The following is a 144179-nucleotide window of genomic DNA, read 5'->3' as shown; positions in this document are numbered from 1 at the left end:
TTTTCTTTGTTGAGAAAGTGTTTATTTTCTTGAACGCCATGTTGCTGTGTTGGAAAGATCAAGATACCAAGTGTACGATAATCTAAGTGTACTTGAAACTGAGTCTATTTGAACAGAGTCATACTAGCATTTGGATACGTCGTTTATATACAAAGTCGAATTATTGAAATTCATCACTTTGGCTGATCTTAAAAAGTAGTGCAATCACTTTCCTGTAAATATATTTACTCAGTCTAATTCTAAAAAGGGCCGGATTTAAGCAAGTGGAGGCTCCGGGTCGGATTTCGGAGCATGCCCGTACACATTTTCGGAGTATTAATAAAAAATCGCTTATTATTAATAATAATACCTATATCTTATCTTTTCTTACAGATTAAAAACATTGCATTGCATTACATTACATTGCTAACCTTGACAAGAGTAACTAGAAATTAGAAAAGACGGCTATAACAAGAATTAATTTATTGAAATAGAAAAACTTTTTATTTTTCTCAGTTATATCACACAAACGAGAACGATAAATCATTTCTGTTAGTCATTTTCGTATGTCCAGATACAGGTTTGACTTTCTCGTCGTGTCCACGTTCTGGTACAAGGTAAGCATTGTTGGAACAGGAGATAAGGAAATGCATCAGTCGCCATGTTTTGGAAATGACGTCATTTAGTCAGTCTTCCCTCTTGCCATCTTGCTTTAGAGATCTTGTTGTTTTGGGTCCGGAATAGTCTTTAGTTTGCAAACTACTGGACAGCCGTGGTCCTATTGCCTCTAAAATTTTCTTTTTGGTACTGTGTTGTCCCACTTTTAGGGAGCGTTTTCTGCTATATTTCTATGATCATAGGAATCACTTCGTACTTTCTTGTTTAAGTTTAGACGCTTTTTTGTTTTATTTTGATAAGACGCCTGTTCCAGTGTACAAATGTTATTCTTGGAGTTGATCCTCACATTAAGTTCTGGATATTGTCCAGGTGTACATGTCGGTCTAAGAGTTCTATTTTTATTACTACTGACATTGAGAGGGTTATAGATTGTAGTGATTGTAGTAGTGTTGGCCAAATGATTGGAGCAGCCTCGGGTGTCATTGTTGCTGTGATAATGGACTATATTTAGATACTTAAAAGGATATTTATGTGAGATCAGTTGGATGTTATACTCAAGATATATACAAAATATATATTTCTCTTCTCTTCTCCTATAGGTTACAAACTTCACTACAAAAGAGAAGATCATTACGTCCTACACAACTCTTGAATCAATAAAGCCTTACATTGAGATATTCCCGAACGAGATATTTCTTTCAAGAACTCGATAGTCTTTTCAAAACCAATGTTGGCTCTAGATCTAAATTATTCTAAGCCAAATTTACATTTATTTATTTTTTATTTCGAAAAGAATGATAACTAGAGTGGCCAACGAGCTAGTAATTCTTTTCTCAGCGATATCCATCAATTATTACTCATCCAGCTCTTTGTACTTTGATTCATTACTCCCTTTAGTCTCTGGCATTTTATGTCTCGAGAGACGATCTTTTCCTATGTAACTTCTTGTCTGACTAAAGAGGGAGATTGACATAATAGGCAGTTGACTATTTTTGAGCAATTGTAAAGACATGAGCCCCTTTTAGCCAAAATAAGGTCTTGATGAACTATAAGCTTTATGGAAACCCAATTATAGTAATAGGTTCGAAAAACCCTATCTGATAGTTCAAAACAAATTTGAAAATAAGTTTAGGAGCACCCCAGGATGCAAAACATCAGGGTTAAGTTATACTGCCTGGAAATCATTTGAGGCTATATCTACTAATTAATCAAAATATATAAATACAATAATGATTTAAGACTGTGATGCCCAAAAGTACGGCCCGCGGGCCACATCGCGTACCCGCGAAGTGATTCCATCGGCCTCGAAACGTAGGCACAAAGTGTAGAAAATACCCTCTCCACAAAAAAAAATAAAAAATAAGTTTGAAAAAAAAAATCTTTCTCAACATTCGAGTAAATGGACTAGTATCGCTGCCAACCTATTTGTTTCATCAAGAAAATTTTTTTTTAGAGAACATATTCAGCATTAAACAACTGTATGAAACCTAACACGTACAGAAATAAGACGGCATACTCTGAGACAGAATGAGACATCAGTGTTAGATTACACTTAGAGTGGAGGATACCAATAAAAAGACAAGAAAATGAGTCTGCTGGAAGGCTTGCAAGCTAAAGAGTTGTTCACATTGTAAGTAAAGACATGAAGCCATTTTCCCAAGGCAAGTGCGTAAAAAAGCTATTCGCTTGCAGTGGTGGAAAAAATGAGAACTGAAAAGAAGAATGCTGTTGAAGCTTTCAACCTTTCTCATGACAAGGCAAGTAAAAGATATGGGTAAATATCTCCATTCAAATCTAACAAGAGAAAGCAAATTTCAAAATGTTTTTTTTATCACTGAAGAGTCCACCGACATATTTGATACCGCTAAAAATCTTGGCATTTTTTCTCGGTACAAAAAGCAGTTTGAAATCAGAGAAGTTAGCCATGAGGAGCATACAATGGCGAAGTCCTGATCAAAGAGGTTACAACCATTACAGAGAATCTTTTTTCTTTTTGGAAGAAATTAGTTGGAATGACTACTGATGGTGCCCCAATCAGGGTCGGCCTTAGGGCAGTGCTACCTATGCGACCGCAGTGGGCCCCGCACTTTCATAGGCCCCGTGCTAACTCTACCTGTAAATTATTAAATTAAACCTTTTTAACTAAACAGGGTTTCCGCGGCCTCCTGATTTTCCAGGAGCTCCTGGAAATCTTCTGAAATTGCAAAGTATACGAAAAAAGTCATTAAAATCTCCTGAATTATTAAAATATTCTGAAAACTCATAAAAATGTCATGAAAAATAGACAAAATTGACATTTATGTGTGTCATTCAATATGGACAACGCCAATCCTACTCGCTTTCATTTTACAAAAATAATAAGGTGAAGTTTACCCAAAACAAGGACGTTCCACTACCTTAGTCACTGGCATATAAATATAGGTTAAAATTGATCTCGAGCTCTTGAAAAAATCAAAAACGATATTTTGCTAGTATAGTAAATCTAAAAAGCAGATCTGAATGTTTATCGGCTTTTTGTTAGAAAACTATCTTCTATTGTAGATGGCTCGTATAGTTAATTTGACCGTGATTTTGTACTTAGTAAAGTATAAATAAAATGCAAAGACGTATTTTTTTTCTAACAAAAAAAATCAAAATGTTCACTTATTATCCTTATCCCTACCCAGACTAGGCCCCACGCAATCCGTTTCGCATAGGGCCCAGCAATCTGTTGGACCGGCCCTGGCCGCAAGTATGGTTGACAGAAATAATTATTAGAAAAGTTGTAGAGTCAAATGGAATTGGGCCCCTGCGGCTTCATTGAATTATTCACCAACAAAATCTATGTGACAAGTTGTTCAGTCTGGACCATGGGATGATGATCATGTCGGCTTTAGAAACTTCCTCTGCGGCCAATGTGTCCAGTGTCCAGATGGAGCTGTTAATTGAACGGATTGACTTACAAACTCTTTGTCAAATTTCAAGTGATGCAGATAATTGATGTCCACTCTAGGAAACCTGAAGAAACTTTTTCTAAATCTCAAAAAAATAAGCGTCAACGATGATGACAACAATTACAAGCATTATTAGTGAGGACAAAACATTTCACTGATGATTTGGGCGAATGGAATGTTACGTAATTGTCACCTCCATTTCTAGTTTCAGTAATCAGACCTGGCGTCTCATCTTTGCAGCCGGAAACACCTACATTTCTAGTTTCAGTACTCAGACCTGGCGTCTCATCTTTGCAGCCGGATATTTAAAAGTTCGTTTAGGAAGAACTTCTCAAGAATTAATGTAAGAACTAGATTTTCTAGTTTGTAATGAAAATTGTTTATTGTCTATTTCAATTTTTTTCCCTTTTTGTTGATGTGGCCCGCGGCACAAGTGTTGGAAATAAAAATGGCCCGCTGGCCGAATAAGATTGGGCATCACTGATTTAAGATATATTTAGCCCTAAGATCTCCAGAAACGGGCTCACTTCTGCTGTGTACCCCAAGACACACGACCAATAACTAACTGAAAAAAATTATACAGTTCACAACACAGGCCCAGTGGTCAAGCTGGTAAATCAGGAGCAAGTGGCAACTAAACACACATTGCAAGGTCTTGTATAGTCTTCTTAAGGAGAATCACTGTGAATTTTGCTATTGCTCAAAAATAGTTAACTCCCCATTATGTCACACCAATCCTTGTTACACAGCTGCGGCCACAGGTTGGACATCTGTAATCACCAGGCGCCGTTGTACTTTCACCCTTCTTTCTACTACTGTTGTTCTACTACTGCAATCCGGGAGCCTACCTTTATGCTCGCTCTCCGTGTGGATCTGTCCAGTGCAACTTTTTCCCAACTGTTAGTGTCAATTTTAAGAGCTTCATGTTGCGTTCACATACATCCGTATATCGTAAAAGTGGACGATCAGCGGCTCTCCTGCCTTCTGTTAGATCGCCGTACAGAATGTCTTGTGGAATTCGACCTACTGGTATTCTATGAATCTGGCCTAGCCAGCCGACGCGCCTGCTTCTGATAACCCAGCGGATGTCCTGGTACCCAGCTCTTCGTAGCACTTCCACATTGGCTATTTTAATTTTGTCATCTTATTTTAAAGAGAGCATCGGAGGTGGAAGGTATTTAGCTTTTTTTTTCTATCATGAGTAGGTTGACCATGTTTCACTTCACACAGGTTCAGGAGACTAAGGCTTTGGTATTGTTAGTCAGCAAGTTATTATTCCACACTCTTTTTTGCAACATGGTGCCTATTGCCTTGACTATCCTGCTGTTAATGTCTTTATCCAGTAGAACATCGTTGCTGTATTTGTGTTCTGAACGAGTATTCTAGTCTTGACTCGTCTTAGACACCCAGAGAATACGAACATGTTATAAAATCCAAGTACACGGTTATTCCGAGCGGCAAAAAAACAGACTTTTTTTTTAGGTTAGTGAGAAACTATATACTACCATTTGTTGATAAGTTTACATAAATATAACATTTTAATTAATTAGATCTATAGTAGGCTAGTTACAACTCAGTAAAGTAAATATGTTGAAATATCTATAATCCTATTCGCTTTTATTGGAACATAACTTACGTAATAACAGATAACACTTACAAAAAAAAAAAAACACACCAGTTTACTATATTTTGACTAAGTATAAGTACTCTAGTGATAAAAAGTCATCAGAGAAGTCCGTCAAATCGGAGTTGTTCACGCCATGGAATACCAAAGGCAGTCTGGTTCATTGCTCTCCTCATTATGTAGTTGAATAGGAATAGGAGGAAAAGGAAGAGAGATAAGATGCACCCCAGTCTCACACCTGTCTCGATGCTAAATAACTCTGTTGTTCTTTCTTCTGTTTTAATGCGGCAACTAGACTGGCTGTATAGGTGTCGTAGGATCTGGACGAATTTTTCTGGGATACCGTATTCTCTAGCTATTTTTTATAGTGATTCTCGGTGGACACTATCAAACGCTTTCTTTGTCTACGAAACTGATCGTTAGCTGTTGTTGGTACTCAAAACTTTGTTCTATGATATTTCGTAGAACGAAGATCTGCTCTGCACATGATCTGCCTCTTCGGAAGCCTGCTTGTTCTTCTCTGAGCCTCTCATCTACAGACTGTTGAAGCCGTCTCAACAAAACAGTGCTGAAAACTTTGCCCGGGACAGAGAGAAGAGTAATACCCCTCCTGTTGTTGCAATCTTCTAAGTCGCCCTTTTTTGAAAGCTTTACAATCACTTCTTTTTGCCAGTCCTCTGGGATTTTTGAAGTTCGCCAACAGAGATTTAAGAGATAAGTCATTCTGTTAACAATGCATTTTCCCCCATGTTTTAGCATTTCTGCTGACACCATGTCTAGCCCTGGTGCTTAGTTGATCTTTAGCACTGCAATGGCTATGGTAACCTCTTCTGCAGTTATTGGGTTTGTCTTGATCTTGAGATCATTGTCTGGAGAGGGGTCCTTGAATGTGTAAGTTAGGTCTGGCCACGGTTGGTTCAGGGTCTCTTTAAAGTGCTCTTCCCATCTTGCATCCTGTTCTTCTTTCGTTAACAAAGTTTTGCCTCGCTTGTCTTATATTGGTGCTCCATGTCCACTCTTTGCTCCAGTGAGATCTCAGACAATACGATGGAGAGTTTTTGTGTCATTTCTGCTTGCAGCTGCTTGTGCCTCTTGACCCTTCTGCTCAATCCAGTCCAGTTTATCTCGCCAGCAGCTTCTCTTTCCTTTCAGATCTGCTTCCCTATAGGCTTCTTCCGCTAGGCTGCGATCCTGTGTTTCATTTTCCTGATCTCGTCTACGTTTGGCCTCTTTCCTCTCATCTTACATTGGCAGCATCATAACAAATAAATGGATGCCTACCATGATGTAACGTGCCGAATAGGAAAGGCAGGGAGCAATTCCCAAAGGCTACAGCCTATTTGGACAAGCCAAGCCATTAAACTCGAGACAAAAATACACATTCTCAGCACAATCGTCATTCCAACTGCAACATATGCATGTGATACATGGAAGTCATCTGTCAAAATTGAGAAGAGACTAAATGTGGCTCAACAAAATTGGCTCAGACATATTTTGGAAGTCAGTTAAGCCAAACTGGAAGTCGAACACTTAGTGAGGTTGTGAAAAAACGTCGCATGAGGTTTGCGGGACATGTTCTAATACAAAATGAACTACGTATACCAAGAGTTGCGATGACATGGAGACCAATACAAGGAAAGCGCAAACAGGGACGTCCTCGTGTAACTTGAGGTCACACCTTCATGGAGGACCTCAGAACAGTGGACACCAGGTGGGAGAAGGCTTCAGACATTGCCAATGACAGATCTTTATGGAGACAGCTTGCCGCCCAATGCGCCGAATGGCGCTGGAGGACGTAAGTCTAAGTAAATAATTAAGTGATAAATTAGCTTAAGTGAAAATGAAACCAATGTTGCATAATAATCGGCTTATATAATTATTTATTTACAGGAAATTTAAAAGAAAGATCAGAACAATAGAGGAGTAGTCCTTTATCTGAGATGAACCGCGCAGTGGTTCCCACATTAAGCAGGGTCTTGTTCGGATGTCTCGAAAAGGTTCGTCGTTTTCAAGGACATGATCTGCAATCTCTGGTGACGCTTCAAAAGGGCAAGTTTCACTAGTCTCAATGTTTAGCTTCCGGAACATATGTTGTCTAATTCTGTACAGAACTGAGTGATGGACCTTCTTATGTACAGAGTAACTGGCTGATAGAATACATTTGAGTTTCTATGTATTTATAAAGTTTCTATTGAGTGTCATTGATCTGTGGTTTCTGGTGTGATGTTGTTACCAATAAACTTAGCCTTTAATTTATTATTTCATGAATTAATGATACAAATCAACTGCACGACCTGAAGCATTATTCATAACATGAAGGTGTATAAATAAATAGAAAACTAAAAAAAACAAAGTCCAGACAGCCGGACAATGACTATTGACTAAATAAACCAGCGCCAGCGCTCACTAAGTCTCTCCTGGACTGGAACATTAAGCCTAGTAGATGTAGTAATCTTGATTTATCCCCACGCATCCAAAGTGACCACGGATACTGACCGCTGTCCAGCGATACCCTCCTCACTCCTGCCATTAATATAGTCTAGTGTGACCGATGTGAGCTGAGTTTAGAAGTGGAGGGAGGGAGGGGGGGTTGTCTAATCCAGGAATGTCACTCTTAGGTCACTCTGACCTCTAGACTTTTATTTGGAGCATTGGACATTTCCGTTTTTTTTTTAAATTTACGTTTTTCTGAGAAGAACAAACAGATTCGGACAGATGTTAAGCAATTTGAAACTAAGCTTCTCAGAAAGCAACTAATGTAAAGGTGGGGAAGATAGAGAGAAATTGGGAACATTCAAAGTAAAGAAAACAAAATAAATGGAAGAATTTTTAAAAACTTTTTTTAGGCAAATGAAAAATAGAAAAAGATTTTTTTTTTAAATCCTACATGAAAGGATTTTGTTAAGAAAGAAAATAGATCCTTAAAGAGAACAAAGATAAGAACAATCTCCCTATAAAATTCTCTTCATGGCTTAAGAGTTTGAACACGCTAGCAAGAAGTAAAGGAAAGATCACTATTTTTTTTTCTGGAAGTCGGACGAACTAGAGTTTACTAGAGTTACGCCAGGAAAAAAAGAGGGGGTGGGGGAGAACAAGTAATATTCACCCGTCACTAAATAGCAAGGCTGGACCGTTGTGACCAAGAAAGATCACTCTTTTTTATTTCTACCTCACGTAGCGGCCGGGTGGGGGGGGGGGAGAACAAGTAATCTACTCTGTATTTACCCGTCACTAAATAGCAGGGCCGGACTTAAACAGTGTTGGCCCTATGGGAAACGGAATTCGCGGGGCCCATTTTGGGTAGGGATACGGATTGTAAGTGAAAATTAAGAGATTGTATTAGAAAATACATTCATCTTTGCATTTCGTTCATCCGTTACTACGTACAGAATTACTTTACGAGCCTTGCGTGTAGCGAAGTCATACAGTATATCATAAAAATTATATTTCCTACATGATCACGCTGAATAGCAAGAATTACCAAATGTTTCAATCTATCTACGAGAATTGTTGAACCAAAGTAATTCTTTATTAGTTTGAGGCGCGAGAAGTTTCTTTCACCAGATTCCAAAATTATGAGGATAATGCCGTTTTTTTAATCGTGCGTGGGATTATCATTTTCCATATTGAATGACACCCCAAAATGACAATTTTCGTCTATATATATCAGGAGATTCGTATGGGTTTTCTAAAGATTTTAATAATTTCCGGATATTTCCAAGATTTTTGTCGTATATTTTGCCATTTCAGAAGATTTCCAGGAGCTCCTGGTAAATCGACAGGAGGCCGCGGGAAATCTGTTCTAAGTTATACAATGGTTTAATTTAATAATTTATACACCTAGAATTAGCGCGGGTCCTATGAAAGTGCGTGGCCCACTGCGGTCGCATAAGTGCGGAACCCACTGCGGTCATCTATGGCCGGCCCCGCAAAATAGCGGCGTATGCTACGCCGCCGGTCGACTAGTAATTAAAAAAATAATAATGAGGCTTGTCTTTTGAATCCAAAGACTAGGAGGAGTGCAGTATGTCACGTGATACGCAGTCCCAGGTGTGATCGAAATATGTTGCGCAACGCAGGTATAGTTGTCTGCAGTTGGTCGGTTTAGGTTTTCTTTCCGAGTTTACATCTGATCTTGGCAGTTGATTTCTTTTGATCTCAAATGTGAATCCCAGCAGTCTTTGTAATAAATATCTACAGTGTTTGTTATCAACGTGTCGTATGCTGGGTTCGTGTGTCCTGGAGCTACACTTAACACGTCACAAACATAAATAGTACACTCTGACTTGAGTCCAGCTTCAGCAGACGTTTAAATTAAAGGAAAATAACATAGTGCAACTTCAAGCATTTAGTTCTAAGTCACTGGTTAGATCAGAAGTGGCACTACATCCTTCACAGTAGGTATAGAAGTAATAGTCCAAGATAAGTTACAGTGACATCCGCATCTCAGCGGGCACAAAATATCTGTACAGCTCCTAGTACAACGAACTACTACTAAAATATCTGTACAGCTCCGAGTACAACGAACTACTACTAAAATATCTGTACAGCTCCGAGTACAACGAACTACTACTAAAATATCTGTACAGCTCCGAGTACAACGAACTACTACTAAAATATCTGTACAGCTCCTAGTACAACTAACTACTACTAAAATATCTGTACAGCTCCGAGTACAACTAACTACTACTAAAATATCTGTACTGTCTCAAGTCCTAGAGACGACTGCTACTCAGTTAAAGTGAATTTAGTCATTCTTACTTCCTCTTTCTATGTCAGAGGTTTCACGTACTTTTCACCTTCTTGACCCAAGCTGAACAAATAACAGTTAATGTCACGCGAGACAGTGACACTCTAGCTGTCTCGTTTGGAAGACACCTGCTGCCAGGTTATCTTTTCTGTGTCAGTTAAAGCAGGCTGGTGCCTAAGCTGGTCTTTAAAGCGTTTTCAGTGGGAGGAGAGGGAATCTATGCTTTAGAGTTTAGAGGGTTAATGTTTTTGCTCTTTATTTAGTAATTCCTGCTACTTTAAGGCTAACATTGCTCGGATTCACTACTTTGAGGTTCATCTCGCTTCAGTACGCTACTTCAGGTTCATCTTGCTCGGATTCGCTACTTCGAGGTGCATATTGCTCGGAATTAGCTAATTTTGAGCTTCTTTCTGCTTGGAATCGCGGTCTTGGAAAGGCATCCCCCGCGCAAAACGTGGGATCACTGTAAAACAACTAGACAGCGCCCTCTAGTGTGCACTGGTTCTTTTCTAAGTAAGTGCGATTCGTTCTTATTTCTATTCAGTGCGTGGCAGCACCTCAATACAAGCCTAACAAGCAATCAATGGCATATAATTTGATTTCCAAACATGGGCTGATTGAATTGTCAACTATCCTAGAGAAATATGAGACAAGGACTCCTGCTCAAGAGGAGATAATCTCATTTGCTGGGGCTAGAAGATTGTCTATCAGGAGTTGCTCTTCCTAAATGTCTATTTTTTAATTATGATTATTTCTTTCTCATGTTTAATTTTTTTATTCTTTTTTTTTTTTATTAAATTGCTTTTTGTTTTTCTTTGACCCGAACGTTCAATAAGAACTCTGTGATTTCACTGCAAATGATTTTGTTAGTAGTTGTTTTTTAAGTTGGTATATAAAGTTGGCAAATAATGCGTAATAAATATATAGCCAATTAATCCAGGAAAAGAACTGCTTTTGTAATATCTTTAAAAAATTACTAATTAGATATTTTTTTAGAAAAAGGAATGACCATGTACACGTCACGGTCGATAATAAAAAGGTCTTTTCGTAAAACAGAGAAATGTCGGTTAAATCAAAAGTGCTTCAAAATTTGAGAAAAAAAATCAATGAAAAAAATGTCTGCTATGAAAAGAAAAGAGAATAACGCTGTTGTTTACCTAGTAGAAGGCGAGTTCCTGGTTTAAGATGTAGAAGAAATATTAGAAACCTTTCAATTTGTTTTCAATGTTTGTGAAGTGATGAAATTCAATGTAAAGTCTGTATCAAGATATTTGTCCAGTTTCTTGGTCACGGTGGGGAGATGATCGAAATCTCATTTTCAGTATGCACGAAGTCCTGGTCTTGAAATGTTCAGCACAGAGGACAGCAAGTCACTGCAACGAAGGAGTCGAAGACGATCTACTGCAAGAGTCCGACTGGAAATCAACTTTTTTTAAAAATCTCTTGTATTTAATGTTTGTAATTTGTATACAAACATGCAATCAGTGAGATAGTACTTGTAGGATGAAGAGTGTGTTCGGGCGGGGAGATTACTATACAATATGACGCAGTTGTCTCAGTGTGTGTGCAAATATATGTGATGCGAGAAGGGGGTGGGTCAAATAAAAGTGAAAGTAAAGAATAATGGAGAGCCCTTACAGCGGTGGAGATAATGACAATCTTGGAAATTAAATTTGGTTTGGGCTGTAGGCTGTGTTAAAATAGAAACACAATGTTTTCTTGTCCCTATTTAAACACATTTTTATGTCTCTGTTTCTGAGGGGATAATAACAATTTCTATTTAAACTAACTTCTGACAGAGGCGGCCTTACAAATGTCCTGGGCGAATGACATAGGTGGAGCCTGCCCTAACCCTAAAGAAAACATCGTTCTAAAGGCTTTCATTGTAATTGCTTGAGATGCTTGAAAAGCTTCAACACTGATGATGAGCAAGTCTTTGTTTAGAACATTGCTTCCAAACACACTCACTACGTTGTATCTCAACACTGATGATGATCAAGTCTTTGTTTAGAACATTGCTTCCAAACACACTCACTACGTTGTATCTCAACACTGATGATGATCAAGTCTTTGTTTAGAACATTGCTTCCAAACACACCCACTACGTTATATCTCAACACTGATGATGAACAAGTCTTTGCTTAAAACATTGCTTCCAAACACACTCACTACGTTATATCTTAACACTGATGATGAACAAGTCTTTGCTTAAAACATTGCTTCCAAACACACTCACTACGTTGTATCTCAACACTGATGATGAACAAGTCTTTGCTTAAAACATTGCTTCCAAACACACTCACTACGTTATATCTCAACACTGATGATGAACAAGTCTTTGCTTAAAACATTGCTTCCAAACACACTCACTACGTTGTATCTCAACACTGATGATGAACAACTCTTTGCTTAAAACAATGCTTCCAAACACACTCACTACGTTGTATCTCAACACTGATGATGAGCAAGTCTTTGTTTAGAACATTGCTTCCAAACACACCCACTACGTTATATCTCAACACTGATGATGAACAAGTCTTTGCTTAAAACATTGCTTCCAAACACACCCACTACGTTATATCTCAACACTGATGATGAACAAGTCTTTGCTTAAAACATTGCTTCCAAACACACTCACTACGTCGTATCTCAACACTGATGATGAACAAGTCTTTGCTTAAAACATTGCTTCCAAACACACTCACTACGTTGTATCTCAACACTGATGATGAGCAAGTCTTTAATTAGAACATTGCTTCCAAACACACTCACTACGTTGTATCTCAACACTGATGATGAACAAGTCTTTGCTTAAAACATTGCTTCCAAACACACTCACTACGTTGTATCTCAACACTGATGATGAACAAGTCTTTGCTTAAAACATTGCTTCCAAACACACTCACTACGTTGTATCTCAACACTGATGATGAGCAAGTCTTTGTTTAGAACATTGCTTCCAAACACACCCACTACGTTATATCTCAACACTGATGATGAACAAGTCTTTGCTTAAAACATTGCTTCCAAACACACCCACTACGTTATATCTCAACACTGATGATGATCAAGTCTTTGCTTAAAACATTGCTTCCAAACACACCCACTACGTTGTATCTCAACACTGATGATGATTAAGTCTTTGCTTAAAACATTGCTTCCAAACACACCCACTACGTTGTATCTCAACACTGATGATGAACAACTCTTTGCTTAAAACATTGCTTCCAAACACACCCACTACGTTGTATCTCAACACTGATGATGAGCAAATCTTTGCTTAAAACATTGCTTCCAAACACACACACTACGTTGTATCTCAACACTGATGATGAGCAAGTCTTTGTTTAAAACATTGCTTCCAAACACACCCACTACGTTGTATCTCAACACTGATGATGAACAACTCTTTGTTTAAAACATTGCTTCCAAACACACCCACTACGTTGTATCTCAACACTGATGATGAGCAAATCTTTGCTTAAAACATTGCTTCCAAACACACCCACTACGTTGTATCTCAACACTGATGATGATCAAGTCTTTGCTTAAAACATTGCTTCCAAACACACCCACTACGTTGTATCTCAACACTGATGATGATTAAGTCTTTGCTTAAAACATTGCTTCCAAACACACCCACTACGTTGTATCTCAACACTGATGATGAACAACTCTTTGCTTAAAACATTGCTTCCAAACACACCCACTACGTTGTATCTCAACACTGATGATGAGCAAATCTTTGCTTAAAACATTGCTTCCAAACACACACACTACGTTGTATCTCAACACTGATGATGAGCAAGTCTTTGTTTAAAACATTGCTTCCAAACACACCCACTACGTTGTATCTCAACACTGATGATGAACAACTCTTTGTTTAAAACATTGCTTCCAAACACACCCACTACGTTGTATCTCAACACTGATGATGAGCAAATCTTTGCTTAAAACATTGCTTCCAAACACACCCACTACGTTATATCTCAACACTGATGATGAGCAAGTCTTTGTTTAAAACATTGCTTCCAAACACACACACTACGTTGTATCTCAACACTGATGATGAGCAAGTCTTTGTTTAAAACATTGCTTCCAAACACACCCACTACGTTATATCTCAACACTGATGATGAACAAGTCTTTGCTTAAAACATTGCTTCCAAACACACTCACTACGTCGTATCTCAACACTGATGATGAACAAGTCTTTGCTTAAAACATTGCTTCCAAACACACTCACTACGTTGTATCTCAACACTGATGATGAGCAAGTCTTTAATTAGAACATTGCTTCCAAACACACTCACTACGTTGTATCTCAACACTGATGATGAACAAGTCTTTGCTTAAAACATTGCTTCCAAACACACTCACTACGTTGTATCTCAACACTGATGATGAACAAGTCTTTGCTTAAAACATTGCTTCCAAACACACTCACTACGTTGTATCTCAACACTGATGATGAGCAAGTCTTTGTTTAGAACATTGCTTCCAAACACACCCACTACGTTATATCTCAACACTGATGATGAACAAGTCTTTGCTTAAAACATTGCTTCCAAACACACCCACTACGTTATATCTCAACACTGATGATGATCAAGTCTTTGCTTAAAACATTGCTTCCAAACACACCCACTACGTTGTATCTCAACACTGATGATGATTAAGTCTTTGCTTAAAACATTGCTTCCAAACACACCCACTACGTTGTATCTCAACACTGATGATGAACAACTCTTTGCTTAAAACATTGCTTCCAAACACACCCACTACGTTGTATCTCAACACTGATGATGAGCAAATCTTTGCTTAAAACATTGCTTCCAAACACACACACTACGTTGTATCTCAACACTGATGATGAGCAAGTCTTTGTTTAAAACATTGCTTCCAAACACACCCACTACGTTGTATCTCAACACTGATGATGAACAACTCTTTGTTTAAAACATTGCTTCCAAACACACCCACTACGTTGTATCTCAACACTGATGATGAGCAAATCTTTGCTTAAAACATTGCTTCCAAACACACCCACTACGTTGTATCTCAACACTGATGATGATCAAGTCTTTGCTTAAAACATTGCTTCCAAACACACCCACTACGTTGTATCTCAACACTGATGATGATTAAGTCTTTGCTTAAAACATTGCTTCCAAACACACCCACTACGTTGTATCTCAACACTGATGATGAACAACTCTTTGCTTAAAACATTGCTTCCAAACACACCCACTACGTTGTATCTCAACACTGATGATGAGCAAATCTTTGCTTAAAACATTGCTTCCAAACACACACACTACGTTGTATCTCAACACTGATGATGAGCAAGTCTTTGTTTAAAACATTGCTTCCAAACACACCCACTACGTTGTATCTCAACACTGATGATGAACAACTCTTTGTTTAAAACATTGCTTCCAAACACACCCACTACGTTGTATCTCAACACTGATGATGAGCAAATCTTTGCTTAAAACATTGCTTCCAAACACACCCACTACGTTATATCTCAACACTGATGATGAGCAAGTCTTTGTTTAAAACATTGCTTCCAAACACACACACTACGTTGTATCTCAACACTGATGATGAGCAAGTCTTTGTTTAAAACATTGCTTCCAAACACACACACTACGTTGTATCTCAACACTGATGATGAGCAAGTCTTTGCTTAAAACATTGCTTCCAAACACACACACTACGTTGTATCTCAACACTGATGATGAGCAAGTCTTTGCTTAGAACATTGCTTCCAAACACACCCACTACGTTATATCTCAACACTGATGATGATCAAGTCTTTGCTTAGAACATTGCTTCCAAACACACCCACTACGTTATATCTCAACACTGATGATGAACAACTCTTTGCTTAGAACATTGCTTCCAAACACACTCACTACGTTGTATCTCAACACTAATGATGAGCAAGTCTTTGCTTAGAACATTGCTTCCAAACACACCCACTACGTTATATCTCAACACTGATGATGATCAAGTCTTTGCTTAGAACATTGCTTCCAAACACACCCACTACGTTATATCTCAACACTGATGATGATCAAGTCTTTGCTTAAAACATTGCTTCCAAACACACCCACTACGTTATATCTCAACACTGATGATGATCAAGTCTTTGCTTAGAACATTGCTTCCAAACACACCCACTACGTTATATCTCAACACTGATGATGATCAAGTCTTTGCTTAGAACATTGCTTCCAAACACACCCACTACGTTATATCTCAACACTGATGATGATCAAGTCTTTGCTTAAAACATTGCTTCCAAACACACCCACTACGTTGTATCTCAACACTGATGATGATCAAGTCTTTGCTTAAAACATTGCTTCCAAACACACCCACTACGTTGTATCTCAACACTGATGATGATCAAGTCTTTGCTTAAAACATTGCTTCCAAACACACCCACTACGTTGTATCTCAACACTGATGATGATTAAGTCTTTGCTTAAAACATTGCTTCCAAACACACCCACTACGTTGTATCTCAACACTGATGATGAACAACTCTTTGCTTAAAACATTGCTTCCAAACACACCCACTACGTTGTATCTCAACACTGATGATGAGCAAATCTTTGCTTAAAACATTGCTTCCAAACACACACACTACGTTGTATCTCAACACTGATGATGAGCAAGTCTTTGTTTAAAACATTGCTTCCAAACACACCCACTACGTTGTATCTCAACACTGATGATGAACAACTCTTTGTTTAAAACATTGCTTCCAAACACACCCACTACGTTGTATCTCAACACTGATGATGAGCAAATCTTTGCTTAAAACATTGCTTCCAAACACACCCACTACGTTATATCTCAACACTGATGATGAGCAAGTCTTTGTTTAAAACATTGCTTCCAAACACACACACTACGTTGTATCTCAACACTGATGATGAGCAAGTCTTTGTTTAAAACATTGCTTCCAAACACACACACTACGTTGTATCTCAACACTGATGATGAGCAAGTCTTTGTTTAAAACATTGCTTCCAAACACACACACTACGTTGTATCTCAACACTGATGATGAGCGAGTCTTTGTTTAAAACATTGCTTCCAAACACACACACTACGTTGTATCTCAACACTGATGATGAGCGAGTCTTTGTTTAAAACATTGCTTCCAAACACACACACTACGTTGTATCTCAACACTGATGATGAGCAAGTCTTTGTTTAAAACATTGCTTCCAAACACACCCACTACGTTGTATCTCAACACTGATGATGAACAACTCTTTGTTTAAAACATTGCTTCCAAACACACCCACTACGTTGTATCTCAACACTGATGATGAGCAAATCTTTGCTTAAAACATTGCTTCCAAACACACCCACTACGTTATATCTCAACACTGATGATGAGCAAGTCTTTGTTTAAAACATTGCTTCCAAACACACACACTACGTTGTATCTCAACACTGATGATGAGCAAGTCTTTGTTTAAAACATTGCTTCCAAACACACACACTACGTTGTATCTCAACACTGATGATGAGCAAGTCTTTGCTTAAAACATTGCTTCCAAACACACACACTACGTTGTATCTCAACACTGATGATGAGCGAGTCTTTGTTTAAAACATTGCTTCCAAACACACCCACTACGTTGTATCTCAACACTGATGATGAACGAGTCTTTGTTTAAAACATTGCTTCCAAACACACACACTACGTTGTATCTCAACACTGATGATGAGCGAGTCTTTGTTTAAAACATTGCTTCCAAACACACCCACTACGTTATATCTCAACACTGATGATGAGCGAGTCTTTGTTTAAAACATTGCTTCCAAACACACCCACTACGTTATATCTCAACACTGATGATGAGCGAGTCTTTGTTTAAAACATTGCTTCCAAACACACCCACTACGTTGTATCTCAACACTGATGATGAGCGAGTCTTTGTTTAAAACATTGCTTCCAAACACACCCACTACGTTGTATCTCAACACTGATGATGAACGAGTCTTTGTTTAAAACATTGCTTCCAAACACACACACTACGTTGTATCTCAACACTGATGATGAGCGAGTCTTTGTTTAAAACATTGCTTCCAAACACACCCACTACGTTATATCTCAACACTGATGATGAGCGAGTCTTTGTTTAAAACATTGCTTCCAAACACACCCACTACGTTATATCTCAGTCTCTAGCTTTAAATTATAGTTTTCTCTGTTTATAATGGGCTGATGGGGACAAAAGAATCCATGTTCGTCCCCCCTTCATGTTGCTCGTTAGTTTCGCGCTATTTTGTCGGCCCTATTTGGTTGCTAATAAATGAATTTTTTTTGTAGAATTCCAATATTAACATAACAAAATAGCCAAACAAAGAAGTTCTCACAAAGCTTAGTGAGTTTTCATACAAACTCCTAGGATGCCCATTCGTGTTATACTTTCTCATATATAAAATACTGACACAGGCATACTCGTAGATCGCACATTATCACGAATTGCTTTTAAAATCTTCTGTCACATATTTATATTCATAGGCTTAAACATTTTTATACAAAAGTGGACTTACGAGACATTAGCGTCCCACAACTTATCTAGCAATCATGTAAGTATTCTGTGAGCCAGTTGAAGCTTATGTAAAAACGAGGCTTGCTACCTAAATATAAAACTCAAAAAGTTCGTTTCAGATAAGTACTATAGAGTGTCAATGTGAAACGAAACAAACCCGAACCGAACTCGAACCTCACGACCAAACCGAACTGAACCCAAACTTTAAAACTGATAATTAAGAACCGAACCGAAAGAACTGTCCTTACCTTAACCAAACTGACTCAAGATTTTGAAATATTCTTGTAAAAAAAACAAAATAGTTTTTAGCGACATGATTTAACATTTTTAATCTGTGAAAATTCTCTTGCTGTCTTAAGCTGTGACCTCGAGATCTTGTGTGTGCATCTTTCCTGTATCATTTTGGGTTTTCATCTTTTTTGCTATCAACACGAAGGGTGGGTTTGTGGGTTAATGAAATGGGAGAATTGAAGAAACGAAAAGCTGACTCTGAATGTAGAAACTACCAGGAAAAGTTGGAAATATCTTTGCCTTTTTATGGAGCATGAAACTAAGCCACTCTGTTTGATTTGTATAGAGATGTTTGTGACTCAACGTTAGCAGCATGGGGAAAACAAAAACATAAACACATGTGGCGGCATTCTTCGTTAGAGCCAGCGAGAAAAGATTGCAAAGGAACGCCTAGAGATTAGAGGATTGAAGAGAATATTTAACAAAAACATAAACACATGTGGCGGCATTCTTCGTTAGAGCCAGCAAGAAAAGATTGCAAAGGAACGCCTAGAGATTAGAGGATTGAAGAGAATATTTAACAAAAACATAAACACATGTGGCGGCATTCTTCGTTAGAGCCAGCAAGAAAAGATTGCAAAGGAACGCCTAGAGATTAGAGGATTGAAGAGAATATTTACTAAAAAAAGGGACACGAAAATGAGTCGTAGGTCAAGGTTGCTACCGGGTTGCTCACAATTTATGTAGTGTAGTGAAACGTTTTTTTTTAGACGGACTTTCTGTGATGGAGGAAATGTGTCATGAACCTATAAATGCATTTGAAGTCGTTACCCTTTTTTGCATGACGATTATAAATCTCAATTTGAAACAAGGGAGTTAGAGCATCAGAGTTAGAAATATTTTCTATCATCACCAACATATCTGTTACCACTCAATTCTTGGTACTTATTAGCAGTAAGAAAAAGAATGTTAAAATCACATAAGAGATAGCTGCTATGAGGAGCGTACATGGGATCACCACTGGCGAAAACTTACTCAAAAAAGCTTCAGACATCATGGAGGATGTTTCTCTTCTTTGGAAGAAATAAGTGGGAGTGACTTCTGATACCGTCAGAGGTATGGCTAGATGTCATAGTGAAATAGCTGCACCGTCAGAGATATGGCTGGATGTCATAGTGAAATGGCTGCACCGCCAGAGGTATGGCTGGATGTCATAGTGAAATGGCTGCACCGCCAGAGGTATGGCTGGATGTCATAGTGAAATGGCTGCACCGTCAGAGGTATGGCTGGATGTCATAGTGAAATGGCTGCACCGTCAGAGGTATGGCTGGATGTCATAGTGAAATGGCTGCACCGCCAGAGGTATGGCTGGATATCATAGTGAAATGGCTGCACCGTCAGAGGTATGGCTGGATGTCATAGTGAAATGGCAGCAAGAGTTATTAGAAAAAAAATGGTCAAGTCAACGGAACCTCTGTGGTAAGCTGGTGTGTTCAGCACTGTAAATTTTATAACATTTCAAGCATCGAACTACACAATTTCTAATAATTTTCTAAAGACTTGTTATTTTACATATGAAAGGTTCTAAAACCTTTTTTGACATGAAACATGAAACTGAAATTTTTATGAGGAGAAATGTGAAAAACGCCTCATAGACGACTATCTAGATTAAGTGCTTCGACATGGTGTCACATGCGGGATTTTCAGAAGTTAGTTTCGGATAAACTTCCGACATACCGTGTCTTAGTGAAAGTACTATATCCACGGGTCTCTAATAAAAGTTTTTTATTTTTAGCGGGCCAGAAAGGGGAAAAACGCTATTAGTTTTGTGTGGTCCGTTCGTCCGTCCAGTTAAGATCTCAGAAACTAAAAGAGAAAATGAAAATCGGACATCATGATATTTTGGATCATTCAAAGTTTTGATGCAATGGCTACTTTTTCTTTTCCGAAAGTGAATCATCTAATTTTGTACATTATCTATGCAAGCAGACTTTTCAAAAAAATACACCACTTTTAAATTAAAACTTTGGGAAGGTAAGTCTTTAAAAAAAGGTAACAGACTTCTTTATTAATAAATCAAGCTTCATTCATAGATTTGCGCATTAGTACAAAAACTTTGCATCTAAGGTTACAATGGGAAAAGTATCAATGAATCATTATAAAATGGATTTTTTTTTCCTTTATTAACTAACTCATGGAATAGAATACTGATTCAAATGTTGCTTTTAAAAATAATTTTAATAAGAACTTCGATTTAGTTGAAAGTTTAAAAAAACAAAACTTCCTTTATAGCTCGTAATTTTGACATAGGCTATATCATGATACATCCTGCAACAATCTAAATTGGACTCAATACAGGCCAGATGTAGATCTAGATTTAGATTTAAACGTATTAAACAATTTGAACAAAATTTTCATCTATAAATTATTAAGGAAATAGTTTATCTTCTTACAGTTTAGGGGTGCATATTTATTTATTATGTAAACCATAGTATCACATTAAGAAGTGAATGTGATGCGAACAGCATAGTGCATTATTATCTAGTAGTAGGCCTACTAGATCTACATCTAATCCTCGTCATAATATTGTTCTAACTCTAGGTCTAGTAATTTTAAGATTTAAAGTCATACGAATTCTATTTTAGATCTAGATTATATATATCTAGATTCTATGTCTAGTCTAGATTCTAGTCTAGATTCTAGATATTGCCTGGATTCTAGATTTAGTTTTAGATCTAGTCTAGATTCGAGATCTAGACCTAGTCTAGATTTTAGCTCTAGACCTAGTCTAGATTCTAGGTCTAGACTTAGATATGTACACTACATCTAGAACTAGTCTAGAAATCTAGATCTATTCTAGCTCTAGATAGTAGATATATTTTATATTCTAGAGCTATAGTCTTGAGTCTAGACCTATAAAGTAAATAGAGTGATTATGATCAGGATTAGTAGGCCTACTATAGGGTAATAGAGCACTATGCTGTTCGCATGGGAAACCGGTTATTTGCGCGGGCTAATTTTTAAAATTTCATAGCCCGTCTACTCCAATATGTTAATCGACATTGTTGGCGAGAGGTACGTATCTGGACGCAGTAGCGTCACAAGGGGGGGGGGGGTGCGAATGGTGCGGTCGCACTGGGTGAAACCATTTTGAGGATGACAACCAAGTTGAAAAAAATTATATCTTGGCAAAAGCAGACACATCGGAAAAGATAATTATATTAAAATCTCTAGATTTATGCCCAAACTTGCCTAGACACGTCTAGATGGTAGTTTAAGTTTGAATGTCAAAGCACAACGTTATACCACTTCTGTTTTAAAGTATAAGAAAAGAAACCTGTTCAGGTGATGTTAAGTTTTTTTTCTAATTTTAATTAAATATCATTGTAAAATTTGCAATAACATGAATAAATGTCATAAACAGTGGGACTTTATAATAGAATTGACTCTAATTTTACATTTGAATAAAAATCAATAATAGTAGGTAATCAGACCACTGTATTTTTGTTTAACAAAAAGAACTAACTAGCAATAGCGTTTATTGGAACATATTTGAAGAAAGTTGATGGGAAGGGATGACACCCTGAGTTACAGCACCAGGTGCCGCTGAAACTAACTGGGAGGTTTCCATTCTCTTTTTAGGTGATCAAAAGGATCTCTACTCTACTTTTTCTAGAAGAGCTAGAAAAGTCTTATCAAAGACAAAGTGTTGTCCTGTTTTCTTTTATGTGAAAAAAAAAGACAAATGAATTTTTACAATTTTATTAATTTAAACGATCTAAACAAGACTATGGCTTAAATATTGCTGGTCCATTGGTCCATTGGTAACTTCATGGGGGCCGCCTCTGAGTTTGTATTAACACAAAACTCTCTTTGTATTCTTTGTAATTTTGTTTATTGAATGTTTTTTTTTGTATCTTTTCTGTGATGTGAAACAAATAAGAGACATTGAAATGGCCCGTTGGCTTAATAAGGTTCGGCATCGCTGTTTTATCTAATAAATTCAATTGAACATTATAACATGTTTTTACTATTACCAAATGTTATGACATCGAACCGAACCGGAACTTTAGATCTTACCGAACCGAACCCGAACTATACTCGTCATCGAACCGATCAGAAGCCGAACTTTAAAAGTTGGGCTCGATTCCTATGTCTACCATATAGCCAGCGAACAAATGGGCTGTAAATTATAGAGTTTTATTTTGGTTATTATTGAATTAGCTTTGGGCGAAGAGAAAAAAACTAAGTATTGTAACCAATAGAGTCGAACCCTAATCCTACTAGTGCATACAATGAGCTCGTTGACAAGGAAGTCATATAAACTTCCTGTAGTCTCATCTTGATAAAGTCTTACTGACAATAATTTCCGAAAACTTTCGACCCTTAGAAAAAAAAATGTAACTTCACACATTTAAAATAGAATTGGATTGTATTAAAAGATATTTTCCGAGAGAAATATTCTGTCCCAGAAATTGACAAGTTCTGAATGTGGCATCAGGCCAAAACGTTTGTCCCTCTCAGAGAATCGGATATAGGCGATTGTCAGATGATTTGGTCTGGAACATCTCCCATTCTCTCATTGATTTTCTCCAAATAGTTGTGTGTGTGTGTTTTCAAATCTTCTCTTCAGATCTTACATTTGTCTCTATTCTTTCTTTAACTTGTCTCTTTTCTTTCTCTAACTTGTCTCTTTTCTTTCTCTAACTTGTCTCTTTTCTTTCTCTAAGTTGTCTCTTTTCTTTCTTTAACTTGTCTCTTTTCTTTCTCTAACTTGTCTCTTTTCTTTCTCTAACTTGTCTCTTTTCTTTCTTTAACTTGTCTCTTTTCTTTCTCTAACTTGTCTCTTTTCTTTCTCTAACTTGTCTCTTTTCTTTCTTTAACTTGTCTCTTTTATTTCTTTAACTTATCTCTTTTCTTTCTCTAACTTGTCTCTTTTCTTTCTCTAACTTGTCTCTTTTCTTTCTTTAACTTGTCTCTTTTCTTTCTCTAACTTGTCTCTTTTCTTTCTCTAACTTGTCTCTTTTCTTTCTTTAACTTATCTCTTTTCTTTCTTTAACTTGTCTCTTTTCTTTCTTTAACTTGTCTCTTTTCTTTCTCTAACATGTCTCTTTTCTTTCTTTAACTTGTCTCTTTTCTTTCTCTAACTTGTCTCTTTTCTTTCTTTAACTTATCTCTTTTCTTTCTTTAACATGTCTCTTTTCTTTCTTTAACTTATCTCTTTTCTTTCTTTAACTAGTCTCTTTTCTTTCTTTAACTTGTCTCTTTTCTTTCTTTAACTTGTCTCTTTTCTTTCTTTAACTTATCTCTTTTCTTTCTTTAACTTGTCTCTTTTCTTTCTTTAACTTGTCTCTTTTCTTTCTTTAACTTGTCTCTTTTCTTTCTTTAACTTGTCTCTTTTCTTTCTCTAACATGTCTCTTTTCTTTCTCTAACATGTCTCTTTTCTTTCTTTAACTTGTCTCTTTTCTTTCTTTAACTTGTCTCTTTTCTTTTTCTTACTTGTTTCTTTTCTTTCTCTAAAGTTAAGCAAAAGTAAAGTTCCCCTTTCAGACATTCCGATCTATGGGACAGATGATGTTAAGGTCATCTTTTTCTTAGGTCAACGGTTAACGAGCAGGGTATCATTTGGCCAACGACCAACCACTTTTACTTTCCCTTACTACAGTCAGGTACACATTAGAGCTGGGTGGACTTAATAGCGCCCTAAAAATCACGAATTTCAAAATTCCAGTCTTCACCGAGGTTCGAACTCAGGACCTCAGGTTGGAAGCCAAGCGCTTAACCACTGAGTTAGCGCGCTCTCTTTCTTTCTTTAACTTGTCTTTTTTCCTTTCTCAAACTTGTCTCTTTTCTTTCTAGGTCTAGAGCAAAGAATGAGACAGAGAAGACTGAGAGAAATGTTTATTGAAAGATCAGACTGGAAGTCTTGGGAGCAATGACGTCATAGGAAAGATGTTTCCAAGGATCACTTTAGTCTATGTGCACAGTGGCAGATACGTAGGTGGAACTTTTTGGAGGATGTCATTTCTCCCGTCCAACCACATGCAAAACACACACTCATTTTCTTTTTGGCAAAAAGTGTTTCTCTTCTACCATTTCAGTTTTTATTTCTTTCTCTCTTTTTAAAACCTTTTTCATGATTTGTTTAGCCTCCCTCCATTCGTTGTACACAGGGGCCGCCGCTGTTAATCCAAGTATTGTCTAGCTCCAAGCCAGACAGGATATTAAGCCAGTGAGTCTCTACTTTTGAGAAGAAATAAAGACTTCTTCCCGACTGGCGCTGACTTGAATGCAAATAGTCAAACTGGAAATGATGGAACACACACTTGTTCACACTCATTTACTTTCTATTCATTTACTTTGTTCACATTCATTTACTCATTTACTTTGTTCACATTCATTACTTTCTACTCATTTACTTTGTTCACATTCATTTACTCATTTACTTTGTTCACATTCATTACTTTCTACTCATTTACTTTGTTCACATTCATTTACTTTCTACTCATTTACTTTGTTCACATCCATTTACTCATTTACTTTGTTCACATTCATTACTTTCTACTCATTTACTTTGTTCACATTCATTTACTCATTTACTTTGTTCACATTCATTACTTTCTATTCATTTACTTTGTTCACATTCATTTACTTTCTATTTATTTACTTTGTTCACATTCATTTACTTTCTACTTATTTACTTTGTTCACATTCATTTATTTTCTACTCATTTACTTTGTTCACATTTATTTACTTTCTACTCATTTAATTTGTTCACATTCATTTACTCATTTACTTTGGCAGCAGTGGAATGATAATAACTTTAACTATTATATAGATTGGTTGTTGTTTTTTTAAAGACACATAGGTGTCTTATTAATTCTTTTTTACTTACTAATTTTCAATAGTTACGTTTATATTTCAAGCGAGCAACAATTCTCACGTTAAGGAAATCCATGTACCCAGATTTGGATTATCAAGTGCTTAGAGATCTAACTCAAGGTTTTCAGATTTGATTGCTCCAATGTCAGTTGCTATTGTTTCTCTTAGGCTGCACTGTTGAAATGTTATCTTTGAGTTCACATGAAGTATGAAACATAAATAAAATCAAGTGATCGAGTGGGAGCCGACTGACGAATTATACTCTATACAGAATTTATTTTTTCTGAGTTGAACTTATAATAGTACTTTTTTATATTTAACTAGTCGACCCACGGCTTAGCATACGCCGTTATTTTGCAGGGCCGGCCCTAGGCCAATGCAACCTATGCGACCGCAGTGGGTCCCGCACTTTCAAATGACCCACGCTAATTCTAGGTGTAGATGATTAAATTAAACCATTTTATAACTTATAACAGAATTTCCGCAGCCTCCTGATTTACCAGGATCTCCTGGAAATCTCCTGAAAGTGTAAAATATACGAAAAATCTTGGAAATCTCCGAAAATTATTAAATCTTTTGAAAACTAAAAAAAAATCTCCTGAAATATATAGACAAAAAATTGTCATTTTGGGGTGTCATTCAAAATGGAAAACTTCAATCCTACGCGCAATGAAAAAAACGGCATTATGCAATACCCGTAATTGTGGAATCTGGTGAAAGAAGCTTCTCGCGCTTCAAACTAATGAAGAATTACTTGAGGTCAACAATTCTCATAGACAGATTGAAACATTTGGTAATTCTTGCTATTGAGCGTGATCTATGTAGGAAATAAATAAATATTTTTTTTATGATATACTGTATGACTTCGCTACACGCAAGGCTTGTAAAGTAATTCTGTACATAGTAAAGAATGAATAAAATGCAAAGACGAATTTATTTTCTAATACAAACTCTTAAATTTCACTTATTATCTGTAATTCCGTATCCCTACCCAAACTTGGCCCAGCGAAATCCGTTTTGCATAGGGCCCCACAACGGTTGAGTCCGGCCCTGCAATTTAGTGACGGGTGATTACAGAGTAGATTAGTTGTTCTCATAGATATAAAAAAGAGTGATCTTTCCATGACTTGGTCACAACGGTTAAGTCCGGTCCTGCTATTTTGTGACGGGTGAATACTACTTGTTCTCCCCTCCCCTAATTTTTTTTCGTAGGGTAACTCTAGTCCGTCCGACTTGCAGAAATAAAAGAGTGATCTTTCCTTTACGTGGTGTCCAAACTCTTGAGCCATGAAGAGAATTATATATAAAGATACAGCTTTTAATGGATACCTAACATCGGATAGTAGTGTATTTCTAGAGTGAGATGAAAGAACAACCCGATACGATGTTGGTCTACAAAACTATAACTATGTAATAGGATCGGTGGTTGGGTGAGTCTGGAATAAAACACAGACAGCAGATCTTTTAAATCTCTTTAACATATTTGCAGTTTTCCTTTTAATTTGGCCAACGTTTAGTATGGTAGAATGATATTGTAATATATTCTAGGAATTAAAAAGGGAGGTAGTAAGTAAAATGTCCTTAGACAACTTTTGAAACAATAGGATAGTCTCCCTTACAAGCATAATTTATTATTTTTCTGAGTCTGCATAGGTAAATGTAACTGGAGAGCTGTGTACATACCAGCTGCACACCAGACTATATATGTTTTCCTAATGTGGCTGAACTGCTTGGCTAACTATCAAGTGGACCGAGTCCCGAGTTCGAATCCCGACTCGAACTAAGTTGTGTTGTCTTAACGCTTAAAGTCAGCATAGAAACCTTGTCCACATTCAAAATATATAAAATAGAAGATCGGACCATAGCACAATGAGTATAAAAGTGGCGCGAAACAAACAAAAACATATATCAACTCACTCTGTCTCGGATCATGCAGAAATTTCGCACACATTTTTTTTTATCTGACAACAAAAGAATCAATTTTAAAAAAAAAATCTCGAAAAAGGGAAAGAAATCGCACTTGATTGAAGTGGTGGTATAAGCAATGAATTTGAAAAACAAATTTTCTCAATACTCTATAATCTTATCACCTTTTTTATGCTTTGTGAACACAAACACTTTCATAGATGACTATACAATCGTCCGTGTTTATAGACTCTAGCAGAGTGTTGATCTCGTTGGCTTGATAAGGCTTTATCCCAGGTGTTCGAATTCAGGTGTTTCCCTTTTTAAAAAAAAATACATTTAAAAAGCGATCACCCAAATGCCCAATATTCTTGCTCCCCACACCCCTTTTCAACTGGTTCAGACAAGTGATAAGATTATAGCGTATTGAGAAAATGTCCGAGAAACTGTGACCGAAAAAATTCACGTTCTATTAATTCGTCCTAACTCTGTCACCCTGATAGATAGCAGCTTGAAATTTCAACAGTTATACTCATTTTTATGTTTTTCAAATTTATTGCTTTACGTTATATGCAAACTAAAATTGTAATGAAATTTTTAAAAATGTAGACAATCTGAGCATAGAAATCACCAATGATATGTGATTTATGTGATCAAATTCGAAAGTGCGCTTCATTTGAATCACGATTGAATATTTTTTTTAATCCATTTGTAAAGCGCAACTTTCATTCTCATGCATGTTCAGTGTGCTGTATTTCAATCTATTCATCGACATTGTTGGGGAGAGGTATTCGTGCTGTTTGTAGGTGATCAGTTAGTAACCCAGCTCTACTTTTAGAGGAGCTCTTGTTCAAATCCTTAGTCCAGAAGAGTTATTAGAGTCTTATCGTTGATGAAGTGTTGTCCGGTTTGCTATTAAGTGAAAAATAAAGCCAAATGATTTTTAAAATTTGTATTACTTTAAACCATCAACACAAGACCATGTCTTGAATATTTCTAGTCTAATGGTGAATTAGACGGGGGCCGACTCTGAGTTTGTGTGATAACTATCACACACATTCTCTTTGTAATATTAATTTAAAAAAGTATTTTTTTGTGTTTTTCTTAAATAATAAGTTCATTTATTACTGTTAGTAAATATCAGACCCATTCATTAAAATCCAAATAACATTTTTCAAAAGCAAGAAAAAAAAATGTTGCGTGGGACCAGAAGGCTTGTTAAACAAACAAACAACTTAAACAGCTGAAACAAACAGCTTTAAAAAAAGAAAAAAAAAAACAACTTATTTATTTCAAAAAAATCAACAAAAGAGAAAATGTTCACTTAAGATTTATTGTTGACCAATAGTCCTTTGATTGATGTTCACTTCTGCTTTCAGTTGAATACTATTCAACGTTCGGCCTTGTTCGTTTTGTCAAGTTGTCTCCTATTGCATGAAGAAGTTATATATTGAAAACTATAACCAATTTTTCCTTATTATTTGAGTCCAGAGTTCAATCTTAAACGTTCATCATCCTTTATAAAAATTGCACCAATTAAACCCTTTCGGTTATAGTTAAAACATTAAAGTAACACAAACACTTGATGCAAAGTTGCTGAAAAAATAAAGGACTCTTTGATTATATTTGAGCCAGTCTTGTTTGATAGTTCACATTGATACAGCAAGAATGAGTTAGTCATTTATTTTACAGCTGGAGTCATTTACTGGCCTAAGTACACTAGTAATTTTGATTACATCTTCCGCCGTCATTAAATGATACTTTTGATGGCATCTACATGTGTCTGTACATTAGATAGTGGCATTACTGGACAACAGATGACTAGATGTTCTGCTGTTTGGGATAAACGTAAAATTGTTTGGAAAAGTTGACGTCTTAGGAACTGGTTCATCGACTTTGTAAATTGTGTTTTGGCGTATCTGAAAATTTCAACAGATAAGTTTAGATTATTTGATTGGTCCAAGCAAATGAGAATTCAGTTTAACTACAAGAGTCCACCTCATTACTATTATAACACTAACAATATAGGTGCAACAAAATACACACACAGCCCGCGCTTGATGAGTTGAGTGCATATGTACTTTTGTGTGATGACAAATGACCTTAAAACACCCTGGCTAAAAGCAAAGTAAAGTTATCTTTCTGTTACAGTCTTGATGGAGAGGAGACGACCATTACGTTCAGATCTGAGGTCACATTGGTTTAGTTGGTGCAAATAGTATTTAAGGATTTTATATATTTTGGAAAGACATATATCATAAAAAAGTTCAACAGATATCATAAAATAGTTCTTCAAAAGATATCATAAAATAGTTGTTCAACAGATATCATAAAATAGTTCTTCAACAGATATCATAAAATAATTGCTCAATAGATGATAGCTGAGTGTAAGACTATTAAAATCGATGTGCCAGTGAAGAAATACAATACTACTGATGGCTGCTGTAAAAAAGATTTGTTTAAGGCTTAGGTATTTAAAAAGTAAAAGCTTCAAACTTAATTATTAATATATACTTGTCAGGGTGGAACTGGCGTGGAGATTAGCTTAAAGCTATTATTCTTATTTTTGTAATTTTTCTATGAGTTGAATCGGAGTTTTCTTGGAATTCTAGTCACATGGAAGCTTGCCTCCATCTGTCTGGACAAAACTGTTTTGTCTGAGAAAGATACAAGCAGATGCAATTTTATATAAACCTCTGTTGCCGATGGCGCGTATTCTAAGACACTTGTAAGAGAGAGAGAAAGAGAGTGAGTTCCCTGCACTACAACAGACTCGCGGGTTTCGGCCAATAAAACGCACCTTGTGAAACTGTGTTTGGATTGGAAGAGGGTTGTTGTCCTTCCTGGCTCTAACAATGGAGGGGCCGTAAATTTCGAATAGCGCGGTGACGAGTCTGAGAAAGGAAAAGTTTATTAATTAGATCAAATAGATCTAAACCTTTTCATTTTAATTCCAGAGTTAGATCTCTAGACAGGGCACGTTGGGCAGGCGGGGCTTCAGTCCCGGAAACTCCACAGAAAAGGGGTCTCCACAACGGTCTCCACAACGGTCTCCACAAAGGTCTGCACAAAAGAGAAAAATATATATTCAAATTTTGACAGGTCAGAATTTTTAGGGGCATTTTTACGGTTTCCAAAAATGTCGTGATTAAGAAATGTATAATTGTAGAATGCTTTTGTCTATTTTTCAGGAGATTTTTATGAGTTTTCATGAGATTTTAAAAATCTCAGGAGATTTCCAGGACATTTTCTTATATTTTGCAATGTCAGGTTTCAGGGTCTCGTAGAAAATCAGAAGGCCTAGAATAGCGCGGGGCCTATGAAAGTGCGGGGTCCACTGCGGTCACATAGGCTGCAGTGGCCTAAGGCCGCCCCTGCTGCCAGTGCAAGGTACTTGGTTCCTTTTGGCAACCCAATAGATGTTCTGTTTTTCTACCCTATGGAACTAAATGTCTCCTCTAACCCAATAGATGTTCTGTTTTTATACCCTATGGAACTAAATGTCTCCTCTAACCCAATAGATGTTCTGTTTTTCTACCCTATGGAACTAAATGTCTCCTCTAACCCAATAGATGTTCTGTTTTTATACCCTATTGAACTAAATGTCTCCTCTAACCCAATAGATGTTCTGTTTTTCTACCCTATGGAACTAAATGTCTCCTCTAACCCAATAGATGTTCTGTTTTTCTACCCTTTTGAACTAAATGTCTCCTCTAACGATCTATTCCACTTCTGAGCACGTGCAAGCAGTGAAGTATTTCCCAGTCACGTGTACAGCCTCTTCCAACCAGGTACCAACCATTTTTTTTTTACATCCTCCAAGACATTACGATTCCAGGTTATACGGGGGACGACCCGCTTTTCGGCCAGAACTTTCTTGAGCGTCAGTTGGGCAGAACTTTATTGAGTGTCAGTTGGGCAGAACTTTGTTGAGTGTCAGTTGGGCAGAACTTTGTTGAGTCTCTGCCTGATACGCCTACGATTTATCTCAATGATGATAAGTTACGTTTAGCCTCCTTCCTTCCCCTTCCATACATGCGTATGTCAACAGAAGGTATAAACATCTTCGACACTGTCATTTGTGAATGTTTCTGTGAGAGAGAGAAATATTAATTTTTTTGTCACTGTTTTAAGCCAAAATAATTTAGGTCTACACATCTAGTTCGATCAAAGATCTAGTCTAGATAAATATAGAGCTACCCAAGTCTACACATCTAGTTCACACAAAGATCTAGTCTAGATAAATATAGAGCTACCCAAGTCTACACATCTAGTTCGATCAAAGATCTAGTCTAGATAAATATAGAGCTACCCAAGTCTACACATCTAGTTCACACAAAGATCTAGTCTAGATAAATATAGAGCTACCCAAGTCTACACATCTAGTTCGCTCAAAGATCTAGTCTAGATAAATATAGAGCTACCCAAGTCTACACATCTAGTTCGCTCAAAGATCTCGCCTAGATAAATATAGAGCTACCCAAGTCTACACATCTAGTTCACTCAAAGATCTAGTCTAGATAGATATAGAGCTACCCAAGTCTACACATCTAGTTCGCTCAAAGATCTCGTCTAGATAAATATAGAGCTACCCAAGTCTACACATCTAGTTCACTCAAAGATCTAGTCTAGATAGATATAGAGCTACCCAAGTCTACACATCTAGTTCGATCAAAGATGTAGTCTAGATAAATATAGAGCTACCCAAGTCTACACATCTAGTTCGCTCAAAGATCTAGTCTAGATAAATATAGAGCTACCCAAGTCTACACATCTAGTTCGCTCAAAGATCTAGTCTAGATAAATATAGAGCTACCCAAGTCTACACATCTAGTTCACACAAAGATCTAGTCTAGATAAATATAGAGCTACCCAAGTCTACACATCTAGTTCGATCAAAGATCTAGTCTAGATAAATATAGAGCTACCCAAGTCTACACATCTAGTTCACACAAAGATCTAGTCTAGATAAATATAGAGCTACCCAAGTCTACACATCTAGTTCGCTCAAAGATCTAGTCTAGATAAATATAGAGCTACCCAAGTCTACACATCTAGTTCGCTCAAAGATCTCGCCTAGATAAATATAGAGCTACCCAAGTCTACACATCTAGTTCGCTCAAAGATCTCGTCTAGATAGATATAGAGCTACCCAAGTCTACACATCTAGTTCGATCAAAGATCTAGTCTAGATAAATATAGAGCTACCCAAGTCTACACATCTAGTTCACTCAAAGATCTAGTCTAGATAAATATAGAGCTACCCAAGTCTACACATCTAGTTCACTCAAAGATCTAGTCTAGATAGATATAGAGCTACCCAAGTCTACACATCTAGTTCGATCAAAGATGTAGTCTAGATAAATATAGAGCTACCCAAGTCTACACATCTAGTTCGCTCAAAGATCTAGTCTAGATAAATATAGAGCTACCCAAGTCTACACATCTAGTTCGCTCAAAGATCTAGTCTAGATAAATATAGAGCTACCCAAGTCTACACATCTAGTTCGCTCAAAGATCTCGTCTAGATAGATATAGAGCTACCCAAGTCTACACATCTAGTTCGATCAAAGATCTAGTCTAGATAGATATAGAGCTACCCAAGTCTACACATCTAGTTCACTCAAAGATCTAGTCTAGATAAATATAGAGCTACCCAAGTCTACACATCTAGTTCACTCAAAGATCTAGTCTAGATAAATATAGAGCTACCCAAGTCTACACATCTAGTTCACTCAAAGATCTAGTCTAGATAGATATAGAGCTACCCAAGTCTACACATCTAGTTCGATCAAAGATGTAGTCTAGATAAATATAGAGCTACCCAAGTCTACACATCTAGTTCGCTCAAAGATCTAGTCTAGATAAATATAGAGCTACCCAAGTCTACACATCTAGTTCGCTCAAAGATCTAGTCTAGATAAATATAGAGCTACCCAAGTCTACACATCTAGTTCGCTCAAAGATCTCGTCTAGATAGATATAGAGCTACCCAAGTCTACACATCTAGTTCACTCAAAGATCTAGTCTAGATAAATATAGAGCTACCCAAGTCTACACATCTAGTTCACTCAAAGATCTAGTCTAGATAAATATAGAGCTACCCAAGTCTACACATCTAGTTCGCTCAAAGATCTCGTCTAGATAGATATAGAGCTACCCAAGTCTACACATCTAGTTCACTCAAAGATCTAGTCTAGATAAATATAGAGCTACCCAAGTCTACACATCTAGTTCACTCAAAGATCTAGTCTAGATAAATATAGAGCTACCCAAGTCTACACATCTAGTTCGCTCAAAGATCTCGTCTAGATAAATATAGAGCTACCCAAGTCTACACATCTAGTTCGCTCAAAGATCTAGTCTAGATAAATATAGAGCTACCAAAGTCTACACATCTAGTTCACTCAAAGATCTAGTCTAGATAGATATAGAGCTACCCAAGTCTACACATCTAGTTCGCTCAAAGATCTAGTCTAGATAAATATAGAGCTACCCAAGTCTACACATCTAGTTCGCTCAAAGATCTCGTCTAGATAGATATAGAGCTACCCAAGTCTACACATCTAGTTCGCTCAAAGATCTCGTCTAGATAGATATAGAGCTACCCAAGTCTACACATCTAGTTCGATCAAAGATCTAGTCTAGATAAATATAGAGCTACCCAAGTCTACACATCTAGTTCACTCAAAGATCTAGTCTAGATAAATATAGAGCTACCCAAGTCTACACATCTAGTTCACTCAAAGATCTAGTCTAGATAGATATAGAGCTACCCAAGTCTACACATCTAGTTCGATCAAAGATGTAGTCTAGATAAATATAGAGCTACCCAAGTCTACACATCTAGTTCGCTCAAAGATCTAGTCTAGATAAATATAGAGCTACCCAAGTCTACACATCTAGTTCGCTCAAAGATCTAGTCTAGATAAATATAGAGCTACCCAAGTCTACACATCTAGTTCGCTCAAAGATCTCGTCTAGATAGATATAGAGCTACCCAAGTCTACACATCTAGTTCGATCAAAGATCTAGTCTAGATAGATATAGAGCTACCCAAGTCTACACATCTAGTTCACTCAAAGATCTAGTCTAGATAAATATAGAGCTACCCAAGTCTACACATCTAGTTCACTCAAAGATCTAGTCTAGATAAATATAGAGCTACCCAAGTCTACACATCTAGTTCACTCAAAGATCTAGTCTAGATAGATATAGAGCTACCCAAGTCTACACATCTAGTTCGATCAAAGATGTAGTCTAGATAAATATAGAGCTACCCAAGTCTACACATCTAGTTCGCTCAAAGATCTAGTCTAGATAAATATAGAGCTACCCAAGTCTACACATCTAGTTCGCTCAAAGATCTAGTCTAGATAAATATAGAGCTACCCAAGTCTACACATCTAGTTCGCTCAAAGATCTCGTCTAGATAGATATAGAGCTACCCAAGTCTACACATCTAGTTCACTCAAAGATCTAGTCTAGATAAATATAGAGCTACCCAAGTCTACACATCTAGTTCACTCAAAGATCTAGTCTAGATAAATATAGAGCTACCCAAGTCTACACATCTAGTTCGCTCAAAGATCTCGTCTAGATAGATATAGAGCTACCCAAGTCTACACATCTAGTTCACTCAAAGATCTAGTCTAGATAAATATAGAGCTACCCAAGTCTACACATCTAGTTCACTCAAAGATCTAGTCTAGATAAATATAGAGCTACCCAAGTCTACACATCTAGTTCGCTCAAAGATCTCGTCTAGATAAATATAGAGCTACCCAAGTCTACACATCTAGTTCGCTCAAAGATCTAGTCTAGATAAATATAGAGCTACCCAAGTCTACACATCTAGTTCACTCAAAGATCTAGTCTAGATAAATATAGAGCTACCCAAGTCTACACATCTAGTTCACTCAAAGATCTAGTCTAGATAAATATAGAGCTACCCAAGTCTACACATCTAGTTCGCTCAAAGATCTAGTCTAGATAAATATAGAGCTACCCAAGTCTACACATCTAGTTCACTCAAAGATCTAGTCTAGATAAATATAGAGCTACCCAAGTCTACACATCTAGTTCACTCAAAGATCTAGTCTAGATAGATATAGAGCTACCCAAGTCTACACATCTAGTTCGCTCAAAGATCTAGTCTAGATAGATATAGAGCTACCCAAGTCTACACATCTAGTTCGCTCAAAGATCTAGTCTCGATTGATATAGAGCTACCCAAGTCTACACATCTAGTTCGCTCAAAGATCTAGTCTAGATAGATATAGAGCTACCCAAGTCTACACATCTAGGTAGCTCATAGATGTACTGATGTTCCTAGCCTCCATCCACGACGTCTCTTGGCACTTCGATTTCTTCTAGTTCTTCATCTACTTCTTCATCATCGTCTCTGGAAAATGAAGATAACACTAAGATGGTCGATTATATGTCATTAATTTCCTACTATGATACTAAGATTGTCAATTCTAATATGTTATTAATTTCTTAGCATGACATTAACCTTGGAAACATACATTAATGTAGGTAAAAAAGCTAACAAGACCCTTGTAATAAAGAATCACCCTTTGTGTCAGGATTTTGTGATTTCACCATCACAAAAGAGATACAAGACACCGATAGCAAAGACAAACAGACACAAACGCTCTTTTGTTCCCCTGGCAATCAAATCATTAAATACGAACAATCTGGTATAAACTTTGTCACATGTAAATTATGAGTGCGTCTGGTGTGAATGTACACTTTGGTTTCTTATAGTTATAATGTTTTTTGTTTGGTGTAATGCACATATTGTAAGACAAATTTCCATACGGACAATAACGATTATTATTATTATTATTATTATTATTATTATCATTATTATTATTATTATAATGTTTGTGAAAGATTCGATTCTGTGCTGGTTTGGATATAAATATAAAATAGGGAGGTCATAAGAATCAAACTGGAAAACTAGCCATTGGCCAGAATGAGAGAAATGTCCATGTTTTATCACTGGCGGATCCAGAACTTTGGAGTGGGGGGGGCGATTTTTTTCCAAACCCTAACCCTAACGCCCAGTAAACCCTAACCCCATGGGCGTAGCCAGGGGGGGGGGTTTGGGGTTCAAACCCCCCCCCCCGAAATGAAATCCCCCCCCCCGAAGGGGGGGAGTCGGAATTTAGTGACTGATTTTTTGCTTTGATTTTGTTTATTTTAGGTGAGATTTTAATACTAAACCATCACTTGCCCCAGCACAACCAAAGGGGTTTTGAGCTTAAAACCCCCTACCAGGGGTTTTTGAGTTTAAAACCCCCTACCAGGGGGGTTCGAGTTTAAAAACCCCTACCAGGGGGGGTTCGAGTTTAAAACCCCTACCAGAGGGGTTCGAGTTAAAAAAAAACCTACTAGGGGTTTTGAGTTTAAAACCCCCTACCAAGGGTTTTGAGTTTTAAACCCCCTACCTGGGGTTTTTGCAGTTAATTCCCCCTCTTCTTTAAAAAAAAACAACAAAAAAAATGCAAACGAAAAACCCTTTAATTCCAAGAGCACAGTTAAGGAAGATTTTGATTTTAAAACCCCGTCTAAAATTTACGATAAACCCCCTCTTTAATATAAAGAAAAAGCAGCTAATTTTTCACTCAAAATGTTATGAGCGTAGCTAAATTGTTTTGACTCAGTTTTGAGTTTAAACCCCACTTCAGCGGGGTTTGAAGGTAAAAAATACCTCTTTAATAATAAAAACAAAGCAAATTATACACTCAAAATGTAATGAGTGTAGTCAAAGGGGTTTAGAGTTTAAACTCTCCTCCAGTGGGGTTTGAGGATAAATTTAAATACATCTTTAGTGTAAGAAAAAAAGCAAATTACGCACTCAAAATGCTATGAAGGTTGCCGAAAGGGGTTTTGAGTTTAAACCCCCATTCAGAGGGGTTTGGTGCTAAAAATACATCTTCAATATAAAAAAAAAGCAGCAAATTACACACTAAAATTATTTGAGCGTAGCCAAGCCAATCGGGGGTTTTGAGTTTAAACCCTTCTTCTACAGATGGCTTTTTTTTAAAGTTTAAAACCCCTCCAAATGTTTTTGAGTCTAAGATCCCCCTACAGAGCATTTTGAGGTGGAAAACCCCCAACAGAAGATTTTTGACGTTAAAACTTCTCTTTTCGATATAAAATCTAAAGCAAACTACAGTCACTTAATTCCAAGAGCGTATTCAAGAGAGGTTACACGTTTTTACCAGTGGCAGGGCTCCATTAATAAACTGCAAGGAATAGTCATCTACCGAAATCGAAAAACACTAAATGTAGCTCAACAAAGATGGCTAAGACAGATTTTAGGAGTCAGTTATAGAGATCGGGTCTAAATCAAGGAAATCCTATGCCGAACTGGGAGTCGACCCCTTAGTAAGATTGTGAGAGAACGACGCATGAGGTTTGCGGGACATGTTCTCCGACAAAATGAATTAAGCATAAGAAGAGTTGCAATGATATCCTAGTACAACTTGACGCCACTCATTCATGGAGGTCCTCATAGTAGGTGGGAAGAGGCTTCAGACATTACCAGTGACAGATTTTTATGGAAACAGCTTGACGTCAAATGCTCCGCACGGCGTGGAAGGGTCTAAGTCAGTAAGAATATTACATTAGGTTTTTGAAATAAAACTTTTTTAATAGCAGGAAAATGCAGTGTAGATACCTCAGAATATGCATTTTGTTTGCTTTCAATACCAGAAATAGTGATTGGCGGCGTGACTTCGCCCCGCGATGGGGAGCTCCTAGCGCTCCCCCAGACCCCCTTGCTAGTAATGGCGGGGAGTCTACAATTTTATGAAAACAGCTTGATGGCAAATGCGCCGAACGACGAGGGAGGGTCTTAGTCAGTAAGAATAACACATTAGGTTTTTTAAATAGAACTTTTTAATAGCAGGAAAATGCACTGTAGATACCTCAGAATATGCATTTTGTTGGTTTTCAATATCAGAAATAGTGCTTGGCGGCGGACTTCGCCGGGGGAGGGGGGGATCGGGGGGGGGAGAAAACAATTAACCCCCCAAACCCCCCCCCCCCCGAAAAAAATCCTGGCTACGCCCATGCCTAACCCTATGCATAAACGTGCGTACAGCTTAAATATATATATATATATATATATATATATATATATATATATATACAATAGAATAAGACTGTTTCTCAATGTTCGGCGAAAAAAAAAACAAAAAAAACCTAGTCATGTTGAGGCCTTTCTCTTTCAAACTTGGGGGTCTGGGAGAGCGCTGTCAGCTTCAGCAGAGAGCGTTTTCTTGCATTTTTTTAAACTGCAGAAACGCATTCTCCTGACATCTACAGCTCATTATTTATCAGTGGGGTTCGGGGCGAAACCCGACTCCAAAAGCGTTGTCTTGCATTTTTCACGGCTGAAACGCTTTCTTCTGACATCTACAGCTCATTATTTATCAGTGGGGTTCGGGGCGAAACCCGACTCCAAAAGCGTTGTCTTGCATTTTCACTGCAGAAACGCATTCTCCTGACATCTACAGCTCATTATTTATCAGTGGGGTTCGGGGCGAAACCCGACTCCAAAAGCGTTGTCTTGCATTTTTCAATGCAGAAACGCATTCTCCTGACATCTACAGATTATTATTCATCAGTGACGTTCGGGGAGAAGCCTCGACGCTAAAAGCGTTTTCTGGCATTCTTCACTGCAGAAACGCATTCTCCTGACTTACAGCTCATTATTCATTCTATTATAAAGGACCTTTTGAATAATGTGGAAAAATATTCTAATATGAATTTATAGTCCCTTAATACATTGCAAATACAACCGATTTGTTCTTTGAAAAGATAAGATACCCAACATATTTAGATTAAGGTTTTGAAGATCGCCGCCGAAAAAAAAATTCGATTAATAATATTCAATAAAATTCAAGCATAAATTGTGAGTTATAGTCCTAAATTTATTTAACTAGAAAAATATGAGATAGAGTAAAGGTTGGAAAAAGTCGACTAGGAAAAGATTATCTGGCTTTTGAACTCATCTCAACCGTGACTGTTATATTGGAAAATTTCGTTTGAATTATAACTTTTCCAAAGCCAAGTCTTTCTTAAATAGTTATGATAAATTCATGCTAAATTACACAAACTCTGTCTGGAAAGGGGAAGGGCGGTAAAATGAAAACGATTAATCCTCGCTCCTTTTTATAATTTCTGCTAATGATTGCCTTTTGCATTAAAGAATAGGGGTTGGGCGACTCGATATAAGAGTTTACTTTATAGCATATATAAATTATATTAGTGACAGATTTTCAACCCTTCGGGGGGGGGGCGGCCGAGTGGGGGGGGGGGGGGGATCGCCCCTACCGCCCCCCCCCCCCCTGGATCCGCCAGTGTGTTTTATTGACCTCTAAGATCATTGATAGATTCATGCCCAGTATTAGTGTACTAGAGCTATTTTGGACATTCAATAGGAATTGAAATATTTTCTCTGGAACATTATTTAGTCTCATTCTATATTTCTATAATTGAGACGGGGCTGAACGATTGCATATTTAGAGAACAGAAGTAACACAAAAGAAAACACAGTATCTTCAGATGTCTCAGACGTTAAGCGTATGACAATCTTGAAGAATTCTAACATACGTTAGCCTTCGACTAGAGCCTTCAACTGTCGAAGGTTATTTTTTATTTCTTAAAAAATGGAATATAATTCATGAAGTTCCAAAATGGTTTTAGATGTAAACAGAAAGTGTTTCTGACGTGCTAGCACTAGAATGAATATTTTTTTCCTGGTCTTAATGTAAACGATTTTGTAATTATACAATAGGTAACGATACAATATTTTCGGTCGTCTGTGAATTAACAAAGAGAAGAAAGAGTGAAGAAAGAGGCTCCTCCAGACCTAGTCGAATTCACTTGTGGTGCAAGAGGAATTGCGGTAGAAGTAAATAGGTCATTGGCCTGATTCTGTTTAATCCTGTAACCTACCACATACCAGCATACGATTGGAAGACTTAATTACTTGACAACACAGAGGAAACACGGACCACAAGGTTCTTGGAAAGAAAGGTTAGAAGGGGGGGGGGGAGGATTTAGTAGGTTTTAGCTTGAACGTTTCGTGTTTCGAATTCCAATAAAAAGTTGTTAAAAAGTTGAGCAGTTAAAAAGTTGAGTTGTTAAAAAGTTGAGTAGTACGATACATCGATTGAAATATTCACACAGACAGTGGGTAGATTGAAGACTTTGGTAGATCCCAGAGGGGGGGGGGGTAGTGTTTAAGAGAGACAGAGAGAAGAAGAAGACTGACAAGTTCACGTCTAAAGTAAGCAAACGAGAGACAGGGGGGGGGGTAGGCTACTATAAAAAGAACTAGCTTCTTACCTCTCAATGACTCCTCCATAGGTAAAGACAAAGTCTAGAAAGTCATACATGGCATACATGGTCACATAGGAAGCAAAGGGGAACACTACAAACACTATTGGAATCTGGCAGACACAAAATAGATGGCGTGCATAATACTATTAGTGACAAACATGTCATTTTAGCGGCCCCATTAGGGAATATCCACTATTCGTTTTGTGTGATCTGTCCGTCCGTCCGTCCAGTTTAGATCATAGAAACTAGCAAAGTTATAAAAAATCCGACATCATGATATTTTAGAGTCTTTTTAGACCTTTCAAAGTTTTGATGCAACGGCTACTTTGTTCTTTTCTTAAAGCTAATAATTTTTTAATTCTAAATATGTACGCAATTATTTTTTCATAAAAATACACTATTTTTACAACAATTCACTATTAATAGTACACAGGAGACAACTAAGGAGATTGTCGACATTTATATTTTTAAAAATATTTATGCAAAGTTTTTTTAATCTAAAAAAATATTTTTAAAAACATTTTCATTATTAAATTTAGTGTTTTCTGTTACATAAGTTCCTTACATTTTAAATAAATGTTATCTTTTTTATATCAAACTTAATTTTTTAATGACATCATTTAATAACCAATGTTTCTTATTTTCGGTATAGCGTACCATATTCGGTAATTAATACGAGATTTAAACAAATGGACAAATTTCTTCCTCGAGAGATTTGCCCTTTAGAAAACGATCAATTAGACAATCATTCAATAAATCACATAGATTTAAGTCAGGTTTACATTGAACGAAATCTTCTCAATCATCAGTTAATTGACTACATGTGAATATTAACAATGTAATAAAAAATAAGGTTAATATAGTCTCGTATCTCCGTACACTGTAGTATCATGTCGTGTGTTTTGTTCGGGTTTATCTTGGGTACGATATACGATCCTGGGCTCCCCACCTGAATGCTGGTCATTAACTTCCTGTTGGGGTTGTAATTTAGCCGTGGCTCGTCTGCCTGGGCACCTCTAACAATCAATTTTTTAAATGAGTATCAAGAGAATGAATAATGCAAAGAGTAATGTATACTAGTGAATAGCGAGATTGCATATAACAAAACAAAAGGTTTAATGAAGCAATGGTTGATGAGGCAAAAAAAAACGAATAAATATTGGTAGCATTTACAAAGGCAATTATAAGTTATACAATCTATTCAAAAGAACTATTGCACACCTTAATCTCAGTGCCACAGGCAATCAGGGCTCGCAACGCCCTGGCCCCAACGCCATGGTAGATAGTCAAATAACATAACAAAGCCTACAAATCAGACTCGACTCCAGCAGAGTCCCAAGCCTGCGTGCCTAAACAAGAAAAATACGCATTCCTTGAGATCGCCATTTACAAGACCAACGAATTTAGAGCTACACCACGAAGAATAAAGTACAATAACCCAACTTACCCAATACTGGGGAAGGAAACACTAAAGAAAACTCCAACAAAGATCCGCCATCAGCACAACCATAACAGAGGCAAAAAGGCAATGACATCAACAAAGCGCGACCTTAGGAACTAGAGCGCACAAACCATTTTGGTGCACAAAAGAGACATCACACTAGAAGCAACTCTAGATGCGCACGACAGTCGTCACTCGGCAATAATATCGGCAAAACTTTCAAGACGTAGGCCTACTTATAAGTAAAATAAGTCTGATCTACTTATGAGTAAAATAAGTCTAGTCTGATCTATTTATAAGTAAAATAAGTCTAGTCTGATCTACTTATAAGTAAAATAAGTCTGATCTATTTATGAGTATAATAAATCTATCTGATGTAATTATAAGTATAATAATTCTATCTGATCTACTTTAAAATATGATGTCTATCTTTTTATAAGTATAATAAGTCTATTTGATCTATTTATAAGTATAATAAGTCCGCCTGATCTACTTAAATCCGTATAAGTCTATCTGATCTACTAATAAGTATAATATGCGTATCGAGTTACTTACTCTAATAAGTATTATAAGTCCATCTGTCGCAAATAACCATATCATGTTGAGGACTAAAAAGACGAGGCTAGACTTCTGATCAAACTTGGACAGATCTAAAAACACAATTTCAAAGAAAACAACAAAAACGAATTGACCATGTATTGACCTTTAGGCATTGGCTCTGCTATATTTTCATTGCAAAATATCTACATCTTTATACGAATATAGATCTAGATCTATACTCTTGACTACAAAGGCAAAATAAGGCATAACCTACATGGGGGACGCCTACAGCCTTGAGATCCTACTTTCCTAGGAGCCTCGTTTATCAGAAGTTTGAACTTGCATTGATATTTAGGCCTCTCAGAGTCTAGCATTTAAAAGTGAAGATTTCAATCAGGCGACAACACTTACAATTCTAGCTACTTGTTGAAATAGTTATCCAAATTTGATCCTTTGTTACCGATAAAATTATTCTTAAGGTAAAAGAAGCAAATTATTTGCTTGTACTTGAGACTCTGGATTTGAACAAATCTGATCTTATCTTATAGATTACAGACGTTACTTCAAAAAAGAAGATAATTACGTCCTACGCATTTCGTGTCACAATCTAGTCATACATTTTAATCAATGACTTAAACTTTGCTAAGTCATTTTTCTCAGGATTTTGTAATACATCAACCTGTATAATGCTAGAAAACTTGAAATGTTTGTTGTTTTTTGTTTAGGAGAAGCAAGATAAGAAGTATTTACACGGAGAAACTTGTGTGTAGATTTACAACTTAGGAATGATGGGAAGAAGAACAAAAGAAGTTCTAAACTTTACCCACAATTCACCCCCCTATTCATTCACTATTTGAAGCCGCTAGATCTACTCCAAGGCAAAACAAAATATAACTTTATAGAAATGTAGGCTACCCACATTGTCATTTGAATTTTGTTAACGATATCCTCCGCTGAAAGGAGCTTTTTAAAAATTGAAACTAACAAAATTATTGAAGAAAGTAGATGGATTATGAAAGATTTGTTATAAGTTTCTAAGCTAAATTTTAAGATAATTCTAAAGTAATGCTGATAGGTTTCTATTGTATTAATACATGTGGGACTATGACTTACACTATATGTTTGAATCCTAAAAATGCAAAATAAAAATATTTTAGAGAAAAATCTAATTGTTCCACTTAATTTCTCCTCCCACTTCCAAGATTTGTTTGTTTAGAGATTTGAATTATAGTTCTGTAACAAAACAAAGCTGCAAACATGCCTATTGATCAATACAAATTAGATTTTTAAAAAATTATTTTTCGAATATTTTTTTTTCGGCGGCGATCCTCAGTGCCTTAATCTAAATATGTGGGGGGGTCTCGTATCTGTTCAAAGAACAAATCGGTTGTATCTGCCATGCAGTAAAAGCCTGTAAATTAATATTAGACTATTTTTCAAGTAAAACATTATTCAAAAGGTGCTTTTTAATAGGATGTATAATAAGCTGTAGATGTCAGGAGAAAGCGTTTCTGCAGTGAAGAATAAAAGAAAACGCTTTACGTGTCGGAGCTTTGAATTCTTATATATATATATATATATATATGGATAATATGCTGTGCGCGCGTTTATGCATAGGGCTAAGGTTTATTTATCGTTAGGGTTAGGGTTTGGAAAAAAATAGCCCACCCTCACTCAAAAGTTCTGGATCCGCTAGTGCTAAATAGTAGGGACACACTGCTCCTATTTTACGAGACTATTTATGACTAGAATCTATATCTAGTACTAGCTAGTAGTGTAGAGTCATTCTACTACTATTTTATTAGATCTAATAATTCTTACCATTGACATTAAAACTGGATAATAGAACCCGGGCAAACGTTCTTTCCATTCCTTTCTTCCTGCATTAGACATTCACTTTTTTTTTTTTTTTTTTTAGATTTTAAAACTTGTTGATGTCTTTTTTAAATCATTTCTTGTATTTGTTTTTCCCTTTAACTCGATTCAACGCGGAAGTGTGCACTTAACATGTATTTCCAAAATATTGAGCGTAAAAATATTTTTTCCATGCGCATTTTTGTTCTATGAATAGCAGTTAGTGCTCTTGGGTCTGTGAAAACAATGACCGTGACGACCTGAAATCCCATAATTCCCTTCCAACACGAACATGAACAGAGTAATTGATAAGGACGACCTGTTCATCGCCCCGTGGTCAATGGAATCATGATTAGTCAAGAAATGTAAAGTGCCCCTGTCATACCTTTGCGATCTTTGGGGCAGATGATGTAAAGGTCAACTGTTTCTGTGGTCCGCTGTTAACGAGGGTGTCATGTGTTCAGCACAACGACCAACCGCCTTTTCTCCACTAATGTCAGGTACCTATTAGAGCTCTGTGGACTCAGAGGCGCCGAAAGTAAAAATACCAGTCTTCATCATGATTCCTGTTCGGAAGCCAAGCGCTTTACCACTCAGCCATCGCGCCTCCAGATAACAGTCTGAGAAAACTATGATGAAGATCCCATTGAAAACTGGAGGTTTCATTACAACGTAGTTTCCCGCCATAAGATGGCTGCTTGGTCGGGCGGTTCGCACTAGACTATCGTTCGGACTTATCGATGGTCCCGGGCTCAAACCATGTCCGCTCCCATCCCCCGTCGTCCTGCGAGAGATTTGGACTAGGAAGTAAATTATCTACAACTCTGAAGGAACATCCGAAACATGTAAAACATTTTACAAACATTTTTACGAACTTTTCTGCAAGCAAGGAGAACACTCTTCGTGAACCTCCTACACTAGTATTTATGTAGGTCAAGGTCAGGGGATTTGTTTCTCAAGACTGACTAAGGAGCAAAAACATCATATTGTTATAGTGCAGAAAGAAGGTGCGCACTATTAGTGACTAGACTAGGAAGGATGTTGACATTAGAAGGGGAGAGAAGGATTTTCACCCAAGTCTAGAGCTGATATGGAGTTGCTGTGCTCAAGGCAGATGTCCTATGTGTTTGTCATGTCTCTTTGAGTTGCCTCCCTTCAGCTATTACAATATATCGTACAGGAAAGACTCTAGTTAGTAAACTAATGAAAAAAATGCAATCGTCTAAAAATAGGCCAAAACCCCTTTCCCCTCGACTGGGTGTAGAAGATGGTGGCGTTCTGAGCGCTGCTTAATCATGTCCCTTACTAAATTCAACACTTTTTACTAAATTCCTTCATTTGCAAACTCAAACTATACGTGTTTCATAAATTAGCTGACTATATTTTGATATCTCTGACAGTATTTCAATTGGACGTATTGAAAAATAAAATGTTTCTGCTATTTCCTAAATCACAAATAAATGATGCTATGAAAGGGCTCACTGATCGTGTTGCATGCGTTCTGGGCTATCGATCGATTGTCTCAATAGTCCCGGGTTCAAACCCGTCATCCTGTGGATAGTTTGGATTAAGATTTTAAGTATGTCGTAATCTGAAGGGACATTCAATAAAAGAAAATAATATAGAATGTTGTTTCAACGATGCTAACAAAGGAAGTGAGATGGTGAGATTTTCTAGCAACAAATTACTTGCTGTGGTGGTGTGTACATCTTGTACGCGGCTTATTTTACCTACGCCATAATACACATTAATTATTACCCTGTCTAAAGGCTAACATTATTAATAATTGCTAAGACTAAGTATGGTGTTACTATTTACTCTTAACATTGTCAAGAACTATTATTAAAGAGTTCATGCTCGCCATTTTTAGATGTTACATTTTTATTTTCCTTTCCCCAATACTTCTGTGTTCTATCGTTTTATTCTTCTTCATTTCTTATATTGATTTTCATTTTTAATTGCTGTTTCTCAGATGGCACATCTTGCCTTAACATTGCTTTTCAAATGTCACGCCTTTTTTTCACACTGTTTATTAGATATCAGGTTTTCTTCATATTGTTTCTCAGATGTAAGATGTTTCCTTCACAATGTTTATCAGATGTCGCATGTTTCTTTTGCATTTTTTTATCAGATGTTACGTTTCCTTCATACTGTTTCTCAGATGGCACATGTTTCTTTAGCATTGTTTTTCAGATGTCACGTGTTTCTTTAGAATTGTTTATCAGATGTTAAATTTCCTTCATACTGTTTCTCAGATGTCACATGTTCCTTTGGCTTTGTTTAACAGACGTCAAAAATTTGGTTGACAGTGTTTCTCAGATGTCGCATGTTTCTTTTGCCTTTTTTATCAGATGTCACATGTTCCTTTGGCATTGTTTCTCAGATGTCACATGTTCCTTTGGCATTGTTTATCAGACGTCACAAACTTAGTTTACACTGTTTCCCATATGTCACATGTTCCTTTGGCATTGTTTATCAGACGTCACAAATTTGGTTTACACTGTTTCTCAGATGTCGCACTTTATCATTGTTTATCAGATGTTTCAGACAAAACTAAGCCCCACTTGTAGCTTTAGAAACACTCAGCCTTTCTCTAAGTCTGAGATCCTGTGGATCCTCGACTATAATGACAATCCTGTAGAGTAAAAGAGAACAAGAAAAAAAAAAAGAATATTAATGAAAAAAAAAAACACCAGCAGCTCAAATTAATTCGTTTGACGTTCACTTAAATCTGATGTCTAGTAGAAACATTTACAGTTTAGGTGGATTTTAAAAGTGACCAAAAGTTAATGCAGTTCTAGATCTAAAATTAGATTTCTAGCCTTCTGTTATTAAAAATAGATGCTTCTACTGGTCAACATTTCAATGGTTATGAAATTATTTTGTTTTCAGTATTTTAAAATCTGTCGTATTTCTATTCAGATTTTCAAAAAAAACAAACAAGTAACAAAAGATTTTACACAAATTTTTTTTTTACACAAACTCATAGTCGGCCCAAATGGGTCAAAATACAGTAATCAAAGTAGTTAAAGCTGATCAAAAGGCCTCCTCGACATTTGAACATTACGAACATATGAAATAGGATATTTTTTCAAAACAATAATATTTCAATACAGATCTCATATATTAAATAATTGTTAATGTAAGGTTAGGATTTTTATGTCGAAGATCTTAGGATTTTCATACCCGAAAACTGTTTCTCAAATGTGCTTTGCTCTACTGCCTCAAATGTCTCTCACTTTTCAGTATCAGCTCGCTTCTCCTTTTTATTTACTTTTAATGTTTTACTTCTTATTAGGTGAAGTAGTGCGTTGTAGATGTCAGAAGAATAAATAGCTAAAAGTGAGAGTGCGAACGTAAATGCTTTAATTAAAAGGGTTTCACATGTCAAAGTTTAAGAAACACTGCAATGAAGAAACACTGTCATGAAGAAACACTGCAATGAAGAAACACTGTCATGAAGAAACACTGCAATGAAGAAACACTGTCATGAAGAAACACTGTCATGAAGAAACACTGTCATGAAAAAATACTGTCATGAAGAAACACTGTCATGAAGAAACACTGTCATGAAGAAACACTGTCATGAAGAAACACTGCAATGAAGAAACACTGCAATGAAGAAACATTGCAGTGAAGAAACACTGCAATAAAGAAATACTGTCATGAAGAAACACTGTCATGAAGAAACACAGTCATGAAGAAACACTGTCATGAAGAAACACTGCAATGAAGAAACACTGTCATGAAGAAACACTGCAATGAAGAAACACTGCAATGAAGAAACACTGCAATGAAGAAACACTGCAGTGAAGAAACACTGTCATGAAGAAACACTGCAATGAAGAAACACTGCAATGAAGAAACTATGTCATGAAGAAACACTGCAATGAAGAAACACTGCAATGAAGAAATACTGTCATGAAGAAACACTGCAATGAAGAAACACTGCAATGAAGAAACACTGAAATGAAGAAACACTGCAATGAAGAAATACTGTCATGAAGAAACACTGCAATGAAGAAACACTGTCATGAAGAAACACTGTCATGAAGAAACACTGCACTGAAGAAACACTGTCATGAAGAAACACTGCAATGAAGAAACACTGCAATGAAGAAACACTGTCATGAAGAAACACTGTCATGAAGAAACACTGTCAGAAAAAAACACTGCAATGAAGAAACACTGTCATGAAGAAACACTGCAATGAAGAAACACTGTCATGAAGAAACACTGCAATGAAGAAACACTGCAGTGAAGAAACACTGTCATGAAGAAACACTGCAATGAAGAAACACTGCAATGAAGAAACACACTGCAATAAAGAAACACTGCAATGAAGAAACACTGCAATGAAGAAACACTGCAATGAAGAAACACTGTCATGAAGAAACACTGCAATGAAGAAACACTGCAATGAAGAAACACTGCAGTGAAGAAACACTGCAATGAAGAAATACTGTCATGAAGAAACACTGTCATGAAGAAACACTGTCATGAAGAAACACTGCAATGAAGAAACACTGTCATGAAGAAACACTGCAATGAAGAAACACTGTCATGAAGAAACACTGCAATGAAGAAACACTGCAATGAAGAAACACTGTCATGAAGAAACACTGTCATGAAGAAACACTGTCATGAAGAAACACTGTCATGAAGAAACACTGCAATGAAGAAACACTGCAATGAAGAAACACTGTCATGAAGAAACACTGTCATGAAGAAACACTGCATTGAAGAAACACTGCAATGAAGAAACACTGCAGTGAAGAAACACTGCAATGTAGAAACACTGTCATGAAGAAACACTGCAATGAAGAAACACTGCAATGAAGAAACACTGTCATGAAGAAATACTGTCAAGAAGAAACACTGTCATGAAGAAACACTGCAATGAAGAAACACTGCAATGAAGAAACACTGTCATGAAGAAATACTGTCAAGAAGAAACACTGTCATGAAGAAACACTGCAATGAAGAAACACTGCAATGAAGAAACACTGCAATGAAGAAACACTGCAATGAAAAACACTGTCATGAAGAAACTCTGCAATGAAGAAACACTGTCATGAAGAAACACTGCAATGAAGAAACACTGCAATGAAGAAACACTGCAATGAAGAAACACTGCAGTGAAGAAACACTGCAATGAAGAAATACTGTCATGAAGAAACACTGTCATGAAGAAACACTGTCATGAAGAAACACTGTCATCAAGAAACACTGCAATGAAGAAACACTGTCATGAAGAAACACTGCAATGAAGAAACACTGCAATGAAGAAACACTGCAATGAAGAAACACTGCAGTGAAGAAACACTGCAATGAAGAAACACTGTCATGAAGAAACACTGCAATGAAGAAACACTGCAATGAAGAAACACTGCAATGAAGAAATACTGCAATGAAGAAACACTGCAATGAAGAAACACTGTCATGAAGAAACACTGCAATGAAGAAACACTGCAATGAAGAAATACTGCAATGAAGAAACACTGTCATGAAGAAACACTGCAATGAAGAAACACTGCAATGAAGAAACACTGCAGTGAAGAAACACTGCAATGAAGAAATACTGTCATGAAGAATCACTGTCATGAAGAAACACTGTCATGAAGAAACACTGTCATGAAGAAACACTGCAATGAAGACACACTGTCATGAAGAAACACTGCAATGAAGAAACACTGCAATGAAGAAACACTGTCATGAAGAAACACTGCAATGAAGAAACACTGCAATGAAGAAACACTGTCATGAAGAAATACTGTCAAGAAGAAACACTGTCATGAAGAAACACTGCAATGAAGAAACACTGCAATGAAGAAACACTGCAATGAAGAAACACTGCAATGAAAAACACTGTCATGAAGAAACTCTGCAATGAAGAAATACTGTCATGAAGAATCACTGTCATGAAGAAACACTGTCATGAAGAAACACTGTCATGAAGAAACACTGCAATGAAGACACACTGTCATGAAGAAACACTGCAATGAAGAAACACTGTCAAGAAGAAACACTGTCATGAAGAAACACTGTCATGAAGAAACACTGCAATGAAGAAACACTGCAATGAAGAAACACTGCAGTGAAGAAACACTGCAATGAAGAAATACTGTCATGAAGAAACACTGTCATGAAGAAACACTGTCATGAAGAAACACTGCAATGAAGAAACACTGTCATGAAGAAACACTGCAATGAAGAAACACTGTCATGAAGAAACACTGCAATGAAGAAACACTGCAATGAAGAAACACTGTCATGAAGAAACACTGTCATGAAGAAACACTGTCATGAAGAAACACTGTCATGAAGAAACACTGCAATGAAGAAACACTGCAATGAAGAAACACTGTCATGAAGAAACACTGTCATGAAGAAACACTGCATTGAAGAAACACTGCAATGAAGAAACACTGCAGTGAAGAAACACTGCAATGTAGAAACACTGTCATGAAGAAACACTGCAATGAAGAAACACTGCAATGAAGAAACACTGTCATGAAGAAATACTGTCAAGAAGAAACACTGTCATGAAGAAACACTGCAATGAAGAAACACTGCAATGAAGAAACACTGTCATGAAGAAATACTGTCAAGAAGAAACACTGTCATGAAGAAACACTGCAATGAAGAAACACTGCAATGAAGAAACACTGCAATGAAGAAACACTGCAATGAAAAACACTGTCATGAAGAAACTCTGCAATGAAGAAACACTGTCATGAAGAAACACTGCAATGAAGAAACACTGCAATGAAGAAACACTGCAATGAAGAAACACTGCAGTGAAGAAACACTGCAATGAAGAAATACTGTCATGAAGAAACACTGTCATGAAGAAACACTGTCATGAAGAAACACTGTCATGAAGAAACACTGCAATGAAGAAACACTGTCATGAAGAAACACTGCAATGAAGAAACACTGCAATGAAGAAACACTGCAATGAAGAAACACTGCAGTGAAGAAACACTGCAATGAAGAAACACTGTCATGAAGAAACACTGCAATGAAGAAACACTGCAATGAAGAAACACTGCAATGAAGAAATACTGCAATGAAGAAACACTGCAATGAAGAAACACTGTCATGAAGAAACACTGCAATGAAGAAACACTGCAATGAAGAAATACTGCAATGAAGAAACACTGTCATGAAGAAACACTGCAATGAAGAAACACTGCAATGAAGAAACACTGCAGTGAAGAAACACTGCAATGAAGAAATACTGTCATGAAGAATCACTGTCATGAAGAAACACTGCAATGAAGACACACTGTCATGAAGAAACACTGCAATGAAGAAACACTGTCATGAAGAAACACTGTCATGAAGAAACACTGCAATGAAGACACACTGTCATGAAGAAACACTGCAATGAAGAAACACTGTCAAGAAGAAACACTGTCATGAAGAAACACTGTCATGAAGAAACACTGCAATGAAGAAACACTGCAATGAAGAAACACTGCAATGAAGAAACACTGTCATGAAGAAACACTGCAATGAAGAAACACTGCAATGAAGAAACACTGCAGTGAAGAAACACTGCAACTAAGAAATACTGTCATGAAGAAACACTGTCATGAAGAAACACTGCAATGAAGAAACACTGCAATGAAGAAACACTGCAGTGAAGAAACACTGCAATGAAGAAATACTGTCATGAAGAAACACTGTCATGAAGAAACACTGTCATGAAGAAACACTGCAATGAAGAAACACTGTCATGAAGAAACACTGCAATGAAGAAACACTGTCATGAAGAAACACTGCAATGAAGAAACACTGCAATGAAGAAACACTGTCATGAAGAAACACTGTCATGAAGAAACACTGTCATGAAGAAACACTGTCATGAAGAAACACTGCAATGAAGAAACACTGCAATGAAGAAACACTGTCATGAAGAAACACTGTCATGAAGAAACACTGCATTGAAGAAACACTGCAATGAAGAAACACTGCAGTGAAGAAACACTGCAATGTAGAAACACTGTCATGAAGAAACACTGCAATGAAGAAACACTGCAATGAAGAAACACTGTCATGAAGAAATACTGTCAAGAAGAAACACTGTCATGAAGAAACACTGCAATGAAGAAACACTGCAATGAAGAAACACTGTCATGAAGAAATACTGTCAAGAAGAAACACTGTCATGAAGAAAAACTGCAATGAAGAAACACTGCAATGAAGAAACACTGCAATGAAGAAACACTGCAATGAAAAACACTGTCATGAAGAAACTCTGCAATGAAGAAACACTGTCATGAAGAAACACTGCAATGAAGAAACACTGCAATGAAGAAACACTGCAATGAAGAAACACTGCAATGAAGAAACACTGCAATGAAGAAACACTGCAGTGAAGAAACACTGCAATGAAGAAATACTGTCATGAAGAAACACTGTCATGAAGAAACACTGTCATGAAGAAACACTGCAATGAAGAAACACTGCAATGAAGAAATACTGCAATGAAGAAACACTGTCATGAAGAAACACTGCAATGAAGAAACACTGCAATGAAGAAACACTGCAGTGAAGAAACACTGCAATGAAGAAATACTGTCATGAAGAATCACTGTCATGAAGAAACACTGTCATGAAGAAACACTGTCATGAAGAAACACTGCAATGAAGACACACTGTCATGAAGAAACACTGCAATGAAGAAACACTGCAATGAAGAAACACTGTCATGAAGAAACACTGCAATGAAGAAACACTGTCATGAAGAAACACTGCAATGAAGAAACACTGCAATGAAGAAACACTGTCATGAAGAAACACTGTCATGAAGAAACACTGTCATGAAGAAACACTGTCATGAAGAAACACTGCAATGAAGAAACACTGCAATGAAGAAACACTGTCATGAAGAAACACTGTCATGAAGAAACACTGCATTGAAGAAACACTGCAATGAAGAAACACTGCAGTGAAGAAACACTGCAATGTAGAAACACTGTCATGAAGAAACACTGCAATGAAGAAACACTGCAATGAAGAAACACTGTCATGAAGAAATACTGTCAAGAAGAAACACTGTCATGAAGAAACACTGCAATGAAGAAACACTGCAATGAAGAAACACTGTCATGAAGAAATACTGTCAAGAAGAAACACTGTCATGAAGAAACACTGCAATGAAGAAACACTGCAATGAAGAAACACTGCAATGAAGAAACACTGCAATGAAAAACACTGTCATGAAGAAACTCTGCAATGAAGAAACACTGTCATGAAGAAACACTGCAATGAAGAAACACTGCAATGAAGAAACACTGCAATGAAGAAACACTGCAGTGAAGAAACACTGCAATGAAGAAATACTGTCATGAAGAAACACTGTCATGAAGAAACACTGTCATGAAGAAACACTGTCATCAAGAAACACTGCAATGAAGAAACACTGTCATGAAGAAACACTGCAATGAAGAAACACTGCAATGAAGAAACACTGCAATGAAGAAACACTGCAGTGAAGAAACACTGCAATGAAGAAACACTGTCATGAAGAAACACTGCAATGAAGAAACACTGCAATGAAGAAACACTGCAATGAAGAAATACTGCAATGAAGAAACACTGCAATGAAGAAACACTGTCATGAAGAAACACTGCAATGAAGAAACACTGCAATGAAGAAATACTGCAATGAAGAAACACTGTCATGAAGAAACACTGCAATGAAGAAACACTGCAATGAAGAAACACTGCAGTGAAGAAACACTGCAATGAAGAAATACTGTCATGAAGAATCACTGTCATGAAGAAACACTGTCATGAAGAAACACTGTCATGAAGAAACACTGCAATGAAGACACACTGTCATGAAGAAACACTGCAATGAAGAAACACTGCAATGAAGAAACACTGTCATGAAGAAACACTGCAATGAAGAAACACTGCAATGAAGAAACACTGTCATGAAGAAATACTGTCAAGAAGAAACACTGTCATGAAGAAACACTGCAATGAAGAAACACTGCAATGAAGAAACACTGCAATGAAGAAACACTGCAATGAAAAACACTGTCATGAAGAAACTCTGCAATGAAGAAATACTGTCATGAAGAATCACTGTCATGAAGAAACACTGTCATGAAGAAACACTGTCATGAAGAAACACTGCAATGAAGACACACTGTCATGAAGAAACACTGCAATGAAGAAACACTGTCAAGAAGAAACACTGTCATGAAGAAACACTGTCATGAAGAAACACTGCAATGAAGAAACACTGCAATGAAGAAACACTGCAGTGAAGAAACACTGCAATGAAGAAATACTGTCATGAAGAAACACTGTCATGAAGAAACACTGTCATGAAGAAACACTGCAATGAAGAAACACTGTCATGAAGAAACACTGCAATGAAGAAACACTGTCATGAAGAAACACTGCAATGAAGAAACACTGCAATGAAGAAACACTGTCATGAAGAAACACTGTCATGAAGAAACACTGTCATGAAGAAACACTGTCATGAAGAAACACTGCAATGAAGAAACACTGCAATGAAGAAACACTGTCATGAAGAAACACTGTCATGAAGAAACACTGCATTGAAGAAACACTGCAATGAAGAAACACTGCAGTGAAGAAACACTGCAATGTAGAAACACTGTCATGAAGAAACACTGCAATGAAGAAACACTGCAATGAAGAAACACTGTCATGAAGAAATACTGTCAAGAAGAAACACTGTCATGAAGAAACACTGCAATGAAGAAACACTGCAATGAAGAAACACTGTCATGAAGAAATACTGTCAAGAAGAAACACTGTCATGAAGAAACACTGCAATGAAGAAACACTGCAATGAAGAAACACTGCAATGAAGAAACACTGCAATGAAAAACACTGTCATGAAGAAACTCTGCAATGAAGAAACACTGTCATGAAGAAACACTGCAATGAAGAAACACTGCAATGAAGAAACACTGCAATGAAGAAACACTGCAGTGAAGAAACACTGCAATGAAGAAATACTGTCATGAAGAAACACTGTCATGAAGAAACACTGTCATGAAGAAACACTGTCATGAAGAAACACTGCAATGAAGAAACACTGTCATGAAGAAACACTGCAATGAAGAAACACTGCAATGAAGAAACACTGCAATGAAGAAACACTGCAGTGAAGAAACACTGCAATGAAGAAACACTGTCATGAAGAAACACTGCAATGAAGAAACACTGCAATGAAGAAACACTGCAATGAAGAAATACTGCAATGAAGAAACACTGCAATGAAGAAACACTGTCATGAAGAAACACTGCAATGAAGAAACACTGCAATGAAGAAATACTGCAATGAAGAAACACTGTCATGAAGAAACACTGCAATGAAGAAACACTGCAATGAAGAAACACTGCAGTGAAGAAACACTGCAATGAAGAAATACTGTCATGAAGAATCACTGTCATGAAGAAACACTGCAATGAAGACACACTGTCATGAAGAAACACTGCAATGAAGAAACACTGTCATGAAGAAACACTGTCATGAAGAAACACTGCAATGAAGACACACTGTCATGAAGAAACACTGCAATGAAGAAACACTGTCAAGAAGAAACACTGTCATGAAGAAACACTGTCATGAAGAAACACTGCAATGAAGAAACACTGCAATGAAGAAACACTGCAATGAAGAAACACTGTCATGAAGAAACACTGCAATGAAGAAACACTGCAATGAAGAAACACTGCAGTGAAGAAACACTGCAACTAAGAAATACTGTCATGAAGAAACACTGTCATGAAGAAACACTGCAATGAAGAAACACTGCAATGAAGAAACACTGCAGTGAAGAAACACTGCAATGAAGAAATACTGTCATGAAGAAACACTGTCATGAAGAAACACTGTCATGAAGAAACACTGCAATGAAGAAACACTGTCATGAAGAAACACTGCAATGAAGAAACACTGTCATGAAGAAACACTGCAATGAAGAAACACTGCAATGAAGAAACACTGTCATGAAGAAACACTGTCATGAAGAAACACTGTCATGAAGAAACACTGTCATGAAGAAACACTGCAATGAAGAAACACTGCAATGAAGAAACACTGTCATGAAGAAACACTGTCATGAAGAAACACTGCATTGAAGAAACACTGCAATGAAGAAACACTGCAGTGAAGAAACACTGCAATGTAGAAACACTGTCATGAAGAAACACTGCAATGAAGAAACACTGCAATGAAGAAACACTGTCATGAAGAAATACTGTCAAGAAGAAACACTGTCATGAAGAAACACTGCAATGAAGAAACACTGCAATGAAGAAACACTGTCATGAAGAAATACTGTCAAGAAGAAACACTGTCATGAAGAAACACTGCAATGAAGAAACACTGCAATGAAGAAACACTGCAATGAAGAAACACTGCAATGAAAAACACTGTCATGAAGAAACTCTGCAATGAAGAAACACTGTCATGAAGAAACACTGCAATGAAGAAACACTGCAATGAAGAAACACTGCAATGAAGAAACACTGCAATGAAGAAACACTGCAATGAAGAAACACTGCAGTGAAGAAACACTGCAATGAAGAAATACTGTCATGAAGAAACACTGTCATGAAGAAACACTGTCATGAAGAAACACTGCAATGAAGAAACACTGCAATGAAGAAATACTGCAATGAAGAAACACTGTCATGAAGAAACACTGCAATGAAGAAACACTGCAATGAAGAAACACTGCAGTGAAGAAACACTGCAATGAAGAAATACTGTCATGAAGAATCACTGTCATGAAGAAACACTGTCATGAAGAAACACTGTCATGAAGAAACACTGCAATGAAGACACACTGTCATGAAGAAACACTGCAATGAAGAAACACTGCAATGAAGAAACACTGTCATGAAGAAACACTGCAATGAAGAAACACTGCAATGAAGAAACACTGTCATGAAGAAATACTGTCAAGAAGAAACACTGTCATGAAGAAACACTGCAATGAAGAAACACTGCAATGAAGAAACACTGCAATGAAGAAACACTGCAATGAAAAACACTGTCATGAAGAAACTCTGCAATGAAGAAACACTGTCATGAAAAAACACTGCAATGAAGAAACACTGCAATGAAGAAACACTGCAATGAAGAAACACTGCAGTGAAGAAACACTGCAATGAAGAAATACTGTCATGAAGAAACACTGTCATGAAGAAACACTGTCATGAAGAAACACTGTCATGAAGAAACACTGCAATGAAGAAACACTGTCATGAAGAAACACTGCAATGAAGAAACACTGCAATGAAGAAACACTGCAATGAAGAAACACTGCAGTGAAGAAACACTGCAATGAAGAAACACTGTCATGAAGAAACACTGCAATGAAGAAACACTGCAATGAAGAAACACTGCAATGAAGAAATACTGCAATGAAGAAACACTGCAATGAAGAAACACTGTCATGAAGAAACACTGCAATGAAGAAACACTGCAATGAAGAAATACTGCAATGAAGAAACACTGTCATGAAGAAACACTGCAATGAAGAAACACTGCAATGAAGAAACACTGCAGTGAAGAAACACTGCAATGAAGAAATACTGTCATGAAGAATCACTGTCATGAAGAAACACTGTCATGAAGAAACACTGTCATGAAGAAACACTGCAATGAAGACACACTGTCATGAAGAAACACTGCAATGAAGAAACACTGTCAAGAAGAAACACTGTCATGAAGAAACACTGTCATGAAGAAACACTGCAATGAAGAAACACTGCAATGAAGAAACACTGCAATGAAAAAAAACACTGCAATGAAGAAACACTGCAATGAAGAAACACTGTCATGAAGAAACACTGCAATGAAGAAACACTGCAATGAAGAAACACTGCAGTGAAGAAACACTGCAACTAAGAAATACTGTCATGAAGAAACACTGTCATGAAGAAACACTGTCATGAAGAAACACTGTCATGAAGAAACACTGTCATGAAGAAACACTGCAATGAAGAAACACTGCAATGAAGAAACACTGTCATGAAGAAACACTGCAATGAAGAAACACTGCAATGAAGAAACACTGCAGTGAAGAAACACTGCAATGAAGAAATACTGTCATGAAGAAACACTGTCATGAAGAAACACTGTCATGAAGAAACACTGCAATGAAGAAACAGTGTCATGAAGAAACACTGCAATGAAGAAACAGTGTCATGAAGAAACACTGCAATGAAGAAACACTGCAATGAAGAAAAACTGCAATGAAGAAACACTGCAATGAAGAAACACTGCAATGAAGAAACCCTGTCATGAAGAAACACTGCAATGAAGAAACACTGCAATGAAGAAACACTGCAGTGAAGAAACACTGCAATGAAGAAATACTGTCATGAAGAATCACTGTCATGAAGAAACACTGTCATGAAGAAACACTGTCTTGAAGAAACACTGTCATGAAGAAACACTGCAATGAAAAAACACTGCAATGAAGAAACACTGCAATGAAGAAACACTGCAATGAAGAAACACTGTCATGAAGAAACACTGCCATGAAGAAACACTGCCATGAAGAAACACTGTCATGAAGAAACACTGTCATGAAGAAACACTGCAATGAAGAAACACTGCAATGAAGAAACACTGCAGTGAAGAAACACTGCAATGAAGAAATACTGTCATGAAGAAACACTGTCATGAAGAAACACTGTCATGAAGAAACACTGCAATGAAGAAACACTGTCATGAAGAAACACTGCCATGAAGAAACACTGCAATGAAGAAACACTGTCATGAAGAAACACTGTCATGAAGAAACACTGCCATGAAGAAACACTGCCATGAAGAAACACTGTCATGAAGAAACACTGTCATGAAGAAACACTGTCATGAAGAAACACTGTCATGAAGAAACACTGTCATGAAGAAACACTGTCATGAAGAAACACTGCCATGAAGAAACACTGCCATGAAGAAACACTGTCATGAAGAAACACTGTCATGAAGATACACTGTCATGAAGAAACACTGCCATGAAGATACACTGCCATGAAGAAACACTGCCATGAAGAAACACTGTCATGAAGAAACACTGCCATGAAGAAACACTGTCATGAAGAAACACTGCCATGAAGAAACACTGCCATGAAGAAACACTGCCATGAAGAAACACTGCCATGAAGAAACACTGCCATGAAGAAACACTGTCATGAAGAAACACTGCCATGAAGAAACACTGCCATGAAGAAACACTGCCATGAAGAAACACTGCAATGAAGAAACACTGTCATGAAGAAACACTGTCATGAAGAAACACTGTCATGAAGAAACACTGCCATGAAGAAACACTGCCATGAAGAAACACTGTCATGAAGAAACACTGTCATGAGACCTTGTGTTAGAACTGAAACAAATTAAAATGAGAGCGAACCTAAGCTAAACATGATCTGTTAAATTCTGGAGGCGGATTAGACAGCGACAGATTTAAGAGGAAGGCTAAAATAAAAAGTAGCATCCAGGATTGGCGAGAGGTTTTACAATAATATTAGTGTATGTCAGGACGTTTCCTTACTATCTATTGTTGTTGTTTTTTTAAATCTATATTACTGTCTCAAGAAGCATCAATGATTTCTCCTAAAGAATAGTTCTTATCGCACATCAGTAGATAATATCTTATGGGAAGTTTGTGAGCCGACAAATCTACAGAATCTACGGATGACCAAATCAGAATAGGGACCTTGAATATCAGAACCCAACGTGACCTACGTGAATGTAGGATAGTACATCGTCCTACCACAACAGAAAATATTGCATTTAAAAAACAGGCTCTGGACTGCAACCGCTTGGGGGGGGGGGGGGCGGGGAAGAGAAACTAGGAAACCAAAGCAAACATGGGGGAGATGAGTAGAAAAACTAAAGGGATGGTAAAGTATTGTTCGGCTCTATGTTCCAATGGAAGTGTAAAGCATTAAGTAAATGGACTGTCTACAGTCCTATGATAGTGTCAATTCTATATTGCTACATATATTTTTATCTATATTTCTATCTATATTTCTACCTAAATAAAATAAATTTGCTAGTTCTTTTTAGTGGCAGCTTATATTTTATCTAAATTTCTTGACCTTGCCACAAAACGCTGCATCAAGGGGGTACTTAAGGATCTTTCCATTAAGGCTTGAATCAGCAACAACGCTCCACAAAGAACTGAAGCTCCCAAAGGTATAAAGATTAGCTCTAAATGATGTCTGAAATAAACGAGAGAACATATATGTATAATCGACAAAGACAAACTCCGCTGCACTGACTATCAAAGTAGATCTAATGTTGATCTACTCTAAGGAACTTTATTGTTAGTGTTTGTTGGACGTATACATATAGCTACTTAAAAATTTTCTACTGGGAATATGTGTAGACATTTCACTTGGAATCTTCTGATTCAATTGATAAATTGGATATTACTAAATCAAGATCGAAAGCCTAAAGGTATCTTGAAATAAAACTTGAGCTGATTTGTTCCTAAAAGATTATTTCAATTTTGTGTGCGGCGAGGTACTACACACACTTACAAGATGTAGTTGGATAGTTATCTGGGGCTACATTGGAATATAGACCTAAACAACACCCATACATTTTGTATATCCATCACTATTAATCTTCAACGTATGGAATTAATAATTCAATCTACTATATATTTGCGAGTTACCACTGACTCATTGATCAAGAGATCTCTTAAACTGTTGTACTGATTCGCATAAAATTTCGTACAGTTTCTCTCTATACGCTTGCTAAGAACCAGTTTTGACAGATTCGCAACCTGACCACCAAAAAAAAACAACGAAAAAACGCAAGCTTTCTCTCAAACCTTTGTATTATATTTTCAGTATTTCCCAAAAATGCAGCAGTCTATGTATAAAGCATAAAAAGAAATACCACACACATTTCGTATTATTTAAGCAGTTCTTTCTTTTCCATGTTTAATATGCCTTACGTAATTTTCGCTTCCTTTCAGACGCAAGCTAAATAAAAACAAGGTTACAAAAGACAGTTTGTGTGGAAACACAAACTCAAAATCGGCCCCCGAAAAGGTCCATCCATGCAGGCTTCAATATTTTCAGAAAGAATGAAGAAAGAAGGTTAACAGATCTTGTGTAGTGCCCCAACGGTCCCGCAGATCAAAGAATAGGTGAAAGTGAATGTAAAGTTAGATGTGAACCTGGCCTAACTAGTTCCCCTTTTAGACCTTGTGGTCTATAGGACAGATGATGTAAAGTTCATCTGTTTTTGTGGCCTACGATTAGCGAGGGTGTCATGTAGCCAGCACAACGACCAACCGCCTATACTTTTCCCCAACTAATGTCAGGTACCCATTAGAGCTGAGTTGACTCAGAGGCGCCCAAAGATTCCAAAGTTGAAAATCCCAGTCTTCACCAGGATTTGAACCCGGACCCCCAGTTCGGAAGCCAAGCGCTTTACCGCTCAGCCACCGCGCCTCCCTTGGCCTAACTGATGTCTTATAATTGATAAAAAAAAATTTCCGCAATAAAAAAATGTTCATAAAAATGATGTTTATAAGATTACTATGCATTTTAAATTAGGTCTAACTTATAATGCATACTAATTAGCTTTTTTCTCTTTAAAAAACTGCTTGCATAACTGATTTTAAAAATTAGATTTTTCACTTTCAGAAAAAAAAAAGTAGCCGTTGCATCAGAACTTTGAATGGTCTAAAATATTGTCATGTCGGATTTTCAATATCTTTTCTAGTTTACGAGATCTAAACGGGACGGACGGACAGACGGACAGACGGTCAGACGGACAGACGGACAGACGGACAGACGGACAGACATTTCGCACAAAACTAATAGCGTCTTTTCCCCTTTAGGGGGCCGCTAATAAAATTTTAAAAAAGACGAAAGCATTTTTAATAGCATTTAAAAGTTCTAGAATCGTTTTATTGTTATCAAGTGATAAAAAACAAAAAAAAAGGCATATATATATATTAAACCTAGACTGGAAAATGCAGCAAATTCTAATCCGATCGTTATCTATGTAACTCTATTTCTGTAAGGGAAGTCGCCGTGAATCTGGGAAAATCGCTCTTCTGTCTTAGAAAAGTAATGATCGTTAGTTTTCAAAGTTTAGAAATAATGCAATCCTATTTTGCTGATTTCAAATGGGCTATTAATGACAGAACTAGATCTATATATTCACACAAATCTATGATATAGGCCTAAAGTCCATTTCCTGTTAGTTTCTATTGAGATTATGTTTGAATAATCCTAGATCTAAATAATTCAAGCATGTTCATTTAAATCATCTGATGATTTTAGCATGTACATTTAAATAGATTGATTACCTAGATCTTTATTAACTTTATAGATCAAGATTATGGATTTAAAAATTGCAAAATAGGTCTAGTAATTTTGAGACGACTGTACTCTCATTTACAACTAAACATTATAATGATTATTAGTATGATAGGCTACATAGGTTATGTTTGGAAAATAAAACACTACTTTACTCATAACCTCTTTACAAAACAGCGCCTTGTTTCAGCTTTTTGAAGTTGTTCACATTTGTCTGTAGTGTTAAGAGATCGGCTCGTCCAGTCTAGGTATAATATCTCTCTATCTATCTCTCTATCTATTTATCTATCTATCGATCTATCTCTCTCTCTCTCTCTCTCTCTCTCTCTATATATATATATATATATATATATATATATATATATATATATATATATATATATATATATATATATATATATATATATATATATATGGTGTATACTATAAAGTAAGTGGTTTAAACTATTTAAGGATGCTGTATAGGAAACAAAGATTCAAAAGCTGAAAAGTGTGTGGTGAAGGGTCGATCAATCGGAGGATGCTAAGACATTTAAGGGTTATCTTGGTAATAATAAAACGCCGAAAAATGCGAAGCGGGTGTTTGTATGTGTGTGGTTACAGTTGAAAAGCAAAATAGTTAAATATTAAGAAGCCGAAGAAATGTCAGAGACACAGACCTACATATCAGTAGGTAGGAATTATGGGTGGAGGGTGATACTAGAAATCACAAGCCAAAAGCATATGTGCTTATATGTGTAGTAGGTTGGGGGGGGGGCGTTGAATTTTATTATAAGAGTAACACTAATTCACAGGGTAAAAAGTTTGTTAAGGGGAATACTATGACAAGACTGCAAGTTTAATGAAGATGTTTCGGTGAATGTGTAAAGAGTGTATAGACCTCGCTTACAGTTTTACAGCTGTGCTGGGCCGTGCATTCTTTTGCGAGCTGAAAACACGACGGCTTTAAATGCGTGCTCTAACTGGCATAAAGGAAAGCACCTGTCAGCAAATAACTTTCAAATTAGACTGCTGCGTTACTCTTACAAAGTGGGCAGATACACATTTAGAACCAAAAGGAAGGCTGCACTGCAGACGACAAAATGAGTAGTTAAAACGACCACCGCAATGGTTGTGTCTGCATTGAATGTGACAATATGTGTAAGGTCTGCGTCTAGGTTTGTGTATCTACCTGAAATACTGCACTCTTCTAGATACTTGAAGACAAGCCTCATACAAGTCATCTGTGACTGTAGCCTACTAAGGCATTCAAATATATACAAGATCTAGATTTAGTTCTAGAACCAATGGTTTCATTTTAAGATTGATTAATTAATCACTGTTTGAACGCACCTTTTCACTGACTGAAGTTCTTTCCCTAGGTGTAAAGCCATTGACTGTAGTTCACTAAACCACGCTAAAGACATAGCGTTGAGAAACAGAGGCCAAAGTTCTGGTTGTAAATAAGGAACTAAACAACAGCGCTTCCTCGAAATCTACGGTGTCAGTGTGAATAGAGAAACAATGTATTGTGTTCTTCTTTTATACAGTAAATGTTTTCCCCAATCTAGATAAAACATTGTATTGTGTGGAAGTGCGCAAAATGTTTTGTGATGTACTCTTGATTAAGTATTGCAAGATGCCTAATAACCATTTTAATTAAAGTCGAGTATAAGTTCACTTCTCTTGTGTCCTGCCACCTCTCTCATGCTCTGCCAACTCTCTCGTGTCCTGACACATCTCTTAAATCCTACCACCTCTCTCATGCTCTGCCAACTTTCTCGTGTCCTGATACATCTCTTAAATCCTGCCACACATCTCATGCTCTGCCAACTCTCTCGTGTCCTGCCACATCTCTTAAATCCTACCACATCTCTTAAATCCTGCCACATCTCTTAAATCCTGTCACATCTCTCATGCTCTGCCAACTCTCTCGTGTCCTGACACATCTCTTAAATCCTACCACATCTCTTAAATCCTGCCACATCTCTTAAATCCTGTCACATCTCTCATGCTCTGCCAACTCTCTCGTGTCCTGACACATCTCTTAAATCCTAACACATCTCTCATGCTCTGCCAACTCTCTTAAATCCTGCAACATCTCTCATGCTCTGCCAACTCTCTCGTGTCCTGCCACATCTCTTAAATCCTGCCACATCTCTTAAATCCTGCCACATCTCTTAAATCCTGCCACATCTCTTAAATCCTGTCACATCTCTCATGCTCTGCCAACTCTCTCGTGTCCTGACACATCTCTTAAATCCTGACACATCTCTCATGCTCTGCCAACTCTCTTAAATCCTGCAACATCTCTCATGCTCTGCCAACTCTCTCGTGTCCTGCCACATCTCTTAAATCCTGCCACATCTCTTAAATCCTGCCACATCTCTCATGCTCTGCCAACTCTCTCGTGTCCTGACACATCTCTTAAATCCTGACACATCTCTCATGCTCTGCCAACTCTCTTAAATCCTGCAACATCTCTCATGCTCTGCCAACTCTCTCGTGTCCTGCCACATCTCTTAAATCCTGCCACATCTCTTAAATCCTGCCACATCTCTTAAATCCTGCAACATCTCTCATGCTCTGCCAACTCTCTCGTGTCCTGCCACATCTCTTAAATTCTGCCACATCTCTTAAATCCTGTCACATCTCTCATGCTCTGCCAACTCTCTCGTGTCCTGACACATCTCTTAAATCCTGACACATCTCTCATGCTCTGCCAACTCTCTTAAATCCTGCAACATCTCTCATGCTCTGCCAACTCTCTCGTGTCCTGCCACATCTCTTAAATCCTGCCACATCTCTTAAATCCTGCCACATCTCTTAAATCCTGCCACCTCTCACATGCTCTGCCAACTCTATCGTGTCCTGACACATCTCTTAAATCCTGCCACATCTCTTAAATCCTGCCACATCTCTTAAATCCTGCCACCTCTCACATGCTCTGCCAACTCTATCGTGTCCTGACACATCTCTTAAATCCTGCCACCTCTCTCATCCTCTACCAACTATCTCGTGTCCTGACACATCTCTTAAATCCTGCCACCTCTCTCATGCTCTGCCAACTTTCTCGTGTCCTGATACATCTCTTAAATCCTGCCACACCTCTCATGCTCTGCCAACTCTCTCGTGTCCTGCCACATCTCTTAAATTCTGCCACATCTCTTAAATCCTGTCACATCTCTCATGCTCTGCCAACTCTCTCGTGTCCTGACACATCTCTTAAATCCTGACACATCTCTCATGCTCTGCCAACTCTCTTAAATCCTGCAACATCTCTCATGCTCTGCCAACTCTCTTGTGTCCTGCCACATCTCTTAAATCCTGCCACATCTCTTAAATCCTGCCACCTCTCACATGCTCTGCCAACTCTATCGTGTCCTGACACATCTCTTAAATCCTGCCACCTCTCTCATCCTCTACCAACTATCTCGTGTCCTGACACATCTCTTAAACCCTTCGACCTCTCTCATCCCTCGTTGTTGTGACAGAGGGACACCCTGAACATTAGTTCTATTACAATTTGTGTGTGTGTCCTAAACACGACACTAAGACACAGTACCTAAACTTGGATATTCAATACTGCGGAAATTCATACAAAATGAGCCTAGTTTTTACTGCTTCCTCAACTTAGACGTAGGCCTATATTTATGTCTATAATATTCCTCACATACTTTTTATGAGTAATATAGGCCTAAATGTGAAGCCAAGGGCTGAAACAAATGAATGAGACATGACGAGGTAGGGCGGAGCTAGCTGGGGCATGTGACCATTGACTACCATGGTGGCAATTGCATACTGGCATGGGCGCTCGCAGGATTTTTTGCTGTCCCATTATTGTTTGATAGTCCGTGACATTTATTGGTTGTAGACCACGAGATTCACTTGTTTTCGGAGAATATGATCTTGCACGGGGAAATCAAGGGGCCACAGTTGCATTGTTTGAAAAATTATTTTTTTTTGAGAACTGACCACATGGTCAAGAGGCAGTCGACTCCATACACATTACAGAAGACAGAATAGAAAGCTTTACTAATTGTGTATTTGATATTTCTTGGGATTATAATTGATGTTCGTGAACCTGAGTCCATGTGATTTATGCAGTTTATTGATGGCTGAAGCTGCCAATATATTGTGAAACGTTTAGTTATCATAAATAAAATATCGTCTGCTACATAGTGTGTAGTTTATTTGAGTCTATATGTTGTGGTGATATTACTCAGTAACTATGGTAGACATACGCAACAACAAATTTGGCGTGAATAAAGATATTTAATTAATACACCATGAACATTCCAATAATACCAGAAGAGGTACTAGCATAATACAAAGAAACACGCTCATTCAGACAAAGTGACTTTACAGGTGCAAGTTGCCACCTATGGGTCAAAGTCGTAGCTTCAACTTTTTATTACAGACGATATGAAAGAAAAGAAATGGTGCCCACCCCGTCCCCATTCCTATACGATAGTAAGTTCACTGTAAATACGTGTTTCATTGTTTCATGACATTAAAAAAAAATATCTGAACAAACTATTTACTGTACAATTTGGTAAGTTGATCCGTACAGCTCGTTCATCCCGACCTTCCATCAAACAAACAAAAAATGCTAACGCTGCCAAAACTGTCAATAGCTTTCCTTTATTACTGAAGAGCTTCTCGTCCCGATGGACAAGCCAGCGATGAACGTTTATCTGGCAGTTCTGATATTCTTCTTTATGTTCTAGCATCGTTTCAGGATGTAGACAAAACAGGTTGAACTGAGACATTATCATTGCTTGAAAAGCGAGAAGAAACTAACGAATCAAGACACGAAATATAAAGTCACGTGTTCTGTAATAATCCCAAAATCCAAACATGTGTTTTTGCTCGATTTGTCTGTCGACTGCGAATGGTCGGCAGCACCAACTCAATACCACGTTTGTTTGCCAGCAGCCTCGCCTTCCTCAAGATGCCATCCATGAAGTCTTCCTCAGCATGTTCAAGTTGGTTTTTGTTTACGTCATTAACGTGACTGCTGATGTGCTGTTGAGCGGCCACTTATGCTAAGATGGACTGACTCCGACATCAAGGGAACTGGTTCAAGAACGGATGAATAGTTGACGACAATTAAAAGATAATCACATGAGAAGCAGGCACTGATTACACATAAGCAGTTTGTCTGGTTTCACTTACAGCCGCTATTTTAAAATATACCTAACAGTCAAAGATCTTCTCGAAGTTGTGACTGAAAGCGCGAATGAATTCGTATTTCTCAGTCTATCATGTCTCACACAAACGAGGTAAATTTAGCACCCAACGCTTGACACCAACAGCATTAGGGTTAAAAAAATAATATCATATTCTATTATGTGCAAATGAAAACAATTCGTCACGACTAAAGTGCTATAGAATATTGAAATGCAAGCCTGTAATAAAGTGTAAATGGTCGGACATGAACTACAGTCTACAGATTAGCCTATTATAGTCTATTAAATAATAGCTTATGGCCTACTTATTAACTTTATTTCAGTGGAAGTAGTTAAATTATAAGAAATCTAAATCAGAAGTCTGGTATAGTCCTAGATGTCTATATTGTAACGATTCTCAATATCCTGGCTCTCTGAAAACTGCACCACAGACTACCAACTGAAAGAACTTGACAACTCGTCACCAAAATAACGTAACAATTTAATGTTCATTAAATCACATCCAATACTATATCATTGGCAACATTCAACATTGACTGTACAAATGTTTCACCGTTGATAACCTACCGCCTTATTAACTCTTGTACTGCTGTATCAAATTCCATTGGCCTCGCCGCTTCGTCCAGGAGTTGAACTGGCTTCAACTGTTCCGGAGTAGCTTCGCCTTTTTCGTCTGGCATTTTGTGGCTAATACGTCTTTCCCATTCTGCGCTAATCACCAAATCTGAGAAAATGCATTCTGTAAAGGTAACACTTGCTTCAGCGATGTTTTTAATCTTATCCGTAGAAGTCTCTAATTTACAATCTCTTGTCTTTGAAGGTAGACTTACGCGTTAATAGGCCTACAGGGGCCTAAAGCCCAAGGTAGAAGAAAAAATGAAGACTGCATAGTACCGGTAACTAACAATACGCCTGCTTCAGATCTAGTAGAAGAGTTTTCATTTGTTCTAGTCAATATCTCGAGTTTCTATAATTTTTGAATATGAATCCATAACTATCTTGAAGACCAATTTCAGTTCTTTTGTTGAGGACGTCCTAGCGGTGTGTTGAAGTCGATAAAAAGATGTGCAAACGGTCCAATGTAGCCTACCGAAAAAAATGTTACTGCATAGATTTCCTAACCCTAGCCTGAATTTCAGCCAAACTCAGAGAATGGTTCGAGCAGATAAAGAATTAAGATGATGTCAATGAAAGACTACAGAATTTGTACCCCGTCATTATCCGTGACAACGTAACCTCAACATTTGGAACAATTGATTCAGTTTAGTGATGTCAGATGAACTGTCAAAAAAAAATAATCGAAAAATATTTGTTTCATTATCACCCAATATTACAATAGGTTCGTTTTGTATTTGTGGAGACATGTACGTATTAGGTTTGGAACTAAGCTTAGTTCGCAGCACATGTTTTCTCAGGAGTGGATCATACTTGAATAGCAATTGTATAAACCCCTATAAGTGACCTAGATTTTATCTTTGTCATTCTTCTTCAACTTTTTCGCGATGCCCATTAAGTGACAGATTCTGCTATTTTAGAGTCCAGGGCATCTATTTATAAGCTCTAGATCTAGATGAAACTAGCGTAATGAACAATGGAGTAACAAAATGTGCCCCAGAAGAAAGTGATCGAGTACTATTGCCTTCAGAGATTTAAACCAATCAACTAAACTTGCACTCGCACAAGGCTAGCTACGCCACTGCCGATATCTACCTGCCAGGTGTTCTCTATGATAGTGAGGGCGACCTTTCTCTGATACGCCATATATCCTCCATGAAGCTTGCTAATGCATGGCAACTATCACGGCCGGCCTATATGTTAATTGGAGACCCCAGGCGAAGTGAGTTTGGTGGCCCCAAATGAAATAGAAAAAAAAAAAGCGAGGAATAAAATAAAATAAAATTATGCAATTTATTAAAAACCTTGTGTAACTCCAACAATAACATTGGGCGCAAGGTTCACTATTTCTTCTCTAAAAACAATTGTTTTGAACTCTGTGCAAGGCCCTAGGCGGCCGCCTAATACGTCTGTGCCTATAAGGCTCCAGCACCCATATGCGAATTAGGGGTAATTGCTTTCAATGGTATAAGTACATTCTAAAAAGAAACGGAATTACGCCCTCCTCCCCCTCCCCCCCCCCCAAAAAAAAAGCTCGCTCATATCTAGATCCAATAGTATCAAAAAGCTTGATCATATTCAAACTTAGCATACATATATAGGCATTGTAAAATCCTACATACACTCGTAGATCCACGGGTCATATAGATCTAGATCTATTCATCGTTAATGTTTATTAAATTTCCATTACAACAAAAAAAGTGAGAACCTATTTAAATTTCATTAAAATGTAGATATAAAGATCAATATGATTAGTACAAGTTACTAGCTTGAAAGTGCTTCATTGACTAAGAAAGCAACTTTGCGAAATAACAATTTCAGTTTCAGGAACTAATTTTTTTTAAAGTTTCCGCCATCTTGAATTTTTTATCCGGACATTTTTGATACGTTGAAAGAAACAACTAAATGGATCTAACACGCAAATAATGATAGTCTTTTAGCCAACTATTAACATATCCTTCAATGTTAAAGGTAACAAAAATAGATTTATGTTTATATTTGTCAGAAATCTACATATAAAGTGTATAATAGTAGCATATACAGCATCAAGCGTCCGTCTCCGAGCAACACACAGTTGCAGAGGGCGCTTAGTTAGACGTTTACAATGAGGGCGCTTGAAGCATAGACTGTAGACACCCCTAGCGGTGGTACTAATTCGTTTCCCAAATAAATAGATCTGAAATTGGTTTCAATCAATTAGAGTAGCTCCTGCGAGAAGTAGCTAGATTGGACCCATTGACTATTAAAAGACCCACACCTTTTTTTGCATTTCCTTAGATGTACAAGAATAAGATAATGTCCACCATATTGACCCAATTTTGCAAACTGATTTTCGACATCATGTCTATGACCTATGATCAGCACAACAATTTCCTCATTCCCATCCCACTCAATCACTCAACATTAAATTTTATTTCTAATTAACTTAAGTCTTAGGCTTAGGAGATCTTAATTCTTGTTATAATGATATAAATCTAGTCATAATAAATAATAAGAAAATAGACAATAGAGTGAATAGAATAGACTAATCCGAATCCGATTGGAGATCTAATCTTAATCTACTTATCTAGTCTTCTATATAATATCTAATAATAAGACTATAGAATAGATAGTATCTAGATCTAGACTCTAGATCTAGATATTAGATTTTAAAGATTGGAATCTAGATCTATACTGAATACTCTAGAGTCTAGAGAGACAGTGTCTTGACCAAGTCTTACTTAGATATAGAATCTAGATCTAGTTACTAGACTCTACTAGTCTCTAGTACTCTAGACCTAGATAAATAAGATCTAATTTAAATAAATTTATAAATGCTGAGATTTAGATCAATCTAAAATCTAGATCTATTAATAATTATAAATCTATACATACTATATTATAGACATAGATCTATATATATATGTACTAGTATGCCATGACATGTTTTTGATTGCATGATCATCTACCTAGAAAAAAATGCCAATCATTTTTAGCTGCATCGCTTTTGATGACCTCAATTTAATAAACACTTCTTGAAATGTCTATGGAACATCTTAAACTTTGACTTTTAAAAATGGATGTCATGAAGATTTGGAAGTTTACATGCTTTAGCAAATGTTCTTTGCCATAAATTACCATTTTAATCGGTCTGTAACGATTCAATGCCCTTTTTCCTCATAGAAAGCAGAGTAGATATTTTTAATTTCATCCAGTTTTGCCAAAGTTGAAGTTTCAATTGGACGAACGGATATTTTCAAACAAATCGAGGCTCAATGTATTTGATACTTACAATGAAACATTTAATTATTCAAGGTGACAAAGAGGTCTTCCAGGTCGGCTATTTTCTGTATTTTTGCTTTCTGGTTAAAAAAAAATACTTCGTGAAGATTACAATAAAAAAAAATTTAGAACTTTGCATCTCGACAACTACGTCACATCAGTGTGAAATAGCAGAACACGTTGACCGCATCAAACTCAGTACAAAGTTGTAACTATCAATGGAAAAAACATGTCTACCTTTAAACAATGACGCTACTCTCATATCTCTCTTCTTCAATATGTCACCCTCACTTTTTTTATTAAATAAAAGTTCAACATCATTTCATAATTTATATAAGAATAAAACCAATATGAGTAATAATGTTCCTTTGTTTTGTATTCACAAATGAAAATGTATACGAACTATGGTACTAATATTCTTGTTAGAAATGACAAATAAAAAAGTTGACGATACATAGACTAAACACATTAAATTATGATGGTCTTAGGCGACCCCTGACAGATGGTCATTCGACCCCCGAAGGGGTTGAGAACCCCTGCTATATATCATACTAGAATATATTTAATATATTATATATATATGACACTTAGAATCTAAATCTCGTCAAATTATCTAGAGTTTATTTAAAGATCAGTTTAGCCCAGTGGTTCCCAAACTTTTTTGTCTTTTTTTTTGTTTTTCCGTAGACCCCCTGCTTAAGTTATATTGAAATTTTTAAAATTCATAAATTTCAATTAAATTAAAACACATTTTGTTTAAATAATTTCTAACCAGTGACACGAGGAGTGAAAAAGTAATTTAAAACTATATTTTAAGTTGAATTTATTTTTAAAAATAATTTTATTAACAAAATTAAAATTTGAACTCATTATATATAACAGTTAATACGTAAAGCATACAATCACTAAACACATTGGAAACTTTGTTTTCAAAGGTTTGCAAGCTCACCATTCGCTACGGAGATTATTTCTCATATAGGCCTGAGATTATTTTTCATATAGGCCTAGGGATTGTTGTTTTATGAAGTAGTTTTTAAAAACATTAATATATTAATGTGCCTTAAGTATCATATATTTAAAGTTTTCACAAAGAGCAGAATAAAAAAATACATCATCACCAGACAAGGTTGACTCAGCCAGCTGTATAGAGAAATATGTTGTTTGCAGAAATATGTCATTTGCAAAGACTTAAATAAGAAGAAAGAAATATTTGACAATTTACCAATAGAGCTCAAGAATTTAGTGAACTCTTCTACAAATCCATTGCCCTAACAACCATGGATGGTTATCAGAAATTCACCACAAACGGAGGAGCTGGAATATTCATTGAATGGCCAAATGGGGGGGGGGGGGGGAGAACAAGTAATCTTTCTCTTTATACATTCTATATTTGACTACATTATATATATAACATTATATATTATATGTGTGTCATTAAAATAGTTGCATGTTTTTTCTGTAGCTTTGTTTTGATTTTGCCCCTTCGTATTGCCCTTCTTTTCCTAACCATGACCACCGCTTCACATATATTTCATGGAGTCAACAGGTCTTTCAATGTAGTCAAAATCCCTGCATTGGGTATCTGTTTATTTCTATCAGTCGCCTATTTCTGGAAAAATGTCATTGACAAAACTGTTGCTTTCAAACTTCGCAAGATGGCTGTAAGCTTTGTTTACGAACATTGGGATAACTATGGCGACACCCTGTCCATTGTTCTCACTCAGGGAAGCACAGTCATACACTCTGCTCGACAATACGCTGCCTACATGAATACTTAGTGTATTTGCTACGCTGCAGGTCGACTAGTTATATTATAAATTAAAATGTACAAAAACTTCGCACAATTATTCAGTAGAAAAAAAAAAGTAACCAATTAGGTAATTAATTACTGGTAACTCATTATTTTTTTAATAGCATCTAGGGAAACTAATACTTAAGTATTCTTATTTATAGCTAAATGTGTTGGGTTTAGTCCCCTTAAATAATTAACACTTTTCGCATTCTCCAATCAAGTTGATACTTTAAACACTTTAAACAATTATTTATACTTATTGTATCTAACAAAGACTCAAAAAACAAAGATTTACTGCTGCAGGGGTAAACGACTGTATAGAAAATATCAAAAGTTTGTTTAACCTGGTCCGGCAGGGTAACATATATATGCATGTTTTTCGTATTTTATATCTAACAAAGTATGAATCAATAAACAAAAATATTGATGTTGAATTTAATAAGGGAAATTACTTGTACATTATTGGTAGATATAGTTTTAAGGTTTGTGTTTTTCTCCTTTAGATATTTTTTTATATTTTGCTTGTTGCCTTATCAAATTAACTTGAATTTTATTTTCTTAGGTGAATGAAATAGTCATTGGCATCACAATTATCAACAATTAGTTTTAGTATTCTATTCCTTTTTGAGATTTGCTCTTCTGTTAATGACTCAAAGCTTTCATTTTGTTTCTTTTTCTGTTGCAGTGAAAGGTTATCTAGCTTTTATCCTTTCATTACAACATGGATCCAGAAGATGAGACTGGGTCAAGTGGTCAGGGGCAGAGCCTTCATGATTTACAGAATTATCTGTCCACCTTTAAGAAGGAGATAGAGCCAGGTGATGACATCTTGTCACACATAGATGTTGACACTGGTGATGTCCATGATCTTTATAGCTCCACAGGTGAAAGTAGTGTGGTGTCCCAGTTTACATCTGGTTTCTATTCTGAGCAAGGTAATTATACTAGGTAGTGATTGAAATTAGCTTTATTTATTGTAATCAAAGGAAATAATCAACTATTGAATAATTAACTATTAAAATGTCTGAAAGATATTGTTTTGCAAAAAAAAATGTGGAAAAAAGATTAAAGAAATGATTGATTTTTTTAAGGGGAAAAGAAGAAATTGAAAGAATTTCAAAACAATATTTGCAACATAAAAAGTCCTGGGTTACAGATTTAAACTTATAAAGAATGCAACTAATAATACATGAAATGTTCTTAGCAATTTACTTTTCTTTCATATGTATAAATCTTATAGCTCATGTCATCCAAATCAATGCCAGTATTTTTCAAATTCTTACTTACTTACTGAGATTTACACACCTTTTGACTCATTGGGCAGTATGCTGTCTCCATAAAGATTCATTTAAGTTTTATCAGAAATGACCTTGTCAAGAAAGAAACCAAATTATTGCTAGATGAATACTGTTTACCTCACTTTTAGCATTTTGCACAAATTTAAAATACTTTTTAAACCATGGGCTCCATCCTTTTTTCTTTTAATGCAGCCATATATAGTGCCAACAAGATTCAGTCAATAATTTGTTTATTTGTATTATTATTTGAAACAAGTTGACATTTTCTTGCATAGTCAGAATCCTCTTAACTTGTATTTTTTGACATGGTCAGAATGTCATCTTGGGGCTCATTGGCCCTGTTTTGGATTCCTTTGTAATGTCTTTCTATGGGATACCTAGATCCCTTCTACAACATCTCAATTTCAAGGCTAAGATCTTGGAATTTTGGCAATCCAAAGATTTGTAGGCATAGAGGAATGTGGCCTTGACACATCAGTCTGATTTTTGTGCAAGGGCTATGCCTTTGTCTTTTCAAATTGTCTTGAGCTTTGCAAGTGCAGCTGTAGACTAAGTTTATAGCCAGGTCTGGTTCTTTTGTCTGAAAAAATTCTGCAAAAGAGCTCACAGCTCAGCATCAAAAAGCTGGCTAGAAGAAGAAGTCTGAAAAGATACATCCTACTTTTAACTCTTATTTACTTTGCGCTTGATGATGATAAAGCTGTTTTATTCATTCGCATGTCTAGTTGTAGTGTATCACCAGTCAGCTAGCTTTTCCTCTGTTCCTGCCAGACCATCTATGTCATCCTCAAAATATAATTAGTAGTTTTATAAATAGTTGAGCTAGCCATAGATTGCAGATGTTGGCATTAAATTATATCTTTTCCTATTAATCATGGATAAAACTATCTGGTTTAAATATTGTAGTCTTCACTCCCATAGCCTAAAGCCTAAAAGTATTCATTGTTTCGGTTTTGTTATAAACTACTAAGAGATGAATAATTATATAGATTTTTTTATTTGATGGTTTTGTAAATAGTAGTAATGTGATAATCTTGTGATTGAATTGAAAGCTCAGTTGATTAATTAAATTGTATTTAATTAGGCTACCTATTTGATACAAAGCATATTCTATTTCAACTCACTTTCTCTGTCTGTCTGGTATAAAGTTTAAACACATTACTTCACTTACACCCATTCTCTGGTTTAGTTGAAACTTTGCAATTACTCATTGGCATAGACAAAATTTGAATCAATAAAAAATTAACTAATTAGTCAATTATTACTGGTTATTAATCAATTTGTTTGATACCATCAAGGGAAATTAAATCCTTCACTATTCTCAGATATTGTTAAATATGTCTGGTTTTGTCATCTTAAATAATTGTACACATACATGTTGTTTTTTTCTCCCACACTAATTCTCAGAACAAGCAAGCTAATACTTTAAACAATTATTTATTTCACCTAACAAAACATTAATCCATTAAAAATTAACCAAAATAGTCGATTCATTATTGATAACTAATTATTTTGTTTGATATTGAAAAAGTGAAAAAAACTTCTACATTCTTGAGATATATAATGGTAATTGCGGAGCTAGTTCCCTTAAAATAAGCTTTTAATATTTTGCTTGTTTCACATTATTGTTGAAATATTGTTCTAACTGAATAATTACACTTGTATTGACAGGTATATTAGACACACATTTGAATGATGACCCATCGCAACAGATTCAAGGAATTGTATCCACTGCTGAAACAGATATGTCTTCTGCAATGAAGGATAAAGTAGCAACACTAGACCTTAGCTCAGTTCAGACTCAGATGGTCAGCTATGGAGATTCTTCACTGGACCATGGAATAGCAGACATCCAAACAAATGCCATGTCTGGTGTAAGTTACTCACTTTATACCATTTTTTTTTGCCTTGTGTTGAAATTGAAATTCAAAACTATAACTACTGATATTGTTTTGGTAATTGGAACATATCATGTTTACTCAAAATGTCTGAGGTAAAATTGCATGTCTATACATTTCCCCATTTTCCATACAGATGATCTCTATTTTCTATCAGCCTGGAATGACTGGTTCACCTCAGCCATTTTATAAATTTCACAGTAAAATAATATTTTTCTATAACTATTGTGTGGCATCTGTTTCTTTAACCTGATATGTACTCTGGTCTATGGTAAACTGTTAGACCCCTGAGACCTATCTTGAACTGTTAGACCCCTGAGATCTAACATATATAGCTTACTTAAATGGCTAAATTTTATCAAATTAAAACACTCCCAGCACTTAGAACAGGCATGTCAAACTCATTAAGGTGTATGGGCCACATATAAAAACTTACTGTGACCTGAAGGGCTGCAGCCAAAAATCAGTTGGAAAACAACCTACTAGTTTTATGTAAATTAGAAACAATACAATAGAATGATGCTAGACATCTTTTCTGGGATACAAGTTTATTTATGTCAGAATGAAGTTTGTTTGCCACTGACACTTTCATCACTGATGACTAATTTTGATCAGATAATTGAATGGTGTTGTGTTTTTGTAGCTTTCATTATGGAAAAGAACTGCTCACAATATAAGTGCTTGCAAACATAGCAAGGATTATGGCTGCAAATTTCCGCAATTCCACGTACCGTTCAGATATATAACTGTAAAATTTTGGCACACCCACTTCTATGTAGTTCGCTTTCAACAAAAAATCTGACTATCAGCTCTAGTTGCACATTATTAGCAGTATTTTCAGGAGCAAGTGAAAATAGAGATACATGCAGTTTTGACAATTTTGTCTTTACCTTGAAGTTTCAAATTCAATTCTTGCAGGGGACCAGTGAGATCAACTGCAATGGCTAAATCCTAAATCCATTCGTCAGTTTGTAAATGTTCAACAAGTTCACCTTTTATGTTCGTGTTTCCTCACGCAGTGCAAAAAATCTCTTCAATACTTTATGACAGGAGAGCCAGCAGACTTCTGTGAAGTAGGGAAGACAATCAAATTCATGTCCAATATCATCCAGAAACATTGAAAATTGGAATTGATTTATGGCACGAATAAAATTGATAGGAACTGAAACTGGTCTTAGCACATGTAGGAACTGTAATTGCTTTGAGCATAATGCTTCTTTGTGAATGATGCACTGAAAATGAGGAAATTTAAAATTAGCATCAGTCTCTCTTATTTTTGCAAGCAGCTTTGCACAAAAACCACTTCTAACCCCAATCATGGTTGGTGCGCCATCCGTTGCTAAACTAGCTAGCTTTACCAAAGTAAATTATACTTAGCTTTACCAAAGTAAATTGTACTTAGCTTTACCAAAGTAAGTTGTACTTAGCTTTACCAAAGTAAATTGTACTTAGCTTTACCAAAGTAAATTGTATTTAACCTTACCTAAGTAAATTGTACTTAGCTTTACCAAAGTAAATTATACTTAGCTTTACCAAAGTAAATTGTACTTAGCTTTACTAAAATAAATTGTACTTAGCCTTACTAAAGTAAATTGTATTGCAATATCACCTCCTGTAATTTCTCACAACATCCTCTCTTGTTGTGGTGTTATGCATAGAACAGAACTCAAGTAGTTCTTCATGTAGCTCAAAATTCCTGTCACAGGCCCTTATGAATATAACCAACTGTGCTAGTTACATCATTGACTCATCGAGAGCCAATAAATAGAATTCAAAATCAGCTATTTTGTTCTATAATTGTTCATGCAAGCTGACTGACATGTCATTTATTCTCTCTGCCACACAGAATTCAAAATCAGCTATTTTGTTCTATAATTGTTCAAGCAAGCTGACTGACATGTCATTTATTCTCTCTGCCACACTGTTCCTAGTTAACGCTATTACTTTGAATGTTTTCACATTTTCTGGACAAATGACTTCGTCAGCTTTAACAACACACTCCACAATCACATTCACTACATGATTAGCTGTGGCTTGCAATTAAGTTTGACAAAATATAGCTGGCTTTCATTTCAGACTCACTCTTATTGTTCAGTTTAACAAATACTTTTTGTTGCCTTTTTAAATTTTTAAAAATTATCTCTCATTTTCCAGATGTAAGCATCATACGCCTTTTTGTGATTAGCGTAATATAGTTTGACATTGTACTCTTTGGGGAGGAATAGCATATTAAGCAGTGAATCTTATTTGATACCAATGTGCAGAAATAATTTAACTCCCATCTTTCTTGAAACAATCTATCTTTGTCCTTAATTTTTCTTTTAGTAGCAGTTGCTGCTGTAGTTATTCTTCATCAGTATTTAAATCCATTATTCTGGGAAATTAAATTGTTAGTAAACTAGTGTAAATTGTCTTGTAACCGCTGACAGTACTGAATATATAGGGGGCCTAGTAGTCACTGAATTACAATAGTAATCACTGATATTTTTTCTGTAAGTCCAACTCTTAACATATTATCTTATTTATGAAGTGATTATTAATAATAATTAAAAAGTTAACAAATCAACATTAAGAAAATTCAAAGTTAATAAATAAACAAATTTACATCTGATTGAATTTTTAAAATTTTTTCGTGAAATTATTTATTTAAAAAAATCTTTTAATTAAGGAATGCTTAATAAGTTCAATGAAGTTGATTGTTACGTTTTAGTTTTTTTTTTTTTTTTTTTTTTTTTTTGCAGTAAATATTTTACCTGAAAATTAGTGGGGACTTTTCAATGCTTAAAAATGTAACATTATTTTGATAATTCTTTAGGTGGCCAAGTGGGCCGCATGCAAAGTGGCTCTGCAAACGCAGTGTTTGACATGCCTGATTTAGAATGAATTTAAAACTCGCATAAATGAACATCAGTGTTGAATTTATTCTATAATTATTGCTGTTTGTTTATAAAAAGTCTCCATTTATTCCATGATTTCAGAGTCTCATTATGACATCACTTGGGGACAGTCTTGACCCTACTGGGAGTAAGGTCATCAGGATTGTGTCATTAGATGAAGATGGTCAGTACCTAACACTAGGGGACACCTCCCAAATATTACATCAGGATCTAGATATGGTCACTGATACACTGACTTCAACAGATGGAGTTCTAACACTCCATGGGGTAAGATTTTTTTGTTCTCAAAACTTCAGCCATTTCATTCTTGTTTTGTAAACTTTGTGAGTTGCTCTATGGGAAACATTTTCAAAGATCTATGCTTTTAATCTTTGTCACATTATGTCATTTGATTCCAATGAAATGGATTAGATCAAATAAGGTTAAATTAATATGGATCTTTCTTCCCTGCAGTACAGTTTATTGTAGCCTGAATATATTGATCTTAGACAGACAACATGCTACACTACTTTCAAGAAGAACATTAAGACCTAACTGTTTAAAACTTTTTTAGATTAGTTTGTCGTTTTAACTGTCGTGTTTGTGTTTGTAATGTTATTACTGTGCCTTGAGCCTACATTTTGTTTGTTAACAGCGCTTTATAAATAAAAGTATTAATTATTTATTAATTAATTAATTTACATGGCACCTTAAAACTTGAAAGATGTTTGAGAAATGAACTGCTGTTTGATCTAGTATTTTATTCACATTTTCAATAATTATAATGTGTTAGTTTAATTTTTACAACCAGGAAGAAGAGCTTAAATATGCTACTAACTAGTCTCTAGGTACAGTCAAATTTCATTTACATTTTGTTAAGGATAGCTTTCCTGTGTCCACACAAACATCTAGAGGTCTTGCATTACCAAGCCCAATTACCTGTAAAACTTTGCTATTTATATATTTCAATAGAGCTGTTCTTTTTTTAGATGATTGGATTATTACCAGCTTGTAAAATTGTCTTGCATTCAATTATTTATTTTATAGTCTAGTTCTACATTTGTAAGTGCTGGGTCTACTCATACAACGCCCATCTTGACTTCTGCTTTGGGTTCTGTGGCTGACAATGGAGATGTCATGGCAACAGATGCAAAGTCATCCAATGAAAACCAGATCATTCAGCTTCAAACTTCATCTGACTCCCAACCTCGTATCATAACTCTACCTCAGGGGACACAGATCAGTGCTGAGGCTTTACAGGTTTGTTTTGTGACCTCTCTAAGAGTAACTATTTCATTTTATAGATCATCATTTTATTTTACACAATGAGATCATCATTCAGAATTAAAATCTTTGATGGATATCAAAGTATTGTAAACAAAAACTTAGAAATCACGAATCTTGTTAGATTTTTTGACCTTTCTGTGTCCTGCAGAGGACTGCTAGAAACAAATCTAGTATATTGAACTAATTACACTCCCTTCTCCTTATCTAGTTGTATGTATAGTGCTATTGTGGCATAAAACCTATATTATTTAAGTATAAGAGCCTAATTTTGTTTAATATCTGCAATTTAATCAAAAGTTTATTATTAAATTGAAATATAATGTGTGGTTAAAATAATAAAAAAAAATTATTTTAAATATTTAATCTTTGGGAAATTAATTCAATATCAGTGCAAATAAAATTTAGAAGTACAAAATGTACTGCTTTATATTCTCTTATTGTCTTGTATATTCAAGGTCTGTATATTGGGAACTTTACATACAACTGAACCACTACATTAAAGTATTTGAAGCCCAATTGAGTCAATATGTCTAAATTTACTTTGCGAACAATGTTTAATTTAACATTTGCATTATTCTGAACAGTTTTTTTTTAACATATTCATCTTTTTTGAGAAAAGACATAGCATTTTATATCTTTGAAGACAAGAACATAAGAATATTAAACAAAATGTTTCTTATTTACAGATGTCTGTTCTATTATCCAGTGATGGGACTTTGAATCCTGACCTGGGTTTCCAGACTATAACAATCATGCCTCCAGAACTCAGCCAAGGTGGTGAGATGAATTATGTGATCATGGCTCCACAGGATGGCTCTAAGGAAAGCAACCAGCAAATGGCTGAAATCTTGGACATAATGGTACATGCACTTGATAGTCAAAAAAATATTGATCCTTCACCATGAAATAAATTGTGTTGCACCTTGGTTTTTATCTAGAAATACATCTTAAGAAGACATAGTATCTTCCAGCCAAAAGATTAAGGAAGACTGCAGTATTGACTGTGTCCACCCTGTAGTGACCTACTTAATTTGTCACACTTAACACAGACTAAACTTGTTTACATGTTCTTTTTGTTACATGAACTTGTCACTTGTTACTCAGTCGTGTGAAAGGTGTAGAATGTCTTTTTCAAGGATCAAATTGTAGTGTTTTATGCAACCCAATAATTTCTTTCACAATTAGTTCTTTCTATACTTGTAAACTCTGTGTTTGACATTAATTGAATTAATCAGTCTTAAAAGACTTGCTGTATTCACAGCATGCATTGTTTGTATCAGTTCAGTTAGAAATCTTTTGTTCTCTTACTATTCTATCACTTTTTTTAGCTCCCAAGTTTCTAATTTTTATTTGATAATGTGACCATGAAAGTTGTGGATCATAGATTTAGAAAAAGATTTATATTTTCATTCAACAGAAAGAAAATCCAGACTATTCAGAAGGCTTACTTGAAATCAATGGGGAAGTCAAACATGTTCTTAGGGTTGTGCCCAAGAAATTTTTGACAGCTAATTTTGACATGCAGCTGGTATGTGATTATTGTGATTACACTAGCCCCAAGCGGTATCTCTTGGCTAGACACATGAAAACTCATTCAGATGAGAGGCCCCACAAGTGCAAGGAGTGTGAGCGTGGGTTTAAGACACCTGCTTCCTTGATGAACCATGTCAACACACACACAGGCATACGCCCACACAAATGCAAGGTAAGGATTTTGTTTTTGTGTGTCTTAACTAAGAATCTTTGTGTCACTATAATCTTTATCATTTCAAATAGAGATTGAATTTCAAGAATGTTGCACTCAAGGCTCACCAGCTATTGAAAACTGTAGAGTACAATGTTTAATCTTATTTTGTTAGTGAAATTTTTAAACAACATAAATATGGAAATATACTCTTTATTGTAGGTAATTTGATATCCATCTGTTATGTATTCAGGTCAATGAAAGAAATCTAGGGGACTTATCTTTTTTTTGTTTTAGAAAGACATAATAAATACAATTTAAACTTTCTGTCTAGTTGTCTGGCTTTATGTTCATGAAGATTAAAGTTTTCTTGAAGTAGATAGGAATTCTGTAATCATGTTTTTTTTGTATCTTTGATTACATTTGATTGTGTTTGTTTTGTTTTTCTTACAGGACTGTGGGGCTGCATTTACTACTTCTGGAGAGTTGGTGCGACACATTCGCTACCGACATACATTTGAAAAACCTCATCGATGTCCTAACTGTGATTACGCTAGTGTAGAGTTGTCTAAACTGAAGCGACACATGCGGTCACATACAGGGGAGAGACCTTATAAGGTAAGAATGAACATGACTAATAAGCTCATCTATTTTTGTTTTTTTAACAGCATCTTATTCATTAATTACACGTTTAATATTACAATTGTCTTTCTTTTCTAATACAAAGCCTACAATACAATTGTGGTTCTGGTTCTAATGTCTACGTGCTCTGTGAACATCTTGAAAACCAAATATTTCTCTAGGACATTTTGTGAACTCTTTCTTGTTGATGACAATAATTCTGCATTTTATTGCTATCTGTAAATATTTCTCTCTCCTAGTTTTCTAAATAAAAGAACATGAAATATATGTAGAATTACACAAATGTAGTCCTTAAACAAACAAAATATAAAAAATCCTTTTTTAAAAGACAAAGCTTATCTAAAGGAAAGAATTCTGCACTTACAGCTATATCTCTCAATAATGTAGAAGTCATTTCCATTATTCAATATCAAACAAAAGGATTAATTACCAATAATTAATTGACTAATTCATTAATTTTTAAATTGATTCATGTTGAAATAAAGTGTTCAATTATCTAAGGAGACTAAACCCAACATATTTAGCCATATCTTTGAATGCTGAAGAAATAATTTCCCTTGTTGGTATCAAACTAAATAATTAATTACCAGTAATTAATTGACTGACTGGTTATTTTTTTTTATTGATTCATGTTTTGTCTATGCCAATGAATAATTGTGCAAAGTTTCAACTTTATCTGAAAATGGGTGTGGGAGAAATAACATGTACTAACTTTTTACCAGACAGGCAGAGTTAATATAAGCTTTCTAAACTAACTAATGAGTTTCCATTTTTTTCTAGTGTCCCCACTGTCCGTATGCTAGTCCGGACACTTACAAGCTTAAGCGTCATCTACGTATTCACACTGGTGAAAAGCCCTATGAATGTGATGTCTGCCACACTCGCTTTACTCAGAGCAACAGTCTAAAGGCTCACAAACTGATTCATTCTGGCAACAAGCCTGTCTTCCAATGCAAGCTTTGTCCTACCACTTGTGGACGCAAGACTGATTTAAAAATACATTTCAATAAACTACATTCAGAAGGATCACCACTAGAGTGTAAGAAATGTGGCCAGATGTTTTCTGACAGGTATAATTGCTTGCCCAAAAATCAATGTATAAATTTAAAAAATGAACTGTTATATTCTTTTTAATGTTTTTATTTAACAATTTACTTATTATTTCATTAATATTTCAATAACAAAATAATGTATTTACCATCAAGTGTTTTTTTGAATGTTTTTGAACTATAGATACTCGTACAAACAGCATGTTCGAAGCCACGACATTGAGAAGTGCTTCAAATGTGACGACTGTGATTTCATTGCCAATACTGAGCGTAGCTTTGATGCTCATGCTGCCATCCATTCCAATGGGAAGAAATATGAATGTGACTCATGTCATGTATCTTTCAACTTAAAACAGAGCCTGGATAAACACAAAATTGCTTGCCAGATTGAAGAGAACCTCAACGCCTCTAGGGATAAAGAAGTAAGGCAATGCTTGATTCTAAATCAAGTTAACCATTGAGTAGCAGTTGTACAAAGTTGGTTCTCTGTCATTCTTCATGTTCAATCTTGCTTTCTAATTGGTGTTAACACAATGTTAAATGTGTAATAGTATTTTGAGTTGACTATTATCATTATAAGAAGACTTCTTTTTGTTTCTTAAAACCTTTCATAGTCAAGCTGCAGAACATAAATTGTTGTAACATCCTACATGTGATACTGTCCAAATGTTTTAGATAGGAAAAAATTTCCAGTTGCACATCTATTACTTTCTGAAAGTCTCATCCATTTAAAGTCAATGATGTTTTGATCTTTTTAATCTTTCAAATTTTCAATATGATATATTAGGGTCATTTGTATTTTATTGACTTTTTCATCAAGTGACTGAAATGTTTAATAGTTTAATAATAATCATAAATATATACCAATGAAAATGTATCAAAAATTTAAAATGGTTTATTGTAAGAATTCCTACCGAGATGTCTTTCATAAGAACTAAGTTTAGTTCATGACAACACTGAGTTTATCTTAAGTCCAGTCTTCACATGTTTCATTAGTTTATATATCTGCATCATTTTTAGAGTGCAGAGCAGACCATGTACAATACCTCATCCAGTGGACACACCCACCAAAGTAAACATGATATACTACTTAGTAATGAGTCCAGCTCTAATTCTAGTCACCTGATCAGTGGTCCTCTGGCCTCTGGTACACTACACAGGAACCTGCTGCAGGACATCAAGGATGGAAAACTTGGAGATGTGCCACAGGTTGTCATTGTTCACCCCGATGGTACTCTGGAAGAAATCTCCTCCAAGCTACCGATTGTAAGTGAACTTTGGGTTTCAAGGATGGACCATGGTTTTTTTTTGGTCTGTTTTTTAAGCCACATGCTGGACTGATATGTTTCCACTGCATACACAATAATATCTTTTTTCTTAAGACATTTTTCTATTGATGTAACTCATTCAACTCTGAGTTTCTTTTTGTTTTTTAAATTTCTTTCACCTGGGACTTCAAAACATACAACCCTATGTTTTAAGTCTACCAGTCCCTGAAAAAGACTATTCCCCATGTCCTGAGGTCACACCCTTATTTACTATCTTTGAAGGACTAGATCTAACGAAATTCAAAATTTTTTATCATTCAGTCTCTCACAGTATCATTCAATGCAAGTAAAAACTTTCTTTTGTATGAAGTTTTTATTTCTCAGTCTAAATCAACTAAAATATTGATCAACTTAAAAGTTTATTACAAGCCTATATGTTCCTTATTCATGTTTATTTCAAATTTTCCGAAAAATTTTCATGCCAAACCACACTAATTCAATGTAAAAATATGGGAGCAGCCATTTGCAAAACTAAACATATGGTTTTATTTTGACTGGTTGGTTAGTTTTAAATTCTGAATCATTTTTTAATGAAATCGTCAAATACTGAAAAAATGGTCACCAGCATTGCAACCATTTTGGAAATCAGAAAAAGCGGTCCATCAGTCTGGTAGTGTTAATAGTTCAAGTAGATAGTTAGAGATGCTTAATAGTTCAAATAGATAGTTAGAGATGCTTATTAGTTCAAGTAGATAGTTAGAGATGCTTAATAGTTCAAGTAAATAGTTAGAGATGCTTAATAGTTCAAGTAGATAGTTAGATAGAGATGCTTAATAGTTCAAGTAGATAGTTAGAGATGCTTAATAGTTCAAGTAGATAGTTAGAGATGCTTAATAGTTCAAGTAGATAGTTAGAGATGCTTAATAGTTCAAGTAGATAGTTAGAGATGCTTAATAGTTCAAGTAGATAGATAGATAGAGATGCTTAATAGTTCAAGTAGATAGTTAGAGATGCTTAATAGTTCAAGTAGATAGTTAGAGATGCTTAATAGTTCAAGTAGATAGTTAGATAGAGATGCTTAATAGTTCAAGTAGATAGATAGTTAGAGATGCTTAATAGTTCAAGTAGATAGTTAGATAGAGATGCTTAATAGTTCAAGTAGATAGTTAGAGATGCTTAATAGTTCAAGTAGATAGTTAGAGATGCTTAATAGTTCAAGTAGATAGTTTGAGATGCTTAATAGTTCAAGTAGATAGTTAGAGATGCTTAATAGTTCAAGTAGATAGTTAGAGATGCTTAATAGTTCAAGTAAATAGTTAGAGATGCTTAATAGTTCAAGTAGATAGTTAGAGATGCTTAATAGTTCAAGTAGATAGTTAGAGATGCTTAATAGTTCAAGTAAATAGTTAGAGATGCTTAATAGTTCAAGTAGATAGTTTGAGATGCTTAATAGTTCAAGTAGATAGTTTGAGATGCTTAATAGTTCAAGTAGATAGTTAGAGATGCTTAATAGTTCAAGTAGATAGTTAGAGATGCTTAATAGTTCAAGTAGATAGTTAGAGATGCTTAATAGTTCAAGTAGATAGTTAGAGATGCTTAATAGTTCAAGTAGATAGTTAGAGATGCTTAATAGTTCAAGTAGATAGTTTGAGATGCTTAATAGTTCAAGTAGATAGTTAGAGATGCTTAATAGTTCAAGTAGATAGTTAGAGATGCTTAATAGTTCAAGTAAATAGTTAGAGATGCTTAATAGTTCAAGTAGATAGTTTGAGATGCTTAATAGTTCAAGTAGATAGTTAGAGATGCTTAATAGTTCAAGTAGATAGTTTGAGATGCTTAATAGTTCAAGTAAATAGTTAGAGATGCTTAATAGTTCAAGTAGATAGTTAGAGATGCTTAATAGTTCAAGTAGATAGTTTGAGATGCTTAATAGTTCAAGTAGATAGTTAGAGATGCTTAATAGTTCAAGTAGATAGTTAGAGATGCTTAATAGTTCAAGTAAATAGTTAGAGATGCTTAATAGTTCAAGTAGATAGTTAGAGATGCTTAATAGTTCAAGTAGATAGTTAGAGATGCTTAATAGTTCAAGTAAATAGTTAGAGATGCTTAATAGTTCAAGTAGATAGTTAGAGATGCTTAATAGTTCAAGTAGATAGTTAGAGATGCTTAATAGTTCAAGTAAATAGTTAGAGATGCTTAATAGTTCAAGTAGATAGTTAGATAGAGATGCTTAATAGTTCAAGTAGATAGTTAGAGATGCTTAATAGTTCAAGTAGATAGTTAGAGATGCTTAATAGTTCAAGTAGATAGTTAGAGATGCTTAATAGTTCAAGTAGATAGTTAGATAGAGATCCTTAATAGTTCAAGTAGATAGTTAGAGATGCTTAATAGTTCAAGTAGATAGTTAGAGATGCTTAATAGTTCAAGTAAATAGTTAGAGATGCTTAATAGTTCAAGTAGATAGTTAGATAGAGATGCTTAATAGTTCAAGTAGATAGTTAGAGATGCTTAATAGTTCAAGTAGATAGTTAGAGATGCTTAATAGTTCAAGTAGATAGTTAGAGATGCTTAATAGTTCAAGTAGATAGTTAGATAGAGATCCTTAATAGTTCAAGTAGATAGTTAGAGATGCTTAATAGTTCAAGTAGATAGTTTGAGATGCTTAATAGTTCAAGTAGATAGTTAGAGATGCTTAATAGTTCAAGTAGATAGTTAGAGATGCTTAATAGTTCAAGTAGATAGTTAGAGATGCTTAATAGTTCAAGTAGATAGTTAGATAGAGATCCTTAATAGTTCAAGTAGATAGTTTGAGATGCTTAATAGTTCAAGTAGATAGATAGAGATGCTTAATAGTTCAAGTAGATAGTTAGAGATGCTTAATAGTTCAAGTAGATAGTTAGAGATGCTTAATAGTTCAAGTAGATAGTTTGAGATGCTTAATAGTTCAAGTAGATAGTTAGAGATGCTTAATAGTTCAAGTAGATAGTTAGAGATGCTTAATAGTTCAAGTAGATAGTTAGAGATGCTTAATAGTTCAAGTAGATAGTTAGAGATGCTTAATAGTTCAAGTAGATAGATAGAGATGCTTAATAGTTCAAGTAGATAGTTAGAGATGCTTAATAGTTCAAGTAGATAGTTAGAGATGCTTAATAGTTCAAGTAGATAGTTAGAGATGCTTAATAGTTCAAGTAGATAGTTAGAGATGCTTAATAGTTCAAGTAGATAGTTAGAGATGCTTAATAGTTCAAGTAGATAGTTAGAGATGCTTAATAGTTCAAGTAGATAGATAGAGATGCTTAATAGTTCAAGTAGATAGTTAGAGATGCTTAATAGTTCAAGTAGATAGTTAGAGATGCTTAATAGTTCAAGTAGATAGTTAGATAGAGATGCTTAATAGTTCAAGTAGATAGTTAGAGATGCTTAATAGTTCAAGTAGATAGTTAGATAGAGATGCTTAATAGTTCAAGTAGATAGTTAGAGATGCTTAATAGTTCAAGTAGATAGTTAGATAGAGATGCTTAATAGTTCAAGTAGATAGATAGATAGAGATGCTTAATAGTTCAAGTAGATAGTTAGAGATGCTTAATAGTTCAAGTAGATAGATAGAGATGCTTAATAGTTCAAGTAGATAGATAGAGATGCTTAATAGTTCAAGTAGATAGTTAGATAGAGATCCTTAATAGTTCAAGTAGATAGTTTGAGATGCTTAATAGTTCAAGTAGATAGATAGAGATGCTTAATAGTTCAAGTAGATAGTTAGAGATGCTTAATAGTTCAAGTAGATAGTTAGAGATGCTTAATAGTTCAAGTAGATAGTTTGAGATGCTTAATAGTTCAAGTAGATAGTTAGAGATGCTTAATAGTTCAAGTAGATAGTTAGAGATGCTTAATAGTTCAAGTAGATAGTTAGAGATGCTTAATAGTTCAAGTAGATAGTTAGAGATGCTTAATAGTTCAAGTAGATAGATAGAGATGCTTAATAGTTCAAGTAGATAGTTAGAGATGCTTAATAGTTCAAGTAGATAGTTAGAGATGCTTAATAGTTCAAGTAGATAGTTAGAGATGCTTAATAGTTCAAGTAGATAGTTAGAGATGCTTAATAGTTCAAGTAGATAGTTAGAGATGCTTAATAGTTCAAGTAGATAGTTAGAGATGCTTAATAGTTCAAGTAGATAGATAGAGATGCTTAATAGTTCAAGTAGATAGTTAGAGATGCTTAATAGTTCAAGTAGATAGTTAGAGATGCTTAATAGTTCAAGTAGATAGTTAGATAGAGATGCTTAATAGTTCAAGTAGATAGTTAGAGATGCTTAATAGTTCAAGTAGATAGATAGAGATGCTTAATAGTTCAAGTAGATAGTTAGATAGAGATGCTTAATAGTTCAAGTAGATAGTTAGAGATGCTTAATAGTTCAAGTAGATAGATAGAGATGCTTAATAGTTCAAGTAGATAGATAGAGATGCTTAATAGTTCAAGTAGATAGTTAGAGATGCTTAATAGTTCAAGTAGATAGTTAGATAGAGATGCTTAATAGTTCAAGTAGATAGTTAGAGATGCTTAATAGTTCAAGTAGATAGTTAGAGATGCTTAATAGTTCAAGTAGATAGATAGAGATGCTTAATAGTTCAAGTAGATAGTTAGAGATGCTTAATAGTTCAAGTAGATAGTTAGAGATGCTTAATAGTTCAAGTAGATAGTTAGAGATGCTTAATAGTTCAAGTAGATAGTTAGAGATGCTTAATAGTTCAAGTAGATAGTTTGAGATGCTTAATAGTTCAAGTAGATAGTTAGAGATGCTTAATAGTTCAAGTAGATAGTTAGAGATGCTTAATAGTTCAAGTAGATAGTTAGAGATGCTTAATAGTTCAAGTAGATAGATAGATAGAGATGCTTAATAGTTCAAGTAGATAGTTAGATAGAGATGCTTAATAGTTCAAGTAGATAGTTAGAGATGCTTAATAGTTCAAGTAGATAGTTAGATAGAGATCCTTAATAGTTCAAGTAGATAGTTAGAGATGCTTAATAGTTCAAGTAGATAGTTAGATAGAGATCCTTAATAGTTCAAGTAGATAGTTAGAGATGCTTAATAGTTCAAGTAGATAGTTAGAGATGCTTAATAGTTCAAGTAGATAGTTAGAGATGCTTAATAGTTCAAGTAGATAGTTAGAGATGCTTAATAGTTCAAGTAGATAGTTAGATAGAGATCCTTAATAGTTCAAGTAGATAGTTAGAGATGCTTAATAGTTCAAGTAGATAGTTAGAGATGCTTAATAGTTCAAGTAGATAGTTAGATAGAGATGCTTAATAGTTCAAGTAGATAGTTAGATAGAGATCCTTAATAGTTCAAGTAGATAGTTAGAGATGCTTAATAGTTCAAGTAGATAGTTAGAGATGCTTAATAGTTCAAGTAGATAGTTAGATAGAGATGCTTAATAGTTCAAGTAGATAGTTAGATAGAGATGCTTAATAGTTCAAGTAGATAGTTAGAGATGCTTAATAGTTCAAGTAGATAGTTAGAGATGCTTAATAGTTCAAGTAGATAGTTAGATAGAGATGCTTAATAGTTCAAGTAGATAGTTAGAGATGCTTAATAGTTCAAGTAGATAGTTAGATAGAGATGCTTAATAGTTCAAGTAGATAGTTAGAGATGCTTAATAGTTCAAGTAGATAGTTAGAGATGCTTAATAGTTCAAGTAGATAGTTAGAGATGCTTAATAGTTCAAGTAGATAGTTAGAGATGCTTAATAGTTCAAGTAGATAGTTAGAGATGCTTAATAGTTCAAGTAGATAGTTAGAGATGCTTAATAGTTCAAGTAGATAGTTAGAGATGCTTAATAGTTCAAGTAGATAGTTAGAGATGCTTAATAGTTCAAGTAGATAGTTAGAGATGCTTAATAGTTCAAGTAGATAGTTTGAGATGCTTAATAGTTCAAGTAAATAGTTAGAGATGCTTAATAGTTCAAGTAGATAGTTAGATAGAGATGCTTAATAGTTCAAGTAGATAGTTTGAGATGCTTAATAGTTCAAGTAGATAGATAGAGATGCTTAATAGTTCAAGTAGATAGTTAGATAGAGATGCTTAATAGTTCAAGTAGATAGTTAGAGATGCTTAATAGTTCAAGTAGATAGTTTGAGATGCTTAATAGTTCAAGTAGATAGTTAGATAGAGATCCTTAATAGTTCATGTCATATTTATCTCAACGCATAGGTAGGTAGTAACTTTGTTGATCTGTAAAAAATAATTTTGGCCCTGAACTATTTTGTTGGCCTCAGGGAGACAAGTTGAACATTGATGATCTGTTCTCTGCACTCTCCAATAATGACAAAGGCCAAGAGCTAGAGACCAACTGTTCAGATGTCAACTCTGAGAAAGAAAGTGCAGATGATGATGACAGTCATGATCAGATTCTCCAGAGTTCACCAGTCAAACATACTAACCTTAAGAAGAAAGATGCAGCTGACCATGGAAATGATGATGATGTCACTGGTGGGGAGTCTTCTCAGGTTAGTGGACAGGCCATCAACATTTCATCCAACCCACTGACACTTATAGTTTTAAGCAGGTTTCAATCTAGATGACAAAACAAAATCATTAAAATTTCTTTCACCATCTTAATTGCATGTAACCAATTGACTAGTTCGTCCTCAAATAAAAAAACAACATTTGACTTGATAAAGTAAATATAACAAAGTTTGATACTGTAGAACTTTGGTCTGTTGAATGGATTGAACAGCTTTTTAGTCTGATGTTCTCTTTCAGTATCTTGTAAACCTCAGCCTATGATGATATTAATTTATTAGATCCCTTAAGTTGTTAGAACAAGAATGACTAGATGATGTAGTTGACCTTCTTGGTATAAGAACTAATTATATAAGAAATAAACAGGATAATTGATGAGCATTGTAAAGCTATTCAGTAAACAACTGTATTTAATACCTGTCAACTAATGTCCATCTCCAGTGTGAGGCCAGTACACAAGCTGAACTAGAGTCTGAGACAGAGACAGACTTTGTACAGGAGAAAAAGCTGGAGAATAAAACTTCAGTAAGTAACTACACTCACAGATTTTATCAATATAGTTCATCCATCATGGTTCGATGATGACCACTTTTGTCATACAGGGGGCTGAGGGCTTTGCACTGGGGTTTTGTACCTCTTCATGTGGCTGATGAGACCTATGTGAGCCCAGAATGTTCGACTGCACACTGGGCAGGTTATTCCAGCTGGAGCTAGTGTCATCCGCCATGCTTTTTTTTCTCTCTTTTCTTCTGCCAGTGCTGTTCTCTTGTCCTCTACGATTTGTGTGCCAGTTTTCTCTGCGCAACACCATTATGCTCTGTCATGTGCTTCTGTCTTCCCAGGTGGCTGGTTCAATGCTGAAGGCTTTCAGAGAAGCTTTGAGTGTGTCCCTAAAGGGTTTTCTTTGTCCACCTTGTGATCACTTCCCTTCCCTTAATTGGCCATACAGGAGTCAGGACAGCAAATTTTTTTTTTTTTGCTTAATGTTTTGTTTTTTCTTTAGATTCACCAGTTCACTAACAATTTTCTTTGACATTTTATTTGATAATTTTTTTTTATTAATCTTTCATTTCTGAGTAAACATTTACTTGCATTCTTTTCTTGTTCTTCTAGCTTGATGAAGAGTTTCTTACAGAGTCTCATACTGATTCATTGCTGGATCAATCAGAAATAGCTGAGCACATTACAGAACACATGTCTGACAATACATCAGAGACTCTGACCTCCATTATGCAGGGCATCACTCCTTCCTCCATGCCTCCCACTCTGCTGACCACTGAAGCAGACCAGCCTGGCACTTCTAGTGGCCCACAGTATGTGGTAGTTAAAGGATATACTTGCCTGTCCAGTGAAACTGGTCAACCTACTCTGGTCAATGTGGCAGTGGACAAAGACTCCTTGTTAAAAATGTTGGCTTCCTTTGGTGGTAGTGGTGTACAGCTGATAGCAGGAGACATGGACACTCTGAATATTTCCTTGGACAGTAAATCTTGTATGATTTCTGTGGCACCTGAACAGTTGAGTGACTTTGCTGGTCTTGCCAGTGTTTGTGCCATAACAGATGGGTCAACTCTGGGCCCAGCTGATGGAGACTCAACATGCTTGGAAGAAGAATCTAAAGCTAACTCTACATTGGAAACTGCCAAGAACAAAGAGACAGTGAACAAACAGAATAAGTTTGCTACACTCTCTATAGATGCTCTAAGCATGGGGAGATCTCCCCACAATGTGGACACTAGCCCACCCAAGGAACTGTTATCGCCTTCATTCGCATCCAATCCTAAAGTCTCTCCCCCACTGCCATCCTCCGCTCATCTCATTGCATTTAAAACAAATATCCTGTCCAGTGACCAGGTAGAAACTCCACAGGATACTGCTGGTCACTCCAAGGTAGACATGACCAGAGACACTTTGTCCCCAATAGAGCATTTCTGTGACTCTAGTGATGTAGGCATGGAGATATTCCCAGAAGTCCCTGAGACCTCACAACAAATACACACTGAACCAGATACAAGCAGTAAGACACAAGAAAGTCAGATCAAAAGTGTGACTATGGATATACAGTCTAACAACTCAGAAGCTTGTGACCACATCAAATTGGAGTATTCCCCGGTAGAGCAGATAGCAGAGAAACACAAAAAGTAAGTTGTATTCACATCAAATAATTGTAAAGTCTTACCATGAAAGTTACCTTTATTGAAATTTAGTGCTATATAAATAGTGCCAGTTTTTAGTGGCTCCTGAAAATGGGTAAACTACTATCATAGTTTTGTGTGGTCTTCTTCTAGTGACCAGGAATAAAAGATTGGCTATTCTCCAACCCTTTTGTCCTTACGTGATCATTCAATAACATTCTTTAGGTATGCTCACACTGAACCATGTTTCCAAAGACAAATGTTCATTCATTATGAATTTGTTTGAAAACACAAACTCTCTTTGTAATCTTTTTTTCTGCTATGTATCAATATTTTGTAGTTTCACTTCTTTAGTTGTACCTTGAGTTTTTGAATGAAATGAAATGAGAAACAAGAAAAATAAAAAATATTTTTTTTATAAACAAAGCTTATATTGTATCAATTAGTTTCGATCAGTCATGTCATTTGTAATAGATGTAGACTAACAATCAAATAAATCTATGTGATTACAAAAATTTTTACCAGTTGTTTTTGTTTAGCGCAATTTCATGCTATTAGCTTTCTCACTATACTACCATCTTATCACTTGTCTGGACTAGTTGGGAAAGTGGTGGGGGGAGAGAGAGATAGGGATATCTCTTATCTTATCTTATATAATACAGACGTTACTTCAAAAAAGAAGATGATTACGTCCTACGCGTCATGCATTTATTCATGCATATTAACCAATGACTTAAATTCAGCCAAGTCACTGGTTTTCCTGGCTAGCTCAGGCAACCCATTCCATGCTCTAATAGCACTAGGGAAGAAGGAGTGTTTGTACAAATTTGTCCTAGCATATGGGTGAATATTATACCATGATCCCTTTTTAAATGCTTATTTAACCACCACATCATTCATATATATATATATATATATATATATATACAATTTCTTTCTCTTGTTTGAGATACTTAACAAATAATTAATTACCAATAATTAATTAACTACCGGTAATTGGTTGTTGTTTTTTTATGATTCTTTTGTTTTGTCAGGTAAAAGAAATAATAGTGCAAAATTGTATCTTGATGGGCAGGGGCGGACTGGGTGTCAAAATCGGCCCGGGCATTTCTATAAAATTCGGCCCACAAATTCTCTATCATGTGATGGGCATCCATGTCTAGGTGTATCGGTCTTTAAAAATCATTGTTAAGTTTGATAATGTATCGATATGCATGCATACAGTGAACTCTATTATATCTTAATTAGCAATATAGCGTCTTTTTAAATCAGCAATTATGTAGGCCAGTGCTTCCCAAACTTTTTTGTCTCGTAGACCCCTTGCCATATTTTCTGGTTTTTGGTAGACTCCCTGTTAACTTATATTGCAAATTCATCAATTCCATTTTTTTCAAACGTATTTCTAACTGTAGTGAGTCGAATAGAGAATATGTAATTTAAAGCTACTTTGTAAGTTAGAAAGATCTATCTTTTTTATTGATAAAGTCACATTTAAACCAATTCGAATAACAATTAATATGAATTACAGGAATCAACAAACACACTGGAAATGTGTTGCTACTGATATTGTTTCATATAGGGATTTTTTTTTGTTCTATGAAGTAATCTCCGAAACATAAATATTAATTAATTTACTAATTTGCCATTGTACAAGTTTTCGCAATGAACATTTTCTCGTTTATTTCTTGATCCTTCACGTGTGGCTCAAATATTGTTTTTAATAACAGGAGAAGGGGCAAAGCCGAGTAACTGGAGCCTAAACCAGTAAGATTCTGGCAGGAGGAACTCATTAGCCTTGACTTGCAACCAGCCTAGCAGAAGGAAAACTGAATTCAAACCTCTGCTGCCTTGTAGCTATACCTAAACATGGGAAAGTTTTCGTCCGTCAACCTTAAGGGAAAATAAGGAGCCGGCGATCCTTGGGCAATTTGCAGCACACAACACTAAACCTTGTCAGAGCTTACGATACAGCTGATCCCAAACTGTATATTTGTTTGCAAAGAATTACATAAGAAGCTTTTATAACTCGTACTCCGATGTGCCCTTGAACTGTATTGTTGCTTAAAGTATTCGTTTAATAATATCGTCGGTTTGGGTAGGTTTGTGTAAAACAAGTTTTTAAGAATACGTCAACGGCTGATAAAATCAATGTTTTATCTATAGTGTTTCCATAATTGGCTATAAGTTGAGAGAATTTGTAGGACGCTCACAAACAACCATCTTCTCTACATGATGTTGAAGATATCTTGTGGGTCTATTCTGAACTTTATTTTTTAGAATTCGAAAGTTTTTCAAACCTTTTACTTTTTATCATGGCAGATGCGTCTCAAATGATCCTACAGAGTAATTAGTTTGATATCGCCATAAAAAGGTACTTAGGCAACCGCTTATTTGACAAGGAAGGAATGAAGCCCAGGTTTAAATAATCAACGCAGTACAGTCTACATTTCTTTTTGTTAAACATTAGTTACATGTAGACAACATTAAGCTTTTTAAATAAGTATTGAAATTAAATACAACAATGATCGTTTGAATAGCAGGGTAAATATGTAAAGGATTAACTAAGTTACAAATCATATATTAGTGTACGAAATAATTACATTAATGGGATTGAAAATTAAAGTCACGACCTGCTTAAATGAAATCCATTATCAAAGACCCCCTTGGACATCTCATAGACCCCCAATTAATTTTTTCACTTTCGTAGACACCTTGGAAGTCTTTGTAGACCCCTGGGGGTCTATATAGACCACTTTTGGAATCACTGATGTAGGCCCTAAAAAGATGAAGCCTACTAGTAGCACTGTCTACATTCTACATTTTATTTTCGGATAATGTGTTTGGTTAAAAGAGTATTACATTGTAATGTCTGTGAAAGACTTTTTGTTTAAACACGACGCTCAGAGGGCCTTTTATAAAAAAAATAATAATAACCTAATAAGGATATTATAAAACCTTTAACAACTTGATATGTGCCATAGTGACTTCGATCAGGCATTTCGGTGGCCCTACCGGCCCATTTGGGTACCGGCCCACCGGGCATTTGCCCAAATGCCCATATAGCCAGTCTGCCCCTGTTGATGGGTGTGGTAAGGTTTGTGTACAAACTTTTTACTAGTCAGACAGAGAGAGTTGATGTAAGCTTTGTAAAAATGTTTTTAAAAATTCACCTTTTGGTTGGTTACAATATATAGGATAAAATGTGCTAACATAATAAACTGCTGTCCTTTTCTGTTTTGACTTTTGTAGTAGAAAAGTGGTATTTCTTTGCTAGACAAATTCTGTAATTATAACCCACTTTTACAGAAGTACAGACATTTTCAAACTATTTTGGCTTTTATTTATTAGGGTAGCCTCCCCTGTGAACAATGATCAGGCATAACAATAATTTGATTGGTCTAGATACTTGAACATACTTTTGTTTCTTCCTGCCAGGTATTCCAGAAAGCGTGTATCAGGAGCTGACCCATCACTAGTGAGGACTGGAAAGCGAGTCAGAAAAGCTCTAGTTAGAGTCAGCATGTGAGTAGGATTGTGTCAAGTTGATGGCATTGATTGTAAAGTTTCAAATTCGTTGAATGGACTTGTCAACCCAGAATGGACTAGTGATACTCTTGTATTTTCTAAACTTCTTCTATTTCTGCCCCAACTAAATCCATGGAGCTAAACACTTGGCTGGAGAAGACAGACAGTTCAAACTGTGGGGATGGATTGATGGGGTAGTGGTCAGCACAGAGCAGATGATGGAAATAGTTTTCTCTAAACTGAACCCATCTTTGAGTGGATACATTTGTTTTGATCACAGATTTAGTATGTAAACTTAGATCTAGATTGAGCCAAAGTTTAGTTCATGATCAGTATAGGGTATATTAGGTAAAAAAACATTTAATTGAATGGTAGTTCCGTAACATCAATGCATTTTCAGAAATAAAGTGAAAATATGGAAAAGCTGAACACCATTTGATATCAAAGTATGTATGTCTCTTTTTTACATCTTACCTATAACATACACACTGAGCTTCTGGCCTTTATCCTTACTTTATATAGACATTTCTAAAATAAGAAATGTTCCATAAATACCATTCAGAACAAAGATATATATATTGCCTTAACCCGATTGTACTCTTGCTATAGAGCTGTTCAAATAGATTGTTCTTTACCTATTAGCCTTGTAACATGAGAACTAGGACACCAAGAGTTCTCAATGTTTGAACTATCACTTTCACTTTGGAGTCTTGAGTTGTGTTAGAGACACAAGGTCATTCAGAAGTGTCTCAGAGAATCTCCCTCCCCTCAATAGGAGTGAAAGACTTCTTTCTTCTAGCATGGCACAGACTAATCATCAAGATATCTTTCAATGTTGACCTATTGGGAACATGAGGTTGATTACAAATGACAGACTTGTAGTGCAGCCTAAGATGACCTGCACTGTTAGTGATCATGATTCGTTTTGTTATGTTCTGACACTTCTCTTCACCACTCATTGAGTTGCTTGTTCTAGTCAGTGAAAACACTGAATCATTTCATTTTTTTCTATTCTAATTAATGAGACACTTCTAGGGGAAGGGATTTTAGTCATTTCCTTAATTAACATTGTAGGTGGGGAGAGTGAACGGGGTTTGACCTCTGTTACAGTGCTGACCATCTGAAGTGCTGACCATTTGACCAGCCAGTGATATGTAATAGGAGATTTGAATAGGATGTACCTTGGTGGCAAAGTATCTACTAAATTGAACCCTTGGTGATTTGACTGAATGTACATATTGAGTGGATAACATATAAACATATCATGACATATAGACTACAGTGTGTTGAAGATAATGAACTTAACTTGTATCAGATCTCTGTCTGATTGCTAGCTACAACATTAAGTATAGCTGAAGAGTCAGGACTAAGTTAAAATTAAAGGTTGAGTTAGTATGACAAATGTTAGGGTTAGGGTTAATATATTTAGTGTAGAATTACAAGTGTGTCAATGTTGTTTAGTCTAGACCTATTTATTACCTCACTATCTAATGCGTGTGTGTGTGTGTGTGAGCCACTGCTAAAGAGTCACATTTTTTATTATTGGGTTCTGGTTGCTGTAAAATATGATTCCTTGATGACCTCTATTAAAAATATTGACCTTAAAGTTGCTATTGTGACCTGTACCATATTGTTGTATTATGTCTGCACACATTTCCTTTCTGTTGATGTTGTCTTGAAACAAATGTACAGTCAATACAATTATTTATAAGAACCACTTTCTTCTTGTCTCATTTGATATGTGTGTGTGTCAATGTCTCCAAGATTGGTCTGTAGTGTACATAGGAAGTTTCTTGAAATCACATTGGATCCTAAAACATTTCATACACAAACATACAAACACAAACATAATACAGAGACAAACATAATACAGAGACAAACTAGTTCAGAATACAACACATTTGAGTTGTTTTCCCTAAAAGACAAGAGTACAAACTGGGCACCTACATAGGTTTAGTTTATTGTACCTGAACTATTTACAAACATATTTGAATTTTGTCTTGACTCACAGTGCGATATTAAATCTAATACTTAGTTTTGAATCACTTGTTGTTTTCATTCAACTCTACTAAGAGATGATTGGTCTCCTTCCAATGTATTTGCATATATATTGTCTCATCGGATTAGTTTTGACTTTGACACAGCAACTCCCTCAGTGTACTAAGCTGATACTTTTGACTATCATTGCGTTTGTATGTCAAATGAGTAAAAAGTTTTTGTTTAAAAATTATCAATATTCCTATCTGCAACCTAGGGTATTCAATTCCACTCATACATAATAGTTTATTGATTTTTCCAGAGAGATACAAAAAAAATACCTCCGGAATAACTCCCGTTTATTTTGAACTCTGCTTCAAGATAACTTATGCATTTCTATATTGTGTTCAACCAGGTTCATTCCCTTGTGTCATCAAACAAAGGCGCTTGAATCCTGTACATTAATTCAAAGCTCTCTCTCTCTGTGTTCACAGCGCATAGAGTTGTACAAAAACATATTTCAAACAGCATGATATGTGTCTCCATAGCTACAGAAACACACTCCAGCGAGATGATTACTCTAGTTTTAAACCATACAGTTTTTATCAATAGACGACGGAATCTAATGAATTTCAAACTATTAATTTAGTTTAACCTACAGAACTTACAATTGTCTTTGAGGCAGTGTGTTTAGATTGCATTGAAGCTAGATTTGTTCAAGGTATACATTTAACTGCTCTAAGGAAAGATTTCTAAGCGAGGAAATCTTTGTTCTGAACTTGTTAGACATTTGTAATTGAAGGAAATATATAAAAAGGAAAACATGATCTAAAAAACAACAAACTTGATTTTATTATAAAATGGTAAACAATCGTTCTTTAAGAAATGTCAAAATACATATATTTTATTGTACAATTGTTGACATGTAGTTAAAGGGTAGACTGATCAAATACACATCTACTAAAACATTTCTATGAACTGGTTTACATCTGAGACATTCGTTTGAAAATGACAATTATATTGACATGATTTGACTATATACATGGTTGCAAAAACTAATAATAATATTCAGAAGTTCTTAAGAAAAAGAACAAACTCTCAGGTATCTACAAATGTATGGGTACCCTTTCGTTCCATTTTGTAACTAACAAACCCATTGTGTTGCTACGTGAACAAACTGATGCTGACACCGACAGTAGAGTAACAGGCAGGATTTATTGCACGGGCTCAGTGCACAAGAGGGTCTGAATTCCTACAATTTTAAGCCAAGGGGATCAGCATCCGCGACAATGCGATTCTTGATAACAACAATGCATAAACTAACTATTGGTTCCATCTAGCGATGCATACATTTTAGAAAAAATCTAAAAGGTGAACTGCATGAGGGGTGGGGAGTCATCAGTATTATCTACATGGCGCCGTGTCCCTTGGGCTAGGGTTCAATCGTTTCTTTGTTTCACTATGGACAACACAGACCTATATATTTCTAGTGCAATACGAACAGACTGAATGCAGTTCACCTGACATGGACTGGTAGAAGAACTGAGAGCACTCTGAATGCAGTTCACCTGACATAGACTGGTACAAGAAGTGAGAGCACTCTGAATGCAGTTCACCTGACATAGACTGGTACAAGAAGTGAGAGCACTCTGAATGCAGTTCAACTGACATGGACTGGTACAAGAAGTGAGAGCACTCTGAATGCAGTTCACCTGACATGGACTGGTACAAGAACTGAGAGCACTCTGAATGCAGTTCAACTGACATGGACTGGTACAAGAACTGAGAGCACTCTGAATGCAGTTCAACTGACATGGACTGGTACAAGAAGTGAGAGCACTCTGAATGCAGTTCACCTGACATGGACTGGTACAAGAAGTGAGAGCACTCTGAATGCAGTTCACCTGACATGGACTGGTAGAAGAACTGAGAGCACTCTGAATGCAGTTCAACTGACATGGACTGGTACAAGAACTGAGAGCACTCTGAATGCAGTTCACCTGACATGGACTGGTACAAGAACTGAGAGCACTCTGAATGCAGTTCACCTGACATGGACTGGTAGAAGAACTGAGAGCACTCTGAATGCAGTTCAACTGACATGGACTGGTACAAGAAGTGAGAGCACTCTGAATGCAGTTCACCTGACATGGACTGGTACAAGAAGTGAGAGCACTCTGAATGCAGTTCACCTGACATGGACTGGTACAAGAACTGAGAGCACTCTGAATGCAGTTCACCTGACATGGACTGATACAAGAACTGAGAGCACTCTGAATGCAGTTCAACTGACATGGACTGGTAGAAGAACTGAGAGCACTCTGAATGCAGTTCAACTGACATGGACTGGTACAAGAAGTGAGAGCACTCTGAATGCAGTTCACCTGACATGGACTGGTACAAGAAGTGAGAGCACTCTGAATGCAGTTCACCTGACATGGACTGGTACAAGAACTGAGAGCACTCTGAATGCAGTTCACCTGACATGGACTGGTACAAGAACTGAGAGCACTCTGAATGCAGTTCACCTGACATGGACTGGTACAAGAACTGAGAGCACTCTGAATGCAGTTCACCTGACATGGACTGGTACAAGAAGTGAGAGCACTCTGAATGCAGTTCACCTGACATGGACTGGTACAAGAACTGAGAGCACTCTGAATGCAGTTCACCTGACATGGACTGGTACAAGAACTGAGAGCACTCTGAATGCAGTTCACCTGACATGGACTGGTACAAGAACTGAGAGCACTCTGAATGCAGTTCACCTGACATAGACTGGTACAAGAACTGAGAGCACTCTGAATGCAGTTCACCTGACATGGACTGGTACAAGAACTGAGAGCACTCTGAATGCAGTTCACCTGACATAGACTGGTACAAGAACTGAGAGCACTCTGAATGCAGTTCACCTGACATGGACTGGTACAAGAAGTGAGAGCACTCTGAATGCAGTTCACCTGACATAGACTGGTACAAGAACTGAGAGCACTCTGAATGCAGTTCACCTGACATGGACTGGTACAAGAACTGAGAGCACTCTGAATGCAGTTCACCTGACATGGACTGGTACAAGAACTGAGAGCACTCTGAATGCAGTTCACCTGACATAGACTGGTACAAGAACTGAGAGCACTCTGAATGCAGTTCACCTGACATGGACTGGTACAAGAACTGAGAGCACTCTGAATGCAGTTCACCTGACATGGACTGGTACAAGAACTGAGAGCACTCTGAATGCAGTTCACCTGACATAGACTGGTACAAGAACTGAGAGCACTCTGAATGCAGTTCACCTGACATAGACTGGTACAAGAACTGAGAGCACTCTGAATGCAGTTCACCTGACATGGACTGGTACAAGAACTGAGAGCACTCTGAATGCAGTTCACCTGACATAGACTGGTACAAGAACTGAGAGCACTCTGAATGCAGTTCACCTGACATGGACTGGTACAAGAACTGAGAGCACTCTGAATGCAGTTCACCTGACATGGACTGGTAATAGAACTGAGAGCACTCTGAATGCAGTTCACCTGACATGGACTGGTACAAGAACTGAGAGCACTCTGAATGCAGTTCACCTGACATGGACTGGTACAAGAACTGAGAGCACTCTGAATGCAGTTCACCTGACATGGACTGGTACAAGAAGTGAGAGCACTCTGAATGCAGTTCACCTGACATGGACTGGTACAAGAAGTGAGAGCACTCTGAATGCAGTTCACCTGACATGGACTGGTACAAGAACTGAGAGCACTCTGAATGCAGTTCACCTGACATGGACTGGTACAAGAACTGAGAGCACTCTGAATGCAGTTCACCTGACATGGACTGGTACAAGAAGTGAGAGCACTCTGAATGCAGTTCACCTGACATGGACTGGTACAAGAACTGAGAGCACTCTGAATGCAGTTCACCTGACATGGACTGGTACAAGAACTGAGAGCACTCTGAATGCAGTTCACCTGACATGGACTGGTACAAGAACTGAGAGCACTCTGAATGCAGTTCACCTGACATGGACTGGTACAAGAACTGAGAGCACTCTGAATGCAGTTCAACTGACATAGACTGGTACAAGAAGTGAGAGCACTCTGAATGCAGTTCACCTGACATGGACTGGTACAAGAACTGAGAGCACTCTGAATGCAGTTCACCTGACATGGACTGGTACAAGAACTGAGAGCACTCTGAATGCAGTTCAACTGACATCGACTGGTACAAGAAGTGAGAGCACTCTGAATGCAGTTCACCTGACATAGACTGGTACAAGAACTGAGAGCACTCTGAATGCAGTTCACCTGACATGGACTGGTACAAGAACTGAGAGCACTCTGAATGCAGTTCACCTGACATAGACTGGTACAAGAACTGAGAGCACTCTGAATGCAGTTCACCTGACATGGACTGGTACAAGAAGTGAGAGCACTCTGAATGCAGTTCACCTGACATGGACTGGTACAAGAACTGAGAGCACTCTGAATGCAGTTCACCTGACATAGACTGGTACAAGAAGTGAGAGCACTCTGAATGCAGTTCACCTGACATAGACTGGTACAAGAAGTGAGAGCACTCTGAATGCAGTTCACCTGACATAGACTGGTACAAGAACTGAGAGCACTCTGAATGCAGTTCACCTGACATGGACTGGTACAAGAAGTGAGAGCACTCTGAATGCAGTTCACCTGACATAGACTGGTACAAGAACTGAGAGCACTCTGAATGCAGTTCACCTGACATAGACTGGTACAAGAACTGAGAGCACTCTGAATGCAGTTCACCTGACATAGACTGGTACAAGAACTGAGAGCACTCTGAATGCAGTTCACCTGACATAGACTGGTACAAGAACTGAGAGCACTCTGAATGCAGTTCACCTGACATAGACTGGTACAAGAACTGAGAGCACTCTGAATGCAGTTCACCTGACATGGACTGGTACAAGAACTGAGAGCACTCTGAATGCAGTTCACCTGACATAGACTGGTACAAGAACTGAGAGCACTCTGAATGCAGTTCACCTGACATGGACTGGTACAAGAACTGAGAGCACTCTCCTAGTATTCTTATGCGATGAACCTATTACCAACAAAACGACAAAGTAATTACGTTTGAGTTTAGGCTTAAAGTCCGATAACTCAATGAGTTGCAAGATCAAACTCAACATGTTGATCATTTAATAATTGATACATAATAGGGCATTCTAGCATTCTTAATTCAATAGCTTAGGGTCAAAACATGATTGATATCTATAACAACTATCCAGAACTTTTCATGAATATGACCTATCATAATTAATGACTTGATTTTTCTAAGGTAAATCCACTACAATGGTTTGAGCAGACAATGAATGAAACAGATACAATCCGATTTAGCCTCATCAGATCCTCACTAAATAGATCAGTTTCCATGTCCTCACCAGGGCCGGCCTAGGGACGATTTGATCGATTGCTCAATGTGGGCCCCGAGCCTGGCAGGGGCCCCGCAATTTACATTTAGAATATCACTATCATCAGCACTATCATTGATGGCTCTTATCACAGGCTTTTAAAGATGTAGGACTTAATGGGTTAACATATTAAAGTGTATCGTACGATTGACTTCACTTCACTGGCACCTATTGCATTTGAGTTGCTTCCTATACATATTGTATAATAAATTTTGATATAATGATATAATTAATTAATTTAAAAAAATGAGAAGAGGGGCCTCGCAAGCATCCATTAAATTGGGCCCCGCAATAGGGAAGGCTGCCCTTAGTTCTCACAACAATATATTAGAAGAACAACATTTCTGCTAAACACAAACTCAATATACAACAATTATAGTAAACTAGTAGCTACTAAGACAATTGTGTACAAGTAAACTTGAACAAAGCATGTATTAACATATTCAAGTTGGACATTATCTACTAAACGTTCTTATGTACAAACAGGCTATACATAAAAACAGGAGATTAAAACTACTACTATTATTGTTTCTCATCTAGTACAGAAAACACATGCAACTATTTTAGTGACACCAGATATTAACATGCCTTATAAATACACAAATAAATATAGTCAAATATTTATATTGATATTATTGGAATGGACTACACAAAACTATGTACTGTAAAAGAACAGAAAGGTATTTTAAAAAGTATGCATTGCCCTGCATACATGTTTACAAATTAAATCTTGATACTGGCCTATCACTAACAGGCGTTTTTATAAGTATATAGTTCTAAAGTTAGATTTTATTAAAGGTGTATATCAAAACAATTAAAAATTAAATGAAGCAATTTTTAAAACGAGATTTCTAAAGAGTTTGGAACTTGGAACTTTTGGTCGTCTGCAACTTCCACCCAAAATCTGGCCAAAACGATTTTTTTTTTGGTTCACGTCGATTAATCATTAGTGTGTAATGTCATCTCATTAAGTCTGACAAACTGATCACAAAAATCACATCAATCAAATAGTGTTCTAGAACAGTCTGCTTTTTACTCGACTCGAAACTCGCTTTAACAACTGAAAACAAGCCTGCACATCAAGCCAATCTCAGAAGTGTGTGTGTATTTGTAGGCATGTGTTGGGACTAGAGTGTGGGAAAAGTTTCAGAAAAGTTATCGATTTTTATCAGCAGTAGTCCATAAAACATGATAAAAAACTTTCTTTGGCAAGATTGAAAGAAACATAAAGTACACAACTCATTTTGTGACCTAAAACCTTCAAGACATGGTAAAGAACACGTCTCACTTGCACAGCATTGACCTAAAACCTTCAGGACATGGTAAAGAACACGTCTCACTTGCACAGCATTGACCTAAAACCTTCAGGACATGGTAAAGAACACGTCTCACTTGCACAGCATTGACCTAAAACCTTCAGGACATGGTAAAGAACACGTCTCACTTGCACAGCATTGACCTAAAACCTTCTAGACATGGTAAAGAACACGTCTCACTTGCACAGCATTGACCTAAAACCTTCAGGACATGGTAAAGAACACGTCTCACTTGCACAGCATTGACCTAAAACCTTCAGGACATGGTAAAGAACACGTCTCACTTGCACAGCATTGACCTAAAACCTTCTAGACATGGTAAAGAACACGTCTCACTGGCACAGCATTGACCTAAAACCTTCTAGACATGGTAAAGAATACGTCTCACTTGCACAACATTGACCTAAAACCTTCTAGACATGGTAAAGAACACGTCTCACTTGCACAGCATTGACCTAAAACCTTCAGGACATGGTAAAGAACACGTCTCACTGGCACAGCATTGACCTAAAACCTTCTAGACATGGTAAAGAACACGTCTCACTTGCACAGCATTGACCTAAAACCTTCAGGACATGGTAAAGAATACGTCTCACTTGCACAGCATTGACCTAAAACCTTCTAGACATGGTAAAGAACACGTCTCACTGGCACAGCATTGACCTAAAACCTTCTAGACATGGTAAAGAACACGTCTCACTTGCACAGCATTGACCTAAAACCTTCTAGACATGGTAAAGAACACGTCTCACTTGCACAGCATTGACCTAAAACCTTCAGGACATGGTAAAGAACACGTCTCACTTGCACAGCATTGACCTAAAACCTTCTAGACATGGTAAAGAACACGTCGTACTTGCACAACATTGACCTAAAACCTTCAGGACATGGTAAAGAACACGTCTCACTTGCACAGCATTGACCTAAAACCTTCTAGACATGGTAAAGAACACGTCTCACTTGCACAGCATTGACCTAAAACCTTCTAGACATGGTAAAGAACACGTCTCACTTGCACAGCATTGACCTAAAACCTTCAGGACATGGTAAAGAATACGTCTCACTTGCACAGCATTGAACTAAAAAGTAGACCTAGGAAACCGTAACAAATGAACAGAAGACTTAATGGACTTTCTAAATGATGTCTAGCAATACAAAGCCTACACATAAAGAAGACATTGGCCTTTTAAAATGATACCTATCAATACTAGAGGTTTCAGTCAATGCATAAACAAATATCAATATAACTTGGACCAGCAATATGCACACATTTAGTCGAGTATTGATTGCGTGCTATTTTCGATGCTTAAAGGAGCTACAAGCATGAAATATTTAAAGAACGTGATCATGATTTGATTCAAGATGAAGCAGAACAAAAAAAAAATCGTGAGCATGTCATCATCTCTTTTTGTTCAAACGAAATAAATAATTTCAAAACAAAAACACATCTTGACATTTAGTGACAGTTAGTGACGGCACTATTGATTTTCAAAGCATGAAACTGTGCAGTTAAATTGATTTTAGTGGTAAAGTGCAACCAGGAGAACAAAACATTGGCCTTCCAATTTGTCAATCATGTCATGAGAAATCTATTTATAAATCATTATGGAATGATAATCATTAAATACATGTTAGTGAGCAGTCTGCAAGCATCGCTTTCTATAAATAGACATTCGTGACGGACTGAAAAAGCTCAGTTCAAGATGTAAACAATCTCCTAAGCAGAGAGTCACGTCACTAAGACTCACATCATTCACTCACGTCACTCAGTCACGTCACTAAGACTCAGGTCATTGAGGGTCACGCCACTAAGACTCACGTCATTGAGAGTCACGCCACTAAGACTCACGTCATTGATGGTCACGCCACTAAGACTCATGTCACTGAGAGTCACGCCACTAAAACTCACGTCATTGAGAGTCACGCCACTAAGACTCATGTCACTGAGAGTCACGCCACTAAGACTCACGTCTTTGAGAGTCACGCCACTAAGACTCATGTCACTGAGAGTCACGCCACTAAAACTCACGTCATTGAGAGTCACGCCACTAAGATTCATGTCAATGAGAGTCACGCCACTAAAACTCACGTCATTAAGAGTCACGCCACTAAAACTCACGTCATTGAGAGTCATGCCACTAAAACTCACGTCATTGAGAGTCACGCCACTAAAACTCACGTCATTGAGAGTCACGCCACTAAGACTCACGTCAATGAGAGTCACGCCACTAAGACTCATGTCACTGAGAGTCACGCCACTAAAACTCACGTCATTGAGAGTCACGCCACTAAGACTCACGTCATTGAGAGTCACGCCACTAAGACTCACGTCATTGAGAGTCACGCCACTAAGACTCATGTCACTGAGAGTCACGCCACTAAAACTCACCTCATTGAGAGTCACGCCACTAAAACTCACGTCATTGAGAGTCACGCCACTAAACTCACGTCATTGAGAGTCATGCCACTAAAACTCACGTCATTGAGAGTCACGCCACTAAAACTCACGTCATTGAGAGTCACGCCACTAAGACTCACGTCAATGAGAGTCACGCCACTAAGACTCATGTCACTCAGAGTCACGCCACTAAAACTCACGTCATTGAGAGTCACGCCACTAAGACTCTCGTCATTGAGAGTCACGCCACTAAGACTCACGTTATTAAGAGTCACGCCACTAAGACTCACTAAAATTAATTTTACTGATTTAATAAAGTAGCTCTCTCTCGCATTTTCATAGTTTCAAATATTTTCAAACTTTTTTCAGCCATTTAACAAACATCACAACACTTGTTCGTGTGTACATATGTCTATAGGCTATACACACCGCCACCATACTTGTGTGTGTGTGTATGTATGTCTATGGGCTATAGACAAACACCACAGTTCAATCTCACAATTTAAAGAAAAAAAAAACACACCTAGAATGTAACTATCCACAGAGTCATACATTCAACGAAACAAACCATATGTCTAAATACCAACAAACACAACCAGCTGAACATACAAAGACAGTCTCGGTAACAATGATGTGTATTTCAAGACGTCTCTATCATGACAGCAAAGGCTAATCATGACAACACAGGCTAATCATGACATGACAACACAGGCTAATCATGACAACACAGGCTAATCCATGACAACACAGGCTAACCATGACAACAGAACCACATTCTGAGCTCTTGCGTACTTGATTCAACTCCGGGCTAGTTAAAACATGTTTCATGGCTAAAATTTATGGACCATTCATCGGGGTCTGAAAGGACATATTGAGAGATGCTTGGATAGTTCGGCCAGCCGAATATCTAGTTCATCCTCATTGATAGAACTCATATCTCAAGTGTTAAATAGTTTTTATGTCAAAATGATGCGAGGACATTATGAAGAGAAACAGAACATACAAAGTAAGAGAACAAGCCATCACTAAATACATGAGAGTTAAGTTTCCCTTTCAGAACTTGTGATATATAGGGCAGATATATGTTTCTTTGGCCAACGGTTAACGAGCAGGGTGTCATGTGGCCAGCACAACGACCAACCGTCCTTACTTTCCCCAACTAAAGTCAGGTACCCATTAGAGCTGGGACTCGGGGGCGCCCCGAAAATCCCATAATTCAATATCCCATTCTTCACCGAGATTCGAACCCAAGACTCCAGGTTTGGAAACCAAGCACTTAACCAGCGCGCCCCCAAATACATGATGTAGAATATAAAATATTTTTTAAAATGTGAACAAAAAATATTATGTCCTAAACATTTTGCTTTACAAAGAATGAATGTATGTAGACATTAAACTAGGTTATGTCCCGGAGCTTCAGTAACTTGCATGATAGAGTAGATAGAAAGAATAAAAGTAGAACTGATAATGACAGCGGTTGTATGTGTTGGCTTATAAGAGAGAAATAGAGAATACATTGAGAGGAAAAGATTGAATAAGAGACACAGAGAGAGAGAGAGACAGAAGTAATTATTGGAAAAAATAGCTTGTTGGGAAGAGATGAAAGAGCTTTAGACTAGTCTAAAAGCAGAGTAAGGTAAGTATTCGGATATTTACATTGTAGACCGGACTTAGTCAAGAAAAACAATGGGAATGTAATAGAGTAGAAAGAGGATCAACCAAAACATTATTTATTTCCTATTTCTTTGCCAACTTGTCACATTGCTGGTGGGACCTGGACTAGCGTGTCCTAGCGTGAGTACTGGAAATGCGCACAAACAGTTCAAAGATAAAAAAAAAAAAGCCAATCCATTTCCATATCTTCAATCCACAACTATCGATCAGTGGATCTTCCATCTTAATCAAAACTAGACCGAGATACGAGTTTTTTGTCCTTTGGTCTCCGCACTTCGCTCTGGCTCTTATCTTTTTGTTGACCAGCCTCCGACCAATGGCGTTGCACTCCGTGACGGGAGCTTCCGGATGCTACCTTGGAGGATGAGCTGCCCTGGGTGACGTCATCAACGTCGCGGGTTTTGCTGGCTTTGTTACTTCTCTCTTGGCGATTTTCTAGCGAAACAAAAAACAAACAAACCCGCCTTTAAATGACATGAAAGAAACAATTTATTTTAATTTCAATATTCGATCTACATAGAAGTGCAACTATATCAAATTGTGTTTTCTTTTCGTTGATGTAGAGGTAATTGGCAAGCATTTCTGAATGTCACAATTTATAACATTAATTGACGTACAAAGTTAAGGCACCTTCAAAAATAGAGAGAGAGAGACAGAAACAGAAAAACAGACAGAGAGAGACAGAAACAGAAAGACAGAGAGAGAGACAGAAACAGAAAGACAGAGAGAGAGACAGAAACAGAAAGACAGACAGAGAGACAGAAACAGAAAGACAGAGAGAGAGACAAAAACAGAAAGACAGAGACAGAGAGACAGAAACAGACAGACAGAGAGAGAGAGAGACAGAAACAGAAAGACAGAGATAGAGAGACAGAAACAGAAAGACAGAGAGAGAGAGAGACAGAAACAGAAAGACAGAGAGAGAGACAGAAACAGAAAGACAGAGATAGAGAGACAGAAACAGAAAGACAGAGAGAGAGAGACAGAAACAGAAAGACAGAGAGAGAGAGACAGAAACAGAAAGACAGAGAGAGAGAGACAAAAACAGAAAGACAGAGACAGAGAGACAGAAACTGACAGACAGAGAGAGAGAGACAGAAACAGAAAGACAGAGATAGAGAGACAGAAACAGAAAGACAGAGACAGAGAGACAGAAACAGACAGACAGAGAGAGAGAGACAGAAACAGAAAGACAGAGAGAGAGAGAGACAGAAACAGAAAGACAGAGAGAGAGAGAGACAGAAACAGAAAGACAGAGAGAGAGAGAGACAAAAACAGAAAGACAGAGACAGAGAGACAGAAACAGACAGACAGAGAGAGAGAGAGACAGAAACAGAAAGACAGAGATAGAGAGACAGAAACAGAAAGACAGAGAGAGAGAGAGAGACAGAAACAGAAAGACAGAGAGAGAGACAGAAACAGAAAGACAGAGATAGAGAGACAGAAACAGAAAGACAGAGATAGAGAGACAGAAACAGAAAGACAGAGAGAGAGAGACAGAAACAGAAAGACAGAGAGAGAGAAACAGAAACAGAAAGACAGAGAGAGAGAGACAGAAACAGAGAGACAGAGAGAGAGAGAGAAAGAAACAGAAAGACAGAGACAGACGGACAGAGAGAAAGAGAGAGAGAGAAAGAGATAGAAAATTCAGAAAGTTATATCTACTAAAAAAAAAGTATGATCGAGCGTTTTTTTCCCTGATGAATCTCTTCAGAAAATATCAAGTTTCAAACAAAGATTAATGAAGACAATCATGTTGACTAGAGTTTAACGTCGGAACATTGCACTGACAAAGAGTTGAGAACACCTCCAGTGTTTGAAATACATCTCATCCATGACTCTAGCCACAGTTGCAACGAAATTTGTTGGTTTACCTTTGATCCTGGCCAATAGTTTGATCGCCCTTTCCGCCGTAGCTGAGTCTGTTGTGTGGTATCTTCGGCGTTTAGTTGCGTCAGTTGTCTGCCTGTCAGACATGAGGTCGTTCTCTACGCTAGTGTCCATCTAAGTAAGAGAAGCATAAACAGTTTGATGTCACACATGCATACAAGTTGGTAGAAACTTTTTAGTTCTTTCTCTAAATAGCAACCAAAACAAAAAACAAAAAAAACACATGTAAGGTAAAGAACAGCTCAGTTCCCGCAATTTCTCCCAATTCTGCAAGATGCAATTTCCCTTTTCAATGTAATTCAAAATAAACTAATTACTACTGATTAATTAACTAATTGGTTACTTTTTTGATTGATTCGTGGGATGTCATTGAGAATGATGAATGTTACATTCAGCTCAGTAGTGACACAAACTATTTAGATTAGTAGATTAGTTTATTAATTTAGATTATGAATAAATATCTTCGCACACAAAGTAAGATGAACTAGTCTCCCATCACTGGCGGATCCAGGGGGGGGGGGGGGCGGTACGGGCGATCGCCACCCCCCCCCCCCCCACTTTAGTATAGGATTCACACAATTTGTATACGAATTTATTACTTATGTTAAAAATATATACTAATTATTTATATTTCAACCTATTTTTAGATTATTTCGCCCCCCCCTCTAGTATGTTGGCCGATTTGGTGGGGTCGGGAGGGGGCGATGGTATCAATCCCGCCCCCCCCTCCCCCCTTAACTTTCGAGTGGGGGGGGTGGTCCGATTTACTCGTAGAAATCACAGCCTGCTAACAAAATCAATTAAATATCTATATCCTTGTAACTTGTTATTGATATTTTAACCGATCTTTATATTATGTCATTCCCTGTTTGCCAATTGGTGGGGGGAGGGGACGAATACCTCTTCTGCCCTTCCCACCTAAACCCTTTGAGTGGGGGGGCGGTCCGTTTTTATTGAGAAATCATAGTTTGTGAACAAAATTAGTTGAATTAATATATAAATTTTATATTATGTCGCTCCCTTTCTGGTATTTTGGCTGATTCGGTGGGGTGAGGGGGGGGCGATTGCATGTACTGCCCTCCCCACTCTAGCCCTCTGAGTGCTGGGGGGGGCGGTCCTTTTTTTGTGGAGAATCATAGTTTGTGAATAAAATTAGTTGAATATCTATATAATATAAACTACGTATTGATATGTGACCCATTGTAAATATGTCGTACCACACTCTAATCTCAAATTGTATCATTAGTAAATTTAAATGAAAAAGGGTTGTACCAGGTGGGAGGGGCGATACATGCAATCGCATTTCCCCCATCGGACAAATCTATACTTTTTCTTTTTGTATTATAGTTAAGAAATTACAAAATTAAAAAAATCTGTCACTAATATAATTTATATATACTATAAATTAAATTCTTATATCGAGTCGCCCCATACCTATTTTTTAATGCCAAATGCAATCTTTAGCAGAAATTAGTAAAGGAGCGAGGATTAATCGTTTTCACTCTACCGCCATTCCCATTTCCAGACAGAGTTTTTGTAATTTCACATGAAGTTATCATAAGTATTTTAAGAAAGACTTTGCATTAGAAAAGTTAGAATTCAAACGAAATTTTTCAGTATAAGAGTCATGATTGAGATGAGTTCTAAACTCAAATAACATTTTCATAGTCGCCTTTTCCCAACCTTTACTCAATCTGATATTTTTTTAGCTAAATAAATTTGGGACTATAACTCACAATTTATGCTGGAGTTTTCTTGAATACTATTTATCGAATAAGTTTTTTTTCGGCGGCGATCCTCAAAGCAAAAATCTAAATACGTGGGGTATCCTATCTTTTCAAGGAACAAATCGGTTTTATTTGTAATGTATTATGGGTCTATAAATTCAAATTAGAATATTTTTCAAGTACAACATTATTTGAAAGGTCATTTTTTAATAGTATGAATAATGAGCTTCAGGTCAGGAGAATGCGTTTCTGCAGTGAAGAATGCAAGAAAACGCTTTTGGCGTCGGGGCGAACTTCGCCCCGAACTCCATTTATGAGTAATGAGTTGTAGATGTCAGGAGAATGCGTTTCTGCAGAGAAGAATGCAAGAAAACGCTTTTGGCGTCGGGGCTTCGCCCCGAACTTTATTTATGGGTAATGAGTTGTAGAATTCAGGAGAATGCGTTTCTGCAGTGAAAAAAGCAAGAAAACGCTTTTGGCGTCGGGGCTTCGCCCCGAACTCCATTGATGAATAATGAGCTGTACTTGTCAGGAGAATGCGTATCTGCAGTCAAAAAAGCAAGAAAACGCTTATGGCGTCGGGGCTTCGCCCCGAACTCCATTGATGAATAATGAGCTGTACTTGTCAGGAGAATGCGTTTCTGCAGTGAAAAAAGCATTAAAACGCTTATGGCGTCGGGGCTTCGCCCCGAACTTCACCAGAGAACCTTATAGCGCTGCCCCAGTTGTTTTGTTTTTCGCCGAAGGTTGAGAAATGCTCCTTTTTTTATTCTCATATATATATATATACATATATGTGTGTGTGCGTGTGTGCGCGCGCGCGCGCTGTATGCACGTTTATGCGTAGGGTTAGGGTTTACTGGGCGTTAGGGTTAGGGTTTGGAAAAAAATCGCCCCCCCCCACTCCAAAGTTCTAGATCCTCTAGTGTCTCCATACATACATAGAGTTGTTATTGTTTTATGTACACCACATACCTCAGTCAGATTTAATGATGCAAGGTCAAGGTCCAGCTCGTCAAGAGACAGCAGAAGTTCTTCGTTATACTGACGATTGCTGGACGATTTGTCTAAATCGAGGCTGTGACGACGCGGCACATCCGGAGACAACTTCAGAGAATCTCTCAGGCACTCCAGCGCTTGCCTCTGACGCGATGTCGTCTGGTACAAGTAGGCAGACGTGGCCCTGCACTCACTCTCTTCTTTCGTTTCACACACTGTTGGAGATGGCAAAGTGGCCGGTTGGCTGTAGTTTAAGTAAGATGAACCAGCGTCCACGGGGCGGTACAGCGGGCTGTCCGACAAGCTTGACCCAAACAAGCCGCCGTTGGCTTTTGGCTGGTTGAAGTAGCTCCCTCCGCCTAGAGAGTTGGCGCCGAAAGTATCAGAGGAACCGTTGATGGCGTTAAGGTGCATGCCTCCCAGAGGCGCGTCATTCCCTTTTGAGGAATTGTGGCTGATAGCGGAAATCGTAAACATGGTTGTTAGGTGTCGCCCCTGCACAGGTTGACCTCAATCAGCTTGAACTGCTACTTAGATGGCTGTTCTGTGAAATGTTAATCATGAACATAGTAGTAAAGTTTCAACATTTATCAAGTATATTTAGTTAAAAACAAACACTGATTGTGAAAGGAAGAACGATGTCAAATGGTACATTGTCTGTCAATCTACTAATCCTAAGCCCCAGAGCTGTTTAATGTCCCGGTATCTTCTACTCACCAAAGAAAGAAATAGTTACATTGAAAATTCAACGTAGTCGGTTGAGAAAGTCTAGACTCTAATACACAACGCAGTTTAAAAACAAAGTTAACTTTCCAGGTATTAAAGTCTTTGGGACAGACATTTTCTGTGCAAACCGTGAACTAAAGTGTCACCTGCCCATCCAACAAAAATTGTCATTTCGTTTTTCCTCGCGTGGATCGTTTTCCCATGGCGGCCTCGACTGTGGATTGATTAAAGAATGATAAAGATAATAAATGATAAATATATACATAATTGTTTTCTTGATCCTGGATATTTTCCAAAGGTCAAGAGTTCACCATGATAGCGGCATAGTCTCTTTACAAGTATGTCCACAGTAGAACTTATAAATATGTGTGTTGGTGTGTGTGTGTTTCGCTGGAATACTTTGGATATATAATTAGTGTGTATAGCATTTATGTCTCTACAGCCAAGTCTTGATATAGTAAAAACTATTGAGTTATAAAAGAGCTTCAATCTAAAAGAATTTTTATGTTTCTGCTTGCGTCATCGCTTACTCCATTTTCCAAGTCGATTAGTCGGTGAGACTTCATCAATTCAAATATAATAAGGTAAATAATTGAAATAAAAAGCAAACAGAATTAATAGATTCTGAATACGATAGCCAAGTTTTTAGAAATAAGAAACTAAAGCAAAACATTTACGTTGTTTTTTTATCGGCCCCCGAAAGGGGAAAAGACGCTATTAGTTTTTGTGTGGAATGTCTGTCCGTCTGTCCCGTTTAGATCTCGTAAACTAGAAAAGATAGTGAAAATTCAACATCATAATATTTTAGACCATTCAAAGTTATGTTCTGGTGAAACGGTTACTTTTTTCTTTTCTAAAATCGAAAAATCTAGTTTTTTAAATCACTTATGCAAGCAGTTTTTTCATAAAAATACACCACTTTTACAACTATTCATTATTAATAGTAACAAAGAAGGGAGGCTATTTTGGAGGGGGAATAACCATTTGCCATATTTTCAACACATTTATGCAAATAGTTTTAGATTTTTTTTACACTTGTATTGCTACGTTATGTAAGTTCTGTCCTACAAAATACTACATTTACCCTAAAATAATGATTACTTTATTTTAAGAGAAAATATCTATTTAGTATGCATTTAAGTTGGACATAATTTAAAACAGCAATTCATAAGTGTATTTATATTATCCCATGAACTGCAGCGCGTCTTGCCATGCACATAATACATAACTTACGGAAATGTTTTCTTTTTTTTAGGGTTTGAATAACCCTTTACAAAACTATGAGATCAATTATTAGATAATCATTATATGACATCAGTTATGCCAGGTTCACATCTAACTTCACCTTCACTTCCACCTATCCTTTGGTCTTCTGGACCGTTGGGGCACCACACAGGATCTGTCAACCTTTTTTCTTCATTCTTCTGTCAATTGTCTTTGATAGAATTTAATTTTGATGTTCTTTCTGAAAATATTGAAACCTGCATTTATACGCGCCTGAGTGGACCACTTCGGGTGCCGATTTTGAGTTTGTGTTTCCACACAAACTGTCTTTGTAATCTTGTTTTTGTTAAGCCATGTACTATGTATGCATGTTTCATTATTAATTTCCATTTCCAACATGCAATTTACACTTGAAAGTTATTCTATCAAAATTTCTATTTATTGTATAATAAAAAAAAAAGTAAAGTTCCCCTTTCAGACCTTGCGATCTACAGGGCAGAGGATGTTAAAGCCATCTGTTTCTTTGGTCAACTTAAGGAGCAGGGTGTTGTGTGGCCAGCACAACGACCAACCGTCTTTACTTTCCCCAAGTAAAGCCAGGTACCCATTAGAGTTGGGTGGACTCAAGGGCGCCTTAAAAATACTGATGTTCAAAATACCAGCAGGGGCGGATTGGGTATCGAAATTGGCCCGGGCATTACCATATAAACCGGCCCACAAACGGCATGTGATATCATGGGCATAGCCAGGATTTTTTCGGTGGGGGGGATTTTTTTTTACCCCCCCCCCCCCTTCTACAATATGTATATATAGTTATATATAGTTATATGTGAGTGTGTGTGTTTGTAATTAATCTTTATTACATTCTGGAAAGACAGTACACACCGGCAAGGACAGCTAGGTAGTCTTGAGCCCCCCAAGCTGGGTCCCGGCTACGCCCATGTGTCATATTATAGATGTAAGCCTAATTCTCTTCAAAGTATATACAGTTTGATAACGCATCGGAAACTGGATATATGCTTTCATAGGATTACATAATGTATTTTATTTATACATGTATGTAGTCTGAAAACAATACAATACAATAGCACCCTTAATGACTTTGAAACTTTTTTGGAGTGTTCAGATGACTAGACTAATATATGAGATGGACTGCGCAGTGGTTTCCAAACCAGGGAGCTCTCCACATAGTTTTTGTACGGGCCTCATTGTAAAGAGAATAGTTTTGAAGTACATGGTCAGCATTCTCTGGTGACACTTCACATATGTAGTCTCATTCTGTAGTGTCCGGTCCTGAGTCGCTGATCTTGTTGGGATAGCTTATAAATAGGCATCATCTTTCATGTGATTCGGATGAGAGCTTGTCCATTTCTCAATTATTTCATTTACTATTAGTTTTTTCATTTCTTCTGGATAGAGTGCAATGTTTAATTGTGAGTTTGTTCTAACATTCTTGGCGAGTGTGTCAGCCTTCTCATTTCCTTCTAGTTCTATATGTGCTGGTATCCATTGTATCCGTTAAAGAGTTAATTGGGAGTGCCATCAAACATCCATGCCGACCAGCAAAATGATTAGGCCAAACACAACCTCGGAGACATCAGAGCAGTGTTGAAGTCCATGCCGCTCGTGCATAGCAAAAAGTACGGTCTAGCGTTTTGCAAACGATATACGTAGTGTACATTTTTTGATATTCTTGTTGAATTTCAAACAAATTAAGAGTAATAATTTTTAAAACACATTCCGGCATCTGTGTCTTACTGCTGTAACTTTTTTTTTTTAAGTTGTCAGCATTAAAAAAAAAAAATTTTTTCTTTGGTTGCGACCAGACCGGCCCATTTGGTACCGGCCCACCGGGCATTTGCCTGTTTGCTCATATAGCCAGTCCGCCCCTGAATACCAGTCTTTACCGAGATTCAAACCCAGGACCCTAAGTTCGGAAGCCAAGCGCTTAACAACTCTAAATTTGTGTCAGAAAATATTTTCAGATAGGAAACATGGGAAATACAAATATTTTAATCTTAAACAATTAAAAAAATATTAAAACAAACTGTTAGTAATCACTAACCTAAACAAACAATAATTCTATAACCAAGTAAAAGCATGGCTTTAAATATATATATATTAGTATCTGTTAAGAAACTACACGATACGTCATAGAAATATGTGACTTTTAATCTTAGAGTGTTCACCAAACCTCTCACCTTCCATAGAACTCTTTTCATCAGAAAGAATTGAACAACAACGTTATGCACAGGTCTATGCTTAGCAAAACGCTAGATCTCGCTAGCTCCATGCTTAGCAAAACGCTAGGTCTCGCTAGCTCCATGGACTTTGTCGTAGAAGGTTCGAGAACTTCAAAAGAGCAGGATTTATTGACTAGAAGATGACTTTCCAAAACCTCTAGAAGAACTCTCAAGAACAAACGCTTGCGTCCGAAACTTACGAGTTTTTTACTCCCCTTGTGTTTATCTTCATGGCATTTCGAAATGTTCTTAGCGGAAGTCGATCGGTCAGTCTCACGGCTTTCTCCTTTCTTGACGTCAACTGTATCAACGATTTCGATCGCCTCGATACATGGCATTGACCTTGTCACTGACTTTGTTATTCACGGCTAAAAGTGTCAGCAACGTCAACAAAAGGTGAAGCCATAAAAAAAGTTTGTATTTTTCTGGACCTTTGTACTTTCGAGATCAATATTTCCGTCTTAGTTTTGTTTTTTAATCCCGACTTTTTCTCAACTGACCTGCAACTTTCTGTCAACGATATGTTGACATTGTTGTTTTGTCCAAATGTTTCTCACAAGTCCGTAATCGGGCTGAAAACAAATTTTAATGGTTTGTCCAGACAGCTTCACAATAAAACAGTCTATCAAGTAACGTCAAACATTAGAACAAAGGTTGCTATATGGATGTATACAATTTAGTGTTGCTAAGGAAGTCAGTTTGTCTTTTTAAAGAGATATTTCGGTAAAATAATACGTACATAGTCTTAAGAATTTGTGTGTGTGTGAAAATTCTTTGTCTATAAAGTTTATTACATGCAAGGCTGTAGTTCTGAGGGCACGTTCTGTGTGTCTACTTTCATCCTTGATACATTCTAGTAGATAGGCCTCACACTACATTCCTCCAACATTCTAGTAGATAGGCCTCACACTACATCCCTCTAACATTCTAGTAGATAGGCCTCACACTACATCCCTCTAACATTCTAGTAGATAGGCCTCACACTACATCCCTCTAACATTCTAGTAGATAGGCCTCACACTACATTCCTCCAACATTCTAGTAGATAGGCCTCACACTACATTCCTCCAACATTCTAGTAGATAGGCCTCACACTACATCCCTCTAACATTCTAGTTAACTAGTACATACGCCAACTCGTTCAATTATGTGACTTTTAGTTTAATTAACATACAATCCCAGCCCTGAATTAGAAACAGTCAATCAAACAGCACGTCATTAGTGAATATCCAGTGGGGCAGGTGATTATGAACATTCATCATATCATGCCGGGGAGAAACAAGATCGTTACGTGGCTTTAACTTCATTCATTTTAAAGACTCGTTGCATTCATTGGGAAATACAAACAGATGCCATATTTACACAGGCTCGCTAGATGCATACGACGGTTGGTTGGAACGAAATATAAGAGACAACTAATCTGGCTTTCACCCACACACACACACACGCGCGTATTTCTGTCTTAAAACGTCTCTTTAAGGCCACTGCAGGTCCATTAAACCTTTAGAAGAGAAAGGTCAATACTGGCGTGCTTTGAGCGGTATAAAAGGCTGGATGAATACTTCCTAGCTAGAAAACTAGAGGATGGTTGGAGATGTAGAAGACGTATTAAGATTCAGTCTTTCATGCATCATGCCACTAGACTATCTGATAAAACTGGCCTCTCCACCAACCGACAAAACATTCAACGTTTTCATCGCCTTCCCCTTTGGTCTCGCCTTCAAATACTAGCACTGGAGACCATTAATGCCTACTAGACCACTGCCATTTCTGCATCTACTGATGTGTCGACATCAATATCTAGAAGAGCAGGCTATGGAGCTCACATTTAGTTTCTTGACTTAGGACCACGTGGTAGTGTTTTTCAGATTTGATGCGAGGCCTTAGCAGTCTATGAAGCCTTAAAAGTCATTGACTCTCAACTCGTCGTGGGATATTTGAGGGCGACACATATTGTTGAGGTCACTGTACTACAGGCTTTGCAAAGCCCTGGACCATCCCCTCCCCTCAAAGTTGACACTGCCATCGTAGCTTCGCGCAATATAAATCAACCCTATGGCACCCCTGTAATGATGCAGTGGGTACCGAGTCACTCAAGTGTGACTGGCAATAATATCGCCTGACTTCTAGGCCCACCAGGGAGGGCAAACATCATCGCCTGACTCCTAGGCCCACCAGGGAGGGCAAACATCATCGCCTGACTCCTAGGCCCACCAGGGAGGGCAAACATCATCGCCTGACTCCTATGCCCACCAGGGAGAGCAAACACCATCGTCTGACTCCTAGGCCCACCAGGGAGAGCAAACACTACCTACCGAGCAGGCTATAGTTTTCATCATCCTCTGGCAACAATCCAAAAAATAGAAATGGAAAAGTGGTTTGAGTGCTGGGACAAGTCCCAAAAGGCCCGTGGAGTCTGGGAGTGCAGGAGGCTTACCAGGCCTGAGCAAGCTATTATAGCACAGTGCAGTACAGGCCACTGTCCTGTTGGTTCATATCACTCCCGGCTATGGCAAAATTTCGACAGACGGACAGACAGACAGACAAACAAACAGTCGGAGCGTGTTAATAAAAGCTTTGTAAAAAAATGTACACTAACAAAAGACTGAGCAAAGTTTACATATCGGATGGTAACAAACCTTATTTCACGTGTTGAAGTGTATATTCCTGCAATGTTCTTCCTTAGTCGTAGAAAACACAGAACAAAATGAATCAAACACAAGTCAGTGTCGAGTGCAGAATGTTTGATCTCAACACTATTGAATTACTTCGGAAACTGACGAACTTAGCCGAGTACAAGCTCCGAATAACTAAAAACACACAAGCAGACGTTATTTTTGTTTATCGATGTCTACTAAAACTGTGGCCATGTGACGTCATCGTCGTGTTCAATGTCTCTGAGCTTTACGTCACCTGTACTCATTTTGTGGCTGCGAGCTACGAGTGACGTAGATAAATGTTTATTTATGGAACAGATACGGGGGCAGGAGGTGTAGAATTTCTCTATGACGCGATAAATAATTTTATAACAATGTATTGAGTCGAATTTAGATAGAGATATCTAGATGTAGTAGAAACGTTTTCTTTACATATAGTTAATAAGTAAAAAAAATATATATATTTTTTTTTTAACTTCAGGTTTAGAATGACTAAAACTAGTTCATTGAATGGATGGATAACATTTCAGCCTTCTCAAGTCTCTCACGAGATATACATATATATCCTATACAGGAAGCTACAAAATGTGTTGTTTCGTAAAATTTGGAATGTCTAGCCGAGTGGCAGAAACCACATGGATACCTCTCTATGGTGTTCGAATCCCGACTCAATCTGAGAAGTGTTTGGTGAGCGCCTAAATGTAGCTCGGAAACTTTCTCTCCGATACCCCCCCACACACACACACACACATATCCACAACAAAAGTTGGACCCTAGAGCACACTGAGCATGAAATAGCATGGAAAATGTGTTATACAAGAGTTTTAGAAAAAAATAACTCTAGTTGATTCATTGAATATCCTCTATCTACCTGTCTGCCTATGTCTATCTAGTATTTATAATATTCTTCTATGATTAGAAACATTTGTATACATCCTCAACACTTGGTAAAGTTTCTCTTTAGGATAAGTATCGTCTTAAAAGAAAAAGAAAAAATAGATGTGCATTTAAATGATCTAAAAATAACTATAAAGCTTCTGAATAAAGCTATTCTTTTAGAATGGAGTCAAGAGTAGAAAAATATAAAAAAATAATAATAAATCTTCTCAAAGTGTCAGAAATCATTGTGATCTTTGTGATCGGATTATTGGGAATCAATTGATCGATATTCATTATCGATTGCAGCAGGAAGCTGGCCCAATGTAGTCTTTAATCATTTCAAGTGGAACGTATTTTCAACAGAGCATAACTTCTAGAACTCTGTCCCACATTGTTTTCTCCACATTTTACCGTGTCTTGAAGCTAAAAGCTCGAGTTGCAGTCAACAAATGCTAAAACCACAAGCTGATAACGGACATAGAAGTGTCACTATGGTAACTAAAAATTGAAATGAAAATAATTAGAAAACCAAAAATGAAAAAAAAAATAGAAACTTAAATCGAAAAGTAAAACTAAAAAAAACGTATCTTGAATGTAAAAATAATGATTCAAACGAAAAATTTACCATGTATCAATATGCTTTATGAATTTGTAATTTCAAGCCCATTTTTTATATCTATCTATCTATCAATCTATCTATCTATGTCCGTCTGTCTGTCTGTCTGTCTCTTTGTCTATCTATCTATCTATCTATCTATCTATCTATCTATCTACACCGCATGTTAAGCCTATTATTAAAATGCGTTCAAAATGCTCACTTGGACTTTTATGGACTCTCCTATATCGCTTGTTGATTCTGGAAACATAATATGTTAACATTTGTTCAGTCTTGGTTTAGATCACAGACTTTCAGATCCATTCAGTTATAGTGTGGCATATTTGAAACATTTTTATTGTATATTGTGTTTGTTTTGTACGTATCGAATGCTCCCTCAAAAGTGAAGATTATTACATTTTAATCCAAACCTTCCCCAGGAAGGCGACAGATGCGGCGGTGACCAGGGTTCAAACCCTGTCCAGGGCCAGCCTGAGGTAATAGAAGGCTCTAGGTGAAGGTCAAAATGCAATAGAAAAATAAGAAGACGAAGAAAAAATGACACAATGAGTTTGAACCTTGGTAAAAGTTTCTACATCTCGATCAAACAATAAACAAAATTCAAATAGCTCTATTCCCTGAGCGTTTCGTTTAGCATCTAAAATTATAGAAGAGATTGAATTAGAGCTAGGCCAAGACTTAGACTAAGACTGATGACATCTACAATTAGAGAAGAGATTGAATTAGAGCTAGGCCAAGACTTAGACTAAGACTGATGACATCTACAATTAGAGAAGAGATTGAATTAGAGCTAGGCCAAGACTTAGACTAAGACTGATGGCATCTACAATTAGAGAAGAGATTGAATTAGAGCTAGGCCAAGACTTAGACTAAGACTGATGACATCTACAATTAGAGAAGAGATTGAATTAGAGCTAGGCCAAGACTTAGACTAAGACTGATGACATCTACAATTAGAGCAGAGATTGAATTAGAGCTAGGCCAAGACTTAGACTAAGACTGATGGCATCTACAATTAGAGCAGAGATTGAATTAGAGCTAGGCCAAGACTTAGACTAAGACTGATGACATCTACAATTAGAGAAGAGATTGAATTAGAGCTAGGCCAAGACTTAGACTAAGACTGATGGCATCTACAATTAGAGCAGAGATTGAATTAGAGCTAGGCCAAGACTTAGACTAAGACTGATGGCATCTACAATTAGAGCAGAGATTGAATTAGAGCTAGGCCAAGACTTAGACTAAGACTGATGACATCTACAATTAGTGCAGAGATTGAATTAGAGCTAGGCCAAGACTTAGACTAAGACTGATGACATCTACAATTAGAGAAGAGATTGAATTAGAGCTAGGCCAAGACTTAGACTAAGACTGATGACATCTACAATTAGAGAAGAGATTGAATTAGAGCTAGGCCAAGACTTAGACTAAGACTGATGGCATCTACAATTAGAGAAGAGATTGAATTAGAGCTAGGCCAAGACTTAGACTAAGACTGATGACATCTACAATTAGAGCAGAGATTGAATTAGAGCTAGGCCAAGACTTAGACTAAGACTGATGACATCTACAATTAGAGCAGAGATTGAATTAGAGCTAGGCCAAGACTTAGACTAAGACTGATGGCATCTACAATTAGAGCAGAGATTGAATTAGAGCTAGGCCAAGACTTAGACTAAGACTGATGACATCTACAATTAGAGCAGAGATTGAATTAGAGCTAGGCCAAGACTTAGACTAAGACTGATGGCATCTACAATTAGAGCAGAGATTGAATTAGAGCTAGGCCAAGACTTAGACTAAGACTGATGGCATCTACAATTAGAGCAGAGATTGAATTAGAGCTAGGCCAAGACTTAGACTAAGACTGATGACATCTACAATTAGAGCAGAGATTGAATTAGAGCTAGGCCAAGACTTAGACTAAGACTGATGACATCTACAATTAGTGCAGAGATTGAATTAGAGCTAGGCCAAGACTTAGACTAAGACTGATGACATCTACAATTAGAGAAGAGATTGAATTAGAGCTAGGCCAAGACTTAGACTAAGACTGATGGCATCTACAATTAGAGCAGAGATTGAATTAGAGCTAGGCCAAGACTTAGACTAAGACTGATGACATCTACAATTAGAGCAGAGATTGAATTAGAGCTAGGCCAAGACTTAGACTAAGACTGATGACATCTACAATTAGAGAAGAGATTGAATTAGAGCTAGGCCAAGACTTAGACTAAGACTGATGACATCTACAATTAGAGCAGAGATTGAATTAGAGCTAGGCCAAGACTTAGACTAAGACTGATGACATCTACAATTAGAGCAGAGATTGAATTAGAGCTAGGCCAAGACTTAGACTAAGACTGATGACATCTACAATTAGAGAAGAGATTGAATTAGAGCTAGGCCAAGACTTAGACTAAGACTGATGACATCTACAATTAGAGAAGAGATTGAATTAGAGCTAGGCCAAGACTTAGACTAAGACTGATGGCATCTACAATTAGAGAAGAGATTGAATTAGAGCTAGGCCAAGACTTAGACTAAGACTGATGGCATCTACAATTAGAGAAGAGATTGAATTAGAGCTAGGCCAAGACTAAGACTAAGACTGATGACATCTACAATTAGAGAAGAGATTGAATTAGAGCTAGGCCAAGACTAAGACTAAGACTGATGACATCTACAATTAGAGAAGAGATTGAATTAGAGCTAGGCCAAGACTTAGACTAAGACTGATTTATTGATCCTTAGGGAAATTTGTTGTGATTACAAGGACTCTTTTCTCATTTAAAACAACACAACAGAAACATATAAATAGAACAGACACAACATGAAGAGTTCAATGAGCGACTACACGCAGCCATCTTGGTCCATTTCGTGTTTCCTGACCAACGAGTGGCGAGGGAACAAACGAGTCAAAGAGTTCTGCTAGGTTTGAAATTTGTTCCAAGTTTTGCATTTTTTTCCTCTAAAAATGTGTTTAGTCCCACGCCATTCGGCTGCCGGTTTTAAAGTATATGAGAAACTGTTTAGTGCAATGCAGCTAGCGTGAAGTGTCGAACTTCTATCTTAAGCCACTCAATTATTCGGAAGACAATACATGGCCTTAATGACCTCAAATCGAGCTAGCACAGACTCAGTCCTACACGTACCGACGTGAACACATACACCAAGTCACAGCGACTTAATCATGGCGATTATCAAGCAGATTACGACTGGGAGGCTGTTCATTTGTCTGTCAACAAAGAGTGCTAGGGGGCGGTGTAGAAACACGGAAACAAATGACCCTCCACGGGCCTACGACACTAGTATTTGTCATCTTGTTTATCAGGCTATCAGCTAGTACTACCAGCTACCAGCTTTCTTTTTTATTTATTTTTACAAAACTCTGTCTGTCTGTCTGTCAGGTACAATTTCTGTACACGTTATTTCTCACACTTCCCATTCTTAGATCAAATTGAATCTTTGCACAATTATTCATTGTCCCTAACAAAACATAAACCAGTCAAAATATTAACCAGTTAATAAATTAATTATAAATTAATTAATTAAGTTTGATATTGATTAAGGAGTATTGATAGATCTAGCATATATCATTGGAATTCTTCAGAAAAAAAAGTTGTTTAATATTTTTAGAGTTGCTTTAAGTTTGTTGATAGAGTATCTACGATTTGCTTATATTTTTGTTATTACAAAGCTTATATAATTCACTTTGTCTGTTTGTCTGTCTAATGACTTCCGACCTCGACTGTCTTGAACTTTCATGTTAATCCTTCAACATCAACGACAACGAATTTCAGAACACTCCTTTAATTTAAAGACTTGAACCGACTAATTACACACCAACTGTAGAGTTTGAGCTAGAGTCTTATAAAGTAATGAATTTATTGATTTCATATAGGCTATAGGCCTACTTAAGCCTACTACTTAGTGAGGCTAATTAAGGGATATTTACAAAAAAACATATAAAGAGCAGATATTTCAAACTTGAATAGGACAATGCCAATAAAAAAGCAATATATAAAATATCCTGATATAAAAAAAAAAATATCTAGAGGGGAAGAACTAAGCCCTTAAAACTGTATCTATAAATATAATATAAATACGTTATTTCCCTTATTCAATATTCAAGAAGATAATTAATTAACAATAATTAATGGACTAATTGTTGTTTTTTTTTAGCCATTCATGTTTTAATATGTACAGCAAATGGCAGATTGAAGCATCAACTTCATCGTAGGATACTTCAGGGAGAAATAGCGTTAACATTTATTTACTGAGACTAAACCCAACAAATTTAGCCATATCTATGAGCTTTGTAAAAAAAAAAAATAAATAACAAGAACAACATATAAATACCTTAAAAAAAAAGAAAGCTCATATTAAGCGAAATTGTATTAATTAGTTTGTATCAGTCGTGCAGTTATAATTTGTAATACAACTGACTAACAATAATATATCTGTGTGATTAGAAATATTTTTACCAATTGTTTTTGTTTAGCGCAATTTCATTCTTTAAGCTTTCTAAATATTCTTTGATTCTATCCCTTACCCTGACCAGTTAGAAAAGGTAAAAAAAAAGGGGGGGGGGGTGGAGAAATAAGCTTGCATCTGGGTGATCGTTTTTTAAATGCATTTATTTTTAAAAAAGGTAAACGACCTGAATTTTAACTCGAGTGCTTAAGCCTCCTGAAACCAAGCAACCAACCACTGTGCCAGGTAAGTGCTTATGAAAATAGAAGGTTTTATAGTTATCTATTCTTAGTTTTGAACTTTTCTCTCTACAAAGTATAGAAGAGACTAATACAGCTTTTACCACCTTATCAGTCAAGTGCAATTTCTTTCCCTTGATACAAAACAAAATAATTAATAACCAATAGTTAATTAGCTATTTTTTCATTTTTACAAATTGATTCTTGTTTCATCGGGTAAAGAAATATTTATGCAAAATTTCAGCTTGATCCGAGATTGGATGTGGAAGAAATAATTTGTACAAACTTTTACCAGACAGACTGAGTTTAAATAAGCCTTGTGAAAAAATCTCGCAGCCATTCAAGTCTAAAGCTGCAATTAAGACATTACAGTTTTGAACACGTCCCAGGCAAATGTGAACACTATTTATAGATGCACGAGTAAAAACTGAACTTAAAAGAGAGATTAAACTACATAGAGTTTTGAAGACATAATGACATAATTAGGCGGATTAATATTTAAATCCGTGTGGATAAAAAAAGCCCCCCACCCGCACTCCTCCCCAAATAACAAGAAGTACTTGAAAACAACATAAAATATTAACTACATACAGTGTTGGAGGAGGGGGGGGGGAGAGCAGGACCTGGAGCACTCGGTACGTCACTGAGTTACTACTTCAAAGTCTTGTGGCTCAAAGACTATGTTTTAGATTTAAAAACCATATTTCCCCCATAAATTCATATTTTTTTTGCTTCCCTTTTAGTTTATGTTAGTGGCATCACGTTGTTTTTATTTTCCATTTTAGTTTATGTTAATGGCATCACATTGTTTTTAGTTTCCATTAAAAACTAAGAAAATAAAAACTAAGTTATATGTGGGTAAGAACCGCTCTATTGATGCAATTTATCTCAATACTGCAAGATAAATGTATTTTTTTCTATCTAAAAAAAATATAATTAATTATCACTTATTAATTAACTAATTGGTTACGTTTTTTTGATTGAGTCATCTACTATTAGTAATTGTGCAAAGTTTAAACTCGGTCCAAAAATAGGAAGTGGGAGAATGAAATGTGTACAAGAATTCTGCCAGACAGACAACTCGACAGAGGGACTGAGGTAATATAAGCTTTGTATACTATCAAAATAGTCATGTCCTTGAATTCAAAAATGTATGTAAATAACAAAGTCTTAAAGAGACATCGCCCCTCCCCTTTTCCCGTCAGTAGTAAAATATAAAACAAAAATGTGCACGTGTTGCTCGGTCCTTGGATCTCTAGTCAGGAGTGTCTCAGGTATTAGAACATTCTTGTAGCCAGGAGTGTCTCAGGTATTAGAACATTCTTCTAGTCAGGAGAGTCCCAGGTATTAGAACATTCTTGTAGTCAGGAGTGTCTCAGGTATTAGAGCATTCTTCTAGTCAAGAGTGTCTCAGGTATTAGAACATTCTTATAGTCAGGAGAGTCCCAGGTATTAGAACATTCTTGTAGTCAGGAGTGTCTCAGGTATTAGAACATTCTTCTAGTCAAGAGTGTCTCAGGTATTAGAACATTCTTGTAGCCAGGAGTGTCTCAGGTATTAGAACATTCTTTTAGTCAGAAGTGTCTCAGGTATTAGAACATTCTTGTAGTCAGGAGTGTCTCAGGTATTAGAACATTCTTGTAGCCAGGAGTGTCTCAGGTATTAGAACATTCTTGTAGCCAGGAGTGTCTCGGGTATTAGAACATTCTTGTAGTCAGGAGTGTCTCAGGTATTAGAACATTCTTGTAGCCAGGAGTGTCTCAGGTATTAGAACATTCTTGTAGCCAGGAGTGTCTCAGGTATTAGAACATTCATGTGGTCAGGAGTGTCTCAGGTATTAGAACATTCTTGTAGTCAGGAGTGTCTCAGGTATTAGAACATTCTTGTAGTCAGGAGTGTCTCAGGTATTAGAACATTCTTGTAGCCAGGAGTGTCTCAGGTATTAGAACATTCTTGTAGTTAGGTGTGTCTCAGGTATTAGAACATTCTTGTAGTCAGGAGTGTCTCAGGTATTAGAACATTCTTCTAGTCAGGAGTGTCTCAGGTATTAGAACATTCTTGTAGCCAGGAGTGTCTCAGGTATTAGAACATTCTTGTAGTTAGGTGTGTCTCAGGTATTAGAACATTCTTGTAGTCAGGAGTGTCTCAGGTATTAGAACATTCTTCTAGTCAGGAGTGTCTCAGGAGTGTCTCAGGTTATATATATATATATATATATATATATATATATATATATATATATATATATATATATATATATATATATATATTCTTGTAGTTAGGTGTGTCTCAGGTATTAGAACATTCTTGTAGTCAGGAGTGTCTCAGGTATTAGAACATTCTTCTAGTCAGGAGTGTCTCAGGTATTAGAACATTCTTGTAGCCAGGAGTGTCTCAGGTATTAGAACATTCTTGTAGTTAGGTGTGTCTCAGGTATTAGAACATTCTTGTAGTCAGGAGTGTCTCAGGTATTAGAACATTCTTCTAGTCAGGAGTGTCTCAGGAGTGTCTCAGGTTATATATATATATATATATATATATATATATATATATATATATATATATATATATATATTCTTGTAGTTAGGTGTGTCTCAGGTATTAGAACATTCTTGTAGTCAGGAGTGTCTCAGGTATTAGAACATTCTTCTAGTCAGGAGTGTCTCAGGTATTAGAACATTCTTGTAGCCAGGAGTGTCTCAGGTATTAGAACATTCTTGTAGTCAGGAGTGTCTCAGGTATTAGAACATTCTTCTAGTCAGGAGTGTCTCAGGAGTGTCTCAGGTTATATATATATATATATATATATACCTGAAGTTTTTCATTGAAAAGTGTAATTTTTGAAAAATCTGCTTGCATATATAATTTTAAAAATTAGATGGTTTACTTTCGGAAAAGAAAAAAGTAGCCGTTGCATCAGAACTCTGAATGATCTAAAATATCACGATGCCAGATTTTCATTTTCTCTTCTAGTTTCTGAGATTTAAACGGGACAGACGGACAGACAGACAGGCCACAAAAAAACTAATAGCGTCTTTTCGCCTTTCGGGGGGCCGCTAAAAAAGGCGGTAAATGTGGAAATAAATAGAAACACCCTAACCCACATAGAAATGAGTGACATTTTACATCTGTTTGTTTTTTCTCCTGGTAATAATACTTGATAGAAACGAGTTGTGTATTCCAGTTGTTGCGCAATACTTCTTGGGTTTGAAACCACGTCTCCAATGACTATATTTTTTTTCTCTACCATCTAGTTTTAGTTTAATAAGATGGGAATCAAAAATCACTTTTAAAGAAAGGTAACAGTGAACATTGCTTTTGTTCAATTAACTTCAATGGATCATCAAATTATAACAAACTCAATTTAGTGAAAGGAATTTTAAAAAAAAGAATATTTACATTCATCTTTCACCTATAAACTTACACACACACACACACACACACAACTTAATAACATCGCTGTAATGATTTTTTTAATACAGCCACAAAGCTCTGGAAAAACACAAACAAAATAAAAATAATAAATAGTTAAGAGTATTACAATGTCGGCGTCTGGGATGATAAGGTCAGCTAGACTCTAGATATAGAATATCTACGCAGGGAAGAAAAAAATATTAAGAAAATCTTGATTAATTTATCAATGACCTTGTCTGTCATGTGACGTTGCCCTCTAAACATTTGCCATTGACATTTGCCAGTATGGCATGTCTCCTATCGATCACGTCATGCATACAATGGCGAACCATTGAAAAGACAAAAGCATAACCCCCTCACTTAACTCAGACTGATGCTCTCCTTGGTCAGGGTCACATTTTCGTATGCTTGCGAATCTTTGACGCTAACTCTAGAACTAGAAAGGAGGATCCTAGCAATGAAATTAAAATGCTATGAATGAAACTAGGAATCACATACAAAACAACAAAACAACAACAACAAAACCCCGCACAAATGAGACGATCCGAAACAGGGTAACAATGAGTATTGGGTCTCACTGTCAAAAAAAAAAGACCTTACTTTAAGGAACAGTACCAGGAAAAGGAAGAAGAGAGCAAAAAGAGAAAGCGATGGAAAGACAACAATTAATAATGGACGGACCTGCCATTGAAAGAGAGGAATGGAGAAAGATGTTCGAGAGATCACGTGTGGTGCCTCTACGATTTTAAAGACAGTTAAAGGGGATACACAAAATGGACATTAAAAAAAATAAATATTAAAAAAACGAGTTAACTTTCAAATCTTGGAATTTGTATTTAAAAATGAGAAAAGGGTCGGAGGAAAGAATATCCGAATATCAGAACCGAAGAAAATGCTTGACACGGGGCTCCGCCCCGGACCCCGCAGGAAAGAGAGCTTACAGTGCTACCCCAGACCCCTTGCTGGAAGTAAGGAGAACCGGCTGCCTCTTCAATATTAAATTACAGTAAGAACTTTTTATAGTATAAAAAAAAACTAACATTGGAACATTGTATTGTATATATATATATATATATATATATATATATATATATAGGCCTATATATATATTATATATATATATATATATATATATATATATATATATACATTTTTATATGTTTATTTATAGGTTTCTTATTTTTTTCATTATCCCAGATCATACAGGTCTAAATCGCTCCAACCAGTCCCAAGGGAAGGGGCGCCATCGGTAAAAGTATGAGAAACTCTTGCATATCTCAAACACGAAGCAGGACGTTTTGGCGCCGCCGTTTTGGCGACGCCGTTTTGGCCCCGCCGTTTTGGCGCGAAGGTCGTTTTGGCGCGAGCCGTTTTGGCGACGGGACGTTTTGGCGCGAAATACATTATGTACGTTTATTGTATTATTTCTTTTAAAAGAATTATTCATATCTATGTTTTGCATGAGTGTTTGTGTTAAGACATATTTTTCACGTATTAAATGTAAATGTGTTTGTTTTTCACATCATTTTCTTTAATAAACATTTTGGCTTGTGTATGTGTGTTTATTAAGAGGCACACTTTTATTTTCAAAAAAGTTTTTTAAGATATTACTTTAAAATAAAAAAACAAAATGAAACGATGATGGACTAAAAATTGATGCAATTATTTGTTAACATTAACATTGGTTTATTTAATGACTCTAAGGTATCTCCAGCTCTACATACCAAACACTTGCTAATAATAAGTAAAAATATAATACATGTACCATGTTTCTCAAAATACTTTAAGTTAAGTATACATAGACACCATGGTTATTTGCCTAAGTCGCTGGAATTCAAGGGTTCATTAAAAAAAAAGCTACGTGCTTATTAAATTATCGTCTAATGATATCTCGCGCCAAAACGTCCCGTCGCCAAAACGGCTCGCGCCAAAACGTCCCGTCGCCAAAACGGCGGGGCCAAAACGGCGTCGCCAAAACGGCGGCGCCAAAACGTCACGTACCGCTCAAACATAACTCTATTATTACTCACACTCTCGTCCAAAAGAAACAAACAAAAAAAAAAAATCTGTTTTTCTCTTCAACCAGTAACTATGTACTTACTGGGAGTCGCTATTGATAGCAAGACTAGAGGGAGCTTTAAAGTTCAGATCCCCACCCCCCCCCCTTTTATTGTTCCCTCCTGTATGCCAGTACATTTTCCACTTCCATTATTTGTCTTGCAACATGTCACTGTAGGAAACTTGTACTCTGAGACAATGGACACCATAATCAGATCACTGGTAGAGGTTTTATATATTGGTAATTAAGTTGCAAGCGAATGTCATATGTCAACTGACAAGGTTAAGGACATGAGGCGGCACTTGGGGAGGTTTAAGTGATACAAATACCAGCATTGCAAAATCGTGTTTGTTTTTTGTGTGTGAGCAATTACTTTGTACTGGTAAATAATTCGATGTTTCTGTAACCGTGACAATAATAGTTTTAAGTAATGGCGATGTAAACAACTAAAATAAAGATATTCTGTAATATAAAAAGACCTACATCTATTTTTGTTGATTGATTAATTTAAAACTAAGTATAGGTTTAAATATTTAATACACTTTTTGAACTTGTTAGATCAGCTGTGAAGAATATTTCTTTAAAATAAAAAAGCATTTTAAAAGCTCAATTCAGTCTTCCGTAATATTGAAGTCAAAGGAAGATTAATGTGAATGATAACACCGCAATGATACAATCTATTTTATTTTATACAAGCTAGTCCCAGCATTTGAGTGACATACCTAAATATTACCCAAAACGTTTCATAAAGAGACCAACTGTCGTGTAGTCCACTGGTATCCTTTCTCTCTCTACTGTCTCTTTAATCTCCAGCCTATTGTTTCTATTTTATGTTAGTGTTCACTAAGCCTGGGGCGGTAGCCTAATATAAAGGGGACTAATTCAACTTATACCCCCACTTCAGCCAAGTACTATTTCTTCCCTTTGTTAGAGATACCAACAAAGTAATTTTTTAAAATAGTTAATTAACTAATTGGTAATTTTTTTTTTTCAGATTCTTGTGTTGTCAGGTAAAGAAATGATTGTGCAAATTTTCAGCTTGATTCGAGATTGGGTGTCGGAGAAATAACGTGTACACACTTTTGGCCAGACAGACACACAGACAGAGTGAGTTGATAAAAGCTTTGTAAAAATCAATTATTTATTGGTACCTTTATTACACGTACAACTCTTAAAATCTAGTCTAGATCTAGATCTAATTTAGATCTAGATTCTAGAATCTAGACTAAGTCTACATTAGATTTACGTAAAAATATAAGCAAAGCTTAGATAATCTAATAAAAAACTTAATGCACCTTTACATTTAATGTACAACAGTTATTGTTTTTTCTTGAATAATTCCAATGATATAGATCTAGGCCTTTAAATCTAGTCTTAGAAGACGATTTTCCTAAACATTAATGTATTAAACTCTTGAATCAATAATTTCTTACATTAGGAAATTCCCGAACACGATAGTCATTTGAAGAACGCGATAGTCCTTTCAAAACCTATGTTGGCTCTAGATCTAAGTCTAGTACACAGGCCTAATTTACATTTATTAATTTTTTACTTTGAAAATTATAAAGGTCAAAGTAAAGTTTTCCCTAGTAAATTCTTTCTTCAGCGATATACATCAACTGTTAAATTTCTAGAAAAACCATTAGTGCCAGTTTTTTTTTTTAGATCAGCGTTCAGGTTCCGCCCACCCGACTTCCATGAAGTTCTGACTTGAATAGAGGTATTGTAAAAAACAAATAAAATAGAATGATCTACTAAAGCTCTTTATGAACTTTTCACCTACATCGATTGCAAGTGGCTAGTCAGTAGCCTAAAATTGTCGAAACTCTTTAACTAAAAAAACTCAAAGAGAAGCTAGCATCTAATCTACGGCATTGTAGGCTAATTGTATTATTTATTTAATAAAGTTCGGACTACAGGTTAAGTTCGAACTCAGGACCTTTATGACGACTGTCAGAAGGCAAACCACACGACCAGGCAACCATCCGAATCGTAGGAATAGAAAGGCAAAGAGATTATATCTTAAAAAGGAAATAATGCGTTTTAAAGACATGTATCGTCTGTGGTAAAAAAATAGGCACAGTTGACAGAGGGAATAATACTATGACCCTTGCATGTAAACACTGTGAACTGAAACATCAAGATAACGGCACCGTAATCGATGTGTCGTCTGAAGGTGTCAGTACGACTATGAAGGGTGAAGGAACGTGATGGTGGACTGTTGTTATGGTGTTATCGATTACACACTTAGTGTCGCTTATAAGTTCCGCGATACCGAATACAAAACAACTGACCACGCCATTTTGTCTGTAAAAATAAAATCAAGGGCAGATAATCTGTCTCACACTTTGTCAGGTGTTACAAAGTTATCTTGTGTGGGGATGATATTATCAAATGACGTCATCATAACTAAAGACAGATATCTACGATCTTGTGGCGATCTTACAATTTCCCGGCTGATGAATGATGAAACAGAATGAGATAATACAAGTAAATAGAAAAGATAGCATGTTTCTAGACCGATATAGAGCTAGACTTGAACAAACATTCCTCCATTGTTCATACTCTCCTCTTAACGCCGTCCACAAACCCTTTCGCTAACCCAAAATTACAGAAAAAATACGTGTAATTTAATAGCTGCCCAGTTGAGAGCTTCATAACTGTAAGTTTTTATTTGGTAAAACTTAAATTTCTCTATCTGTGGTCTCCAGTCGCAAAGCGATATGGACCGTCTGAGAGAAAAGAGATGAATACCTGGGCATTACCTATGGTCGGATCGATGTCGCCCACAAATCAGCTCCCCCCTTCTCCATGCAGCTGATGTATCGAAAGGAAATTTGAGATCAGCGGCATCGCAGGTCATGCCAAGGTGTAGCACTGTGTGCCAGGGTGTAGCACTGTGTGCCAGGGTGTAGCACTGTGTGCCATGGTGTAGCACTGTGTGCCAGGGTGTAGCACTGTGTGCCAGGGTGTAGCATTGTGTGACAAGGTGTAGCGCCGTGTGCCAGGGTGTAGCGCTGTGTGACAGGGTGTAGCACTGTGTGCCATGGTGTAGCACTCTGTGCCAGGGTGTAGCATTGTGTGACAGGGTGTAGCACTGTGTGCCATGGTGTAGCACTCTGTGCCAGGGTGTAGCATTGTGTGACAGGGTGTAGCGCCGTGTGCCAGGGTGTAGCGCTGTGTGACAGGGTGTAGCACTGTGTGCCAGGGTGTAGCACTGTGTGCCAGGGTGTAGCACTGTGTGCCAGGGTGTATCATTGTGTGCAGAAAACCTTTTTTTTTCTCAGTGTTGACTGCTGAGGCCTTTCCCATGGGTATACATATAGCTGCAATGCGGCAGATATTTGAATTCAGCTCTTTCCTGTCTCCTAGTTGGGAGGATGACATTTCAGTCCGATAGACAAAGTTGTGTGTACTGAGACTGAGACCTACGTGAGTTGAGACGTTTCTATAGACAGTTCATGACGTAAGTATAATGGCGCCAGCACAACGACCAAACGCCCCTACTGAGATCAGGTAATCCTTGTACAGTTAATTAGATTAGGGTTAGGGTTATAAGGTTAGGGTTATAAGCCCGATTAGAAATACCAGGATTTGAACCCGATTGCAACAACTTTAAGGTTTGAAGTCAAGTCTGCTCTGTACCAATGTCTGTACAACGTTTTTTATATCCAGAATATAGATCCAAGTGTTGTGAAATAAACAAACACACACAAAACAAGGTTACAAAGATAGTTTGTGTGTCAACACAAACTCAGATACGGACCCACTCAGGTAAAAAAACAGCTTTCAATATTTTCAGCAAGAAAATCAGAAGCTCTGAATTACAAACTCTCAACAACCACAAGCCTGTCTCCGACACTACAAATAGAAGACACGTGTAAGTATCGAAAGTTTTGCAGATGTTATTCTATTGTTAGGCCGCGACTGACCACATGATACAACAGAATACGAAATGCAAGCGTATATTAATCTTATTTTTATTACATTGTTAATTCATATGTATTCATGAACTGATGATTGAGAAGATATGTTCAATGTGAACCTGGATTATGTGTTGTTATTGAATGATTCTACGATTAATTGTTTTCTAAAGGGCCATATCTCACATTTAAGGCCTCAAGGAAGAAACTTTGCCATTTCGTTAAATCTCATTAAATGTTTTAAATAATATTTGATTTATATACATACTAAATACATTTTAACTTTTTAAACAAAAGTAAATATTTGTTTTAAAATTTAAGCAGTTTGTATAATAGAACACATTTAATTTAGTCATAAAATTATTATAAAAAATATTTTTTTTAACAAATATAAAAAGTTCGCATGAAATGACCACCCTTAGTGTTATAATCTCGGAAATCTCCGTATTTAATAGTTGTTAATAGAAACAGCTATAAAAGTGAAGTATTTGAATAAAAACTTCTTGCATATTTAATTTTAATTTTAAATGTTAAATGATTCGCTTTCAGTAAAAAAAAAATTCGCTTTGCTACAGAACTTTGAAAGGTCTAGGATATCAAGATATCGGATTTTCAATGTTTTTTTTCTAGTATCTGTGATCTAAACGGGACGGACGGACGAACAGACAGACCAACAAAAAATAAAAGCTGATATTCCCCTTTTGGGGGCCGCTAAAAGAACAAAATAGCTGCGACCCAACAGTACAGAATAAGTTCTTAGAACCTTCTCTTAGTACAATTGTAACCTTCAAATAACCTTGAGTTGTTTTTTTTAATTGGAAGCACCGAGGCTGACTAATGATTAGAGGATGCTGACACAACGAGGTAAAGTTCTTCCACGACAAAACAACTCATTAACTTGTTCCTACTAGAAAACCAGAGAGTCAAGGACTAATCAAGACGTCGCTGTAGCCGCAAGCAGCAGGTTTCCGTTCATTTGGATTCTGATGACAAATTTACCGCGTGACATTTTCCAGCAACACATCCTTCTTCTCGGGTCTGGAAAAAAAAAATCCACAAAACTCTCAACTGGCATAAACACACACACACACACACACACACACACACACACAAGATGAGTTCCTTCTGTTTACTTCCAGGATGTACGCGTCACGTGTTCATGCAGACATGGTAGACAGAGCAGGGAGACAAACACTCTGGCTGAGCACATCCAGTCAATGATCATATGCTTGACGACGACGACGATAATGAGATGGTGATGATAATGCATTTGAGAGATATTATTTTATGCAAAGTCTGTGTTTCTTTTTTTTAACATTATTTTAACTCACTTCGTCTGTCTGTCTGTCTATTGGTCAAAAGTTCCTACAGGTTGTGACGTTGCAGGTCAGTGTTCAGGCCTTCTATGACGAATGGCCTCGGTCTGGGTGACACGTGAGTTCAACGTTTCCCAGTCTCGGGTCAGGTTGAATGTTTGCACAATTATTTAATGTCGATCACGTCACGTGAAACAAAACAACCACAACAAACAATTAATGAATCAATCAGTCGATATTGATAACTTCTGTTTTATATAGAATATGAACTGAGCTTATGGGAGATAATCAGTGAGTAGAGAATTAGGTCGTTCGCTAAAAATTGTTAAATTAACAATGTATATATATAATTCTCTTCATGGCTCAAGAGTTTGGACACGCAAGCAAGAAGTTAAGGAAGGATCACTCTTTTATTTCTGCAAGTCGGACGAATTAGAGTTATGCCAAGAAAAAAAAAGAGGGGGTGGGGGAGAACAAGTAGTATTCACCCGTCACTAAAAAGAAGGGCCGGAAGCTTCTTTCACCAGATTACACAATTACGGCTAATGCATAATGCCGTTTTTATTTATCGCGAGTAGGATTGGCGTTTTCCATATTGAATGACACCCCAAAATGACAATTTTCGTCTAGGCCTATATATTTCATGAGATTTAGAATTTCCGGAGATTTCCATGACTTTTTCATATATTTTTGACTAGTTGTCTATAAAAGCTGCTATTTTCATTAGTACTTGCATAGCTCAGTGGCTAGCACGACAGCCGTCATAATGGAGGCATGAGACCTTGAGTTCGAAGTCATACTCTCGACACTTTTTGTACAAATTGCTTTAGAAAAGACAGCACTGAAATATTGTGCAAGATGAAACCCCCAACAATTTTTAAGAGAAGAAATAGCTAAACTTATGGCCAATGTTATTGTTGGAATATTTTTTTTTCACTATTTATTTATTATATTTCTATTTCATCCGGGGCAAACAAAGTCACTTTGCCTAGGGCCTCGAATTATCTAAGGCCGGCCCTGCTAGAATAATGTCTTATATATTTAAATCTGGGTCTAAATCACCAAAAACTAGAATCTTCTATGTCATATCTTTAATTAGATCAATAATTCTAGTCTAGTATACAGTCTTTTAATGTTATGAAGTCTGGATCACCAAACTTGAATTTTATATTCTCTGTGCATAACCATTTGGTTGTTTTTTTATTTGGGGGGGGGGGGGGGGAGAGGCGGGGATTGGGTTACAATTGTTCCTTTTTTACTATTATCCATTAGTAGCTACCGCTCTGTTGAGAATAAGTCTCTAAAACAATATGTTACTGTTTTAAGGTTGTTCTTTTTTAACATAAATCAATTATCATCTTTGTTGCATTGCTTTATTTTTAAATCTAAATGTGTACAAATACCTTAAGATTTTTTTTAATGTATATGTGTATATAACAAAAACAGACGGTTTGCTGATACGTGGATTTAATTTTAAAAAGCAATTTATTTTGAGACCTAACCCTAACCCTAACTTTTATATGACTTGACTTTTGGCACTTTTTGTTTCTTTCCCTTTTCAAAAACTTTTTTCTTCTTCTGAAGTTTTCACTGACATTGAAATATTTAATTTTTATTTTTAATCTTTTCGTCCAATAGCTCCAGTTCCAGACCTTGACCTAGATCTAAATTATCCTTAACATTTTTTAATCCCCTTGTAGATGCTTTCCAATGAACTCTTCAAACGCTTTGAGACACTTTTAGAACTAGGTTTATATATACATCTATAAGGAGAGGATTATTCTAATCTTAATCTATACTTAACAGTAATTCATGAATTCTTCAAAGGAAACCAGATGATCTAGAATCTAGATCTTTACCTATATTAGGTTCTACGTAAAATAAAAATCCAGAAAGAGATTATATGTAGACTAAATCTAAAATTCAAAAGACAAACTTTGAAAAGCAAATAAACAACAAACAAAGTAAGAAATAAGAAGAAAAAAAACACTATTTGACTATTATTACCTTCAGAGATCCACTTAGGAATAAACTATTTGACTATTAGGCCTATTATCTTCAGAGCTGCACTTAGGAACAAATTTGCAGGACAAATGTTGGTACAAATCACTCTACACAGATCCAGAACGAGATGCTGTCGGATGCTGATTATTCACGTGTGTCCGGAATTATTTGCTTATATCTTGGAAACACGGACGTTCAGCACCAGGGCCACAAAAAAAAACTATGGAAACCCAGTTTGGTTAGAAACTGTGAATTCTATGAAACAAAATCCAAACTCGTATCCTTTTGTCTACGTATTTCGAAGTACTGTTTCATTATACACTTTTAAGATATAAGATCACATAAATATATTTTGTAATGACGGACTGCGCGAGGCCTAGTCTAGATAACAAGTGAAAATTTAGATTTTTTTGGTTTGAAAATAAATACGTCTTTGCATTTTGTTCAAACTTTACTAAGTACAAAATCACGGTCAAATTAAATTACGAGCCATCTACAATAAGCCGGTAAATATTCAAATCTGCTTTTTGACTAATTGGTGTTTGGGAGTAACATCCCTTGTAACTGTTGTTGTCAACCAATATGGCGTCCCAGTCTTTAGTCTAGAATTAGAATATATACATGGAAGTGGATGGAAGACAGTATCTAATTACTGTTGACTATTACTCTAATTTTATTGAGTATGATTATCTTTCAACAACAACATCACAAGATTTGATTAGAAAATTGAAAGGACAATTTGCTCGTTTCGGTGCTCCAAAAATGTTAATAACAGATGGCGGTCCACAATTTAGTTCAAATGAGTTTTTGAGATTCACAAGACGATGGAACATCAATCACATCAGATCAGATCCTGGTTATCCGAGAACAAATGGCAAGGCTGAAGCTGCTGTAAAGATAATGAAGAATTTAATACTGAAAACTAAACATAATGGTGATGATCCATATGAAGCTTTACTGGAACTCAGAAATACACCTCGGCAATGTACTGGATTTAGCCCTGCTGAAATGTGCCTCAAAAGAAGTCCTCGGACATTGATTCCCAGCACTTCAAAGTGTTTAAGTGAACATGTTGTAGCTGACAAGAAAGAGAATTACAAACGACAAGTAAAAAGACAATATGATAAGCAAGCTCGGGATTTACCAAAACTCCATCTAGGGCAAACTATTTATTACCAAAACCCAGGTCAAACAGGATGGTATCCGGGAATAATCACGGAACAACTATCTCGAAGATCTTACAAGATCAAGGGAGATAATGGAGGATTCTACATACGCAACAGATATCATATTAGGCCAAGGAAAACGATTTTGAAAGACACTGATGTCTATGATGGGAATGTCTTGGATGATGATGATGATAAGGAGAGGCCAGATTTTTTCTGATAACTGTTCTCAACATGCAGCACAGTCTGGAGTAGTTTCTCATGTACCAGACAATAATTGTGATAGAAATATGCCAGCAAGAACTAGCACTCGAGAAACAAATAGACCTGTGTGGCATAGGGATTATGATATGGACTAAGAATTTTTATAACAATATTAATATGCATATTAATGTGTCACACTCTCAATTGAACTTTATTTTTATTTTAAGTTGTTACAATATTTATAAAATAAGATGAGTTATTAATGTTTGTTATTTTAATTGCAAATATTTCTGATATGTATTTTGTTAGCTATAGAAAGGGAAGGATGTTGATGTGTGTTTTATATAGATTGCACCAATCGGTGTTTGGGAGTAACATCCCTTGTAACTGTTGTTGTCAACCAATATGGCGTTAGATTAAACAGCTGATTTCATGTCTTATAAGTTATATCCAGAGTCTTGTTATTATTCGTTCATAATAATCAACAGACTATCGACCAGCAAAATATCGCTTTTGATTTTTTTAATGAGGTCGAGATAGGTTTAGATCTATATGTACATGTCACTGACTATTACAGTGAATTGGAACTTAATATTTTGGTTAAAATTCGCCTTATTATTTTTATTAAATGAAAGCTGACATTGCCATATTTTTATCGCGAGTAGGATTGGCGTTTTCAATATTGAATGGCACCCCGAAATTACAATTTTGTTTATTTTTAAATACGTTTTTATGATTTTCAGGATATTTTAATAATTTTAGGAGATTTCCAGGAGCTCCTGGAAAATCAGGAGGCAGCGGAAACCCTGTCATAAGTTAAAATGGTTTAATTTAATAATTTACATCTAGTGTTAGCGCGGGGCCTATAAAAGTGCGTGGCCCACTGCGGCCGCATGGGTTGCAGTGCCCTAATTCCAGCCCTGCATATAGCCTAGTGTGCACCTCACACTTGTGTTGCCGCAGCCGAATAACGTTGTTAAGTGTTGTTACTAACACAAGCTTTCGGTGTGGCCACTGCCGCTTATTGGTATCAAAAACTTTAATAGGGACATACAAGAATTCCCTTTGGCTGCTAAAGATCCAGGAGTAAAATCAATGTAGGGATCAAACCTCGATAAAATGGAGTATTTTATCAAAACTTGATTTCAACAGATGAAGTTATCGTTTTTGCTTTTTAATTTAAAAGAAAAAAAGACAAATGACTCCAATAAGTTTCCGTAAAAGGATTTTACCGTTCCATACAACCTTGAAGTCTAGCAGACGACTGTCTCCCTTGCTTAGTTTCCGTCATCTTTTCAATCCGCATTCTTTACTTTGAATCTCCTTGGTGATCGATTTTTGTTCCCGCCTTCACCGCCTCCGCCTCCCCCGACCACGAGACTTGATGTGGCAAAAGTTTTTTCAGCGAGTAATCATCCTGATGGTTGTATAGGTTGCGCAGTGGACACACATGACTGCTAATTAAAAATGTATGAGCGTAAACACACTGCTATTTCTGGAG

At 36.5% G+C, this 144179-nt stretch overlaps 4 protein-coding genes across 9 annotated transcripts; 2 read left to right on the top strand and 2 right to left on the bottom strand.

The window, feature by feature from the left end:
* Nucleotides 1-28828: 28828 nt before the first annotated feature.
* On the bottom strand, nucleotides 28829-66555 carry LOC106079261 (uncharacterized). 4 transcript variants are annotated; one of them, XR_008779085.1, is made up of 8 exons: nucleotides 64410-66555; nucleotides 60834-60956; nucleotides 46586-47343; nucleotides 42870-42964; nucleotides 40880-40983; nucleotides 35800-35915; nucleotides 31311-31602; nucleotides 28829-29430 (listed from the first exon to the last, which is right to left on the bottom strand). XR_008779085.1 is itself a non-coding variant. In XM_056036884.1 (6 exons), exons 1-4 carry the CDS (start codon nucleotides 43226-43228, stop codon nucleotides 35843-35845), a joined length of 372 nt encoding a protein of 123 aa, XP_055892859.1. In that variant the 5' UTR covers nucleotides 43229-43243; the 3' UTR covers nucleotides 28829-29430; nucleotides 31311-31602; nucleotides 35800-35842. The 4 variants fall into 4 exon arrangements, 1 of the variants encoding a protein (XP_055892859.1); XR_008779084.1 differs by lacking the exon at nucleotides 60834-60956 and having other exon boundaries at nucleotides 64410-66549; XR_008779083.1 differs by lacking the exons at nucleotides 46586-47343; nucleotides 60834-60956; nucleotides 64410-66555 and adding an exon at nucleotides 44676-45223.
* Nucleotides 66556-70681: 4126 nt separating this feature from the next.
* On the top strand, nucleotides 70682-99813 carry LOC106070345 (zinc finger protein 236-like). Of its 2 annotated transcripts, none has more exons than XM_056035595.1 (15): nucleotides 70682-70834; nucleotides 74602-74851; nucleotides 76886-77088; nucleotides 80091-80276; nucleotides 81036-81248; nucleotides 81962-82135; nucleotides 82693-82980; nucleotides 83413-83577; nucleotides 84382-84671; nucleotides 84835-85072; nucleotides 85671-85916; nucleotides 92193-92423; nucleotides 92881-92964; nucleotides 93553-94580; nucleotides 98010-99813. In XM_056035595.1, the coding sequence occupies exons 2-15, from the start codon at nucleotides 74638-74640 to the stop codon at nucleotides 98098-98100; spliced, it is 3651 nt and encodes a 1216-aa protein (XP_055891570.1). In that variant the 5' UTR covers nucleotides 70682-70834; nucleotides 74602-74637; the 3' UTR covers nucleotides 98101-99813. The 2 variants fall into 2 exon arrangements, with proteins under 2 accessions (XP_055891570.1, XP_055891571.1); XM_056035596.1 differs by lacking the exon at nucleotides 70682-70834 and adding an exon at nucleotides 71673-72177.
* Nucleotides 99814-107234: 7421 nt separating this feature from the next.
* Nucleotides 107235-141459, bottom strand: LOC106058012 (uncharacterized). 2 transcript variants are annotated; one of them, XR_008779087.1, is made up of 5 exons: nucleotides 141312-141459; nucleotides 115509-116076; nucleotides 112791-112920; nucleotides 107723-111351; nucleotides 107235-107670 (listed from the first exon to the last, which is right to left on the bottom strand). XR_008779087.1 is itself a non-coding variant. In XM_056036892.1 (4 exons), exons 2-4 carry the CDS (start codon nucleotides 116007-116009, stop codon nucleotides 111140-111142), a joined length of 843 nt encoding a protein of 280 aa, XP_055892867.1. In that variant the 5' UTR covers nucleotides 116010-116076; nucleotides 141312-141459; the 3' UTR covers nucleotides 107235-111139. The 2 variants fall into 2 exon arrangements, 1 of the variants encoding a protein (XP_055892867.1); XM_056036892.1 differs by having other exon boundaries at nucleotides 107235-111351.
* A 470-nt stretch (nucleotides 141460-141929) lies between these two features.
* LOC129927345 (uncharacterized) lies at nucleotides 141930-142694 on the top strand. Its single transcript, XM_056035920.1, has one exon. It carries the CDS (start codon nucleotides 141930-141932, stop codon nucleotides 142692-142694), a length of 765 nt encoding a protein of 254 aa, XP_055891895.1.
* Nucleotides 142695-144179: the final 1485 nt, after the last annotated feature.

Source organism: Biomphalaria glabrata, chromosome 7 (genome assembly GCF_947242115.1).
Source record: "Biomphalaria glabrata chromosome 7, xgBioGlab47.1, whole genome shotgun sequence".
Lineage (NCBI taxonomy): Eukaryota > Metazoa > Mollusca > Gastropoda > Planorbidae > Biomphalaria > Biomphalaria glabrata.
The sequence above is the reverse complement of the archived record's forward strand: the minus strand, read 5'-3'. Positions and strand labels throughout refer to the sequence as shown.

Coding starts and splice junctions, on each gene's coding strand:
- LOC106079261 (XM_056036884.1), bottom strand. CDS start 43,228: ATGCTAGACTCTGAGAGGCCTAAATATCAATGCAAGTTCAAACTTCTG. Junction 40,984..42,869: donor GACTTATAATACTTATTAGA/GTAAGTAACTCG, acceptor TGTGTCTGCCAG/ATTCCAATAGTGTTTGTAGT. Junction 35,916..40,879: donor TATGGAGGAGTCATTGAGAG/GTAAGAAGCTAG, acceptor TTCATTTTCCAG/AGACGATGATGAAGAAGTAG.
- LOC106070345 (XM_056035595.1), top strand. CDS start 74,638: ATGGATCCAGAAGATGAGACTGGGTCAAGTGGTCAGGGGCAGAGCCTT. Junction 74,852..76,885: donor TGGTTTCTATTCTGAGCAAG/GTAATTATACTA, acceptor TTGTATTGACAG/GTATATTAGACACACATTTG. Junction 84,672..84,834: donor GGCCAGATGTTTTCTGACAG/GTATAATTGCTT, acceptor TTTGAACTATAG/ATACTCGTACAAACAGCATG.
- LOC106058012 (XM_056036892.1), bottom strand. CDS start 116,009: ATGTTTACGATTTCCGCTATCAGCCACAATTCCTCAAAAGGGAATGAC. Junction 112,921..115,508: donor CATCATTAAATCTGACTGAG/GTATGTGGTGTA, acceptor TCTCTTACTTAG/ATGGACACTAGCGTAGAGAA. Junction 111,352..112,790: donor ACTATTGGCCAGGATCAAAG/GTAAACCAACAA, acceptor TTGTTTCGCTAG/AAAATCGCCAAGAGAGAAGT.
- LOC129927345 (XM_056035920.1), top strand. CDS start 141,930: ATGGAAGTGGATGGAAGACAGTATCTAATTACTGTTGACTATTACTCT.